The sequence below is a fragment of the Python bivittatus genome, unplaced genomic scaffold (genome assembly GCF_059951505.1).
Source record: "Python bivittatus isolate LINGU-HERP-01145 unplaced genomic scaffold, Pbiv_v1 ctg000070_np1212, whole genome shotgun sequence".
Lineage (NCBI taxonomy): Eukaryota > Metazoa > Chordata > Lepidosauria > Squamata > Pythonidae > Python > Python bivittatus.
The window spans coordinates 32,408,894-32,540,789 of NW_028277034.1; the positions used below are offsets into that span (position 1 = coordinate 32,408,894).

The 131,896-nt window shown below is 35.7% G+C and overlaps 2 protein-coding genes across 2 annotated transcripts; both read left to right on the forward strand.

The window, feature by feature from the left end:
- Positions 1-1,804: 1,804 nt before the first annotated feature.
- On the forward strand, positions 1,805-24,457 carry QRFPR (pyroglutamylated RFamide peptide receptor). Its single transcript, XM_007439527.3, has 6 exons — positions 1,805-2,144; positions 16,274-16,432; positions 17,622-17,683; positions 19,312-19,547; positions 21,466-21,563; positions 23,653-24,457. The coding sequence occupies exons 1-6, from the start codon at positions 1,805-1,807 to the stop codon at positions 24,048-24,050; spliced, it is 1,293 nt and encodes a 430-aa protein (XP_007439589.1). The 3' UTR covers positions 24,051-24,457.
- A 16,980-nt stretch (positions 24,458-41,437) lies between these two features.
- TNIP3 (TNFAIP3 interacting protein 3) lies at positions 41,438-88,149 on the forward strand. Its single transcript, XM_088133248.1, has 12 exons — positions 41,438-41,491; positions 43,220-43,308; positions 52,151-52,253; positions 63,161-63,235; positions 66,501-66,575; positions 68,697-68,762; positions 70,083-70,214; positions 72,861-72,968; positions 77,046-77,165; positions 82,372-82,497; positions 86,214-86,267; positions 87,521-88,149. The coding sequence occupies exons 1-12, from the start codon at positions 41,438-41,440 to the stop codon at positions 87,689-87,691; spliced, it is 1,173 nt and encodes a 390-aa protein (XP_087989374.1). The 3' UTR covers positions 87,692-88,149.
- The last annotated feature ends 43,747 nt before the right edge of the window (positions 88,150-131,896 follow it).

Here is a 131,896-nt window from a genome sequence, read left to right on the forward strand (position 1 = left end):
TAGACTAACATGGCTCTCCTCATACAATATCTCAGTAGTGGAGAATCCCAAGATTGCTGGTACATGCAAAACATTCTGGGATCTTCTAAGATTTAATTACTCCAAGACCTGGGTAACAACTAGAAGATTTAGTATCTAAGTGGTATGAAATGAGTGATTATAGCCATTATTGTATGGGGAAATCCATGCTTGGAAGGATAGATCAAAAGATCTGAGTAACATGTCCACAAAATGGGGCAGAACACAGAGGGTAATAGTAGATTAACAGTTTTTATTAATCAAAGTATTATGGTCCTCTGAAGATGAATAATTTTATTATAGGATGCAAGGATAAAAAGGACTGGTAGTAATAAACTGATTTAGAAAAAGAAGTCCTTGGGAAATAAATCTTTAGCTGATGCTATAACGAAAGTGTGTGACAGCCAGATAATTGTCTCTTTTGCCATGGCACTGCTTCAAGTGTGAGTGGGATTTCAGTTCCTTGCAGGAATGATATATCAAAATGTATCAATGACTATGAATGATTGTTCTATGAAACCATTCCTAGAAAGTGAGCTAGGCTGACTACAAAAACAAGGCCAGGGTCAAGACGGGTGACATAACTGTTTGGCATGGCTGCTGCATTTGTATACATTGTGTGACATTATGTTTTTAAAGGGCTCAGTGTAGAATACAAGCAACCGGCAGCTGTTTTAACTGGTCCCAGCACAGGCATGTCTTCTTTGCATAATGCTTAGAAGAAAAGACTGAACTGCAAGACAGCAACCAAAAGACAAATGCCATTTTCAGAAGAATATTGGTTCCTTATTATGATACTTAGTTTCCCACCCTCAATTTACCTCAACTGGAACAGGCTCCGGTTCTTTAAATAGCATTGGAGTTGCACTGCCATAATGGGTCTTCCTCCTGGATTTCAAGTGCTGTGATCTTAACAACTTTGGCCTTAATATTTCAAGCTATGCAATTGCCTGAAACTCAGACTGGCTAAGTAACAACAGCCCCAACTGCGCCACTCTAAGCACGCCAGAGAATTAAAGCAGCTTTCTTCAACGTGTCCTCCAGGCGCGCCAAATCCCAGGATTTTGACTAGAGGCTGTAATCCCAATGCACCTGGGGAGCACCAAGCTGGGAAACCTTGTTTAAAGAATCCTCCTTCGGTTTCTGGCGCTCCTCAGGCTCCTTCCTGCACAGCAGCCATCCTCCTACGCGTCCCCGTTGGCATCTTTCTCCGAGCTTGCTTGACTGGCCGCGCTTCCAGTCCCTTTCAAGCGCCAGTCCTCGCAGGAGGCACCGCCAGCTTCCTCACCACCTTGTTCTCTCGCTAACCAATCTCGGCTCGGCTCAGCGCAGCCAGCAGTTCGGAAACTTTGAAGGCGGAGACCCAGAGAGGAAGAATAGAGAAGCAGCCTTCCGCGATTGGCTAGTGGCGTGGATAAAGTATTCCATAGGACGCTTCATTTGCGCAGGCTTTTGTAATCCTGTGGGCTAAGTAAACAGCAGGGAAGCGCGCGATTAGTTTGCCGCTCGGCGTTCCTTCATCCCTAAAGTTTCGGGCTTCGTGGGCGTGATATTCCTCCGCCCAGTTGTATTCATTTCAATTTTGGACGGAGATGCTCTAAATTGAACGAGGTGCCCGTCGGCTGTTCTTCCGAGGACCTCGCCCACGATCTCTTGATGCCGTCTAACAAAAAGGCGTGTGCTTAGTTGAAGGGAATTCTAGTTCCCATCCCTTGACAAAAGCCGACGACGCCTACCATGTCTGAGGAGCGAGGGAGGACAGAAGATTGATCTGCCCGTCCTTGCTATGCGATCCCTAAATATCACCCCGGAGCAATTCGCGCAGCTTTTGCGCGATAACAACGTAACCCGCGAGCAGTTCATCGCGCTCTATGGACTACAGCCGCTGGTCTACATCCCGGAGCTCTCCGAGCGCACCAAGCTGGCCTTCCTGCTCACTTGCGTGGCCATCTTCGGCCTGGCGCTTTTCGGGAACTGCCTGGTGCTCTACGTGGTGGCCCGCCGCAAAGCCATGCGCACCGTCACCAACATCTTCATCTGCTCGCTAGCCCTCAGCGACCTGCTCATTGCTTTCTTCTGCGTCCCTTTCTCTTTGCTGCAGAATATCTCCGATAACTGGCTGGGAGGTGAGGCGGGGAAGCGGCGGAGAACCTCATCCTAGCAGGCAGGCTGTGTGTGCATGCTTGGCTAAGGCTCCCTGCCTCCTTCCATCCCCCACGTGCTTTCGGGGTCGTTAAGGTTGGATGTCCTCTTAACATTATGCTTAGATGTGCAAAGAATGGTTAGAAATATTGGAGGCCAGTGTCAGGAGCTGACTTTGTAATAGAGAAAAAAGTACTTTTGCATCGTTTGGCGAGGTAACCTCTTTCTCCCTCCTTTCTGATGCTACTGCTGTTTGTGGTGTGTGAATGGTAGATTTTTCGTGTTTGTAGAAGTGGGCAAATAAATATTACTTTCTTCCCTACGTTATTCTTAACAGGGCTACTGGTTTTAGGGCCCTGTTGGGGAATCTTTAACCTAATGTTAGTTCTTGATGTTTGAGAACTCTCTAGTGGCAAAACAACTTGGTGTTGGACTTCAGTTCCCATAACCCCAGGTCAACACATTTGGAGATTGGGGAAAGCTGGTTTCATTTTACAACTATTCAGTGTTCTCTTGACACTATGAGTAGCTCATGGGTAGAACGGAGGATATCATACAGTATGGCATTGGTGTGTGTGCAGTTAAATTTTCAATATGTTTAGGTGCTTATAATCCTATAGATGTGATATATAAACTTACTAGGATCTAATTTTAATAGAGTACAGTGCTACCTATGGATTATCTTCATGGTCAGTTCTTGATAACTTTCTGTGATAGAGTTCAAATGTTTATAAAGCTCTCTTTGCATTGCTAGTACATAATCAGTAGAGGAGGAATTGTAGCTGTGTGCAATTAAACTTACAAAATGAATATAAATATACAGCATTAGTTTCCTTAGTATTTTTAAAAGCATGTACTTGTTTTATTGGGTATCTTCATACCGAACAATATTTATCATTCTCAAATATCTACTGACTTTCTAAAACCTGGGAGCAGAATATCTGAGAAAGTTTTGGCATGCTGGAAAGGACCTCTGCCTTTCTACTATCCTTTCTACTATTCTGTTGAATTAATTCAGCAAATGGATTAGTTTCATATTCATAAATCAGTTTCATATTTGCAATAGATCTTATTGTATGATAGCACTCTGGAACCACATTCCCATCTTCTTGCTGCTTTTGTTCCCTATCAGAATTAAACATTTGGTAAATGAGTAAATAAAGTCATTCTATTCATTTCAGAATTAGGCTGCAGGCGAAACTTAAACTAATAAAGTTCATTTACTAAAAAACACTGCCCTGTGGTGTTATAATACACAATTAATAAAATTTAAGATTGAGCTGCCTAGAAATTAATTGGAATATGTTTATATGGGCTCCATCACTTATTGACCCAGACTGAGGCAGCCTCTCCTTTTAACAGGTTTTACGTGTTATCTTCTGAAGCACCAGATATTTTGCATAGTCAAAAAAGGCACTGTTTGGGTTCATATGCCAAGGTTTCTTTAATTAGGGTTTTCTGAATACAGTACAGGAGCAAAAACTCAAGCAAAACACATTTATCACTAGTGACTGTGTAATTTGCAAATCAGTAAATACGGTCTCTTTAGATATATATTGTATGTAAGTATGTATAAATAGATTATGTGCTATCAAGTCGTTTTTTACTCCTAGTGATCACATAGATACATTTCTGCCATGAAGATCTATCCTTAATGTGTTCTTTCAAGTTTCCCAACGGTGCACTCACCACCACTGTAACTGAGTCCATCCACCTTGCTGCTGGCCGTCCTCTTCTTCTCTTTCCTTCCACCTTTCCCAGCATTTTTCAGAAAGCTGGGTATTTGCATAATGTGCCTGAGGTAGGATAATATAGATGGATATAGATATACCTGGTTATAGCGCTTGACATTAATCTGTGGGTGGGTATTAGATATCAGAGTAGGAACATACTTAAAGAGAAACTTTTCTCTTTTTATACTCCAGCTCACTTTATTATCAAGCAAAAAGAAGCATTTGTGGATAATGGTATTTAGCATTTCTATAATTTATAATTTATTTATAGGGCTTATAGGTTGCTCCAGTCAGCTGATTGCATAGCTCCCTAGTACATAATTGGGATTAAAATTAAACAATATAAATCAAATTAAAACAGCATTATCCATTGTAATCCTATAAAACCAGGAGTCACGACCAAAACAATAAAAACCAGTCTATAATCCATCCTGGCTTTATGAAACAATCACATTTTCTCTAGTTTTGTATAAACCAGGAGGAAGGGGCTGATCTAACATGAGGGAGGATACTATCCAGAGGAGGGTGGTGGCAAATGAAATGCCACCACCAATTCTATGGTCCCTAAAGGTAGCAATCTCTGATAGAGGGGACATGTAGTGAGCCCACTTTACTGAAATTTATCAGGCAGGCTGACGTTACTGAGAGAAGATGGTATGTAGATACTCAGGCCCTGAACTATGAAGGGTTTTGAATGTGAAAACCAACACTTTGAATTGCTCCAAGAAACCAAATGGCAATTAGTTTAGCTTCTGAAGAAGAGTTTTTATGTGGGTTCCTTGAAGGATACCTATAACTACTTGAACCACTATGTCCTGGACTAGCTGTAGCTTATGAATGTTCTTCAAATGTAGACCCAAATAGATCCCATTGCAGTAGTCTAGTCAAGAAGTGACTAAGGCATGAGTGACAATAATTAATACCATCCATTCCATGAAAGATTGCAATTGGTGCACAAGATGGAGCGGTGCAAATGTCCTCATGGCTACAGTTGCCACCTGCTCCTTGAGCAGGAGTTGAGAGTCTAAGAAGCTCCTCAAGTTGTGAACTAGCACTGATGAGGAAGTACATTCACTAGATTTTGTATGTCTCTGAGCCCAAACCACTCTGCCTTGCTGGGATTGAATCTCAACCTGTTTCTCTCCATTTAGACCCAGACAGTCTCTAGACACCTGGCAGCACTTTAACAGCATTACGTATTTGGCCAGGAGTTGAGATGTATAATTGGGTTTTATCAGCATACTGATGAAACATGTCCCTATGCCAATAGATAATCTCACCCAGTGGTTTCATGTAAATGTTGAATAGGAGCTGAATACCATGACTGATGGTGTTGAAATCCTGCTAAGAGGTCAAGCAGGACAGGAGAGTCAGTACTACCCCATCACAGTCCAACCAGAAACCCATCTATAACATGATCAGTGCTATCTCCATTCTGAACCTGGGCTGAAACCTGATTGAAATGGATCTAACAACCCATTTCCTCCAAGATCCTCTTGCAGCTGCAGCCCAATCACTTTCTTCACAATTTTCCCTTAAAGTGGAGTTTGGAGACAAGCAATTGACCAATATATCTAGGTTGGGTGTTGTCTTCTTGTGGAGGAGACATGCTATCACTTTTTTCAGAGTATCAATGTTCAGAGGAAATTGCATACATCACTTTTTTATGCTTACAACTGTTCTGTAAATTAGGAACAAAAAAGTATTTGGAAAAGCCATCTAGTCAGTTCATGGAAGAGATTTGTTTTAAGCTTCCTGATTGTACCTATCTTTGCTAAACTCTAGTCTTGAATGGATAGTATTAGTCTCTCTCCCCTGAACAACTTATGCTGCCCCAGGAAATTTCTCTTTTATTATTGCATAATAATAAAAGTCTTATTTTTTTTTACTTTGTGCAATTAGGGATATAATTGTTATACATTAGATTACACTCTTGTTGAATATGTGGATATTTAGCTTACTAGTTTCACAGCTCAGAGCTATTCTATTTTGTGAGTCCTTAAGGGCTAATAATGAGCCTTAGGAAAATAATGTTTATTTTGGAAATTACTGTACAAATGTTAAATGATGTCAGAATGAGTCTTTCATAAATGGAAAATGTAGGCAAACTCCATTAATGTAGTCTTTATACTTAGAATTAATGTCGTTCACCATTAGTAAGTCTTCATGTCACTAAATGGTAGAGTTGTAAGAAATCCATTTCGTATTTCCATGGCAATATCTGAGGAACTCAAAAGGATACTTACTTACATAGCTGCTTCTCTAGGATGACTGTTAAATATTTAGATTGTGTTTATAGGTGTGGGTGTGTTTAAATAGGCTAAAAGAGGAAATTAATTTCAAGCAAAGCTACAAGAGCCCTGTAGTAAACCTAAATAAAATCACACCCATTTGTATTAACCAAAGAAAAGGCTGAAATAGTTACACAGCTAAATCACGGGATCCTGCTTTATTTTATTTAGACACTAACTAAGGTAGTTCCTGGGCTATGACGCAATTGGGACTGAAATTTCCATCACTAAGTGATGCGATAGTAAAGTGACATCACACGACTGTGTTGCTTAGTGACAGCAATTCCAGCAGTTCTGGTTGCCGTTGTAATCTGAGGACCACACGGGTTGTTAAACGAGGGCCTCATGTGATTGCAACTTCTGACTTCCTGCTGGCTTGTCCATTGATTTGCTTGTGGGAAGCTGGCAGGAAATGCTGGAAATTGTGATCATGTGGCTGCAGAGACACTGCGACAGTTGGAACTCCAAGGACTGTTCGTAAGTCCCCCTTGTTCAGCACCGTCGTTACTCTGAACAGTTGCTGAACAAATGGTCGTAATTTGAGGACTACCTGTAATGATACACTAAGAAATAATTTCACAAGATAGAGCTACTATATCTGAGATTAGGCAAAACTGAATGTATATTAAACTGAGTCATTACAATACGTTTGTCTTCTTCCTGCCATGCTCTACCTATTTATCTTTATATCCTTTATCTGAAAAATGTTAAGGGTTACTAGTTCTGCCTAAGAGAATAAGGTGAATATTCATTTAATAGAGAGTCAAATACCAAGTCCTAAATACTGCTTATGGTATTTGGATCCCATGACTCAAAGGAACAGGAATATTTCTGTTTGCAGCAAATGCTCATTTATATATCAGAGTGCTTATTGGTGATGCTGTAGGTGTTCACATCCTTGTGATTTTTTTTCTTTTTAAAATTGTTTATGGGAAAGTCAAAGATAATTAATACTGATCATTTTGGAGCTCAATTAAAGATGTTCACATTAGTTTCAAATCCTTAATTGGATTGGAGCAGTCTGTCTAAAGGATTCCTTGTGCTTAAATGGATTTACCTGCACTGTAAGATTTTGAATCTTACTCGCGGTCCTATCAGTTGGAGTTGCTGAATTGGCAAGCACGACGAATATAATATAATACTGTACTATAATATATTGTGTTATGATCCTGAATACATGGAATTGTCTTCCCAAAACAATACATTTAAGTAGACTATAAAAAACATTTTACTCCATTTGGCTTTTGGAGGATTTTGTTGCCATTTTAATGTTTCCATCTGTTGGTTTTCTTATTTTATTATTACAAATATTTGTAATGGTTTATAGTTTTATTACTACAAAACTTTTTACTACAAAATTCATAATCCAGAAGGCCGGTTTCAAAATCCATTCAATATTTATAGAATTGGAGGTTAGCTTGGATTTCAGTTTTAAACAATTTTGCTAATATGTCTGTCCCTTCACGGACTCAGAAGATAGCACCTTTTGTAGTTAACAACTTTTTTTAAAAAAGGGATAAGCTTTGTCAGATGCAAGTGATGAAGTATGCTGCAGGTCATAAATGTTTGTGCCTTTTATTACAATTTGCTAATTGGAAAAGGTGCTACAAGACTCCTCTTGATTTTTTTGCTACCATTGACTAACACAGTTCTCCTCCTACGAAGCCCTTCATGGACTGTTATCTTGTAGTTAACGGGTTTGTAAAACACAGTAAGTCTATGAACTATACATTTGGGAGTGTACAGTCCTGATAGGGTCACTCATGATGGGCAGGTTATAAATGAGGTGGCAAACTGGAGAAGTGACAACCAATATGCTGCCAAAAAAACCAAATGAATGTTCAAAACTAAAATAATGTCAACGTACTGGAAGATGAACCCTCCAGACTGGGAGGCATTCAGTGAGTTTATTGGTGAAGAGTAGAGGAGAAGGCAAGGTGAGTAGTACTAGTGCTTTTTTGGTAGCTGGCTTAAAGTTGAAAATAAGTTTAGCTCCTGGTGTGCCCAGAAGCAAAAGAAAAGTTTAATGCTGCAAACAGGAATATACCCATTCATTCATTCATTCATTCATTCATTCATTCATTCATTCATTCATCCATCAAATTTATACGGCTGCCCATCTCATAAAAGAGTGACTCTAGTGGTGTACAATAAAACTATAAAACAGTCTTTTTTTATAGACACATATGAACAATTTTTGTATGCAGAATGTCAGAACTATAAATTTACATATATTTATTTATACATAAATCAATTTTGACACATGAAATGTCAGAACTATGAATCAAGGTAAACTTAATGGGATCAGAGCTGAAATACCAAGATTGAACATTGACATTCTGGTGCTATATAATTGGTACTGACTAGCAGGGGGAACTATGGAACCAGTTTCATCTTTATTAAGACTTACCAGGCATAGGTAGTCTCCATATGTTAAAACTTCTTTACCGAATTTGGTCTGGGTTCACCTGTTAAAGGGAACTAAATATATGAAGCCTATCCATGCTAATGAGTCTCAACAAGGATGAAACTGGTCATATACTGACTTCTGCAGGTCAGTAGCAATAATATCTGTAAATTCTCTATAAGCTCCTCCATAAGTGGGGAGGTCTTGAGACCATTAGCATGAGGGCTAGACACATAAGAACAGTAAGCTCTCTAACCTGAGAGGCTATATAGAAGGAAATCTATTGTAATACAGTATCTATTGACATTCTGGGAATCAGCAGACTGAAGTGGACTGGAATTGATTCAAAGCAGAAGAACATTAGATCTCTGTTGATAAGAAAATCATAGAAGAAATAGTGTAGCTATCAATATTAACAAAACGGTGTCAATCAGTGACCGGATGCAATCCCTACCTTCTAACAATCTAAAAAATGCTCTACCCATGAACATCACCAGATGGATCATGCCAAAATTTAATTGGTGATATGCTCTGCAAGCAAAAAATGGAGAGGCATTGGTGGTATGTATGAAGAATTGATAACCAAACTACAACTGACATACTGGAAAGTGAGGTCAAATGGGCTCTGGAAAATATTGCTAAGAATAAAGCAATTGTTGATGAAATACCATGGTTGGGAATTGTGTTAGTTGACAGGAAATAAATATTGTAACACATAGTCCAGTGTTGTCTCAGCTGATGTTAGAGAAATTATATTCATAATAATAGAAATCAAAAATCAACTATCTGTTGATTCCACAGTGATGAACTTATATTAATGAAATTGGAACTAAATTTTTCACAGTGACTGGAAAATGCTAATAATTTAATCCCTTTATTCTCTAAAATTTTCAGAGTTAGTGATGCTTTTTACTTTCTCCCAAGATGCTTTAAGTATTTAGCCATTGTAAAAGCAAAAAGCCTTGGTTGTTATGTGTAGACTCATCTGGAAGTGATATTTAAGTATCTGTGTGAAACAAATAGAGAATCATAGTTGCCACAGAACGTTTCTGCTCCGTCTGCATCTTACATTCTGTGTAATGAATTTATATTTATTTTTATGTGCCATGATAATCAGTAGTGCTTGATTTACCGAGAAGCTCTGGGAAATGAAGTGGCAGAAGAGGTCCTTAGAATGGTGTTTGAAAAAATCTGGTAACAAATCTCATCAGATACAGGTAGTCCTTGTTTAACAACCACAATTGAGACTGGAATCTCAATTGTTGAGCGAAGTGGTTGTTAACCGAGACACCCATGTGACTGCTTCACTCAATGACTGCCATCCGGGCATCCCTGGTTGCGATCATTAACCAATTTCCCAGGTTGTTAAGCGGATGGAGCACAACAGCTGCCTGCTGAAGGATTTCAGGTCCACGTGGAGCTGAAATCCGGAGGCAGCCCTTTCACTCTCAAACATTCCTGCATACCACCAATGGGTTTCCCCTCCCCTCAGTGCATGGAGGGGAAATGCTTCATGGGGCTGGAGGAATGGAGCTCAGATCTTCAGGATTTGAGCTCTGATCCTGCACACTGCCAAGAGGTTTTCCCTCCCCTCTGTGTACAGAGGGGGAAATCCTTCATGGGACTGTAGGAATGGACCTCAAATACTAAAGATTTGAGCTCCATTCCTGCACACTGCTGAGAGGTTTCCCTCTGTCCCCTCCACTTGCAACCTTCCCTGCTGGCTTCCTTATTGACTTTCTGGGGAAGCCAGTAGAGAAGATGGCAAATGATGATCACATGATCATGGGGCACTTGGCAACTGGTTGTAAATGAGAGCCGGTTGATAAATGTGGTCATGTGACTGCAGGGGAAGGGGTGGCGCAATGTTTCATGATGGTTGTGTTTTACTTTCTGAGGCTGTTGTCACTTTGAACTGTTGTTAAATGAACAGTCATTAAGTGAGGACTACCCATACATTAGGATTCTGATCAAAACCCAAGATTAAGGACCACATTGTGATGATAAAATGGCAAGAGAGGGGATCTTTACCCTAGAGTTTATTGAACAAACTTATGTGTTCCAGAAGTCCAAAAATGCCTACCTTGTGGTGGTAAGGGTGGCATTTCTCTTTTATTGTGTCTGTGGATAGCTGTCCTGTGGCCCTGTTTTGGGTGACATGCACCCTCTTAGGTAGAGGGGGCTTGGAGAACCCCTTGCAGGGGCGTGCAGAAGAATTTGTTCAGTATCTCTCAGACAAAGTCTCTCGAATTTGCTTGCAGTTTGATGCTGGCCTTGTTGCAGGTCTGGAGGAGATGCCTGAGGAGGAGTCTTGCCCAGTTATCTGGGAATGGTTTGAACCTGTTGGGCCTGAGGAAGTGGACAGAGTTATTAGGACTGTGAGCTCAACCACCTGCTCTTTAGGCCCATGCCCCTCCTGTCTTGATAAAGCAGCCCAGGGGGTGTCGTGTGAATGGGTTCAATGGTGGTGATTCTTCTTTGAGTGTGGGGGTTGTTTCTTTACCTATTAAGGAGGCCTTGGTTCTCCCCCTCCAGCCCATTGCTGGACCTAACCTCTCATTTTTAGGGAAGATGGTTGAGAAGATGGTTGCACAACAGATTCAGAGGACCTTGGATGAAGCAGAATATCTGGATCCCTTTCAGTCAGGATTCAGACCTGGGTATGGGATGGAAGTGGCAATGGTTGTGCTTTTGGATGATCTCTGGCAAGGGCGGGATGGAGGTTGTACATCCATACTTGCCCTCCTTGACATCTCTGCAGCTTTCGATACCATTGACCATGGTATCAGAGGATTGGGGGTGGGCAGCACTGTCTTGGGTTGGTTTGCCTCCTTTCTCTGGGTTTGATTCTATTCAGTGGTGATTGGGGAGAGAGATCCTGCCCACGGCCCCTACTGAAAAGCAATTAACAATTTCCAAAAGTGATTAAAAAAGGAAGTATATGAATTTAGTGTCCTTTCAAAGGTGCCGACAGCAGTTTGAGCAAGATGACTATTCCCTCATCTCCCAGAGCTCTAAACTTGCCTCTAAACTATCTTGCGGTTCCCTCACAAGGAGCAACTGATTGGAGCTTGTGGGCAATCTCAAGTCCTTTCCTTGTCCAGAGGAATTATCGAAGAACCAGTCTACTCGCCAGCTCTTCATTCTGCCATGATCGTCAGCTGTTTTTCACAGAGCAGTCTTCAATTCACCATTTCTTCCCCGGAAGTCTGTCAGCATAGTGCAGGTTATTGATGTTTCTTTTTCCAGTTTTGAAACCATTTTTCTTCCAATCCAGTTTCCCTTGAGATGGATGGATGGATGGATGGATGGATGGATGGATGGATGGATGGATAGATAGATTCATAATATATATAGGAAATGGGAGAAGTTTAATGAAGTGACTCATTTTATACAGTGTTCAGCTACAGCAATGGCAGAAACAGATATATAGAGAATCTTGCTGCAGTGAAAAAATCTAGAATTGTGGAGGTTTCCTGTCACAGCAAGAGGGAAGAGTTGATGGGAGATGCTTGTATAATCTGAGTTTAATCTTAGGTAATTTTGGATTCATTTTAATACCATGTTTATTCCCACTTACTAGTAGAATTGCTATGTATCATGTATCATTGAAAGGGCTATTGAAGGCATCATGTTGTTTTCAAATTGGGAATCTTTTCCCAACTAGATGTGGCTGACAGACTATATCAAGTGTATAAGAGCTTGATTCGGTTTTACTGAAAAAGGGAAGTGGTCCCCTCTTGGCAGTCAACTTTTTTGACCTCTTGGCTTGATCATAGTACTAAGTCTGTGCAACATTTGAGCTAAATTGGGAAAACAATTTAGAGGGGCAAGAAATGAGTCCCCTAACATTGTGTTATGTGTCCTTTAGATGTCAGTTATAGAGAGTGTGTGAAATGATGGTTATCTCCTTGTTCCTTGTTGCAATTCAAATGTAAATTTGAGACTGGAGCTAGGTTGTGTATCAACAGAGGGTATTTGCTCTTGCCAGGCTTAATGTTTTATGGTCAAGGATTCTGGAAATGGAGGCGCAGTAACCTTCCTTTCCAGGGCTGAATCTATTCCTGCCAGGAGGATGTTGTTGAATCAACATCATATGTTTTGCTGAGCTGTCCATTGTATTATTCATGGTGCTCTGAAGTAATATCATTCCACATTTTAAGTTGTCCCAGCTGTTCTATGGAAGAGAATACATAAATCCACTGACATCTCAAAAAAAACATGTTCACTGTATATAATCATGATAAAATAATGATCTGGATATCAGATTTCTATATTGCAGGTGTAAAAAATTTGAGGGTTCACTGATCTATGTGATATGGTCATGTGATCATTTGATATCTTTATGGGACAATGTAAAGTAGATTTATGGGAAAATCTTTAAATGTTAAAACTGTTAATGTGATGTTGAACTATATACTAAAGCTTTGGAATCTGTTTATTAGGAATTACGGTTGTATTGTGCATGAGGGATGGCTAAAAGAATCATATTGAGAAATTGGAAATGTGATATTATTCCATATGTTAAGGAATGGTCAGAAATGTGTGATCTATTTGTTTTGGAAAAAGCAATATTTTCTATTAATCAAAGGATGCAGCAATATGTGTTAATATGGCAGAGATTTTGTAATATTTTACAATAACATTTTGTACTGATTATATTATAGTGTAGTTATTAGCAAACCAGTGACTATTGAAATGTGAAAAAACAGATAAAATCATGATCTCTGTATATAATTAAGGTCTCATAGATTATTTTCATGTTAGAAGGCAGGTGGCTACTCATTTATCTTTTTAATGTTTTAGTTTTATTATATGTGTTGTTGTTTTATATATTATACATAATTCTATTACCAAAAATATTTTATCTGATATGAAATTATTACCTCCAAGAAGTCTCCTTAGAATTTGGATGCAAATCTAATTTTTCTCCCCACTGCAAACTCTGATTATTTTATATCAGGAGGTGAAGCAAAAAAGTGCTGGTTTTGGAAAAAAGAAGATTGTATAAGCCCTAACTATATTCTCAATAGACTTGCCATGTTTTAATTTTAATATATATCTTATAATGGGCTCATACATCATGCTAATCCATAAAACATGGCTTATATCTACTATGGATAAATTCACCTATCTAGGTTGATTTTTCTAATCCCCAAAAGTGTGAGCAACTCCTACAGTTCTCCAGAATGGCAATGCTGATCTCAAAGTTGTATTCTTGACATCTGGAGGACACACAGTTTGGCTTTGGGAAAGGCTGTACTAAACTATGGATTACAAATTGGGGGGGAAGGACTGCATGTAATATTGATGAGTAGATAGTTGGTCAACACCTCTAGGTATCACAAGTATTGATTGGTGACCATTTAAATATCATTTTGTTTAAATGTTAATTAGATTTAGTATATACCAATGGAAATTGTAGTTCTCATTCCATCTTTAATTTTGAAAGAATTTTGAAAAAAAGAAGCAAGCTTAATTTTGTCAATTTTATTACAAGATGTGGAGAGGTTACATACAGGCTGTGGGCTGCCCACCCATGGCCTGTTGGAATATGGTCTCATTTTCTCTACATTGAAATGATATTTTTAGTCTGGTCCACTGATGTTTGATATGTTTTTCTCTATAGTATAATAGCCTTTTGTTCAGTATTGTTCAGTAATACATTTTGAAGCATAATTTTGTTACCATACTAACTGAAAGCTCAGCATTATAATGGGCTACTCTCTTGCCCTCAAATCTAATCATAAAACAGATATTGATCCCACTTACATTTAATGAGCTGTGATTGCCATTCATTACATACAGGACCTGGAGTCTGCAGAGGTAACAGCTAAGGTTTAATGGTTTCACCTTAACTGAGAAAAGAGTAGTTTATTTTTCTGGAAAAAAAAAAAAAAGGCCAAATGCCTTTTATTAGAATGCCAAGATGATTTGAGGTGCTCATAACAAGGAAGCAAAGTTTGTTTGTACATGAGCTTGAGGAAAAGTATCAGCTTCTAAATGAGGTGGCATTGGTAAGGACGTTTTTGAATTCCTCCAAAAGCTAGACATTTATAGTTCTTGACAAGAAAATGAATCCATTTGGGAATGCCAAATGGTAGACATTGGCTGTTGTAATATTAGATTAACTAGTATGGCTGTCTTAATTTTGATGGTATTGTTACAAGATGCTGGAAAGGTCACACAAGGCTATTAGTCCTAAATGACATGCAGTTAATGCTGCAGCACTTTTGCAGTGTGACAGTTGTCCCCCCCCCCCCCCCCTTCTATCAAGACAAGGCTTTTCAGTTTGAATCAGTCAACCTGAGCACAGGTTGCACTTTCTGGTAGATGCTAAGAGTAATAAAACAAACACTTTGCATATTTGATTGAGCCAGTTTGTGGAAATGTTTTCTTCGAGCATCTTCCCACTAGTATGAGTATAAGGAAATTAAATATGCAGTATATTACATCCTATTGTCAGTGCCTTTCTCAAGAGTTATAATGTATCTACAGTATATTACAGAGATTCTTTAATTCATGATAAAATGAATTTATATGATACACACAACCCTGAATAAAACTAACAAATTAACTGAGCTTTGGATTGGGCAAGAAATAAAGATACCACTTTTAATAATTAAATTTAATCTGTATGGCAACTACAACAATGATAGAAGTTCACAACTTTAAAAAAAAAAGCAGTGTCATATAGATAAGCAACCCCCCCCCCCAATTAAATTTATAATCATGTTTTAATGGGAAGGGTGGGCTAGCTTATATTTGCATAAATCCTGAAATCTGGATTTTATTTTGAAGACAACATCATTCATTAAAGATAGGAGAAAAGAAAGAAGTGTTTCCTTGCTTTAGATCAGTTTCTCTTAAACGTCTTTTAAAATGCTACATCTTGCAAAATTATGGCAGATACCATCAATTAGTTGCTGTCAAGATAATTTTGATTTTTTTACTTCTGCATTTGAGTATTTAAAAAAAGTGTAGATACAATTCACAATGTTACTTATTTTAAAATTCAGCTGGCATTCTTTGAACACTTGCAGATGAGTTGTTATGTATTATTGCCCTACCTTATTCAAAAAAAATGATTGGAGGTCCAGGAAAAGTCAGCTACCATAGATAGCTCTTACATGTTTATCCACCATTTTAATCAGGAAAAATGAATAAATTAATTTTTAAACAAGCTTGTCCCATTGAACTCAGTATTGGTAAAGTCAGAGTTTAATCCACACATTTCAAAGAAATGACTTCTTTTAATACTCAAAATTGATGATGCTTCTTGAGTTGCTGCCTGTTTTAGGATAAATAAGAAGGCAATATGAAGGCAATATCAATCCTTTTAAAGTACATATCATGTACACTCTGTCCTTCAGAAAAAGATAAAGGTAAGATGCCCTCAGATCAAACTTGATTCCTTCATCCATGCAGCTTTCTAGGCAACATTATTGATGCGACGGGCCACTGCCTTCTTCTGAAATGCTTTTCTTCTTAATCTAACCAACTGCCCTGGAATTCCTAGGGTGTTGTCTCATAAACGTGACTCTGCAGGCTTACAAAATCAGCCAAGATCAACAGGTCTGGCCATCTGCAAAGCCATTCTTCAGAAATGAGAATAAATAAGCAATATAGGTTGACCCTGCTCTAGATACACTAATTATCTGATTAATTTCTTCTCTTTATAGGTGCTTTTGCCTGCAAGATGGTGCCATTTGTGCAATCCACTGCGATAGTTACTGAGATACTTACAATGACTTGCATTGCTGTAGAAAGGCATAATGGCATTGTTCACCCTCTAAAAATGAAATGGCAGTATACCAACAGAAGAGCATATACAATGTTGGGTAAGGTCCCAGACAATTCTGTTATTTGCTTGTAACTTTTCTTTTTTTAAAACAACCTTCAAAATACACATATAAAGCAGAATAAATGAAACCAAACTGTTAAGCTCACACAACATTAGAGTAACAATGTTCTGCAGTGCTGATAGTTGCCATTACTTGGGCTGCTCATTTTTGTGAAAACCAAAGATCTTGAGTTCCTTAATCAAAGCTCCTTTGAAAAGCTATTTATCTGCAGCTTCTTCCACATGTATTAAATCCAGAAACTAATTCTGGAAACAGGCATTATTCCCTAGTGTACAGTATTGTGTAAAAAGGAAGAAGAGGCAGAGAAAATGCCTAATGATTATATTTAAATATTTTGCTGTAATCCAGTATTTTTAGATTAGGACTTCTTGAAATTTTATTCAGACATTTTGGCTGAGTCAGAGCAATGGGGCTGTTGGCATGCTCCCATCTCTAATTTTCTCAGCCTTCAAGTTAAAATTAATCTTGTTTTATCAGGTTCCCATATGCAAAAAGTCTTTTCATGTTTAGGCAGATAGAAATAGAAATCCACTGTAATCAATCTGGATCAACCTGGAGTCAGGGCTGGTTGACAAGAGCCAATTTGCACAGGGATTTGGGATGGGGCTAATGGATATAATTTTCCCTGACTTTTTAAAGTATTTCCTATTTCTGCTAATGACTGGACTGGTAGTGTGCATGTATACAGAACGACTAATGTTGACCATCAATACATCCACAATGAAGTAGCGAATAAAAGCATTTGCAGTTAAAAGAGATCAGACTATATGAGTATTCTCCTAAGTGCTAACACTGTTGATATATTATCTTACTTAAGTAGAACTTAGCTAGAATGACTTTTATTTTTAATGAATAGGGAATGGAGAAATAATTAGAATTTCCATCTGTAATATCTTTCTTCCCCAAATATTAGTGCATTCTTTTTTTTTAAAAAAAGATCAGAGATATAATCTCTAGTCAATCCTTCTTTAAATAAAGCCCATTGCTTTGAATTTTCTGACAGTAGATCAAAAAAAGTTGTATCTTACCTCTCATTTTGATCATGTCCCATGTACTTGCTGATATTAAAATCAAGTCCCAAATGCCTATGGCCCAAATGCTATGTTGCTTTACTTTAATTTCCTATGTTGTTTTTCTTAAATCACCAACATCCCTTTATTTTTAGGCATTGTTTGGCTGTTGGCTGCTGTTGTTGGTTCACCCATGTGGCATGTACAAAGAGTGGAGGTAGGGTTGTGTTGTGCAGTTGTACTTATTCAGGCTAGCAGTTTGGGAAGTTTTTGTGTATTACTGTTCAGGAGCTGAATATCATATGCAATAAAAAAATGCAAGGGTTGCATTTCATGTTTTTTATGATAAAAAAAGGTCATCATGGTGGCCATGACATTGTGATTGAAGCTCTGCCTTTTTAAAAATGTGCATCACACATAAAAGCAGGCAGAGCTTCAGTTGCAGCATTGTGGCCATTGTCTTGACTTTTCTGACCATACCCTTCAGAAACTCATGCTCTGTAGAACAGAATAGCCCTTTAAAAGAATTATGCACCAGGTTGCCACAATATCTGGGACAAACTCTTACTTCATCTTTACACTAACAACTCCTCCTCCTCCTCCTCCTGCTGTCTTTATTATTAAATGTAATCTAGACAAATTTAAATAATAATATTTATTATCTTTTATAATTTTGGGGTGAGTACATGCTGTTATTTAAATTTGTCTAGATTACATTTATTTTATTTTTATGTTATGGAGTTTGTTTCATCGAGTTAATCCTATAATAAAGAGAACAGGTTTGGTTGCTATATTTTAAATATTGCATTGTAGATTGTCACGTACACTTTGGGAGTATCAATATCTGAAATATATGCAGTACAGATGTTAAAATGTGTGGTGTATTTTGGCCATGCATATATGTCTTGGCTCCCTTGAGAATAGGTGTTTCAAATCATACTTCTTTTTAAAAGTTAATTTAAAAGTATAAAAACAGTGTTTTCCAAAGCTATGTGTGTGTTGAGTCCTAAATGTTAATAAAATGATGAAGTAAGTAAAAAAAACAAAAACCCAAATGTTTTGAGCTTTCTTATAAATGCAGACTAAAGTAAAATGGTAAAATGGATGGTTAGTATTAGAATTCTTTTGCAAGGGCAGACAAAATGAATTTAAGTAAACCAAGTCAGCTTATGGGAGTCATTGTACCACATAATTGAATTTAATTGGATCAGAAATATATACAGGTAATCCTTGTTTAGCGACTGCCTCATTTAGTGACCATTTGCAGTTACGACAATGATGAAAAAGTAACTTTGTGACCAATCCTCACATTTACAACCTTCGCAGGTCTGTAAAGCAAAGGAAAACTGAAGTAAGATCATAAGCACAGTCACTTTCATTTAGCAACTGCTTTGCTTAACGACTGAGTTGCTGGTCCCAATTGTGGTCATTAAATGAGGACTACCTGTATGTGCAGATTGTACACAGAATGAAAATGACAATTTATGACAATTTTTTTTTAGTCATAAAAATAGTTTTGTACCAGTAACAGAGTCACTGGTTTGAGATGGGCAGCTATATAAATCAAATAAATAAATAATTAAATTAAATTAAATTAAATTAAATTAAAAAAACTTCTAGCAGCCAGGTTTGCCTGCAACTTTGCTTATTAAGTACAAAGGGGATGAAATGCCTGCTGGCGTATCAGCCCATTCCATTTGTGCTTTATTTGGATATGTATAAATGGATAGTCCAAGCATGGAATTACAGTTTCCTGCAGCTGAACATTCCATCTTTGGACATTTTTTATTACAGATAGTATATTGACAAAGGACTCTGCCCTAACCTCTGCTTAATGTCTTTCAGAATAAATATGACTTCCTTTATGAAAAGGAATATGTTTGCTGCTTAGAAGAATGGCCAAGTCCTGTCCACCAAAAGATATATGCCACTTTCATTTTGGTTATTCTTTTTCTTCTCCCACTGATGCTGATGCTGTTGCTGTATAGCAAGATTGGTTATGAGCTCTGGATTAAGAAAAGAGTTGGAGATGCTTCTGTTCTCCAGAGCATTCATGAAAATGAGATGTCTAAAATTTCTCGGTTGGTATTACTTAATTTATCTACATTGTTTTGCTGTATTGCAAAAGTTTGTTATATTGCTTCCTATAATTTGAATATAATTTTATTATATTGTTTCCTATAGATTAATATTTTCTAATTTCCTAGGATTTTTTAAAAACATCAATAAGCTTATGGACACTGATTGTTTGCTAGACAAGTTATCCATAAAGTCTCTTTTGAATGAAGCTTTATAGAGTTTAACTACATGTTACTAACAAATACTCCTGGAAAGTGACTTGGGGCATAATAAAATATGAAGAAGAAGAGCACTGTAATAAAGTATTAAGGAATTTCTCTGTTTGCTATTTTCACAATCTTCCTCACTTTTTCTTATTTTAGAGCATTATGTAATAAATTAGAAAGAGAGAAAGAGAATGAATGAATGAATGAATGAATGAATGAATGAATGAATGAATTTAGGTGAACAACTATTCCAGTTCAGATCTCCAGACAGGTAGTCTTCCACAGGTTTCAATGACCATAGAGCCTTATAACACATTGGTTAAATTCCTAAAAGTGCAAGGAAGGAAGAAAAAATAAGAGAAAAATAGAAAAGAAAGAAAAAAGACACAAAGAAGTAGCTTCTGATCTTCTTTACAGCAGTTATAAGTACAATTATAAATTTACCTCTTACTCTATGGTTACAACATAACTCTTTTCTTTCTATCATCTATCCTGTCTAATCATCAAAACAAATAATAAATTCATTTTTTTCTGTTTCATACAAAAAGTCTGTAAGGGATTTCCAGTCAGCAATAAATGTAGATATTGTCTTTTCTCTGATCAAAGAAGTCAGTTTGGCCATCTCAGCAAATTCCATCATCTTCACCAACCATTCCTCCAAGTCTTTGTGCATACAATAATCTCACTGCAGTTATCATGTACAATAAAGTTCCATGACTCTTTTCCAACTGTTTGTTCATCAATCCCAAAAGAAAAACCTCTGGTTTCTATTGTATATTAATCCTTAAAATCTCACAAACTATAATTTACAAAACAGTGTCTGGATTCATACAGCCAAAACATTGCCAGACAAACTATGGCTTAACATGTGCTCCCATCTCTTCCTTACTTCTCTTATTCTTCCATTCAAAATGGAAGCTTCTTTTGTTTGTTTTTCCTGTATTGAATTATCCTGTACTACAATATCCTCAGCATCAACTTTTTAAGAACATACTGTAGATACTACCTCATCCATTCCCAGCCCAATGTTCCATAAGATCTGATGGACAGGTCTTTCTCCTTGTTCCAGTGGTGACCTAGCATGACTGGTCGAGACTTTCTCAGTGGCCATGGGTGTTTTAGGAGGCTAGGATAAAACCAACTCTGGCAGATGGCCTTCCTATTTTTATTGATGTATTGCATTTGTATTCCATCTTTTTTCTGGGAGATCAAAATGTAGGTGTTTGTCCATGTTGTATCCCACTCTTACCAGAGAGAATGATTGAACTAAAGTCTTGTGGTGAATTCTGTGACTGAGTGAGAACTTTATCTGGATCTCCAAAGTTCAACTCCAACCTTTTAGCCACTATACTGAAGTGTCTCTAATTGGGTTAGGTTCACAGGTGAGTAAATATAAGCTGCCATGTCTAAGTTTTTACTTATAATGGTGGTGGTGGTAAAATCATTCCTCTAAATGATTTTAATTTTGGATTGCCATATTGCCTGCCTTCCTGCATAGAGAATGTGCATAAGAAGGATGGGATATAATTCATTTAAAAATAAAATATTAAACATTTAGCTAAAGATATGAAAGTGGGATGTTCTGTATGCAAAGTATCTTCTTTCCCACTGAGATCTAGCTCATACAAATCAGATCAACCCTCATACAAATTATCTGTATTCTCTCCCTATCCAAATGCTTTTGGTCAATAGTACAAAGTATCTCTCTTTTCAGAAAAAAGAAGCGAGCAATCATGATGATGGTGACTGTTGTGGTTTTGTTTGCTATTTGCTGGACACCTTTCCATGTAATGCACATGCTGATAGAATACAGTGAGTAATTTGTTCTTATGAAATAGTAGAAGAGAGGGGTTTTTTTGCTTAAAGGCAAACAAGACAATATGTTAAAATGATAAATATGTTTATCATTTTAACAATGATATGTTAAAACAATATGTTAAAATGAAACTAGAATACTAAATTGTATAACATGTTATATCAAATCAACTGGATTTCAATAAAGACAATTTTTCATGTTTACTGGAATGTATGAATCAAGCATAATCCAAATTAATAAATATGAAGTCCCTTTTTTTTTTTTTTTTAACCTGTTCAATCGTGTCTGATTCTTGAGACTGCCTGGACAAGTCCCTGCAGCTTTCTTAGCAAGGTTTTGCAGAAGTGGTTTGCCATTGGGTCCTTCCTAGGTCTGAGAGAAAGTGAGTCACTTAAAGTCACCCAGCTGGCTTTGTGCCTAGGCAGGACAAGAACTCACGGTCTCCTAGTTTTTAGACTGATGTCTTAACCACTACATCAAATTGGTTCTCAGTCTCTAATTACTGCAATCTATTTTTAAAAGTCTCTTATTTATACATAAAAGCTATTTACATCTGAGTACATTATAAATTTAATTTTTATTTATTATTCTATATGACTTCCTTTTTATATCATACTGAGTACATACATTCCCTTTTGTTCCTTCCTTGCAAAGTTGAAATATAAAGCATTTTCTCATTTGAGAATGGCCCATACAAATAAATGACCTTTGTAATTCAATGAAGTCCACATTTATGTAGGTAACCTGAAAATGTGAAATACAGGCTTACCAAGGATTTTATAATTACTATTAATTTTAGAAGAGTACTCACATCTTTTGCTAGAGTTCAAACTGAATGAATTGTTGTGATTATGAAGTGAGTTTTGTAGATTCACCCAAGTGCTTTTATACTTCTCAATATAAACATTATTCAACAATCAGGTTTTTTTATTTTAAAGAAAGAGTATCCCAGAATTGTTCCAGATCTGTTGCACTGTGCTCCTGGTCTTCAAAAGTAGTAACAATGGTGAAGGGACTCAGATTGCATATACATTTTTGGTATTCTGTTTATTTAATTGGGTGCTTGTACATCCATAGGAAAGCAATACAATTTGCCATATGCTTTTGTTTCAGTGTTCTATTTTCTCATGGTTAAAGCCCATAGCCATCTTTTTCCTCTGTCTGCTAACAAAGGAGAAAATAATATGTGTATATCTACACATGCAGAGATGTGGAAAGCTATGTAAGATATTTCTGCCAGACAGTAATAGTGAATAAACATGATTAATAGTGTTTCTTCTTTCAGGATGCCAAAGAATATTGAAATATATGGCAATGATATTTTAATATTGTTTCCTTTGACTAAATGAGCATCCATTTAAACCAGTATTTAAATTCCTGTTGACAAATGCCTAAGCAATGTGAAAATTTTACCAGGCAATACTTGATCTTTACTTTTATGCCTTCCTTTTTAGTGCAATAAATCAGTCATAAATACTGGAAGATTAATAGTGCAATTCTGTACTTAGTATAAATGAAGTAAATAATCTAAGTGGGTTATTAGACTTTCTCTGTTGTAGGTGTAAGAGAGCAAGTTTGGCGCAGTGGTTAAGGCACCAGGCTAGAAACCGGGTTCTAGTCCCAACTTAGGCACAAAGCCAGCTGGGTGTCCTTGGGCCAGTCCCTCTCTCTCAGCCCTGGGAAGCAGGCAATGGCAAAACACTTCTGGAAAAATCTTGCCAAGAAAACTACAGGGATTTGTCCAGGCAGTTTCCAGGAGTCAAAAACGGGCTTAAAGGCACATACACACAAAAAGTAGGTCTAGGCTGGTTTGTATGTAAGGCATCAGCCAGTTCATCAGTCATCAGCTTACGTTATTGACTATAAATTATGCATTAGTTATGTATATAGCATATATAATTTTAATAAGATACTTAATGAATTACTTGAACATGTTTTATAATTAATCTGATACAAATTTCATTCTGGAATAATTGGATTTTTATTTCTACTTAACTGACTCGGGTAAATAATGAAATAAATCATTGGATAAATCATTGATGTATCATTGAAGAGATGCTTAAACATATATATTTCTCTCTCTAGGTAATTTTGAAAGAGAATATGATGATGTCACTATTAAGATGATGTTTGGAATAGTTCAGGTAATTGGATTTGCTAATTCCATTTGCAATCCAATTGTATATGCCTTTATGAATGAGAACTTCAAGAAGAACTTCCTTTCTACAATTTGCTTTTGCATTATAAAAGAAAACTTGTCTCCATTCAGGAAACACAAAAACCTGAAAATCACAATGATGCAGCATGAAGAAGGGGCCTGTAGAAGAGAACTGGTCTCCTTGGAAGAGTCTAGAAAAGAAGCATTCAGTGAAGGGAACATTGAAGTAAAATTCTGTGATCAACCTTTTCCCAAAAAGACCTCCAGAAAACACCTTGCTTTGTTCACATCAGAATTCACTGGGCACACTTCACTGGGATGCTAGCAAAATGGATCTTTGTGTTCCACCATTTGACAATAGTTCTTCAAGCTTCATTGTTAAAAAGTTTTGCTTAATATACATAACAGAAAGATGTTTTGTGTTTGTCTCAGCTGGAGTTGTCCAGCTCAGGCTGCTAAACTGGGTTTAGATATGGTCATCACCACATTAGGCAATGAACACACAATGATTGATTTTCATTGCTTGGGATTGTGTTTTCTTTCTCGGTTTGTTTAAAAAAAGATTCACATGACTTTCTCTTCTGTTTTATTGTGTGTTTCTAATCCAAGGGAAAAAAAACCCTCCTTACTCTGCCAGATGAACTGTATTTGGACTATATGTTGCCTTGCTGCCAATCAGTGTATATAATAGCAATAAATCCCAAACAAAGCTGTGATCATGGATGCCATGAAGCTATTGGAAATCCTAACAATCAGTATTTGGTTATTTTTTAAAGTAATGTTATTTAATTAGCTAACAAAGGGTTATCTTTGAATAACAAAGGAAAAAACTAGCAACTGTATTCTCTGCAAGAGTGCAGAGTAGGTTTTTGAGATACATTTGTGACAGAGAAAGCAACCTTAAAAGTCATTCAGATGTCATTCTTTGATTTCAGTGGATCTGGAAATCAGCTATTAATTAAACATAGCATAACATAGTTGACACAGTGAAGTCAGCATTACAGTAGCCCAATAACAAATCTAAGCTGACTGCCTATGAATAACGCTGGCTTTTCAAGGCACAGAACAATGTTGCTTAAATGCAATTTAGGATCTGGAATGCCAGATCTTCTCACCAGGTTAGATGGCACATAGTTTTTTATTCTTCTCCAAAGGAACTTGGCAGTGGTAGCACAAAAATGCTAATAAGTAGCAATGTTATCAAGCTCCCTTCAGTGTTTAATTACAGTTATTGGCATAATCAACATTACATCAGATTAGAATTGTTCTTTCACCCACAAATAAGTACTGGAAGAACGGGAAGCTTTGCATTTGCTGAAGAATGCCAGCACAGCAAGACTGCCTCTGTGGCCCAGATACAAAGACTAGCATACAAATGGCCTGCCCTGAATTCTGATTCCAGCATTGCTCAAAATGACCGGTAGGTGATTTGTTTCCTTATTAGAAGTGTTGCAAAAAAGCAGACATGATGTGAAAATGCTTCATGGTAGTCTCTCCCCACCTCTTCTTTGATGTTAGCACTCTTGTTTGTACAAGCTAAACTAGAGATATGACCCACCACAGGGGGCCCTGGGCATCAAAAGCACATAATTCCTGCCTTACATGATGTCCACTGACTATTCAGTAGAGCTTCTTCTCTTTACCTTATGGAAGTAATATTAGTGAGTTCTAGTTTGTCGTGAAGTACTTACTAGATTACATTAGAGTTGAATAATTGCAACCCTGCTTCTCTGTCTCTTAAGCCATTAGTGTAATCTGAGAGCCGTTGACATCAATCTTTGTGTGTGCACATATCTAGATATTTACACACACACAGATATACATACACATACACATGTATAGGCTTCATTTATAAACTATTTAATTTTTCTATCTTCTTTGTCTAACATCTAGCCTTTTTACCAGTTTGGGTAAACTCAGGCGTAGTTATTTTGTAACTTTCTACTTTAAAAATGTGAAAGTAAACAGACTTTTAGCTTGACCCAGCACAGCACTTTTGTTTTTATATTAATAATGCTACTCTACTATTGTTGATCCCTGTCTTTGCTTAATGGAGCCAATCAGCGGTTTGTAACTTTTTGTCAGTAGGAAAATGGCACCTTCCTGGGTTAACTGGAAAGCCCAATGAAACATTTAATCCTATCTATTAAATTCTGGAAGATTTTTCAAGTTAAAGTTACAGCTTAAAGACTCGTAAGAAAATGTTATCAATGTCATTGATAATTTGATGTAAATATAATGAAATATAATTTTATCCTTAGCAGATGCATCTGCAAGATGCACTGCTTTCATGCTTTTGTAACCTAAGCTCCACCCCTTTTGTATGTGTGACGGATGTTATGATGGATGTACAAGATGGGTAGAGATTGCATTGCATCAGCACCCTAAAGCTGCTTTCATCATCGCCGCCCCCCGTGGACGCCACTGCTACTGTATTTTAAATGTGATCAAAATTCTAGAATTTTTTGATAGTTTCTACAAAAGCTATCATTCGGGTCTCAATATGTCCCGAATTGTCAACTACTTGATACAGGTTGCTGTGGAGATAGATGATTGTTTTATGGAGTTACTGGTTTCATTACAGAATAAGTACTGTATATTTCCTATTTTTAAAATTCACTATAAGATGGTGATATGGAAATTTAATTTCCTTGTCATAGATTAATTTCCCCTGAGGACACAATGGGTAGAATACTAAATAAGGACTTTAAGGCTCGCATCTAAAACTAATCCATGACATAAATTCATTTGGGTTGAGCAAACCTAGGATCCCAGTGGAGCACGATAAGGACCACAAGCCTATCTGATGTGCATAAACTGACACATGCCTGATTCATCACAATGCCAAAGCGCTCTGCAATAAACCAAGCACACTGAGTTTATTGCAGAATGCTTTGGTATTGTGATGAACCCAGTAAACTGTAGAGATGAAACAGGATGTCTCCACTGGCTGAAAGAACATCTTTTCCTTTTTCATATGCGCCAGAATTCTGGAACTTCAACAGAAATGCTGATGTATATATATAGAAATGAAGAATAGTTTCTCCTGGTCTCACTGAGTATTAGAGAAACTAGCTGTGTTTATGAGTACAATGGGAATCAATTCTTTATCTCCATTATAAGTAGCATCAATATGTTGCTGAAGTGATACTTAATAAGGATAGGATGTCAAGCTGCTCCAATGGGAAAATAATATATCCTTTCATACATTTTAAGGTAAATCCTTTTATGGATAGCAATATGAAATAATGATGAAAGGTTTGGCTTATACTTTGATATACATTAAAATCAGTAATTGCTTTTTAAAAATGCAGCTACTGATGAATCATTTGAGAATAGTTTATATGGCTGTGATTAAATAACACCTCCTGGCAAAGGGGGAAAATGTATAGGTCTAATTTTGGTTAACTACATTACATTATTTTATAATTTTTGATAAATTCCATTTGATCATGATTTTGGAGTTTCTTCAAGTAAAGGATAGTGAATTCTAACTGTATATTATATTACACGTAATAAGCAGATTCTTTGTAAATAAAATAATTGAAAGTTTGAGTTGGGAAAATAATGTATTAATATTATTAATGTATTAATAGAGTGTACCAACACTGGAATCAAATATAAAATTCAGAAATAAATACTACTAAAACAGTATCATCATATAGTGCCAATTTATATTCTAATGGATTATGCAAAAAAAGCCATAAATACTATGATCTAAAGAGAGATTAAAAATCCAAGGAGAGAGAGTAGATATCCTTGTTTAATACTTTTATAGACTGAAAAAAGTAGATTAAAAAGTACATTGACATTCACTATAGATTGAAGCCACATGCAGAATCTGAACAACAGATACTTAAGTAGATATATCATGGAATGGTGGCCTAATGATGCAATTCCATATGTAATTGTCTGAGTTCATTGTGACTTTATTTCAATAAATGAATAGAGAATTATAACCTAATGAACTAATGGAATCTTTAACTTTCTTAATGTATTGGAAACCTATACAATATATGAAAGCATATTGTATAGGTTTTCAATAAATTAATTATTAAATTATTAAATTAAATATGCCTTCATACATAACTTTGGACAAATGAAGTGGTGCCTAGGCAAATTGATTAAGCTGTCAGGTCCATCAATATTATAATTCAAATAAATTATAAATTCAAATGAATAAAACTTATATAAAGACTGGTCAAACTGATACTATATACAAATATGTATCTAGAATTGTGCATTTGGAAAAGAATACATTTATTCATTGTGTCAAAGACATTTATTTTTTAACTTCTCTTTTTTAGAATAAACAGGTGGAAATCTAGCAACTATTTCTCTGATGATTAAACTTGTTGACTAAAAAGAAGGGATGCTGGGATGAGGATTAGGTTTTAGGTTTTACGTTTTTTTCTATAAGATGCAGAAATAACTATTATTAATAGATTAGCCTAAGGCAAAAGTCATAGAGTGGAAACAACATCTACATAAGCCATTTGTGTGTATATGTGTGTGTTGGCGTATATGTGTGCGCACAGTCAGTAAAACAGATGTGTGTCCCATCAGGTGGTCTCAAAAGTACTTTTGGTGATATATTAAGAGTTTGAAATTCATATCTCTATTCTTGAACTTTTAATTTCCAGACTGGTGAGGTATTTATTTTCTTATTCTTTTTCTTATTGCATTTTGTATGTCAAACCAGGTAAAAATTTCTAGATTTGTAAAATACAGGAGCATGTAAAATTTACCATTGTTTTAATTACCTCTATATTTGCTGCTTACTGTGTTATCCGGGAGCAGACTTATACACTTTCAGGGTACAACTGTATGTAGTCTTTCCTTATTTAAAATATTTTTGTCCTACTGTTAGAGGCTTACTAAGAATAAAAGCCAGACAGTCTCTAGCTTCAAACTTTTGTGTACACTAAAATACTTTTTGTGCTGTGCATAAGTATGCAGATCAATTAGTAAAACACTATACAAAATGTAATTGAAAAAACCCAAATCTTTAGTGTATGTGTAAATTCTAGCAATACACACAAACCCCTTGGCAATACAGAATTTCTAAAATTCTGTTTTCACTTTGTCATTATGGGGTACTGAGTATAGATTAATGAGAAAAAAAATGAATTTGAACGATTGTAGTATTAGGCTGCAACATAACAAAATTGAAAAAAGTGAAGGGGGTCTGAATACTTTCCGAATGCACTGTAGATATGGAAAACAATGTGATGTAACTTAAAAGTCAAGCAAGCTGCACTTACACTGTAGTCTATACAATTTTCAGAAAAAGTGGAATTTTCCTGTGCCAGCTGGATCTGTTTTCTTGATAGTAGCTTATAGATGCTCATACACAAGAAAATCCCAAATAAAACTATTTTCAACTGAGAAGGTTAGCTAAAATGTCCACCAAGAAGAACAATTTTATCTCCTGTGTTTACAATTTGATTTGTTTGATTTGTGTTCTCTGGAAGCTGGAAATGGTGGATACCTCGCATTTCACTTGTTTTGCACTTTTAAGAGAAATGTCCCTCCTGGTTCATAGAACGATAATCTGCTTTGGATGCCTAGAATTAATAAACTAGAATGGAGACTGCTCCCCAATTGCATTTTTTTTTTAATGAATGGGGAATCTTTGGCACACTCAGAAGTCCCAATTTATTGATATACAATTTATAGCTGTTATCTGTACCTGCCTGAAAAGTTAGCTTCTCAAGTTAATATTGGTGGCATGATAAATACGCTAACTTATATGCATCATTGTTAGGTGTTGCTTGATTCTTTAAAAATAAAATGATTGGGGAATCCAATCTAGGGCACTGGAAAAATGAATTTTAACTTGTCACTACTATGAGCCTAATCAGTATTGGTGACCCTTCATGATATCTGCAATGGATAGAAAGCACAGCACTGAAAATTGTCATCTCCAATTTGGCCCTTCTGATGAAAGGACCGCCTAACATGTCTGCACCACTTTGTTGCTCTGTGATTTCCTTTAAACTGAATTCCTGTTCACACAAATAACTGCCGAGATGCTCCCTGCTATATGTCCTGTAAGACTATTAAAGCAGAAAGAAAAATATTTGAAGGAGAAGCTGTAAACTCAGCTAGAACTGATGCTTGGTGGCTTATCCTAGGGAACTATAAAGTATATTGCTGGTAAGTGGAAAAAATCTTCACAGTTGGCCTCAGCATTTTAGGTATTTGAATATTATTGTATAATTAAAAAGGCTTCCACTGAGGCATTCAAAGTAACTCTCAGAGCAGACTAGTCGCTTGAATATTTGGTGTAGGATTGGCGACATCATGTGGTAAATTTTGGAAAAGCTTTTGGTAGGATTCATTCTGTATTATATTCATGGCTTCTTGATTAGAGCCTTTTCAGCCCTGGTGATTTAAAAGCATCTTCTAGCCTCATCCAACCATATAAGATGATTCCTTATATCTCAAGTACCAACTCTCATTTTGACCTCCTTAGGTTTAAAAGAGCCTCTGGTTTAGAAAGAAAAAGGATCAGTGCCACTGACTGGTAATGATAGGGAAGAGTGGAAGACCTACATCCAGGGGAGGGAGCACAAGGAAGAAGCAGGTGTTTGAACCAAAAACCATAGATAATCCAGCTGCCCATTGTTATTGGATCCAAGATGGAGGGGAGAAACTGGAGTAGACATTGGCTTCCATGACAGGTTGGCAATGCTGATGTGGTTCCATGTCTGGTATATTCATCGCCTGTATAAGAACACTGGCATACTGGCAACTTCCGGCATATTTATAAATTACTATTTTTAAACACTATTTTCAATGAAACAATAGGCTGTTATGTTAAATAGGTGATGTAGTAGATATATCCCACAGATTCTCTAGATGAATGCACAGACAAGTGATTATATAATTGTGATGATGATGTTGATTCCTGATTTAATTTCAGTATATTTGTACTGCTTATGTAATTAGTCTTCTTTGTAATGTGTTTCTCCAGGTGGTGAAAAGTTCTAAATGTTCAGGGTTCAGTGGTTCAATTTTGGATAGAAGAAAACTGTTGGAGACTTATCACTGCTTTTAAGTAGTTGTGACTTTTCACAAATGTATAGGCCATGCATAGATGTAATTTTATTTATGTATATGTCAAATTTGTCACTGCCCATCTTGTTGAAATGACTCGGCAGTTTACAAAACAGTTAAAATCAATTAAATGTTGCAGTGGACTGCATAATCCACCATAACAAATGAATGCTTCAGAGGAAAAAAAACACCAAGGTCTCTCCTAATATTGCAACTAACTAAGGATGCTTCTTCCACTTCTAATCAGTTTTTTAAGAATTGTTCTTCCATAATAAACAGCTTTGTTCAAAAGCCACCATAAAGCATTAATGAAATACATGAAATATATATTAGAAGTTATATTCTGTGAACGTTATAACCAAAGTCTAAACTATAACAAAATTCATTTTGAAGTTTAAAGGCAGCATTAATGAATAATAAACAGCCTGCTGCCTTTGAAATAAAACATGCAAAATAAAGAAGGGGAAAACCTTGTGACTTAACTCCTAAAAAGATCATTCTAAAATTGATATGCTACAGCAAGAAAAAGACTGTATATCAGTACTGTCTACTATACCTAAAAGTGATGGGGGGACTACAGTAAAATTTGCAGAGGTAAGTTCAAACTCTTGGATCTACAGTACATGCTTCGGTTTCTTGATAGTTTATAATTCATGGACCGCACTGTAAGTATTTTCTCTTTAGTATTTTGCCAGTGATAATGACTTTTTCTAACTATGACAAATATGAATAGGATTTACCATCACTCATATGTGTATGTCAGTTGACAATACAAAGTAAATGAAATTGCAGAGAACTAGGACTGTACTACTAATGTAGTAAGCATTACTGCTTGCACTGTTTTATTTAACATTTTAATAATAGCTTAAGGATATGCTAATAAATGTTGGCTGCATATAAAAGTGAATTTGTAATCAAGTTTTGTTAGTAAAAACCATTGGCCCACATAGATATTGGAAGTATCTTATTCATAAATAACTCAACATTTATAACAACTTTAAAATAATGCAGACATTTCTATAAATACTTGCTGTTAACTTAAATGTAATTCTAAATAAAAGTGTACAACGCACCAATATGAATTAACAAATTAATTCAGTTTGCTGAGGTTACTAACAGAAATTCTGATACTTATTTTTATGGTCCACCAGAGAGCGCTAACAAGCAAAACAATTTGCTACAGAAAAGTAACCTTATGGACGAAAAGGGTAACACTGGGAGTTCATTCTCACATAGTCAAAGGAGGACAACATAATGGATCAGAATATTTCTAAAAAAGGGACAGATGGTGAAAGTAAGGGCTTTCTCCTTCCCCAAACAGTGGCCAAGTAATCTGTAATGTAAAGTGCGGTTTAAATGCTGAATCTGCAGATGGGGTTTGTGCTTGAAACACTGTAGTTGCTATGAATCTTTAGTTATGACTTTATAACTTTTCTTCAGGAACTCCTTATGAGGAGCTCAGGGGAGCTTGCTTAATTGACTCCAGTCTGTCTGCCAGCTGAGTTTGACAGATGAAATGGATTCTATAGTTTCTAAAATCTGACTTTGAGGAGAACATTTTTAAGTTAGAAGGAATCTTTACTGAGTCCAGCAGGTTACAGTTTACACCTATTCTTACCACTTATATTCTGGTTTCTTTTTACAAGAAACAGTATTTTGATAACCTCTTATTGAAAATCTGAGACAGCTCCATCATCATTCATGACAACTTTTTCCAAATCTAAGCTAGCATGTAAGAACAGTTTGTTAATTCTTAGTTATTAGGTCAATTTTTTTCTTAAGTAAATTGATTACTTTGAATTTTGATAATAAACTGAGTTGATCCTGACATCTTTAACTGGTATGCAAATCACAATTATGCTACTCTTTGAATTAACCACTTCTTATAATGTAGTATTTGGTTCAATAAGGTAGAATATGCATTTAGAACACTTACTCTGAAATAACATTTACAAAATACATTTCAAAATATATATTTTACTCTGAGATATGTTACATATGTTTTATACAGACATATACATGTAAATTCAAATGTTATGCATACATTTACTAGAAGATTATTATAAAAATGGAATAAATTTTATTTATATATATATACACAAACACTTGTATACCACCTAGTTCACATTCAAAGTGTTTTATCACAAAGTAAAATACAAATAGAGAAAAACATACATAATCAGAATTAATCAAAATTCATTTTATGAATGAATTCAGTCAAAAATTAAATTACCAATAATTTAACTTATCATAGCAAGATATAATTTATTTCAAGCATAGTTTATTGAATCAGGCATAGTGATCTGGCTCATACAGTGGCTAAGCCTATAAGAGATGAGTTCATATATTGCCCTAAGTCAAAACCAAACAAATTACACAATTAGAGTTATAAGTGGATTGGGGCCATAGTGTAAGCTGTGTGTTAAAGATGTATGGATTGCCTGTGGAAATCAACAGCTTTAAAATGACCATGTGATGAAGCCTCCTGTGGGGTGAGACTTTATCACCCCGATCTTGTTCATCATTTTGATGCTGTTGACCCCATGAACACTCCTGATCCTACAATCTGCATCGCTGAGGCTTTTACCTTCTGGAGACTCATAGTTCTGGCTTGATGAGATGAAGCAGGTGGTGGAACTGTTGCTCCACTTTAACAGTCAAGTCAGGCTGACTCAACAGCTACTCTGTTAAGAAGAGAAGCTGCTGAACATGAAGCGGCAGGCCAGGAACATGATTCTGTTTCAAGCCTTTGCTTAGATAGAGTCCTTCAGTCCTTTGTTGAAGTGAAGCACCCATAAGAAGATCTACTCCACTGTACTCTCTATAACTCTATTCCTAAATCCAAAGGGTAGAACAAGGAATATAAACCATGCTATCAAAGATTACATAAACCTTTTTTTACTGCTCAAGAGTCAGTATCTGGTTTTCATGTTAATTCACATATGCTTGGTTTTATTTTTATTATTGTATTTTATTTCCTGCTTTTTTGCTGAGAGCGAAAGAGGCACACGTGGAGTTTTCCCTCATTTTATTCATGCAAAAGCAGACCTGTGAGGTCAACTCTGCTAAGAGAGAAAGTGACTGGCCAAAGTCACCCAATAAGTAGAACATCAATGCAGAGAAAGAGGTTGAAATCTGAAAAGGAATTCCTTAACGTAGCTTAGTTTCCTTGGGGTTCTCTGAGCTTGGTTGTTTTCTTGCAAATGTTTCGTTACCCGGCTAGGTAACATCTTCAGTGCTAGAATGGAGTGGGGTTTGCTCTCTGTTTATATACTGTGGCTGGCCCTTCCAGTGTTGCCGGGGGGGGGGGAGGGGGAAGGGATTTTTTTCCTCCTCCTGGTAGTTCCTTGATTAGGATATTGTTTACTGCTTCATTGTACGCCTAGTGATAATCTTCGTGTTAATCTCTGTTTATCTGGGTATCTGCACCCAGATAAGCAGAGATTAACACCAGGATTATCATCAGACATACAATGAAGCAGTAAACAATACCCTAATCAAGGAACTACCAGGAGGAAAAAAAACCAACCCCCCTCCACCCAACACTGGCAGGGCAAGCCACTGTATAAAAACAGAGCAAATCCCACTCCATTCTAGCACCGAAGATGTTACCTAGCTGGGTAACGAAACATTTGCAAGAAAACAACCAAGCTCAGAGAACCCCAAGGACTCCACAGTTCAACCCTGAGGTACACATATTCTCTTCTCTTGGTAGCTTAGTTTCCAGACAATGTATGCAGGGAAATGAGCAACTGGTAGTGCCAAAAAGCCCTAGGTTTATCCAAACAAATCTTATTAAATGGATTGACTGTGCAGCTGGGACGAAAAAGTTGTGCTACGAGTATACCAAAAAAAAAAAAAAAAAAGCGTGTAGCATTGAGCAGCATTCAGTTTAAAGTGAATCTAATGAATGATTGTTACCTCTGAGTTACATGGGAAGGAAATGACTGAAAACCGCAGAAATGAACAACTTCCCTTACCCTTTGACTAATTCCTCCTCTGAACAAACAAGCGTTTGTTGTGCTGGAAGGTATGGGGGTTTCCTTATTAAAACTTAATGCTGCACTGACGCAGGCTGAGGTTGTGCTAATAATAAGAGAAATGGAAGCGGTTTTTAGCAATGGCAAATATTTTCCCTAAATAAAACATTTAAATATCAATACCTGGTGATAGAAAACATGCAAATTGTCTGCATGCAAGATCGTTTAACCAGTAAGACACTTTAATTTGTGATCCACATACTAAGATTAGCCTACTCTTTAGGCTATGTTATCCTGGAATGTATGCTAGGTCTACCAAGCTATTCAAGAGCTTAATTGATTGCTTATGTGCTGTCATGCTGGTGATATCTCTTAGCAACCACTTAGATTTTTTTCCAATCTAAGGAACAATCTGTTCCTAACCTACTACTGAACTATCTGTCTCTGGATTACTGAGTTTGTACCCGATCTGAGAAAGCTATAGCTGTCCTCAACTGCAACTTCTAGCAGACCCAGTTAGTGTAGCCAGTGGTGAGGTAGAGTGGGAGTTGTAGACAAGCATTTATAGGAGGGCACAAGCTACTTAATTTTAGTCTACAATGGCTGTCTGTGATTGAGGATGTTAGACAGGTATAGTATTCCCAACTGTTCCTGGATGTGCTATGGACTGAATCTGGAACACTTTGTATGCAAAAGCCAAGCTTTGCTACTCTCTTGTCCCACAATCCCACTTAGCTGTCAATGTGGCTCTCCATCCAACCTTTTTAGTTAAGGAATTCTTAACTAAAGCATTCTTTGAAGCACCTACAGTAGCTTGGTCCGTTTGCTTGACAATTGATGTTATTTGCTCTTCAAGTATCTTTTAGTGCAACATTATTTATTATGCAACCTTGCATTGCATTGTTTGTGCTTGGGTGGGTAATGAATATAAGAAAAGCCTGCTTTGTGGCAGAGGATATGTTAATCAGATATATTTTATAGTTGTTAGATACATTGAATTTTCATTAAACGCTATATAAAAACATACATCTTACAAGTAAAACATTATGTGATTTTATTGAATTTTTACAGTATCAATCCTTGGTAGTACAATATAAGTTCTTTCTAAAGTGTGTTATTTTCATTGTAGCTATTGGAAAACACTAAAAACATGTTTTGGATCTGCCATATAGAGGAATGAGTAATTTGTCCTTGCACTTTCACATGCGAGACATAAACAGTCTACATTATGACATGCTTATGTCTTTATTTATTTATTTAGTAGACTTATCCCCGCCCATCTCCCCACAATGGGGGACTCTGGGCGGTTTACATCAAATTAAAACAATAAATACATAATTAAAATTTATAAAAAGAAAAATACTTTAGGTCCCTATATAGGACCTAGTAATTACTATATCAACTATACTATATAGTTGGCATATATGAATATATGCCAACTAGCAAGGTGAGGATTGTAGACATGCTCACATACCCTCTCACAGTCTAAAGGTTCTCCATCTTATTTTTTCCATTTATTTTAGGTATCCACTTCCATTAGCCTAAACCAAATGATATATCCCAGCATAATAAATAAAGTTGACTAAAATCTCTTTAATCAACAAACAGCTTTTAATACTAATGGGAAGACACTTGATTGATTATATGCCATCAAGTTGGTGGTGACTTAGCAAACACAAGGGCCCAACTGGTCCTTCATGTATCCCAATGGTGCATGGATCAGCGCTATAAATGAACCCATCCACCTTGTTGCTGCTGTCTTCCTTTTTTCTTGGAAAGACGTCTAGACTGTTTCTTTTCCTGTTCTAGCTGCTAACTTAAAAGATCAGATGTGGTTGATATATGATGACACTGGGAGATAGTGAAATCCATACTGCAAAATGGAAAATGCGATATAAACAGTGTATAAGAATGGAGATTAACCTTTTAAACAATTAGAGGCAATGGAATAATGATATATAGCCTTGCTGATACCTTTAGTACTCCAAACACTTGTAAATAAGTGATTCCCATGCTGTTCAAATGTGATGAACCATTAATTTTACAAAGGAAGCAGAATTATTTCTTTTATACCATTCCCCCCCTTCTTTAACTGTGGTTCTTGTTTCCTGCCAAGCATTAGCACTTAAGAGTTCTAATAATTTTATGAGCACAAGTCCAGATATCACACAAGCCTTGTTCCCATTATAAAGGGAGCATGTGAGAAAAATCAAGGAGATCAAGAATTACTTCATTTTTATAGCCTTCTCAAATCAAAACACAAAAGTAGCCTAAGTATTTCTGCATGAAATATTTTAATTTTACAAGCAAGAATGGAAAGAGAAGCACTGAAAAAGTTTTTATCCCTGTACTTAGTGATAGGTTATTCAGCATTTAACAATATTATTTGGCATTAAATTATGCTTACTGAGCAAGGGATTGCTTCAAATCCTCTAGCTTCAACAGAACACACAGTGGGCTTAGGCCAGCAGCGTGATTTAGTTTTATTCATGCTATTTCATATTGGCATCACAGCTACACAATGAGCCTCACTTAAAATATAAAAATAAGTGAAATTTGGAGCAAAAAGCAGTGGGAGAAGTCTCATGAGACACAGCCATTTTTTCTGGCAAAATAATAGTTCCACAGTGTCTTCCTTTAGGTTAACCTAATACTTGTGCCCTAAATGTCACTTGCTGCCTTTTAAATTTTGCACTATGAATTAGAGGAATTCCTGTAAATGTTGTCATCTTCTTTTGCCCCAGCATGAGGCTTTGGTCCTCCATGAAGGAGAGGATAGTGAAGTGACATCATCATGCCATTTCAGACCTTGTCTTATTTTGATTGGCATTTAGCTGGCTAACTGGGAATAATCAGAGAAAGTGTTTTAATTGCTGGAGGTGAAGGTATCACTAGTTTATTTGATAATTTTGGAAACTTTTCACTATAATATAACCTTGTCTGAACTGATAGCTTTTAGCCAGGAATTTGGCCATCTTAAATTTGTATCCTTTTTCAGTGGACTATCAAGCTATATGTACATATTAGCCTTCCCATCCTGGTCCCCTTTATAGGTGGCAAATGAAAATTTCAGAATTTCCAGCCAACACACCTAGAAAGCATGGCTTGGGCAGGCTGGCATATGTAAAGTGATATTCATATTTAAACCATTGAAAAAAATCCCCAAATCTTCACATTACCAAAATAAGTTTTAGAAATCAAATGGCATAAGGAATTAAGAACACTACAATATTAATGCATGGGAAAAAGCAATTTATTCATTCATTTAAAGCAAGTTGACCTCATCCTCTGGCTAAAAAGGGTTTCACAGTAGTTGACATGGGATCAAGAACAAATAAGTCAGCATAATCCTACCTTTGCATCACATTCCTAGTGCACTCTTGCATTCCTGTAAACAAAAGTTATTTACTTGAATAGTTTAGTGTACTATATGCACTAAATCATCTACATTAAAAAGCACTAAAGGATCTTATGGCAACATTTTCACAGTGATGTCTGACATCTACGGAGTGCATTCCATGGTGATCCTAGGGAATCTTTATAAACATTCTGTTTGGTGGAGTAATTATCAGTTCTTGAAGTTTCCTATTCATCCATAAATTTCTTTCTTTCTTTTCAAAAGTTTTTTACATGTTCCAAGAAAGTATGGTGAGTTGGGGGTAGAAATGAGTTTCCACACATTTTACTGAATCCTTTCTGTGTTTGATGGCAAATCTCTTAGATGGGACCTCCAAAGTGGGAAAGCTATGGTGTTGATCCCTACACAAAAATTGAGGGTGGACAGGAGAAAGGGAAAAAGAACAGCAGTGTTCAACCACCCAAAGGTCTCTCTTTATCATCTCAGTCACCCCAAGTGTCCTTTCCCCTCCTGAGGCAAATGTGCGCAGCGCTCACACTTCCCTTGCTTCAGAAGACCCCCCCATTCAGCTGCTTGGAAGTTTTTAAATTTTCAGCATACCATATCTGAGCTGTATAAAAATTTGGATAATCACTACAAGGCAGTGAAGAATCTGCCATCTTGTCATCAGTTAGGTTTTGAAGATGCTTTATGCCTGTTCTCATTCTAACATTCCTTCATAAGTAGGAAGGTGGGTGAAAAGAATAAGAGAGTGACCAGCAGCAATGACTGGGAAGCCATCAGAACCTCAGAAGTTGCTTTCCACTACAAACTGCTGAGGAAGTGATGAATGACTTGGGAAAGGCAGAAGAGTAAGTGGTGGAAGAACAGCAGCAATGACAGCTCATTCATCCCTTCCTCCCTCCTTTCTTCTGAACTGCTTCTGCTACAGCTTCTGTTGGGTTCTACTTTGGGGCTACCATGTCTGGGCTGCAAAATTATGGATAACCAGAAGACCTGGAAACAAAGTGTTACAGTGTCCTGTATCTCTTGGCTGCTGTGTAGTGATAATTTGGATTTTTTTGTGTCAGATATGGTAGCCAAAGTCCATGTAATTATAATAACCTAGTTTGAAATCACTGCAAAAAATGCAAATTAAATTGTAATGCTCATACCAGTATGGTCCTATAAGCACTTTTATGCTAGATCAGTGTCTGGCTGGGAAATTCTGGGAGTCCACACATCTTAAAGTTGTCAAAGTAGAGAAACACTCTGTTAGATAATAGGAGAGCAGTGCTCTGGTTTTCCTAAATAAAACTCCAGAATTGGATGAATCAAATGACCCTACACAGTATAACAAAGGCAGGCCAGGCCATTATTTAGAAAGTACTAATTTTCATTGTGTGTGTGTGTGTGTGTGTATCTATGTAAGGGTGAATCCTTGTGAAATTATTCTAGAATCTTTGGTGAAATAACTTGCATTGATTGATTGATTGATTGATTGAATTTAACTCACAACAGTGACTTTGGATGACATGCAAAGATTAAAACCCAACAATTAAATCAAGAATGCACAGTGGTTTGATAAATAACACATTCGAATCATAAAATATGATTGGAAATTGATTGGAAATCACCAAGAGGGTTAGCCTAACCTCCTGGACTGAATGCCTGGTGAATCAGCCAGGTCTTCAGAGCTCTATGAAAGACCAATAAGGTCATGGCTTTCCCAGAAATCTCATTACTATCCATTTACTGGAACTTATAATGGAAACACTGGAGTGTTTCCAGTGTTTCCCTGAAATGAAATAGTATCTGGCTATATGTGCATTGGCATCATTTTACTTATTGTACGAGGATTCCCACATAATTGTTTTATCTAATCCAATGATATTTAATCTATTCTGATTTATCTTTCTATTGATACAAACAGCAAGGTTTTTACACCTTTCGAGAGTCTTCTTCCCAGGTCACATTAATAGGTACATCTGACTGTTGAATAATTCACTGTTACTAAAATTATGACTGATAATATTGGGGTTCTATTTTATAAAAACACACCTAACAGAAGTCTGCCATTTACTGAGAAAAGGAAGAAGCTTTATCCCTTTAACTACTGCTATTTTTGTAAAGCCAAAAATAAAAAGTAAAAAATAAAGAAGAGAAGAGGAAGAGAAGAGGAAGAGAAAGAAAGAAAGAAAGAAAGAAAGAAAGAGAAAGAAAGGAAAGAAAGAAAGAAAGAAAGAAAGAAAGAAAGAAAGAAAGAAAGAAAGAAAGAAAGAAAGAAAGAAAGAAAAAGAAAAATCTATCTCTAGGAAGAGGCTGGTATCTCCAACAATATAAAAAAATTAAAATGTTACTTCCTGATTCTTGTGGCAATAAAAATAATTGGTGTTTAAAAAAAGCTATGTGAATGAAAGAGAGAATTCAACATTTAAGTAAATCACTCATCTTTTAAAGCAAAGCATCATATACATTTCTTGAAATGATTAGATGACTTCGTTTTACTGTAAACAGTATGTACTACTTTAAAGCCCTTATTGGGGTGGACTACCATTCTTGATTAACCCATTTTCCACCGCAGAGGACATTTATCTCTCCCACAAAGGTCCCTTCAGATGATGGGGGAGTAGTGTTTTGTTTTTTTTCCACGATCCACTACCTTGAAGAATGTGAGGGAATCCTTTCTGTGCTCTTTCACTTTGAATACTTTCTGTTTAACCTATGTAGGTTGTGCTTCTGTGTGATATGATTAAGCAGCTTTTTTCCTGTGAATATTTTAGAAGTGGATTTCCCTGAACATGACCTTTTGAGAGATATATGTATCTCTTCAAAGCTGTTTGACTTGTGATAAGGGCCATAGTTATCTAAGAGCACGAACTCTGCATCTAGATAATGGTGAGTACTGCAACAATTCTTTGTTTCTTTTTCTTGCTGAATAAGCTAAAACCTTTTAACATTCAGTGTTTTAAATAAATAGCACATCTTTCTTTTGAGGTAAAGATGCCTTATTTTTAATTTTGTAATACAATCACTAGTAACCAAATAATGTAGCTTCAAAAGTAGCTTCAAAAGTGTATATGTCCATGAAAAAATCTACCAAAACATATTGTGCCAGGGAAAATTATTTGCAGAAATGTGTGCATTAGGCAGAATTGTAGATAAACATATATATGCTTCAGTAAATGCACACTAAAGTACATATAGATGACATTATGAACTTTAAGAAAATAAATTTCAAGTCCAACATACTGAATGTGATTTACTGGCAAACATAGGTAACTGAGCAAACCTAACTCCTTCAGGAGTCCAAATTATAGCAACTCCAAACATATGGCTGTCCAGTGTCTGCCTTACATGAATGACTGCCGCAACCCTCGAGAAGTTGTAAAGATGTTTCTCTGTCTGAATGAAAAGTTGGGATACAAATGACAGCAGGTACCAAGCAGAATAAAATGCATCCAACCTTTTGGGAACTAATCGGTTTAATTTTACAGACCTCAAATTCTAATCTCATTTTGTTTACTCTAGAATAGGCCCCTTTGGGACATAGCATTGTAAACTGCCTCTGTATTGGATGTGTGGTATTGGATGACTTTCTAAGTTTAAGACTACAGCATAAATCTACATTTGAACAGGTTGGCCATCATATTAGGTACTATCTTAGACAATAAATCCAGTGTGTTTTTCTATGGAACTTGTTTGCTTTTACTATTTACATTAACCTTACAAACATATATTCAAATATACTAATATTAATATTTTCATATAACATTATAGGGCTGGGTTGGCTGAAACTTATACAATAGTGGATAAGGCAAAATTATAAGGAAAGGTCTTTTGATTATCTTAACTATTCTGCTGCACAACCTTGTAAACATTGATTATTATAATTATATACAGTAATTCTAAATTATAATACAGGAATGAAGAATTTACTCACATAGTATAAAGTTATCTATAATGAGCATGAGGTATGGAAGGTAAACTGATAACACATTTGTTCCCTTTTCTGTTTTCAAAATGTATATCTCCCTGTTTCTTTGACTTGGTAGTGGTTGTGAAGATAAAAATATTACCTTATTTACATTAACCTTCTAAGACACTTTTATTGATGGGAGGTAATGATATGTACTTTTGATATATACTTTGAAACATTCATTTGATATAGATGATAAATATGAAGCAAGACACATGAAGAGTCAGAAACTATAGAAGTGTACAAAGTCAGTCTCCTGAGATATATTTATAGCCTGGATATATGAACATGTTTTAGACCAAAATATAAATATAAACCAATTATTGGCTTAAGTTAATATTTTTCTCAGGGTCCCTGGCATTTAAAATCTTTTGGAAAACTACCAATTATAGAAATTTAATTAGGGATAATTTACTTAAAAGTAGGATACAGTTGGGATTTGATAAGGGTTGGTCATGCTTTATGCCATAGGCACATGATTTAGAGCTACAGAAAATTCCCTATGTATCTATTGTTTACTCCATTTCTTAAGGACCTAGATAAGGTTTGTTCATGTTTGATACTACAGTTATTCATAAAAGTCCATTAATTTAGCCCATTTCAATGTCCTCTCATCAACATGGCCCCTTCCCTTATGGCGTTCAGAAAGATGATTAAGACTTGGCATATAAGGCCCTAGGGCCAAAAATGATCTTTGTTCCCTGGCAGCAGAATTTGTTTTTAACTTGGGTTGGGTTGATCATGTGATCTATGTGATTTTTATGGATTTGTTTATTTGCATATTTTGTGTTTTTGTTTTTTTTTTCATCCCAAGTTACACAGGAGGAATTGTTTACTGCTCAGGTTGTGATTGGAGTGGCCTATAAGCTCTGTAAAATACATAAACATCACTGGCTGGGAAGTATTGTGTTACTCCCATCTCAGGAATGAATGTATGGTGATGGAAGCATGTAAATATTATTTTATTAAATATATTTTATGCAAATTATATTTATTAAAAAAAAGGTACTTGCTGATTATGTGGCTCAATTTTTTTTTTTTCAGTTTGGATTCAGTTTGACTTTTTGGAAGAAGAAGCAATAAATCCCCCCTACATTTCTAAAGTTGGTGTTAACTTCTCTCTTCTTTTTTCCTAGGAAGACAACTGGCAGCTTAAAACTGGTTGTGAAAGCTTGAGGAAGAAATTTGTAGATTTGCATACTGGTCAGCCCTCTGATTCTGAAAGGTATTAAATGTTAGATTTCCCCATTTATCAGCTTTGTAACTACAATCATTATGAATGAAATGGATTAAATACAAACACTGGAAAAATAAGTCATTCACACTGATTATGTAATATGTAATGCATTCCTATACAAGCTTTCCTGGAAGTAATTTCCCATGAATCCAGTGGAGCTTACCGCTAAATCAGGCTTCAGTTAGGTCAAGGATTTTGTCTGTTGATGCTTGAGACGGAGTAGAAAAACACTCATGGTCTCCTGGGCCTTCTATTCCATTTCTTCTGCTATCTCATAGTATTACTCTGTCTTTAGCTAGTGTTGCAAATGCAGAGGGAGGTATCCGAGCATACATATCTGTACAGGCTAGTACTATCCAGGGGAAGTTTTAGTTGGAGGTCCAGCAAAATATAGAAAATGCTTTGAGTTATCAAGCTATTTTGCTCTGTAATGAATATGCTGGATCAAGGAGCACTCTAAGATGCAAACTTGTTGTTGAAGTCTGAGTAAAACCACACCAGGCAGACTGAATAATAAGATTACCATTAGTTACTGATCTTCATCTGTCACCAAGTGTAGGCAAGTGTTCAGCAGTTTCACAGTCACACTAATTCGATTCAGATAATACTAATAAATAGAAGTGGATATCACTATATTTCTGTCTATACAACCTATCTATGAACATATCATGGTAATTGATATCAAAAGGCGCTTAAAGATTGCACTTCCTATACAGGTAGACCTCGCTTAATGACTGCCCTGTTTAGCGAGCATTCAAAGTTATGATGGAACTGAAAAACTAACTTTATGACCAGTCCTCACATTTACAACCATTGCAGCGTCCCTGTGGTCACATGATCAACTTTTAGGTACTTTGCAACTGGCAGACATTTATGACTGTTGCAGTGTCCCCACAGTCACATGATTGCCATTTGCTTGCTTTATAACTGCTTCCAACAAGCAGAGTCAGTGGAGAAACTGGCAGTAAAATTTCAAGTTGCAGTCATGTGATGTCTTGCTTAATAACCTGCAGTGACTTGCTTAATGACTGAATGGGGAGTGACCTCGTAAGTCTGTCATGGTCACGATGTTTCACTTAGTGACCATGTCACTTAGCGATGGAGTTGCTGGTCCCAATTGTGGTCACTAAGCAATGACTACTGGTAATTTTTCTGACAAACTGTGAAGATTTTGAGATTCTCTAATGCAGTTTCTCCCTGACTCTAGCCCAAAAGTCAAGGTAACCAAGGTTATTCAGCTAACAACTCCTGAATTTCTTGTTCTGGTTGAAAATTATGGGAATTGGAATCCTGATTGTTAGGGCCCGATACATACAAAGGATACAGTTGTGGATAAGCTTGGAAAAAGCTATCCTAGATAATTTATTTCATCACAAAGTGTATGGAGCTGGACCTTCATGTGACTCCAATGGAGATATTTGTAACCAGACAGTAGGTGTAAAATACTCATTTTTTTTCTTCTAAAAAAGTAGCATTCAGGATGCCTAAAAATTTTTTTAAAATAAAACATAGCAACAGTATTAAAATCAAAGAAAGAAAAATAACTGATTTTTTAAAAAAGCTACAGAACTGAGAATGGTTTGGGCAAAAGAGATTTTTTTTTCTGAATATATTCCAGTTGTTAACAACATTAGCCATCTCTTGAGTAGCAGCAGTAGCTGTAGCTGCTACATAGTGAATTTGTGACTGAAAGAAAAGTAAAAGACCTTCATTATTAGTTGTCTTATATTTACAACCCATTTGAGATGAAATACTTGTGCTAAAATGGCATATTAGCAGCCTTATCTTAACCAGTGAAGATTTCTGATTACTGAGTAGATTGTTCAAAGAATTTCAAGACTTTTGGAGATACCAAATGTTGCCTTGATATTAAGTTTAAGTATTTGCCCTTTTATTATAATAGTGCAGATTGTAGATGCAGATTTAGTTAATTATTGGGACATTCTCATTTTTTTCCCCCAGAACCAGATGTTTCCATGCTAAGTATGACTCCCTATTTTTGTTTTTGCTTTGTTATTTCTATGGTTCCAAAAAATTAAGTAGAAGCTATTAGGAAACAATTGGTTCTGTCCACATTGAACAGCACTTAGTTTTCCAGATGTGTCATTTCACAGCCAAACAGCTGCTAGCTATTAGCTGTTCTTTAAAACTTCATTCCTTTTTCATATGGGAAACAGAAGCACAGAGACATTTATGGGGTGATAGACAGATGTTTTGGTTGAGTTAGAATTGAATGAAAGTGATGTTTTTTGTTATCTAATTTGCATGCCTATATATAATTTAAATCTATATTTATCTACATTATGCCACAGCACCCTTTTCTAAAGAAGAAATGATGATTATCTTCATACCAACCTATGCATATTTTTGAATATAGCATCATAAAAAGCTCCATCTAATTGGTGACTGTATCCATGCAGTTTTCTTAGTAGCATTATGGAAATGGTTTGCCATTCTGTCTTCCAGTGCATTTTTGTCAGTATTTCATTCTAGCTTATAGTCATAGGAATTCCCAGATAGTCTCCCATTCAAGCACTAACCAGGGCTGACTCTTACCTTCTGAGATCAGCTAGGTGCCATGACTAGTTGAGGCAAACAAGGGTTTAGCCAATACAAACTCTTTTCTTGCAGTGGGGTTTTCTATTTATTTTCCATGTCTGCATACATGTTTATATGCCTTCTGCAATCTGGTGTTGTCAAGAAATGTTAAGAACACATTAAATGGAAATTCTGGGAGCTGTCCTCAAACATATTTGTAGATCACCCATTGGATAAAGCTGGTCTACAGTAATTACAGAAAGACAGTAATATATATATTTTTTCCAAATGCCCTTTGAGAAAAAAAATAAACTCAGATTCAAATTCATTGTATGAAGTTATGCAAAGAGTTCAAAAGTATGTAGGTATGTCAGTTGATGTATTTTATTTTGAACTCTGGATTTTTATGAAGAGAAAAAAACTACAGGAAATTGTGGATTAGAAAAACAAGGAATATATAGGTTAAGCATGAATATTTTACCATCATTTGATTGCATATCAGTTAAATGTCTACTGAAGGCACAGAAGCCTTTTCAAACAAGTAATTGCTAAGCTACAATAGGGATGTGCAGAGGATATTTGGGTTTCATTTCTAGACTATTATTCTAAAATTGCCAACTTTTTTGGCTGTGGGGGAGGAAAGCTCTTTGCCATTAGCAGCAGTTGAAGCTCTTCTGTGGAAATAAGGAGGTGCTGGGAATTTTTCTAATGCTCCAAATAGGCTGCCAAGAACTGGGCTTTTCCCTTCAATTTGTTATTTTCCAAATTAGTGTCTCACTCCTACATGCACACACTCTTTTCAGTTAGGTGATACCTATCTGTACTTGCTTCTTGGGAACATGAGACCTAAACTACTTGCAACCCCCTAGAGAACTTTCTAGAAGCCTTCTGAGAACTTGGTCTCGCTTTGCTTGGACAAACCATTGTGGAACTGAGTTCAAACAGGGATCAATTTTGCATGTTCAAATAGAATAAACAATGGGATAAGGAACCCATTCAGTGTTAAACTGGTAATTGTAACATCTGCTATTATCAAGTAGGAGTTCTTTAGTTGTATTAAGGAGGGAGTCATACACATTCATTTATCAGCTTTACTGTACAAAGTTTTAGATGTTAAAAAAAAAACCTGAGGAGTTGCATTACAAAATTGGCCAGGTATAAAACCTGAACATTAATAGTTTATATATTAGCTCAGGAGCTACAAATACAATCAATTTTAATCGCAGTGCAAACCAAATGATTGTTTCCTCCATCTTTAGGTGCCAGGCATAGCTTCACCACATTGGCATTCTTCTCTGCTATTAGGAAATAATCAAAAACAGATCCTTTGTTGGAAAGTCTGCTGGACTAGATGATCTTTAATGTCCTTTCCAACTGTGAGTCTATAAAAACTTATAAAACCAATTTAGCCCAACTCATAATTTAGGTGTTACCCAAACTAAGATTGGTAATGCTTATGCTGTCGGTCTGCCTTCGTAAGAGAAGCAGAATGATGGGGTGTGAAAGTTGTGATTCGCAGATACATGCATGTGCACACCCATCTACAGATATATAGTATAAATCTCTAAATATCATAACATATTTTGAAGAAGTAGCAATGCCTATTTTCTCATTTGTTCCCAGTTTACTGTAGAAAAAAGCAGGCTTTTACAATAATAAGAGGCAGTTTGAATTTGATAGGGATCTGAATGTAAAAGAGGCCATGCTTTATAGCATTGGTTCTGATTTTGAACCATTTCATTCTGGACTAGAATAAATATTTAATTCTTTTGCCAATCATATACAGAAAAATAACTTGTTTCCCTACCAATTTGAAGTGCCATTGTTTGAGGAACTGATATTTCAAACATAGCATGTGTCATGTTCCAGCTGATGCTTTTGATCTTACTGCAAAGATGGTTTAACTATTTCTGCCTGGGTGCTTGTCTTAGATATACCAACACACAATCAAGTAGAAGTTAGGTTTGTATTCAGATGCCTAGAATTTAAATTATGCACATTTATTTTTAAGAAAGTTATACTAAGGAGCATAGAATTTACTGAAAAATATGCAGAGGTTAGAGCTGTTAAAACAGTGTTGTCCAAACTTGGCCACTTTAAGATGAATGGACTTCAACTCCCAGAATTCTCCAGCCAGCATGGCTGGCTGGGGAATTCTGCGAGTTGAAGTCCACTCATCTTAAAGTGGCCAAGTTTGGACAACACTGTGTTAAAACAATAGAAAGCAACAGAGTGGAAGCTTTCTTGGGGGGAAACTGCAGGAATGTCAACAGAAGATTTTATTATTGCTAATTTTTGCAAAGCATAAAATGCACTTTAGTTTTGTCTCTCTGCCACCACCTCGTAATATATGTCTTTGTGCCTGTAACAGCTGCATAGCAAGAGAGCAGGTGAAACTAAATGCATTTGAAAAAAGCTTCATTCCCTGGAATTTTATTGGTAGCAAAGCTATCAAACCAGAACAAGTCTGTTGTGGTGGGAAGAAACAATCTAAAAGAATAGCTTGCTCAGAGCCTTTTATGTCATTCTCTTTCAGTCATCGTAAACCAGACGCCTAGTAAACAATAAAAACCTGCTATATCCTAAAGTTGGATAATCCACACTCTGTGCATATAATGTTTTCCCTCTTTTTCCACTCAGATCTATCTTCCAGCCTTGCCAATAAATTTCATCCAACTGTATAATGCAAGTGTGAGATGGAAAATTCACCAAAATGCAACAGAAACCTTGAAATAGGTATAGCACAGACGAAGAAACAAAGTACAGTGGTACCTCAGGTCACGAACTTAATTCGTTCCACGACTCTGGTCGCGACCCAAATTGGTCGCGACCCGAATCAAATTTTCCCATAAGGTTCAATGTAAATATGGTTAATCCGTTCTGACCCCTACGAATTTGGTCGCTAACCGATTTTGGTTGCAACCTGAATCAAATTTTCCCATAAGGTTCAATGTAAATACGGTTAATCTGTTCTGAACCATATGTATTTTTTTTTTAAACCACAAAAATATGACACAAAGTACAGTACAGTACAGTATGAAGAGAGAGAACACTAACCTTGCTTGAGGCGTGGAGGACAGGAAGGTGGGTGGGGAGGCGGTTATTGTTTGGAGGGAGAATCCCCCTCCCTACAGGAAGCCATGACCATGTGTGTCAGCAGGGAAAATGGCCGCGGATCCTGTTCGTCACCTGATGTGGAGTTCGCGAACGGAAGCAAAATTTTGCGAACGGTGCTGTTCGTGACCCGAATTGGTCGTGAACAGAAGCGTTCATGACCCGAGGTACCACTGTAATTGCACTAAGCCCCTTCAAAATAGAAATGTGCACGATGTGGCCCTACTCACTTTCCATCATAGCTTTTCCCAGTAATTCCCTGGTTTAGAAGTAATTGTTTCTCTCCCAGGCACCAAAATCATCATTCCACGCTTCTTTATTGTGCTAGGTCATCTATGGCTCACAGAATATACAGCATTCTCTAGCATTTGTCAGATGACAGAGCAGCTGAGACTATGATGTCAGCATCTGAAGGCAAAGACATTTTTTTCATGGATAGTGAAATTTCTCTCCTTTTCTTTTTTCTAAAATAAGGGACCAAATGAGTACATTAAGATTTGGCAACACTGAATGCCACTATTTCACTTCTTAACGGCCCCCAAAACACCCTAAAAACAAGCCAACAATTTCATGATGTGATGTCAGAAAAATATTATAAAAAGGAAATATGTCCTGTGCTCCAGCAGAAATCATTTACCTTTTAATTCTGTCTCATTTATTTATCAGTTAGTAGAAATGATCAAGAAGTAAATAAGAAGTGCTTGCAGCAAATGAGAAACAGATACTTTGGGGTTTGTTTTGAATTTACTTTAAGACATGTTTAAGTAATAGGGCTTGGCATCTAATAAAGCTTTGTTACTTTAATTCTGAGTGCCCTCTAGACTTTAAAAAGAAGTACTGCAAAACTATTTTAAGGTGTAATTAAAAGTGCAGGAAGGGGAAGGCAACAAGGGATCACACCTGAATTGTTTCTTGCATACTTAATAGCATGAAATCTGCCAGATTGTCAGTCTCAGATAGCTAAGAGATCTTAGCTGTTTCCTAGAACAAAGTGCCTTCCCTGTAGGAAATTTATAACTTGTGAAATTGCCCTGATTGGTTGATTGCAGCATAAAGTTATGCAACCAGCTGCAGTCTCCTTAGAGAGCTTTTGCACTGACAGTTCTCAGAGCACATGCTCTGCATGGCTATGTCAAATTCAGTATCCAGCTTCTCTACTGCAAAAAGGAGATTCCCAGGAAAAGGGCTGTTAGTTAAGGTAAGCAAAAGTTGTAGATGGTTTTTTTCGTCCAGAGTGATATCCAAACGATCTTTAGATGCTACTATTTAGTGGTCATCTGGAGTTCTGAAGCCCAGATTCAGTAGTCTTACTCTGTCCAATTGATTAGGACTGGTTTTATGAAAGAGGCATGTAAAAGCTGATGCAACCCACATGTATAAATTGGATGAGATCACATAATGAGCTATACTATATATCAAGGTGCCCAAAATACAATGTGCTAAACCAGAACCAAACACACTGGGTGAACTGGATTCTGCCAACTCACGCATTAATCAAAAGAATGAGCAATAAGAGGAGTGGGGCAATGGGAACTGTGACAAGAACAACCTGACAAGCAAATACACCAATAAAACAATGTGATAAATGAAGTGATACATTTCATGGGCCTATGCAAATATCTCTTCCATTTTGCTGCTGCCCAGATGTATTGGGCTATAACTCCCAGAATTCCTAGTAAATGTGGAAGCTAGCGAATTCCAAAAAGTCTGTTCCAGAACTTTGCTTAGTACTCATTTTATAGGATTTGCATTATGAATGCAACATTATTAGTTGCTTGCAGAAAACAACTTAAAATTTGTAACTACAGCAAGAATTAGGTTTAGCTTGTTGCTGACTTTTAATTTCATAGAAATGTTTTTATTAGAAATCTATCACAGAAATACAGTTATTATAATGATATAATTATATTAGATCTGTTTTAACATCCTTTTTTTTTAGGTAGTGAAGGGGAGTTTCTGAAAGTTAATAGCTATATTATTTATGGATGGATCAAATAATCATCTGATTATTTCAGATGATTTCAATTACGCTGTATCTTTAATTTCTCTCTGTACTAATTCTCAGTTGACAAGTTTTTAAAATGTATTTGTTAGACTTATGTTCCACTTTTCCTCTAAGAGGTCAGTATAGCTCCCGTGGAGATATCTCTTCATTTTCTCCTCATAGCAGCAACCCCATGAGATAGGTGGGACTGGAACAGAAATTGCAATATAGCGACTAAGATTTGTTCATGTGAGCAATCTTCTGTGCTTGTTTCAAATACACCTGGTATAGAAGTATCCATCCATGTATTAATGAGCTGTCTGGATGTATTTTTTTTTAATGTAAAAGAAGATATTTTTATTAATAGATTTTATATTGATCTTCACCAACCTGGCACATTCAAGAGTTTTCAGCTGAAAATTCTACAACTTGAAGTTCCACATAGCTGGGGAGCACCAGGTTGGAAAAGTAGATCATGCTGGCTGATAATTCTGGGACTGAATCAGTTTGAGGAAGGTGGATCTCTGGCATAGCATCAAGGTTTATATTTAGTTAGTGGTCTGCATCTATGCATGCCAAAAAGACAAAAATTAAAATGCAACTGTGTTTTAAAACACAGTGTGTATTAAAAGGCATGTCCATGACTACAAACAGTTTCTTGTAGGATTAAAAATTTTGGCCAGCTGATGGAAATATATACAAGTAAAACATCTGGATGAAACAGTGTAGAAAACTGGTCCAGATAGGGAAAAAAAGCTCATTAATTAAAAGACTACTTGGTTGGGTGGTCCTATAATTCAGAATTTCTAATGAGTATTTTACTGAGAACAAGAGGTTTAAATTTAAAGAACTTTTTCATACGTGGCCACAAAGCACAGTTGCAACTGTATAGTACACATGAGAATCATATTTTATGTTCCAAGCTGGAGATGTTTAAACTTATGAAATCAACTATATTCAGCTTTTAAAAAAATGTTTTAATATACGCATATATTTTGTAAAGCTCATAATTAATTAACAGATTATGACTTTTTCTTGGAACTCCAATTTGACCTGACAGAATAACTTTCGGAAAATTCTTAGACTATGTTTAAAAAAATATCCTTGATTAAATAAAGAGTTGAACTCACTTATATGCATATATTTTTTGGCTTTAGAAAATAAGGTATCATTTATTTTCCTCTCTGAAATTAGATGTGACAGTGTAGAACTTGATGATAAAATAAGGATTCTGATCAGGAAGAATGATACTCCAGAGTCCTGTAAGAAGCCAGAGAACAGTTCATATGCCCTAAGTGTAAGTAACTTGTTTTCACTTTGTCATCTTTGGTAGCTGCTTAAAATTAGTCAGTTGAATTTCTTTTATGTAATTGTACACAAACTTCCTTTATTGCTTAAATAATGCAACTATCACCCTCATCTCTGCAGTTGCTTCCTGATATTAGGAAGAATGCTGGCATGACATGGCATTATTTATACAATAGAGTAAGATATGATTACATTGGTGTGGCAGTTGCTGGACATTAGATTTACAGTAAGCAGCTACTGTATGTAATAAGCTGTGAACTAAGCTTGGAAGTTTCAAATCAACAAATCAGTGAAATGGTTGCTCAGGTTTTTAGGAATGTGATCAATACTTCATTGTCCCATCTCCTTGATTGTTTCCTGATTTCTTTTATATTCTTCTGTGTCAGAACTGTAAGTAGACAAGAGATAGATATAGTAGTATGATATTTGGAATAAAATTAATTTATAAAGGTGTTCTTATCACTTGGATGGGTGATCTTATTAGTATGCTTCTCCTTAGTGAAGAAGTGTTATATCATTATTCAGATATACAGATACTATCACATGGTATTTAATCAAATACAGAGACAGAGATTAATTTAAATTCGATTACTGTGCAATGGGTTGGAAATGATGACCTATATAGCAGCTTCCAAATTATGATTCTGTTCATGCTTCTCCACCTTGAAGATAGATCAGAGCTAGCTGAAGACCCATTGTTATATGAAATAAAAGGGAAAATGCCACCTTTTCTTTTCCAACCAGACTCAGAGATGGAGTTTCTTCAGCAACAGCCACTAGACTGCGTTCTCCGTTTCCACACTGGAAGATGTTGTGCTTACTTTAGAGAGAAAAAAAATCCAAGAACAATGTCTGCCTGATATATAACTTAAAAAATATAGTTTAAAATGGATTCCAAAGAATACAGAGCTGAATAAACAGACATATAGAACTGACATATAGATCAGAAAACAGAAAGCATTGTTTTCTGTATTAACTAGTTTCATGTATCATACTGAGAATAATGAGAGGCATATTGGTAGCAACTAATAATTAAAAAAAACCGATTACTTTTCTCCTTATTTTCATTGCTGGATATTTTTCATTCTTCCTACTGCAAATATTTATGTGGTGTTAGCTTAATGCATGGAATGAGAAGTGGAAAGATCTTGTTTCATATTCCCACTTAGACATTTTGTCCAATAATGGACTTAACAATATTGTGTGTTTAATTTAGCTTTCTATTTAATCTGAAGATATCTATAAAACTTATGAGCAGGTGCCAAAGGAAATGTCTATGGTGTGCTAGAGCCCACCATTAAAAGATTGGTTTTCAGTTAGTTAAATTTCATCTTGATATAATGGAAACACAAGTCTAGATATAGGAACACAATAGCCTGGTAAGACTGTAAAGTGGATCCTGCGCCTGGTGACATTTGCTCTCTATATGTAAGCCAGTTCCTTTCCATTATTAAAATAATTGTCAACTATTTAGACATAATGGATATCAAAGGAGTCTGGAGGAGAGAAAAAATAAGTTCCTGAAGGATAGCCTTCATAATGTCCATCCCATCATGTGCATAAAATTCCTGAGATTTTGATGACCTCCTGACTACTACTATCCTCAGGGACAGTTCATGAAGCCTTTGAAATATTGGCAGAAAACACCCATATATGGATGCAAGGTTGTTTATATGAATAGGAATAGTTGTTTACAGGACTGAAGGAACACAAAATTCCTGCATAGGATTCTTTAAAACAGGGATGATTAACCTGAGGTCCAAGGCCATTTTTTCCCATTTTCTTACAGCCCCCTCTTATAGAGTGCACCCCAAATTTATGTAGAATGGGCGGCTATATAAATACGACAAATACATACATGCATACATACATACATACATACATACATACCCCAAATTGGTAACACTTAGATTAGCTCTGCCTCTCTGTATTTTTTGGTTGCCAAAAAATAATCCCAAATAAATAATAAAGTGCATTTCCCATCTGTAAATTGACTGCCCTCTTCTACTTTACAAGAGTGAGATTCAAGTGCCCCCTTGCAGTTTACAATGTAGTATGTGGATAAACATGTGAAGGGAGATCTCACAACATGAGTAATATCATATCCATATTACAATTCTCTCTTCATTTCTACCTAGCCATGGCACAGATTTTTTCCAGCCATGTCTGCACAAGTTTTCATTCATCTCATCTCCAGCCAATGTACATGGCAGTCTGAATTCATCCTCAGCTATAGTGGTACTGAAGTATTTCTGAGTACTGTTCTGAGCACTGTCCAAAGGCAGCCCAAGTTGATTAAATTTGTTATGCTTCATTATCCATTACTTTGGAGTGGAATCAGATGAATGGCAGTGACCTGAAACAGGAGCAATAGAGACAAAATAGGAAATGGCAGGGAAAAGAGTAAACACTGTGCCAGTGAAGTTTTCTGCTGATTCATGGATGGGTGGTGGATAGCACTAACTCTGGAGACAGAAAAAGGCCAAAGTAAATTTTGGGTCCAAATTTCCTTAGACACTATAAGAACTCAAGATGTGTCTTGCTGAATTTGTCTAAGATGACTAAAGGAAACAAAGCATAGCAATATATTTGTTGTTCTCTTATTTGTCCCAAAAATGTGCTATTGGAATATTATTGATAGCACCCAGTAAAAGCTAATGTTGCCAGATCACATTCAATCCTTAATATGAAAATAAATGTAAGTGAAAAGGTACAGTTAGGAAGAAATGAGGTATTTTTAATATATTGTATAAATGAAAGTGTACAATAAAGAGAGAAAGTAACTATGCTTTAGTGAAAAGAAAAACAATTTATAGATTTTTTCACCAGCCTTCTAAGATTTCAGATTATGCTATATCACTTACTTACTTTTCAAGAAATGGACCATACTGACTTTAAATTGTATTTTACAACCTGCTGTTTGGTTTGGACGAGAGTAGGTGCTGTTGAGAAATAAGAGAACGTTAGAACTAGAAGAATACAAGCTGAAGGTTAGATGGCATGGTTTTTTATGGTATGATAAAATTAAAATTAATGTAGATTTTCAAAACCACTATGTTAGAAGTGTCATATTAAGAATATGGAGTATGGCTGTACCCAAAAATACCTTTACGGGTTTCGGCACAAGAAGCATTTTATAGAAAAGAAACAGCAGGCAAAGAGAAATGGTTCATATATCAAGATTTGTTATCTTTTTCTCGTTTCTTTATTTTTACTGTTTTTCACACTTTCTTTTATCCTTTTTTCTTGCTTAACACTCCTTTATATATGTTCTTATGTTTATCTTTTATTCATATAAAAATCTTCAATAAAATTTATATTAAAAAAAGAAAAGAAATGGACCTTTCCAGTCCAAAATTGGTGGTTTTGGCAGAGAGAGAGAGAAAGAAAGGGAATGAGAATGACAATGAGAATATGAATATGAATATAACTAGTAAAGACAAGGGTAATTCACAGAAATACCTAATTCAGTTCCTTTAAGACGACAAAAGAATGCCATTTGCTACATTTTATTTTGAGAATAAGATGCGGTGTATTTGTTTTAGCTTTCTTGTGTTTCTTTTGAAGCCCTATACTCATTTTTCTCCAATCCTATTTGGCAGCATAATATGTCTACGTACCTTTTCCTAGTGTTTACAGTTTCTACAGTAAAGAATTCAAATGACATCCCATAAACTGACATCCTGCAACCCAAAGGCTCTTGTAAGGCTGTTTTCAAAACTTAAGTGTAAACAAATTTCCTCTACTGCCTTCCTTTTTTTATATAAAACAGGAAATCTTTGTAGAGAAAATAAAACTGGGCTTAAAAAATACCACATGATTGAGAGCTTAATAGGATTGTGAACATCTGCTTCATGCATCAGTAATCACATCCGTAATAATTTTTCATTTGCCTTATGTTGCAATATTGTGGGCCTTTCCTAAGACACAGTAACCTTAATTATTCTTACTTAATTTCAAGGGAAAAGTCAACTCATTACTGTATTTACCCCCTGGGAAGGCACAGTTTTTCTCCCTGAGATTCAGATGGTAATAAATTACCAGATTCACTGGTAATAAAAGAAGAAGGTTCTGAAAACAATGGAATAAAAAGGAGCTACAAATGACCACAGATACTGCATCTGGAAAGTGTAGATGCCGTTAAGAATTCGTCAAAAGAGTAGCTGTTACTTGGAAGTTGCTGCTTTCCAGTGAATGTATTCCTTTTTGTAATGCCTAACCAGGGCTTCAGTTTTCTTTCCCATTTCTCTTTCCTTCCTGTTTTTCTTTCTTTGTTTTTTTGCCTTTCTCTTTAGAAGGAAGAAAGGCAGTGTGTCTATCATGTGTTTCTTTGTTTAGCAATAGTTTGGGTATCTGAGACACAATGGGTTGGTATAAACAAGTGGGGATCTATTTCTTTTATAAATGAGGCATCTTATTTTATAGGTAATTAATTTGTTTGTACAGACTGTATGGAGGGGGGAGACTTCTCATGTACACACTAACAAGTGTGACATAGGCACTTATTTATTAAGTTTGATTCCTGACACATCATTTAAGGATTAATTTCCCAACTTGTCATGGCCGGTGATTATCAATACAACAAATTGATTAAGGCTTCTTGTAGTTCTGGTCAAAAAGATCCTCAGAAACAATAAATAAAGCTTGAAATATTTGAACATCCACAAATATAGTTTAGTCTCTCATGGCACTGAATTCCTGCAGAATGAAATCCTAGTGAGGATGTTCAGAACTAATTTCATTTTAATTATTACCTTGCAGGGTTTTTTTCAAAACTTTTTTCCTGTCATTGCATCTTAAGGTGCATACCTCCAAGTATTTTGACTAAGGTCAAGTGTAGTACAAACCTAATGTATTAAATGTGTACCAAATGAATAGTGGGACAATGTACACAAAGGTCCTGGAAGCTGGTTGGCTGAATTTACACCTGAATCTTAAACAGAGATTTAGTGGGGATTCAATATACACTTCTTAATTCCCCCCCCCCCCCCGGCATCTCACCTTTTCCTCCTAAAAAGGAGAAATGTTGCAGGATTTATTTGAATATTTCTCACAATCTATTTTGTGGCAAGGGTTACTCAACCGTATGCATCCACATTGCTCCAAAATCTGGGCCTGCAATGTGGCACCTATTGAGATTAGTGTATCCTTTGACATTGTGCCCATGTATTATTTTTAATACATTCCTGTCAACCCAGCAGCTCGAAAACTTACGTGAGTAGGTAAATGGGTACTCTCACCCCAGTGGGAGGAAAAATGCTGGCGGTGCCTTGCAAAGGAGACAGGAGCAGTTGCCGGTAACACGGAAGCCGCGCACGCCCCAAAAAAAAGGCGTGAAGCAACGGAAACCCTACCTCCTGCGCTCACCAGCTGAACTCTGCTCTAGGAAGGAGGCAATGGCAAACCACTTCCGAAACACCTTGCCTTGAAAACTCGTCCAGAACTCGTCGCCGCAGAATCGGTCACAACTGAGTGCAGATAAAAAAAAATTATTTTAAATAAAATAATTTTCAATAATTAAAAATGTTTTAATTTTTATTTTAATAAATTAAATTAAATTAAATTTATTTAATAAAAATAAAATTATTTTTAATCTAAAAATTTAATTGCAAGCTAGCATTCTACAAAGCAAAAATCCAACCTCAAGTGCCATCTTTATTTCCAGTAAAGCCTCTGGGTTCTACACAGGTATTCTTAGAAAAAAAAAATGATAATGACTATGTTGCAGTGTTCTGTTTGGAAGTTTTCCTTTTAGAAAAAATAAAGGCAAGCTAATATGGTAGACTGTGCCTGAGGAAGCTGGGGGATGGTAAATGAACATACAACATCTGGCCACATTCACCTAAGAGTTTCCGTAATTTCTCACTTTCTAAATACATGTATGGGTCCAAAATATTTGAAGGATCCTACCCAAAATAATGCTACTTTTGCAATAATATATCAATGCCCACACATACTGTGTGAAGAATTTTGAAAAGCAAGGTAGACATAGCAATAAATTTACCAGCTTTCTTTACATCAAATGTTCAGCATATTTTCAGTTCAGGATGTATGCTAGAAGCAAATGTAAAGATGCAGTTTCTACTTAAGAATGGGATACAGTTTATTGGCAACAGAGAAATACACTTAGTATTCCTGGAAAAGGGAGTAAGAAGTGAAAAAATGATAATAAAAGGCAGAGCCTTAATTTGCAAAGATGAAAGAAAAAAAGGAAAAATTGGTCTCTCTTCCCCCAAACCGCAGAAGATCATTGTTTCTGTTTTTGAATACAGTGTCTTTATTTTAGAAATAAATCTTGAAAGGAACATACATTGTATCATGAATTCCTTGAACTTTTCGATGTGGTTGTTTGTTTTTCATGTACATTTGGTCAGAGATGTTTGAAGACTTCTCTGATTTGAAAATTGGCAGAAGATTCTACTCTGCTTTATACTTTGCAGGGATTTTCCCCAACTATATTAAGCTGTGCTAGAGATTCTTGTTTCCAAAGAATCTTCCAAAGACTCTTATTTCCAAAGAACCAAAAATTACAATAATACAGAAGGGTTTCATGGACAGGATGAAATGATTGCTTACATTTTTTGCATGAAATTTGTTTGAGATCAACTAAAAATTTCTTCAGCAAATTAAAAAACAAACAAACAGGAAAACAACACTGTAGACTTTGGTTGAAATCTGTCAAATTGCCTTAGGGACTATTCCATTATTAAATATTTTCTAATTCTGTGATCAAAAATTCTATAATGTTCAAAGAATCATGTTCCTATCTTATTAAATACATAGATTTCACTAAAATCTGGGAGAAAGCATATTTTGCTTATACTCAAACTTTTTTTTAGTCTAAAATGGATATGATTTATTGCATTCTAGTGTTTTCATTGTCATTTAGCCTTATTTTATTCAAATATGGTAGTTTGTGATATAAAACATAATTGGAACATATATGATATACATTTGTGTAAGGAGATAAGTTGCTTCTTTGTTGCCCATTGTTCCTTTAGTTGGAACTACATTCCTATAATTTATTTTTCATCAATTTTAGATTTAAGAAGAAGAATGAATATATTGTATATTCCTTTTCTGTTTTTAGGTTGAGTGTTTTCAGACTTTATATATCTGGGTCTGAGAAAGATGTATGTAATATAACTGAAGACTTTAAATTGATATAACAGACCCAAACTTTACTTAAAGGGTTTTCACTGATATACAAGACTCTAAGAAATGCACCTATACTTGTCATAAATCCCTCTTTATGCTTATAGTAATCTGAAGTCATCCTCAAACATCTTCCATTATTTTATTATGGGCTTTGCTAAGGAGTAATAAATATTTGAAAACCTTTACCAAATTAAAATATTCTTAGCTAATACTAAGGAGCGGCATACCATATTTAAAATAAAATAAAATAAAATCTTATTTGAAGCTAAGCAAGGAAAATGCACGTATTATGTCTTCAAGAGATGTATATTAAAAACAATAATGAAAACTATTGGAATGCAAATATCTCAGTAAAAAAATTGTGGGCATGGCCAGGTGGGAAAAAATAGAGTGGCCATACATGTGAAAAATTTACTGTGGAATCTGGAAAAACAAGATGAAGAAGGGAGATTTATAATATTACATTTTCAGAATGAATTTGGGAAAATAATGGTTGCTTTAATTTATGTCCCAAATGATAACAAAGCTTAATGAAAGATTTTTTTTCAAGTACTTTTTGAAATGCAGAGGGAAATAATTGAATTTTTGGAGACAAGGACGTGTTTTTTCCCCCTTCCAGATATAGTTTTATATGAAAGGAACTGTGATAAATTCTATTAGGTTACATGTGATTACCACTTCTTTTTGATGTGTGAAGATACAAACACCGTGCAGAGAAAAATATACTTATTACTCTTCAGCTCTTAATACTTTCTTGAGAACAGATATGTGCTGGATTTCTAACTCATTGCGTACTAATCTCATAGCTGTGGAAGTTGCAGGTCCTACATATAACCCAGTAATTGTGTTTTTTCTTATATATTGCTTTTAACCTTTTAATTGTAAGCTGCCCAGAGTCATTAAGAAATTGGGTACAGGTAGTCCTTGCTTAACTACCACAATAGGGATCAGAAAATTGGTTGTTAAGGGGGCAGTCATTAAGCAAGTCACCATATGACTGGCCTCGATTTTATGTACATTTTTATAATGGTAATTAAGTGAATTATGTAGTTGTTAAGCAAATCATGTGGTCGTTAAGCAAATCCACCTTCCCCAATGGATGTTTTTTGCTGGAATTTGCTAAACAACTGAGTGATTCGCTTAATGATCACATGAGTTACTTAACAACCGCAGTGATTTGCTTAACAACCATCATAAAAGAGGTTGCAAATTGTAATCATGTGACCGCGAGGGTGGTGCATCGGTTTGCAATGGTCATAAGTGTTTACAGGTCATAAAGCACTTTTTCCAAGGCTTATTGTAACTTCTAACTGACATTAAATGGACGGTCATTAAGTGAGGACTACCTATAGTTTGAAATTGAAAGAAAGAAACTTAACCTTATTTTCTTTTGTCTCTTTTTAATTTTTTCAAATGCCCCTTTCCCTGGTATTGTTGTAGCGGTGCACAGATAAATTTGAGGAAGGAGTGCAAGAACTGTTAAGAGAAAGCAAACAGTAACTCAGAAACTCCTGGGAAGGGAGGAGGCATGAGAAAAAAACTCAAGATAGTCCTGCTTGAGTCTGTTTGGCATCAGAGCGTACAGAGGAAAATTCTGGCATGACTTCAAGATTCTTTCTGTTAATATACCCTATAGCAATAAAGTAACATTCCCATAATCCTCGCACTGTCTGTTTCCTGATTTGGCCTACTTCAAACAGCTCTCAGTTGTATATGTTGCAGGCACTGACATCTTTTTTTACTTACTTTTTTAACACACATGACTGGTTTTGCTGTGCAATTTGATAAATTGGGCTTTTCTACCAGGATGATGTTTGGGTAGTAAAAGTATGCTTTTTTGGTATTATTTCTTTCAACTTGTAACCCTGGCATATTTATTATCATTTCTTTAGCATTTTCTTAGACATCTGATTATGTGACACATAAGATAATGTTCTATTTAATATAATTGTTTCATTATTTTCACTAAAAAAAAAAGGAAATACTGTATGTCCAGATTTCATGGGGATTTCTCGAATAAAATATGTAGCTAAAGAAATTATACTTAGGGCAAATTTCCCCAGTAAACTAAAAGACTGAATTGCGGTTTGTCTAAATCCACCCACCTTCACAGATGTGCAAAATTTTAAATGAGAATAACTATAGATAATTGACAATATACTACACCCACTGAAAGTGATATATTTCCATTCTTATTCTTACACAGAAGTCAGATATCATACATTTTTCTCACCTATATTCTGTATTTTTAATTACCTGCCCAATACACCTACTTAGTTATTAATAGAAATGCTGATATAGACCATATACTAAGAAAGGCACCAAGGGGAAGAAAATTTGTTACTAATAAGTTCAAAAGGTAAGGTAAACCTCTAGAAAAATATCTGTATTGGAAAGAGTAGACAACATGTCAGTGTGTGTATACAAATATAAATATTGCCTTTTTAAAAATTAAGAATTTCATGAATGAGTAGCAGTAAAAGCCTTAAATTATACCGAAAGTGGTTCAGGAAAATTGGAGAGAGATATTTTCCAGAATATTTAGAATTTTACCCAAATCAGATTTAAACTGCAGTTACTATTTGTGGGAAGTTTATGTTACCATGTTAAATCTGGGTTTCTATAGAAAGCATTATTATTGACATTAACATTATCAAGCAAATATCTGGAATTTATGTTTAGAAAAGTTTGTTTATCAAAACAGTAATCAAAAGAAAATTTGTTTGATACACAAACCTACAATGGTTCACAAAACATGGTTTAACTTTGCACGACAATCAATAAAATGAATTGGCAATTCTGTAAAAATATTTCAAACAAAAACAAATGACGCAATCTAAGATGTACGATACTCCTCTGCTTCTTCGACTGAGCTAATGGTGGAGCAATCTAGATCCGAATCACCATGGAATATAACCTTGCACCCCACGCCAGCCCTTAGTTTAGCAAACGTTCTTCCCACACAGGAAAAGCTCACAACAGCTATATAGGACTAGCAGCTGTTGTAAATTTATTGTTATTGCTGTTATTAGTAATAATATCAAAATTCCATTCTACTCAAATAACAACATAAGTTCCTATCAGAATTCTTTTCCTTTTGAACCCACCAATTATCACAACAGGGAAAATTAGTTTACTTGGAAGAATTAGTTAACTTTCATTGGGACAAAAATATTCATGCCTGGGTTACAAAGGACATGTTTTGTGGTACATAAAGTTCCTCATCCTGGACATTTCCTTCTTTCTTGTTTTACAGTCATTCTCCTGCTGTATAAAGTATGATTTACTCATTTCCTTGTCATGGGCAAATATCCAGTATGTGTTAACAGTGATCAGAAAAGTTCCCTGTTCATGTGAGAAAATAGCATAGAAAAATATCTGATAGGAGGTGGTTATCATGGATGGTGGTTAGGAGGTAATAAGTTTACTCTATTTTTGTTTTGTCTGTGCAACTCCACCCCTTCCAGACAGACTGGAAGACAACATGGAAATTGCAGTTTGCGCACCACTTTGAAACAGCTACCTTTTCACATTAATCATAGGCTATATACTTGAGATATTCTGGGAAGCCCCTTTTATGAAAGAGTCAAATACAAGTTCTAATGCTTTTAGTATTCGACATGCAGAACAATTTGGAAACCCTTCTGTGAAGTTCCTGATACCACAGTTTTAGTGTTCTTCTTTGGATTGATTCTATTTCATAGTATACATGACTTCTTTATATTGTCTGATTTAAAGGCATTTGAAAAAAGCAAGAACCAAAATTGTTCAGGGCAGAGACAAGCTGCTATGGAATCCAAGAAAACTTCAGAAGTAAGTATGTTCCCAGTCTAAAGGTGTGGGTCTATGGCAATTCAATCATTTTATGTTATTTTATAAATATATACTTAGATATGGATGTTTATTATATTATTATTGTTATTGTTATTAGTACAGTATTGTTATTACATCATCATCATCATCATCATTATTATTATTATTATTATTATTAATTCTGCTGTTCTATATAGACAGTACTCTAGGCAGATTGATTTAAACCTTGGTTTTCTACCCAGGCAGCAACTCAATTAGTTTCAAAAGTTTTACTGCCTTTTAAAAATAAAAATATTATGTATTTGGGTGGTAAAAAATTCCAAAGCCTATTTTCATTATTTTAAATGGAGGAAATTATGCCTTCAAAATATCATTAATTGTTGTGCTTCATTCTGGTGTAGTATAAGTATGATCACACTCAACTTAAAAACAAAAAACAACACCTTAATGATTTTCACAAGTAATTACAATTGTGGCTCCAGCTCCTCATTCATTGCATTCAGGCTTAAATCAAAGTAATGTGTGCTTTGTGGATTTATAGCATCTTATTTTAAATAACAAGAAGAGGAAGATCAATAACAGAAATAATACATTTGCCTAAAAGCAAATGAAATATAGACTGAATTGAATTCACAAAGTTATTATTTCAGGCTGGGTATTGAATATACTGCTGTTGCTTTTTGGAATTTTCAAATGGATCAGCATTTTCCCCTATTTTAACATGTATTTGATAGAAGACTTTTTAAATCTCCTATTGAAAGTGATAATTTTGTAACTGAATGTGTTTATTGTACAGATTCATTTTTATAAGAGAAAGGGATCTTTCAGACTATGAGGCTATTCAAGCCCAAATTGTTCCAAAATAATATCCCCTAGGTGAGACTGACATGCAGCCTCTACACCTTGCCAATCTTGTCCTACCCCTCAGGTTTGCTCCTAAACATATTACTGTTTTTTAAATATTATTTTGGGGATGTTTATTTATGCTTTCTCTATTCTCATTTACAATATAACTTCTGATGCTGGCATTGTAAAATTGCCTTTAGCTGCCCTGAAATCTAATACCCATCAGAGATGGGATCCTTCTCTGATGTTTTTGTATTAGTGGGAACCTAGGTTGCCCATTCTAATAGAGCTAGTGTGACCAAGCCATTCAGAGAAGGCCATTGTTACTACGATTCCCACATGATATCTGCAAAGTGCTTAAGCTGCAGTATCTTCTACTCAGTGAAATGAGATGGAGGAAAGTGCCCTGTATCTACAATGTGATCCCTTGTCAAATTTGATCCCTATGTTGGGAAATGCTCTATATCCATCCTGTGGCTGGGATATGATATAGAACAAGTGAAATATTTAAATGAATCTTACATGTTCCAAGTACTATGATATTTTGGTGAAAATAAACAGAAATACATGATTCTCTTTCTGGTCTGGCACATTAGTGAAGTGTTTGGAAGCTTATGTTGTGTTTATCCCCAAAAATAGTATTTAATAATTTAGTTTTATTTAGTTTTTAAGCTAGTTTATGAATCTAATTGCTTCAATAATCTTTGTTAGGGTTCAGACAACTTTAAAGCTGTTTAATTTGAAACAGAAATAGTTCTTTTGAATGCTGTGGAAGTAGAACAATGGAGAAGTATAACATTTGTAGAGTTCATCACAGGTCATTCTTATAAAACTAAAGAATATAGTGCTATGTTCAAATGTGCCCAAGGGACAATTTCTCTATGAAATAATACTTCACTGGAGGAAAGTAACAATTTAAAAATATTATGTAACATTGTGATCACTACTTTGTAATGCGCCACCATCAGCAGGACTAATTGGACATATCTGATAGTGCCCGATGTACAATTTACATAGGATACTAAAACAGGCTAATTTTACTTACAGTATAATTTTATGGAATCTATTCAAAAGTAAGTACCTCTGGTACCAATAGCATTGTACTTCCAAGTGGATATAAAGCTCAACTCTTAAAGCTTCCATTCTTTAGGAGGAACAAGTGCACTTGAATAACAATAGCATCCTTCAAGATCAGCATGCATCAGATTGCACGTAAGAGAAGTTGTCCATTTAATGCCATGCTTGAGAGTTGGAATTTTCAGATGACTCATATTAAGTAGTAATACCTTGACTGAGCCCTTTTAAAAATCCTCTTAATTTCCTCTAGCTAGAATTTAAGATGGGTAATTAAACAGCCTGTGGTTGCAGCCTTAGTGGAATGAGAATGTTGCCTATTTAAGTGATACTAAAGTGAACTAAAGCTGTTGCAAGCATATGCTAGCTATGGTTAATTTAATTACTGGAAAGTAAGAGCATCCAGAATAAAACATGGCAAGTCACAAATAAACCATCACTTGGTAGGCTTAGAATGCCTTTTAGTAAGGGATTAAAATTATGTTTCTGGAGGAATAGGCACCCATGTATAGAACATATGAAGGTAAATAAATAGCATGTTAAAAGATTTTAACAAAGCTGCAAAATATTATTTTGGTAAATTGTAAAAATGGCTTTAGGATTTTTAAAAATTGTATTGAATACTTTCATCACAGAAAATGTGTATTTTGTTTCCCTTTAATTCCTTGTAATATTGTAAGTGCATCAACATAATTTTAAATATTACAATACTGTATTACAGAAATATTGTGAATATTTTGGATAACTGTAGAGTTTGTGGAGTCCTTGAGGTTCTCTGAGCTTGATTGTTTTCTTTCACAACCAAGCTCAGAGAACCCCAAGGACTCCATAGTTCAACCCTGAGCTACATATATTTTCTTCCATTGGTACTATAGAGTGTGTTTCAAAATATAGATAAGCTTTTAGTTGGTAACTGAAATATGTGATTTTATATATATGTAATATTTTAAGTCAAAATATGTTGCTGGCTGAAAGTAAATCAGATTCAACAATTCGATTTCCAAACACCCAATCAGATTGACATTCAATATAATAGCTTAATAATAGCTTCCAACATTCCACGGGGATGGAAAAAATAAAAATAAAATATTCTAAAGCAGAAGATAACACAACAAAGTTCAATTATTAAACAGTTTCAAACATTTGTAACAGAAATAGAAAGAGCAAGGGAAGAAACTTGGGGGGGTGAAATTTACATTGGAACAATATCTAATATTCAGATTGATATGTTATTTTTACATTATTTAACTGCAAAACTAGACTGGAATCTATTCATTTTTATTTTACTTAGGTCAATGTAAGTTGATTTGTCTTCAACTGAATCATTTTGTTTTTGTTTTTGTAGTGTATATTTACAAAGAAGCTAACAGATATATCATTAGGACAAAAAATTATATCATTAGAAAAGCAGAAGCAGGAGGTAAGAAATATTTTTTGTTGGACTTTGAACCTAAATCATTAAGATTCTCCAAAACACATTTCCTATAATACTTCATGGGTTTGCCTGTGTGGAAGGAGAACTGCACATGGAGAACAAGAGCAATGGGGATGGCGGTTTTCTCTATGACTCATTCCAACCACACAAGCAAGCCTGGCAGGTCACTGACTCAGAAGTGCGTTTCTAGATGCTAAGGACAGCAATGTGCAGTCCAACAGTTACACTTGAGAATCACTTTCATAATCACCAAGTTATTTATAAAAGAGTTACCAGATATCATGTGACTGCAGGTTATATTTTTCTACAAATAAGATACGTAAGGGGCAATCACAAATAATTTCTACAAGGAGGAAGAACGGAAGAAATCTGAAATGTCCAGGGTAGATATATACAGAACTCCCTATCAGATTTTTTTCTGATGACAAAAAAGGAACATGTATAAGAAATGGGACATATAAACAAAGAAGAATGGTCTCCAGTAACTTTAGGAACTGTTTCAGACGGACTACAGCTCAGAATAAATAGGGGCTTGCAAGAGATAATAAAAACAGCAATAATATTTCTTTGGGTATATTAGAGGAAACCCCCCCCCCCCCCCCACTGACACTGTGGTCCATTGCAAGGAGAAACAGGTGAATTGATACTGGATAATGGTAATGCAGCAGAACTCCTTAACACCTACTGTGTTTTGTATCTGTCTTTTAGGGGACTGCTCCGCCAAGCTTTCCCCACACTGTTGCATGCTAGATGTTTTCAACTGCAACTCCCAGAATTCTAGCTGGGAATCCTGTAGGTTGTAGAACAACATATCTGCAGAATGTCAGGTTAGGAAGGATGGTCTAAGTAACTCTAAACTTATATATAATATACTACTCATTTTCCATGTGTTATTCACTGCATTTTTTTAATGATCTGATAAACTTATAGTTGTGTGAGTTATTTTCTTCCCATATAATTTTAGTGGCACACACTGTTATATGTTTTGCTTGCAGGAAATTATAGGTATGCTTGATTCTGTCCTATGTATGGACTATATTAAGCATGTGGCTACATATCATTACATAGTTGTGAGCATAATAATACCACATTGTATGTAACTGTGGCACATTATATACATACCACATACACATAATATTTGAAGCTGCTTGTTTGAAACTCCTGTTGGACATTTCTGTACCTGTGGTATAATGAGCAATCAGACAGAGTTTGTAACATTCCCTTTTTTCAAATGCAAGTTTATTTTATTAATTTTCACAGCAAATTAATTTTTTAAAAGTCCTCATTAATAGAGACATTTTGCAAGCATTTCCTTGAATATTCTTTATCTGCATACATTTTCTCTGATAGAAATAGAAAAATAAATAATAATTGTGTTTCAGTGTATACATTATTCAGGAATGATTCACATTAAATATGCAGCCAAATCTTTTGTCTGTGAGACTAGCTCTGCATATTGAAATCCACGGAGTAATTATAACATGTCACCAAGAAGCTGGAGAAAAATATATATCTAATGCTATATTGTGAAATAAAGAACTTTCAAAGATTCAAGGAAACCTACACATCTTGGAAATTCCCACAGGCAGTTTGAGCTGAAAATTTACATTGCTGGAGTACAGTATTGACTCAGCTGCCACTCCCGATCTATTGACTTGCCTTGCAGTTATATTGATTCTTAGGTTTTATCTTCTGTATTACACAGTAGATCAAACATTCTATACCATAATGTAAAACAGTCATGAATTGTATAATGGAAAGGTTGGAGGAAGATAGAATCCATAAGCTTTAAATGGTCTGAGATTTCCATAGTTTAACAACTATATATTTTCCCTAACTCCTCTAAATCTCAGCTGGGGAGGCTTATAGCCAAAGCTTAGACTAGCTGTAAAATCTCATTCTTGCATACGTGTACCCCAAATAATTATTTTAGACAAGAGTATTATGCCAATGATGTTTGAAAAACTGCTTTGCCTTTAATATTATAATGTAGAAGAATGTAAACCCATAATAACATGACAGTTTAAAGATTATATGGTAAAAATAGAGTAAAAATTTAAAAATAATTTGAAAATATTGTACTAAAATTATGCTTCATCATTTCAGCTTTTGTCAGTGAACAATCAATGGGATCAACATTTCAGGCAGATGAAGCAGCATTATGAAAAAAAGGTAAAACAAATAACTGATGTATTGCTGTTTCAAAGTATGATCTGTTTTCTACTATGTAGTTATTTTTCTTTATGAAGTAAAACAGCATAACACCAGGGAAAAAAAGCAGAAAAGAGAAAACAGGACTGCAAAGTGCATAAGGGTATAAGAGTATGTCCTTTCAGGCTAAACGAGAATCACCAGGTATTATTTTGCTATAAAATGGGCAGAAAATCAAGGGTTGGGAATATTCATAATTAATAGTGGCAATAGGTAAGTAAAAGTCTTGGACTGGGATCACAGAGACTCAGGTTCAGGTCCCCATTTGACTGTGGAGCTCATGGAGTGATTTTAGGTCCATCATAACCTCTCAGGCCACCTAACTTCACACAATGTTTTCCGGAGAAACCTGACATTTCTGCCATCTTCAACCCCTACAGAAAACGGGGATATACATGTAATAACAGTAACAACAACAGTAACGTTGTCTTTTATATTTGCTTTGTTAGTGGCAGAAAAAGTGTACTTTTATTTCATCTGCCCCATTGTCATTTCCTGCATTCCAACCTTAGATTAACTGACTACTTGTTTCTTTGAAACCCCAAAGGCTGGGAAATAATAAGAAAACATGGCAGCAACCAGGGCATTTTGGGCTACTTCTGTGGGAGCCATGAGTTTTCTTCCAACGGTGGCTCAGATGATATACCTTCAGAAGTATACCTTGGAGGAAAAAAAAATGGCATCTCCACCACTGGCAAGCAAAGGAACAAAGGAGGAGCTGATGTTGTAGCAACTGTTGAATATCCTTTGAACGCTGCCATTGACAATGTTCAAATGACCCCATTGTGAAGAGGGACTCACAAAGCTATGTGTTTTCATTTCTAATCCCACATTAGGGATTTGAGTAAAGGGCCAAAAGCAGGAAAATTACTATTTTAGTAACTCAAATGCTAACAAGCTAAGCAAGTTTTCAATGTAATTTGCATACAACATCTTAACAGTCTTCATAGGATACATTTAAGATTAAGGTGTAATTTATACTGTAAACATTCAAGGGGTTGAGGCAGAGAAGTAGCCTAGGGAGTTTTGTGACCTGAAACTGGGATTTTTCCTTCTACAACACAGTCATTCTGTCAGCTATGCATAAGCTTGTTTCCAGTATTGGTTGATTGTTAAATCTTGATCTGGCATCCTAGCTCTGGACTAAAATACATTTCACTGCCAGTGGTTTCCCTTACATTCGTGAATGGACTGTTGTGTTTTCCAATCACTGCTTCCTGCTGGAACATCTTAGAATAAAATGATATATATCTTACAACTTAGTTTTGTGTCATGTTGCAGGTCACAGAAATGGAAGCAAAACTGGAAACAGTGCAGAAGATTGTTAGGGATCTTGAACGAGAACGGTATCAAACGCAGCAAGAGTGCCAAAGGCTGGAAGACCTGATGAGAAACCAATTAGCACAGGAAATGGTAGGAGAGCTGGATTGTGCAAATATTTTTATTAGGCCTGGTTTCTACTATTCATTGTTCTAGTGTTTGTGTTTAAATGTGATACTTCAATGTCTTGCTCAGTTGAAAAGTGACTGAAATAGCAAGGAGTTACTTTCACTTGTATTTCTGTGGCCTGGAGGGGAATCAGTGTCTATTTATAATGCATTCACTTTACATATATAGAGGTACTTCTTTTAGTTCCTGTTTGTTTCTTTATTTATTCTCAATTTATAAAACTAGAGCTACTTTGGTCTAGTGGTTAAGGCACCAGGCTAGAAAGCAGGAGACTGTGAGCTCTAGTCCCACTTTAGGCATGAAAGGCGGCTGGGTGACCTTGGGCCAGTCACTCTCTCTCAGCCCAACACACCTCACAAGGTGGTTGTTGTGGGAAAAATAGGAGGAGGAAGGAGTATTAGGTATGTTCTCTGCCTTGAGTTATTTATAAAAATAATAAAGGCAGGATAAAAAATCTAAAAAAACCCTCTATATTGCTTCAATCTATCACATTATAAATAGTGTACCACTGAAAATTGACCTCATAAAATAAAGGAACAACAGTACATAACAAATACATCTATCATCCAGTTAAAAGGCTCAAGGGATGAAAAGCCTTATTCCACAGATCCTTGAGAATATTTGCTAGTAAAGGACAATAGCAGGAAAGAATAGTCTGATCTCAAAAAGTAATTTCCTATCCTTCATGTTCTAAAAATTATTAAACAATGTTATTTTATGTCAGACTTTTGGCTTCTCAGAGAGCAAAATGGCATCTGGAACACAGTGGAGTGGCTGCAGAAATTAGTTCCAGTTATAAGTATTGATTCTGAACCAATTTAAGATATTTTATCTTGCTTTTCTGCCAAGAGCAGAATTCTGCTTAAATTCTGCCAATTTGAGGTATTTTAACTTGCTCTTCTGCCACATTTGAATAAGTTTATGTACAACAACAAAAAATATAATCCCTTCCTGATTGCCTAATAGGATTTCAGCAGAGCTGGGAAAATAGCCCCCACCCTACTAATCCTAAGTAATATTTATTGAAGGAATAAGTGTACACCATTCTTTATATACCTTAGGGAAAGTGTATGCACACATGTTTTCACACTCTCTTACATGTTTTTTTCCTCCCCCGCTCTGCCAGACAACTACTTGGCTTCCTCTTTTGAGTGGGCTGGTCTGTCATTTTTTTTTTGTAGTGGTCAGATTTATTGTTGTCTTGTTTTTCTAGTGATTGTGAGAATTAACTCTCAGAACTGTAAGCAAAGTGCCAGTCTCCAAGATCATCTTTCTTTACAAGAAATCCTTTGGGTCCCAAATTGATCCTTTTGGCCTTCTTGGAAAAAGAGGAAGTAGATGGCCCAACCCTACCCAGAAAATGTGAGAAAGCATCCTGGGGTGCTAGGGAGGCTGGGGAGCAGCTTGATCAGATTGCTTCTAGTAAATTTTGATATTCCTATGCTCAAGATAGTATTTTCAAGGGTGGCTTCAGCAACATCTCAAAATTTGCCAAATTCTTAAAAAAAAATTGAGGCAAAAAGTCCTCCAAACTGCTTGCCCATTCTGTGCTAATTCTGGCTGCAGGTGTCATTCATCTGACTGAGTGACCCTTTATAAACAATAATTGCCTCTTAGCCCTTAAAGCTAGCAAGTCAGGGAGAAAGCTAAACACTTTCTTGACAAATGCTGGAAGGTATTATCTGTATGGATGAATATTAGATTGGATGAGATTTGGGTGGTTCCATCCTGACAAAGGAGAGACTGTCTTTAAGTGTAATTTCCAGTCTCCTGATTTCCAGGAAGGGAGATTTCATATACACATGAAAGAGGTTCATCAGGTAAAACAAACTTTACCTTTAAATCATTCACATTTACGCTTTATTATCTGAGTATCAGTCCCTATGAGGCTCATATAGCACTATCTGCACTATGTGCACACAAAAATAAAAATGTCTGAAGATTGGAGGAACCCTAGGATTTTCAGAAACACAAAAAATATTTTAGAAACACCCTTCAAGAAAACCCCTTCCTGTGGAACAATCCAGCAGACTAAGTGTACCCAGGGGACATAGAAGGGTGACTGGTTACTGACAGAAAATGGGTGGGAGTGGGAGGTAAAGACATTGTTATTTTGCACACGCTCCACACGTAACATTTACTTGTAGATCCCAGGTGTTTTTGTTTCTTTACTTTTTAATTTTCCATGCTTTGAGATTGAAGAATGATACAAGTTATATAAAAATGATAGCAAGATTGATTTCCCACAAGATATCATAGCTTTACCTGGGAATTGGGATGGCTCTAGCACAATGTAATAAACTTCACTGTCTTTGGATGGTCACTTATTCCAACAACAAGAACAGGCAGTACTTTTAGATGTGAGGGGATAATCTCTATATTTCTTCAGCTATATTGCACAATTTATGGCACGTATGGGCCACAGAGAGACGAAGAAGAAATCAATAAATTTTATCACACTTTACAGTTTCAAGGATGAGCTATGCATTACTTCTGGTGTTGTTTGTTTCTGAAATGTTTGCAATAAAAACATAAAGTAATATGTTAGGCAAAGGGGACAAATTCAATCATCTGTACTTTACTGAAGTACTTACATATTTTTCATTCCAGAAAGACAAGTACACACTGAGGAAAGAGAATAGGTTTTTGAAACAAGAAACTGCCCTCACAAACACAAAGAAGATGTATTATGAATGTGAAATAAAGCGACTCAACCAGGTAGGGATCACTTTTGTTTTAGCATTTATACATTTATGCTTAAAAACCATATTCATCAGTTTTATCCACTTGGCAATATCTCATTGTAGAATACGTGAATTTATCATGCCTACATATAGGCTCATGCTATTCTCATTCATGGTAAGAAAAAGAATAAAAGAAGGTACAGGAATTAGGAAAAGAAAGGGAAATATAATTAAAGTAGGGCTGACACCTACTGGACCGGGAGTCTTTCAAACAGCTATTCATGTGTTAGTCCCCTTGTGTATAGACTACTACAATGTGCACTATATGGGACTCCTTTTGAAAATCATTTGGGGGCTGAACTGGTGTCAGGCCCACTTGGTAGATCATACCAGGAAATCACCTCCACAGGAAAATAGAATTACTTTTATTGAGATTGGCTATAATAACAGAATCTTGCAAGTCTGATTGTGCTGTACTCTTCCCCCTCCTTATACTCCAATGAACCATGGAGGCATCAGTCCAAGCCACTTCTGAATATTATTTCATTTTTCCACGACTTAAAAATGTTCAGCCCCTTTTGCATAGGTAATTGTTCTTGTACATTTCCATTAAGATCACCTTCCTTACTCTATAAATCCGATGTAGAATGCCTTGGCATGGACAGCTGAGGGCATGCCATGTGTCAGCCATTAATAGAATCTTGAAAGCCAATATAACTTCTCTTTCCCTCCCTCTTGTACCAAAGAGACTCAAGGTGGGACAATCTTGAGTTTTTTCATCATCCCTTCTGTCTTTCCAGGCTAAGCACAATGGTTTCCAGGCTTTTCACAATGGTTGTTCCATACCTTCTTCAAGACTGTCTCTGTTCTCCTCTGCACCATATCATGCCCGTGTAACACCTTTGTTTCATGAATTGCATTGGTTATCAGTAGGCTTCTGGATAAGAATCAAGGTGCTGCTTATTACCTATTAAAGTCCTTAATGGCATAGGGTCTGATTATCTAAGGAGTCTTTCTCATAGTTTCTGTCTGACCTGTATGAACATAAAGTCCAGTAGAAAGGCTTTTTTAAAAAATGTGGATCACCCCAATGCTGCTTTTTTTCACATTAATTATCCTTGTGCAGGCTTTTTAAAACCTAGATTTTCATGTGGATTTTTGAATAAATTGGTATATTCTGTTCATTACTGGTTGGGCATTTTTCATGAATTTCATAAATCTACTAGATATGTCCTTTTATACCCCTAATTTAGACTGGAATATACAATAGGGATTGTAAACATTCCAGTTTTTTTTTTTAATAGCATCAGTTATTTTAATACAATGGTACCTCGGGATATGAACGCCTCTACTAATGAACTTTTCGGTTATGACCAGCTCCGGCCGCAAAAATTTACCTCGATGTGCGAACTCTGCCTCGGGGTACGGTCATTTTTCTGCCCTGACACGTGGTCCGCGGCCATTTTTCCGCCCCTGACACGTGGTCCGTGGCCATTTTCCCACCCCTGACACGTGGTCCGCGGCCATTTTCCCACCCTGCTGCGCGGCGCCCAGCCGTTTTCCCATCCCTCTGCGCTGCGCCGCGCCCGGCTGTTTTCCCGCCACGCCATGCCACGCCCGGCCGTTTTCCCGCCCTGCTGCGCGGCGCCTGGTCGTTTTCCCAGCCCTGACGCGTGGTCCGCAGACGCCAGAATGGATTAACGGTAATTACATTGAACCTTATGGGAAAATTTGCTTCGGGGTGTGACCAAATTCGGAGGGCGGAATGGATTAACCGGATTTACATTGAACCCTATGGGGAAATTTGCATCGGGTTACGACCAACTCGGGATACGCCCAGAGTCATGGAATGGATTAAGTTCATATCCCGAGGTACTACTGTATATGACTCATTTAGTATGAATAGCTAGAAGCCAATAGTTATCTGGATACTACAGATATATAGTATTGCCAGAAAATAAACATATTTCCTTCAGGAAGGAAATCATAAAACAATGAATTATTTCTTTAAAAAGTATATGTTTCCTGCTTAACCTCACACGTTACTTCCATATAATAATATGGAAACATATTTTTTTGAAAAACTGTTCTATTAGCTTAAAGTTAAGAAATAAGGGGAAGAAAATAAAATAAAGAAATAAAGCTACAAGTTTCACATGCAAACCGGGAAACAAAATGAGATTTTAAAAAGCATAAGGCAAATAGAATACAGTAAAAAAGTATAATTAAAATTCTTATTTATAATCTCAGGGCCTTTGAGACATGGCTAAGAGATCATGAAGTTCTAAGAACGGCAAAATGGCCAGCAATAGTTTCCGCGCACCATCCTAAAAGCTGTGGAAAACAAACCCCACCAGTTTGCTTAGTGACTCCGTATTTGCTAGAACAGTGTCGGTCTTTACCTTTTTCGTATTTAAATGTATTTCCTGGGTGTTGCCCATGACTATAAGCCCTCAGGTATTTTTTATTTGAATGCTGAAACTTGATTATAATAAACAGTGTGTTATAAAGTACTATCTAAAAACTAAAACAGTATCTTACGTTAAAATATGGTGCAAGAACAAGACATCTGCCACGCTGGGGTTTGACTGGTTTGCATATTGAGCTAAGATGTAAACCTCAGTTGCTTGGTATGCATATCATATTAAGCCAAAATCAAATAAACCCCATTATAATTTAATGTGTGTGAACCCAGGCAGTTACTGAATTTTCTCACCCAGATAGTCTGTATCCACTTGTGTTTTCTGTTAAGCTGAAATGCCACACAATTGAAAGTGATAAAACAATAGGCTTCCCACCCACCACCACCGCCCATGCGTTAGCACAGGATTATTCACAGTACTCAAATATACTATTGGAAGATTATTGTGGGTAATTTCCAGTTTAGGTCCCCCCCCCTCCTTTCTGTCTTTATGTGCATTTATTAAACATCAGCAACCAGCAAAAACAGTTAACTGGCAAAATGGGACAAAAAGCAGGCAAAAGCAAGAGAGGCAAGAATATGCTCTCTCTCTCTCTCTCTCTGCACACACACACACACACACACACACACACACAGAGGCAGAGAATTTTCCAGAGCCACTGGCAATAATACTATGGGTAATCTGCATAGACAAAAGAATGGGATTTAGTTATTCCTTTAAAATTATTCTGTGGCAGCAGTTTGAAATAAGTATACCAGATGATTCCTTCTCTTTCCAACATCATGAAGGAAGCAATTTAGTGGATGGAGATGGTGTTTCCAACATGTCCTTTGCTAGGAAAGTGAAAAAATTAAATGAATTCTAAGTATTTTGACTAGACAAATCTTTATATACAAGCAGTGGAAATCTGTGTAATAATGGTTTCTGCAAGAATCTGAAATTGATAAAGTAAATAAGGTAACTAGTGTAGTAACAGTACAACCTCCATTCAGAAATATATCCTAGAGAAGCCTGTCTCAGTTACATATTACAGGATAAAGACTTAAGGCTGTCTTTTATACAATTAGGTGATAGCTTCCATTAAATATAATTCTACGTCCAAGAAAATATATAGTTGAACTGTATAGTTGAAGCAGGACATATATACTTATTTAAAATGGGAAGGGGGGAAAATGGAGTCGCAAAACTCAAACCAAAACTATTCTTATTTTGAAAAAAAAAAAGAGTAGATAATATTTGGATAAAATAGCCTCACATAAAGAATGCAAATGCGTTGTCTTTACTGCAGGTAATTCTGGCAGGTGTAGAAGAAAAGCCATACCAGATCTTGCACAAATTAATAACTAGAAGCAAATTTAAGTCAAGTTATGATTTGGAATTAATTAGGAGATATTTTAAATATATATATTATTTGGTTTTGTTACAATATATTTCTTTGAGTTTACTCGTACTAACATTTTGGATTAATAAAACAATAATAGCAGCAATATAGGTATACTTACAGCTAGGAGTATAGATAGGTTCTCTCATGAGCAAATATGAACAGTTTCTAATTTGCCTTTACTGGGATTATATATGTATTTTAATTAATTCAAAATACTGTTTTAAATGGAATCATTTTAATGTTGTTAATTCCAAATATATCTCTTTTTGTTCTTTGTTTGCCTTTTGCTTTTTTGGTGGTTAAGTCCCTTTTGGATGCCTTGAAACATCAAAGCACATGCTCCCAGAGCTCTCACGTGGAGGCATTGGATAGCAATCGCAAGCAAGAGGAGATGGGAACACAGATGGAACTTCTCCAGGAACAGGTAGGAGTAGACAGAACATAAATCTTTGCAGCGTTCATTTAATTCTGAAAAAGTGAGTGTGGAAGCATCATCATCTGTGGGGGCTCAGAAGTTAAGAAGTTAAGTTAACCATTACTGCATGGTTGAAGCCTGTACACCCATTAAAAGGTGGCAGGTCTTTGTGTGACCATCCTTAGCTTTTTGGGGTACTACTGCAAATGCCCCTACTGGAGGCTGCTTGGACAGAATAAAAGAAAATGTGGGGTTCTGTCACTCTGAAATATGATAATGTTTGCTTGGTGGAATGATAGACTAAACAAACTATAGATGAGAAACATGCATATTATAGAATGAATGCTGCAGAAATGAAGATGGAAAAATATATTGTTTAAAGTGTATGTACAGAAAAAGATAATTATAAAGAATGTAATCAAAGAGAGCATGGGATGTTAAGATTAAAAGAAGTGGAGATTGATTTTGATGGAAATAAAAAAAAAACCCTTGTTTTGAAAGTGTGTGAAAAGGGCTAAACAAGGACCGACCACTAAGCCTTTTCAAATAAAAATAATGAAATTATTTGGGATGAAAGTGATTTGAGGGATTGCTGCAAGCAGTATTTCAGAGATTAGTATGGGATGAAGAGTGCAATTGGAACAAATGCTATAAAGTTAATGTCTGAGTAAAATTCATGAAAAGGAAGTCATAAATGGTATGAGAATATTGAAAAATAACAAAGCTGAGGGTGTAAATGCTACAACTAAAGAAATGTTAAAATGTGAATGTGAATCACATAGAACCTAAGGGCTGAAGAGCCAGATAAATTAAAAGTACATAAAGAATTCCACAAATGCCTCAAAGAAACTCCAAAACAGATTAATTTGTGTTGCAGTTCTGAAATTTAGGAAGACATATACTTTCCTCATTGGCTTTCCTTTTCTATAGGAACCCAAGCATTTAAAATAATGTTACTTTCCAGAACCTTGAATTTAAACTCTGTCATTATGGTCTATTAAGAATCAGTTGTTGAAAAATGAATGTATATGTTAGAAATGTACATGCACTAAAATACTTGCTTCTGTCATGATTGAAGAGTGAGCCAGATTTTACTCTCACATAATGCTTGCCACATGCAGAAAGGTGAAACCTTGCATTTGATTGTAGAGTAATGGATAGTACACACAATACAGCAGTTTATTTTTTCTGTGCTCTTTCCTAAATACTTCTGAGAGCATTTAAATCTATATTTTTTAAAGTGTCTCTAATTTTATGCATCAGAGAGAACACAGAGTTCATACTCTACTGGAAAACAAAAGTTCTACTCAATTTTAGATACCCAATGGCTGTTTTAATTTTCCTTGTGGTAGACTATAGAAAGATGACTTACCTTGAGTTATACCATAGGTTCATCTAGCCAGGATTTCCCAGTCTGGACATGCTTCTCATGTGTCAACTTCAACTTCTAGAATTCCATAGCCAGAGGGACCATTGTTGAGAATTCTGGGAGTTGAAGTTCATTTAACTGAAAAGAATTCAAATTAGGTAATGTTGATATAACCCAATATTTTTCATATTGAGTGATAGCAGATTTTCAAGATTTTAGCTAGTGTTTTCTGACAGCTCTGTCTGTAAATGTCTGGGATTAAACTTGCACGCAGGGCTGTACCATTGTATTATTGCAGTGGAAAAATTATTCAAGAGTATATGGAAAAATAATTTTATACTGGTCTTGAATAATGTAGAAGACCAATGTAGAAGACCAATGTCTCAACAACTTTATAGAAGTCCAGGCAGAAGGCCTGGTGTGAGAAAATAATGCTTATGTGACATGTTTACTATAGCGAGGCTTAGAATAAATGTTACATGCTGGTTTGCTACAATCCAAAGTCAATTGATTCAATGGCTAACTCTCCACATGTTGCTAAAAAACAATTGACTTGAGTCCTGGATTTAATATTTTCTGTTACTCTTGAATATATCAGTAAGAAATGTCTGAGAATATACAATGTAACTACATGATTTTTGTGACAATAACAATTGAGTGGCAATAGGTACTTAATCATTAAGTTAATAGAATTTATTTATTTAGAACATTTATAAGGATGCCCAACTCAACATGCCTCAGGGCAACATACAAAATAATTAAGCATAAATACCAACACAACACCTCCAAACCATTAAAACAAACTAAATGGTGATCAGGACTAAAATCTACTATACTGTACCAACTGGAAACTCTACTCATCCTGACCCAAGCACCTGGGGACAGAACCAGATCTTAATTTCAGGGTCTTCTGGTACACAAGGAGGGTTGGAACCAAATAATCCATGATGAGATAGCCTGCATCCTGGTCCATACCCCTCTTATCCATCTCTTAACACTCAAACTGGATGGACAGAATCAGGTTTGCTAAGGTCGTCCCAGATATATTATGGCGACCCATGGTATATGATAGCCAGCATTTTGCAATGGCCCAGGAGTTGGAACTAGGGGCCATTGCTTTTCTGTGATTTTCCTCCTTCCTCTGTGGCTGGTTCCAACAGTGTTGGTGGTGGCGGGAGAGAAAGTTCCACCCCTAGGCCTCTTTTACATGGGGTGCCTCAGGGCCCTGTTCTCTCCTCAGGTCAGATAGGTGGGCATGCTCCAGGTCCCTTCCCTCAAATGTTGCCAACTGACAAAACCTTGGAGATACCCGTCACTGCAGCTACCTCTGCCTTCCCCCTGAGATTCAGAGGCCCCCAACCTATTAGTTTTCCAAAGGGCTGTAATTATCTGTCTTTTCCCCCAGGCCTTGGGCTAGGATGGAAATGAATAAATGGAAATAAGGACACTTTGATGGGATATATGATGTTGTTGTAGGGTTTGTAGGTTACATTTATTTTGATTTTATGGATGTTGATGTGAGTTGCCTAGGATTATCATGCATAAGTTAGGTGACCATATAGATTTTCTAAATAAATAAATAAATAAATAAATAAATTCAGCATCAGCTGCAGCCCCAAGCTATCTTCGATGTCCAGTCTTAAGGCATTGCCAAGGCTTCCTGCTTGAAGTAGGGCAGTGTTGTCCAAACTTGGCCACTTTAAGATGAGTGGACTTCAACTCCCAGAATTCCCCATGCTGGCTGGGAATTCTGGGAATTGAAGTCCACTCATCTTAAAGTGGCCAAGTTTGGACAACACTGAAGTAGGGCTATAACTGAAGGCTTATAGCCTTGCCACACTGTCATTTTGTTCTATTTTTCTTTGTATAATTTTATTAAAAAATTTTAAAAAGGAAAATAAAAATAAAAACTAATATAAAGTAAGAAAAAGAAAAGAAAAAGAAAGAAATCAAAGAGAAAGCTAAAAGTGGAAGAAAGGGGAAAAAAAAGAAAAAGAAAAAGGGAAAAAAGATACAGAGAAGTGGCTTCCAATCTTCTTTACAGCTCTTTACAGCAGTTATAAGTACAATTATAAATTTACCTCTTATTTTGTGGTTACAACATAACTCTCTTGTTTCTATAATCTATCCTATATAATCATCAATACCATAAATCATAAGTTCATTTTTTTCCATTTTACAACTTTCACTTGTTGTAGAAGGAAGCAGGAGTCCAGGAAGACTCCAGTCAGCTCCTTCAAGTGTTGCATGAGTCTGCTGAGAGCAACCAGCAGGTTCAATGTTACTGTTTAGCTCTTTCTTTCATAGGGTGAAAAGGAGACCAAAGCAGTATAGTACTTTAGTAAACATATTAAAAGTTAGTGTCTACCTGGATCGGTGATCAAGACTTGTAATGTGCGGCAATAGTCAACTTTATACTACAATTTTGCCAATATTTACCAAAATTGCACAGTGATTTTTTGAAAAATGCAATGCTGTTGTGTTTTTATACATGTCTCTTTGTGTGTATGCATTATCTGTGAAGAGAAATTTAAAAGGCAGGGGCTGTGTATGAATATTTCAGGGCTGGTATAGCAGTAGGACAAGTGAGGCAGATGTCTCAGGTGAGGGAAGGTGAGGAGAAGTGGAAGGAAGGAAGGAAGGAAGGAAGGAAGGAAGGAAGGAAGGAAGGAAGGAAGGAAGGAAGGAAGGAAGGAAGGAAGGAAGGAAGGAAGGAGGAGAACAGAAGGAAATTAAAGATATCTAACAATATATTTAGCATTTCCTAAGCTACTTGGAGTCCTCAAATGCAGTAGAGAACAGTCTCCAATTAGCAGTGTTGCTGTGATCAGCTTCGATGTGTAGGACAGGAGGGAGATATCATTCTGCCATTTGCCTCTGGTCTACCCCTGTATTTGTTCAGAAAGATGAACTGTATAGTTATTTAAAAATGTGTTATTTTAAGTCCAAAGTCTTGCTGACTCTTGACACATGAAACAGTGGGTGTAGTCTCAGAAGACAAACATTAAAGAAAGAGTTGTTGTCGATTTAAATGGGAACTAAATTGTTCCAGATGGGCTGAACAGTACGTTTTTGAAATGTTACACTAATTGCTTATCAAAGGATCATATAGTTTTGAATTGGTAAGCATTTTATAATAATATCTATTTGGATGTATCAAATTCTTTGCTTCTGAAAATAAGGCTTCTCTCCCTGAATAGCTGAGGATTTTTATCCTCGCATTTTGTTAGATAAATATCCTATCCAATGCAAATATATGTCTAGTCTCAACTCATTGTAAGGTCCCCTTTCTCTTTTAGCAGCATGCTAAATATACTGTGGTTCAGTGGTTCTTGTCTTTATACCATTTTGCCTACTATTAAGCTTTACAGTAAGACTTTTGAGCAAATATGCATAAGACTGCACTAATAAATGCTGATATTTAAGTGATTTTACCTATTTTAATAAGAAAATATCATTAAGAACCCAGAAACCTTTGAAATGTTATGTATTTATTATTTATGATATCTCTAAGTGATAGAAAAGGTTCCATCGCATGAAATCCTTGCACTTAGAATATTTTTAAAAATACAGTTTTTGGAAATTGCAATATGTTACACCAAAGCAGAGAAGTTTGTGAGATCAAGTAATTGTGAAAAAGGTTATACACATTTTGCATCTTGTAATGAGAAATTTTTTCATATGAACTCATGTTTTATATGAAAGGTATTTTTCATGTAAATGTTTTGTTGCAGTGACATTTATACCGTATATACTGAAGTAAACAAATTTGCATTTTCTGTGCCTCTTTTTAATTATTATTTAATGTGCCTGTAGAGATTTTATACTAAATCATGTCAATTGTAGGTTCGGATATATGAAGAAGACTTCAAAAAGGAAAGATCTGATAGAGAGAGACTCAGTGAAGACAAGGAAGTTCTACAAAAACTTAATGAGCAATCACAGTCCCAGTTGAACAAATTGAAATCTCAGGTACATATCAAAACAGAAATATCACTGCCGAAACGCATATATTTTATTTTTAGTTTCTCACTTTCAGTGTAACCCAAGAAGTTATATTGACCAATAACTGACATAATATTTTATATGAGGTCCTTATCCTGGATGAAATCATTCCAGACACAACTGCAGGGGGATCAGATAACAAAAATGGCATTGTGCTAATATGATGCAAGTTCTGTGCCTTTTTTACATGCATTGTGACATTGCATGCATTTACTAATGATGGCACAACACTGCTTTTGTCACTTTGATAAAAATGATAGATCTTGCTGGTGCCTAGGAATAATTCTTAAGTTGTGTTATTGGTCAAATGTGAAATAAATACTTTTTCAAATGAAGTTAGTGGGATCACTTGTGACTAATACACTGTCTCTTTAATTATTCTGTAAATAACATAAAATGGTCTGTTTTTCTACCTCTTCTTTTTGGATTTCAGAATATTAAAAACAAACAAAAAACAAAGTAATAATGGCTCTGAGTAATCACGCTTATAAGACTGCATTGCTTGTTGAGTATATTTACACTTTAAGCCTGTGCTGAAATCTCTTGAACTTAATGCAGCATGCTAAAAAATAATTGTGCACAGAATCTCAGCCATAAGAAACTTGGTGAGAAAAATCTGTATTTGGAGCCTAAATTTCAGTATGAGATCAGCTGTGATCCTCTCAGTAGAATTGTAACTCTTTTATTAAATCTTTCAGCCAGTTTTCCCTAATATGTTCCCTTCCAGATATGTTGGATTCTCCCAGGACCATCATTATAATAGTTCTGGCTGGGGGATTGTGGGGGAGAGGAAGTTCAATGTATCTGGAGCTGGAGACTTCTGCCAAATCATAGTAGAAAAGTAGCATTGTGCCAACAAAAAGTTATAATGTAGCTATCTCTAGGTTCTTGGAATACCAGCTCTTACCCTGGTCAAGATCTCACTTCTGATCAGTCAGTTTATAATTCTTCTAAGGAAAAGAAGTCTGCAGTGCACAATTCCTTTTGGTTATTTCCTTTAGAACTTGTTTCCACTCTGACAGCTTAACAGAAAGAAAAAAAAGGCATACTACTGTACCTACTAAACAGTTCATAAATCTGAATGATTTATGAACTCTATATTGGATAAGAAAAGTGAGTCTAATCAGTGAGTAACCCAGGATAATCTGTAGCTAAGACATCCATGTCAGGAATTTGTGCAACAGTTTCTTGAAAATCATTGACAAATTGAGGTTCCATGGCCTTTCTGAATAGGACATGCTCTTACGTAGCATTTATAGATGTTCACCTTGTATTCAACCTAAACCAGCTTGTTTAGTTTATTCATTGAAATGACTGTCCATGACAGGGCTTATTCAGAAGAAGCAATATATGCTTTATTAACATTACACGAACAGTTATATTCATCCGTGTCATGTTTTACTTTGCAGTACAGTATAAGGAAGGAATATTGGGTATGTTCACCTTCTTGAGTTATTTATAAAAATAATAAAGGCGGGATAAAAAAACTAAGTCTAAATCTAAATAATCACATTACTGAGTTGTTAAACGGCACAGCGAAAGAACCACTAGAGGGCACAAGATGCCCTGTTTTCAGCAATTCTGAAATTCATTGCTTTTAAATCACTTCCTGATCTTGGCAGATACACCTTTTCATGGGGGCTTGTTATTACATAACTAATACTTACTGCCTTGCCAGATGCAGGTCCATGTTATTCTGAAACTCATCAAGGTACTGACCAATGTGTATTTAGACGAGGCGGCAAGGCTTCTCTTAAAACTGTCATCTTTTTAATATGCATAAAAGTTCATGAAATGCCGTCAGTGTGGAAACTTCAGCATTGGTGCAATATTTAATATTATTTTTTATATAATAATGTTTATTAAAGCATACAGATATAAAGCTAATACAAACTAAGGAAAATATAAAAGAAAAAAGAAAAATGCAGAAAGAAAGAAAAAAATAAAGAAATGTAAATAGTTAAATAAAATAAAAAGGAAAAAGAAAAGAGATATATAAGAAATGACCTCCCCTTTATCAAGGCAAGTACAAACAATTTCAGAACTTATCATCTTGTCTAATATTATAACAAAATATCTCTTCTTCCCATATCTCATCTCTTATCTATAAACAAATTTTAAAGCCTGGTCATTCAGTCCTGATCAGCAAAGGTCCATTCAGAGTTACTAGAAATAACAACATCTATATTTTAACCTTAAATCAAATAAGCCTTTGTATCCCTTTACTTTACTTTTAACACCATACCTTATCACTTTCTCTGAAAATACAACAAAAAATCTCTTCTTCCCATATCTTATCTCTTATCTAAAAACAAATCTTTAAACCCTTGTCATTCAGTCCTGGTCAAGAAAAACCCATTAAAAGCTACTAGAAAGAACAACATATATAGTTTAACCTTGATCAAATAAGCCAACTTTATATTCCTTCTTTTTGCTTTTAAAATCTTGTTATTTAATCCATTTAATAGTGTCCCCAAAGTGTATTTCTTTTCATTTTTTCTTTGTCTTTTCTCAGGAACGTCTTCATAAGTTTAACACATCTCTTTTGTAAGTTCAAGATAAGAAGGTTGACCAAGTTACTCTTCTGGTTTATTATTTGTGTGTCCCTTTTAGTTATTAAAACAACAGCCAGTTTCATTAGTAAATCCAGTGTAACATTTTTTTCCATATCATTCTTGTACCTTGCCATTTTTAAATCTACATCCAAGACAGCCTCAGTCTCAGTTGTATCCTTTTCTATCTCCTGTTTAAAATCTATTTTTATGGTAGCAGAAAATCTTAAGAGAAATTTCTGAGCGCATTATTCCCAGATATCCTTGAATTCTTCCAAAGTTAGGATATTTTTCTCCATTCTGTATTAGTGGGTCTGTTCTTCTTTAATTAAAACCTTTAGTGCTTTCTGGTTGCTTCTAGTGTCCAGCTTTCAAAGTCTCCTCTTATCATGTTTTTCTCTAATCTACAACATTTTCCCATGAGAAGATTTCTTAGATTTAAAATCTTCATATATTTTTAAATAGAATTTTAAACAACCCACAGGAAGGATTCTAATAATTAATTTTAAAATCTTACTTCTAATCTATCTAGCCCTTTAGTCTGTTTATAACTTTCCAAAATCAACATTCTAATAACCCTTTTGCTGTTTAATTCAATATATATATATATTTAAGTCCTTAAACTTACATGAAACCTCTTTCACTGAGGATTGAAGGACAGTCACCCAGTGTAATGAAACTTGTCATTCTGAAGGTTCTTAATATCCAAAAACCAGTTAACCAGCAAATACAAGAAGTCATTAACAAAGGAAGTGGGGTGAACCCAGTGTCCGTTTGGAGGCTCTGAACTGTGGCTTGGGCAAAGCTGACTTTCCCTCAGCTCCCAGAGCTCTAAATACTGCTGGAGATCATTATTTAATGGTGGTCTCATGTGGACCGTCTGTATGGAGCACTTGTGGACAATCCCAGGTCCTCCTCTTTATCCAGAGAGGAATTCTGAGGAGCTGATCCATTCACTGGCTCCTTGTTCTACCACAGTCATCAGTTTTCCTGAAAGCAGAGCCGTCTTCAGCCCACCATTGCTTCCCAATATTTAATATTTCTTCATATGGCTGCAACTTGTTTCTTTATAGCGATATATAATACAGTATATATTTTTGTTTCATGGGCTGAATTTCTCCTCTTCCACAGATTAAACACTACCAGACAGAAAATGAACTTCTTCAGAAGCGAGTAAAACAACAGGTTTGTGTTTTCTGATTTAGATTTATTTAGCAACTCCTAGAGCCCCTAGGAGCCAGGCAGAATATAAATTTAATTATTATTATGGGTAATCTATAGTTAGATTCACAGTCTAAGACTGGTGGAAATAATTCAAGTCCTAACCAAGGACCTAAAAATTATTAAGGTAGCATCTGAGAATATAAGCAGTTCCAAGCAGGGTATTTTTTTTTGCAAAATTAGGATGTTCAGGTCCAATAAATTCAAAATTTCCAAATATTGAGGGAGTCCTTTAGGTATTGCTCCAAGTGCTCCAATCACAGCTGGTATAACAATGGATTTCTTTTTCCATAAGCATTCAACTTCTATCTGATTACTATTATTATTATACCAAAATTGACTAAGATTCAACTCTATACTCTACTGAAACCTAATGAACTAAAGTTGCCTTTTTGTGATGGAATGGACTTATGAAGGCCATGGTCAGGGACATAAGCATGTTCTTAGCCCCCAACAGGAATGTGGGAAGTTCAAGAAGATGAGGCTGGCATCTCCCTAAGGAATTCACAGTGTTGTGGCTGGCTGGCTTGGGAACTTGGGTTTAGTCTGGTGAGATTTCTGTCTTGAAGTTGAAGCTAATAAACGCAACAGAACTGTATTTGCATTGTCTCTTGGAGTTCTTTGGGCTGAACCCGACACTTTTTTTGTAATTCATTATCATTCATTTATATAATTCAATATTTCTGCGCTGCAGTATAATAAAAATATTTGGGTGGCATACATACGTATGTTTAAAAAAACAGTATAAAAAACAAAAATACAATCCCAATAAAATATGCATAATTATAATACAATAAATTTAGAAAATTAAAGTCATAACCAAATTTAAACTTTTAAAGTTAAATCAGCACTTGGACTTGGGCCAGAGATCCTAGAAAGTACTTTGCAACCTTATTTTAGGCTAATAAAATTTTGGATAGTATTTACAAAAGCAACACCAATGATTGAAGTATAGATAATATACTATACAAGTATACTCTGATCATTGGTGTTGGGGAAGACTAATGTCAGCTATAAGCACGTTAAAAGACCCCCTGCCCAACTTAGGACAGCGCGCATCTAAAAAAGCTTGCTTTTTATTAATGTGTATTTTAAAGTGTTTTTTAAAGACAGTTCGTACTGAACCAAGCAACAAGCTGGAAACAGAAATGCAAGTGTGTCACTTTTTTCTTGGAAAAGTTTATGTCAATTTTGTTTTTATGTCAATTTTTGTATAGGCCGAAGATTTCCAAGCACTTACAGAAAAATATTTCTGCCTGCAGCAGTTGTTTGTTCCTCCTTGTCTTAATTGTGGGAACTGTGGCATACTTCAGCCATACTCTGAACCTCGAATGACATTGGGCTCATGTGGTGCTAACAGAAAACAGCAGCAGCCCCCAGTAAGCTGAGACTCCTGTCAGCATTCACTGAGAAAGCAGAACTACTCAGAAACCAACATTTTACGACCAGATTCTGCAAGTGTACCATGAGAAAGAACGAAGTAATGTAAAAAATATGCAACCATACCAGCCGTTTAATTTTATTTCCAAATGCCACATTTCTTTTTTAGCTATCATTTCATTATACCCTCTTCCTTCACCTACCTCATCAGTTCTGCTTTCTCCTGAGAATTTAATAAGTGTATTATTTTGTAACAAGTAATGGACTCATTTCTATCATCTGCATTTCCAGCACATCAGTTTGAACACCTTCTAGTAGGCAAAAGAAAAAAACATTTTATTCTTATTTTTTTCTCATCTACAGTTATACCTCTGTATGATTTAAAAAAGTAAATTCAGGTTATTAAAAAGATGTGTGTTTATTTTTCTTTAATTACAGGTATGTGTTATCTCCCTCTTCAGTTAGAAATACATAATTTCCACTCTGATGGAAATTATTTTACCTATATTTTAATTGTATAAACAATTGTACATTTATATACAGCAGTATAAATAAATTGTACATGTAAATAAAAAATATTTTCAATTTGAAGTTATAAGCAGAATTTGATTTATTTTAGTACAATTTAGTTAATTTTGTAAAAGTCTTTATAAAACAGATTTTCCGGGTGTGTACATGCAAAGCCTTTTTTTAGCCTGTCAACATGAAAAACACAATGACCAGGAAAATAGCAAATATATACATCGCAGTAGCTAAAACAGCAAAAGCAAATATGATAAGCTAAAGTCATTATCAAGTTTAAGAGTACTTGGGATAAAATACAGTCAGGTACTAAAAGCTGGGTAAACTTCTATATATATTTAACCTTTCATTTTCAGAGGAAAATTATCTCTGTAATTCAACCTCAAGGCAGCATAGTCTATTTCTGATCTCTGTCTTACCTCCATCACTTCTTTCTCAAGTCAATGCAATCACCTGACTTCCCTCCCAGGAATGAGTGACAAAGCCTAACAGCTTTTGTACATCTTGACTCTACCCTTGGATACTGTCAGGATAAAGAGGGAAATACTAATTTAAATCAAGGCAGCAAAGGATAATGTAAGTGTGTGTTGCTCATGAGGATCACACAAAGTGGACATTACATAAAAATGCATTGCTAGGATTATTTGTGCCACAATTAAGAGTAAGTGGAAAAGATTATTTCTTTACACTTCAACATTCATGGTGCTAGGGTAGACACTGACAAACATTAACTAAATTGGTATAGCATTCTGTAAATAAACAAAACCAAACAAAACTTTATCAGTTAAAAAAACCCTTGATTTTCCAAGTCAGAGTAACGTATTATGCTATACTGCTAAAGATTTCCAAAGCCATGATAACACTACAACAATGGCATGATTTAATCATTTCTGCCCATGTAATATATTGCCAATAATGGAGGTAGAAAATGGACAGTGTGATGACATCCTATCAGAAGGTAAACATTCTAAGACATTTATTGAGAAGTCAATAATGGGTGCCATTTTTGCTTTTCACTGGGACAGTTTTCTTGAACCTGTCACTCTCTGGATGCCAGAGGATACAACTACTATAATTCCCATGTTTTCCTATAGTGGCTGGAAATGATTGAAGTTGTAGTCAAATGCATCTGGAAGGTGCTGGATTAGAGAACATTGCATCTGGGAGGTCCTTGGCAAACACAAATGGCTAACTTATCATGCGATACTAGAATTTCCCCAAAGCTCATATATTTATGACAATATAATAAATGCATTTATATCAACCTCAGCAATTCATGCTGGCTGGGAATTCTGGAGGTCCACGCATCTTAAAATTGCTGAGGCTGAGAAACACTGATATAATACAAACCACACTTGAATATTTTTGTTACTGTTTTTCTTATATGAATTTGGGAGAAAATGCTTTACACTAATGTTTTTAAAACTGAGGCTAATTAATTTTGGCCTTTATCCTACAGCTTTCACCATCTGGATTTTGAGCTGTGCAATACATCCTAAACGATTTTTGTCTTTCTTTAGAAGAGTGCTTCAAGGATGGAATTCTTTGCTGATTGGCTGTTTTGAATTCATTTCTGGAGTTCTTTACAATCGTTTTCTTATATAATCAAAGCAGCTCCAACACATATTCCTTTACAGTTTCCCAAGCAATTTGTCATCAAACATAAAATGTGTTAGAATGGAGTCAGTATATAGGCTTAGCGTATGGAATACAGTACAGTTACTTCATTATATTTTGACTTTCTGTATGCTTCTTTTGTATCTCACATTTACTATTTACTTTTTAGTTATCCAAGAAAACTTTTGTTTAGTCTGAATGCAAGCCCTGACTCTTTATTCTCTGGAAGAGTTTCAAGACTGTAATTGTGAAAATGATGTTACTTATTGTAATTCAGTGTTTGCACATTAGTGTTTGGTTTCTCTGAATATTCAGTAGTTTGACACAGCATTTCATTAAAAACCATTTAAACCTTTAACTGCATATTTAGCCCTCCATATCCTCAGTTTTTGGGATGCAAATTTATTTATTTATTTGTTTGTTTGTTTGTTTGTTTATGCCTTTTCTCCTTTATTCTCTGCTAAAATAGGCACTTAGGGCAATTTACACCAGTGCCTGCCCATAGTCTTACAGTCTAAAGTACAAGACAAAGGGGGAAGGGGAGGGAGAAGAATGGGAAGGAAAGAAGAAAAAAGCAAACTGCATTATCGTTGACTAGCTAGAAATTGTTCATTTTGACTGAGCTGTTATTGTCCCAGGGCCGATGGAATGGGCTTGCTTCCTATCTCCCTCTTTTTGATGGAATGCAAAAGAGAAGAGCCTTCAGTTATCTACCTCTAAAGTGAATCAGGGCATATATCTTTATCACCTAGTACCATCTAGATCAGTGTTTCTCAACCTTAGCAACTCTAAGAGGGGTTGGCCCTAGTTAGAGGGAGAATACATGCTTTCTTTGCTGAAGGTCCTTGGTTGTGACTGTTGCATTTCTAGGTAGGACTAAAAAAGCCGCATGTCTGAGCTCAAGAGTCACCAGTTATACAGGGTGTACTAAAAATCAGCCCCGCCCCCCCAGGCCAATGCCAAAATGTTTTATTACTTCATTTTTTTCCCATTAAAAAACATTACTGTAATTAGGAATATTCAAAGGTTGTTAGAAATGTTTGGACGTTTTTGAATATTTGATGCAACATAATGAAAAACAAGCTGCATTGATCCTCTTAGATGTAGAGAAGACCTCTAACAATTTGAACTGGGCTTTCTTGTTCAAGGTTTTGAGAGAGATGGAATTTTGGAGAGAATTTTATAAAATGGGTAAGATCGATCTACACTTCACAGAAAGCACAAATAATTGTTAATGGAGATATAACAAAACCATCTGAGATACAAAAAGGAACAAGACAGGGATGCCCACTGTCTCCTCTTTTGTTTACTTTGATTCTTGAAATACTGAACAGAGATATATGACAAGACAGGAAGATGGTTGGAACACAGATTAAAAAGGAAATTTATAAGTTAAGGGCTTTTGCAGATGACTTAGTATTGGTTCTGAAAGATCCTTTAAAGGGAATTGAAATATTAATGGACAAATTAAAAGAATTTGGTGCATTAGCAAGTTTCACAATTAATAAACAGAAGACAAAGATGTTAACAAAAAATGTGAAAATAGAAGATCAAATACAATTGATGAATAAAATGGGTTTTAAGATTGAGGAGAAGAAGGTAAAATATCTGGGTATCAGTATAACAAATATGAATTTTATGTTATTTAAAAAAAATGTTAATACATGGAATTAAATTAAAAAAGATATGTTAAGATGGGAGAAATTACAATTGTCATTGCCAGGAAAAAAATCTGTGATACAAATGAATGTCTTGCCTAGAATGATGTTTTTGTTTCAGACAATACTCGTTTTGACAACTAATGCACCTTTTAAACAGTGGCAGAAGGATACATCTAAATTTGTGTAGCAGCAGAAAAAAACATGAATTAAATTTAAGGTGTTACGAGATGCAAAGAAAAGAGGAGGATTGGGTTTACCTGTTTTGAAATTGTATTTTGCAGCTTGCTGTTTGGTTTGGATAAAAGAGTGGGTGCTGCTGAGAAATAGAAGGCTTTTGGACTTAAAAGAACATGACCTAAGATTTGGGTGGCATGGATTTTTGTGATACGATGAAGTCAAGGTTTATGTGGACTTTAAAAATCATTATATTAGACATGCCATATTGAGAATATGGAATATATATAAACCCAGGTTGGGCCTGAAAACACCCTTGTGACTGCACCACAAGAAGCATTTTATAGATGAGAAATAACAGGCAAACACAAATGGCTAACTTATTGTGATATAGTTGAATTTTGTCAAGGAGAATGTAAAATAAAATCAAGAGAAGAACTGGTGGCAGAGGGATATAGTTGTCAATGGTTGTCTTATTTATAATTATTAGAAAGATTTAAAGAATTTACAGTTTTGAACATTGTAAGTCTGACTTTGAAATAAAACTGTGTACAAATGATGAACATGTAATTCCTAAAATATATAAACTTCTATTGAGCATGAAACTGAGCAAACTCAGGGAGGCAGTGAAAGACAGGAAGGCCTGGCGCAATATGGTTCATGGGGTCACGAAGAGTTGGACACGACTTAACGACTGAACAACAACAACATAAACTTTTATGAAATTTGAAACATAAGAAGAACAAGTGAAAGAATGTATGATAAAGTGGGCTAAATTTTTTGGTTATAATATACAGCTGGCATAATGGGAAAATGTGTGGCTGAAAGGATTGAAACTGAAATGTTATAATCTTAAAGAGAATTTTTAGAAAATGATGTATCATTGGTATATGACACCAGAGAAATTGTCTAGAGTGTATAAAGGCACTTCCAATTTATGTTGGAAATGTGGACAACTAGAAGGGGACATTTTATCATGCTTGGTGCACATGTAAAAAGATAGAAAATTTTGAATTCAAATACATACTTTGATTCAGAGGATTTTAAAGACTGATATACAGTTGAGACCAGAGGTTTTTCTTTTGGGATTGATGGGTAAACAGTTGGAAAAATGTTTTGGAACTTTGTTTTTGTAGATGAATAATCTGCAGCGAGATTATTGTACATACAAAGATGGAAAGATTTGGCATTACCTACAATGGAGGAATGGTTGGTGAAAATGATGGAACTTGCTGAGGTGGCTAAATTGACTTCTTTGATCAGAGAAAAGATCTACATTTATTGCTGATTGGAATCCCCTGATAGACTTTTTGCATGGAACAGAAAAAAAAAAGAATTTATGATTTATGGTTTTGATAGGATAGATAGGATAGGAAAGAAGAGAGTTATGTTGTAATCATAGAGTAAGAAGTAAATTTATAATTGTACTTATAACTTTGTAAAGAAGAGCAGAAGCTATTTCTTTGTATTGTTTTTCTTTCTTTTCTATTTTTCTTTTACTTTTTTTCCTTTCTTGCCCTTTTAGCTTTCTCTTTGATTTCTTTCTTTTTCTTTTCTTTTTCTTATTTTATATTAGTTTGTATTACTTTTTATTTTCCTTTTTAAAAAATCTTTAGTGAAAATTATTAAAGGTTATGTGTCAAACAAGTAAGGAAGTGTTACTTCCTTGGTAAGGAAAGAAATGGCAACCAATTCAAATATTTAATTTACATGTAACTTACCGTATTTTTCTGTCAATAAGATGCCCCCATGTACAAGACGACCCCCACTTTTCCAACCCAAAATTAAGAAATCAATATTTTAAAGATAGTGCGGAACACATTTTTATTTCGTAATTAGGTAACATTTACCTGATACACTTGGTGGGAGGAGGTCCAAACCGTCTCTCTGCAGCTATATTTCCAGGCTCTTTTGCAAAACTGATTACATTCAATCACGAGTGAAACTGCTGATAGCTTGTCTCTGCAAATAGACTTCCTCCAATTGGTTTGTTCAGCATCAGCTGACGTCAGTTACATAAGGCTCGTGATTGGAGGAAGTCTGTTTGGGAGACAAGCTATTTCACTCATGATTGGAGGCTAGCAATAGGAGGAAGCCTGTCTGCAGAGACAAAGTATGGGCAGTTTTGCAACCGCGTGGTTCTCTCCTCGGCTGACTTCCTTGAATAAGACGCCCTTCAATTTTTAGTATAAGGATTTTAGAAAAAAGTATCGTCTTATAGTTGGAAAAATACGGTATATTATAAATTGGCTATGGGGTCTGACTTTTGGTACATCCTGTAAATACAACACTGACTTAAATGGATCTTGCGAGATTGAGCATACAAAAGCTGTTCTAAAGCATTTCTCAAGGAAGCAGTTACCAGAAAATAAGCAGCTGGACATCTGGCCCATCAGGTGTTTAGGTCACTTTTTCTGTTATACCACAGGTGCCTGATCTGGACTTAATGGCATGGTGGGCATGCCCTATAACAAGCATTATGATACAGTTTGGGTGGCCTTCATGCTGTCATAGTTATAATTTATGGACAAGGTTAAAGGAAATTCCTATTGTTCTGATAGATGCTTGAATAATGTGAGTCAGCCACAGTTTTTCTCAGACAAAAGGTAATCCCTGGGCAAATATAGTTTCAATGAAAGCAAAGTAAACATTTCTGGAATTTTCACATGTTACACAGATTCCATCCTTTTCTTGCATAAAAAATCAGCCACAGGGACAGGAAGGCCTTGGATGTAAGGCTTTCTGTCTAGTGGTGACCTCTGGCTACTTTGCTGCTGAGAAACTTTCCAGGAAATAATTTTGCCACTGGGATCATCCTGCAGCTTCTTCAGTTTAGAATGCAGCTTTTCTCTAGGCCTAGCTACATCACATTAATAATTTCATCATATTTGCATCTATCCAGGAACCATTGAATTCAAATTAAATCAATCTTTATACAATTATAGATCAGAATAAACCAAAATGGGGGACTATGAATTTCAGCTGTCTCAGCCAACGTGGCCAATTTTAAGAGTGATGGGAGTAGATCTAGAGGTCCACCTCTACTTTACATTGACTTGAGATCCTGGGCCAAAAGAGAACTCTAACCATAACCAAGAGTTTTGCAACAGCTGATACAATGTCTAATATTTAGAATATAATGGGAGGAACTGTTCTGGGTAAACAAAATGTATTTGTTTGTAGGTGAAGATTACTTAGTAATGGTTAACCATATATTTATTTGTTTATAGCCTTTGTTAAACAAATAGGAGTATCATTATGTACCTATTCAGAACATGCATTGAGCTCCTCAATCTTTGAAGACAGCATAAACATTGGGTCTCCTGGGTCTTAAAAGTGGTACCCGTGAGCACCAATATGCTCACTAAAAAATTCCCCAGTACTTACCAGTTTCCATTTCCAATGTGATTTTAAGAATTTTAAATGGGAAATTGGTATGCTACAAAGTAAATTAATGGCCTCTGCATCAGCCTTGTTTTCAGGAATATCTTTAGGCCTCACATAGGTCCAGGAACATTCTTAAAATAAAAAAGCGGGTGGTTGCACCCCAACACTTTGTTATGAATGTTGTAAGCAGGGATGACAGGGGACGCTCTAAAAGGGTAGTGTTACTTCTGATGTGTGTGCTGTGACTGATCACACCTTCATAACTGCTATTTTGTGACAGCACCAATATAATCAATTCTGAAAATTCAAAATATGCCTATGCCCCCCCAACTACCTTTCTACATTTTATTTCAGTGTTTCAGTTAAGATCTGAAATGAATAGTTTTACTGAAACACTGCATGATTTTGCAAAACCAGTATTTTTCTCTTATAGATCTTTTTTTTTTTTAATTGTGCTTGAATGCTAACTTACTGCCATCAGACTTGGAGATTAGAATTTCATCTGTGAGGTCATTGTGTTTTTAAAAAATTCTAACAAACTGCAAACAAGTTCCCTTTGGAACACCTTCACCTGTCAAATTGATGCACACCAGGTTTCTCTTAGCCTCTTAACAGCTGACTGTAGTTAGAGACCTAACTGTTTATGATAGCATCAGGTGCATTCCATTTTGCCTTGTCTTCTTCTGTTCCTTTTCAAGGTTCATAAAGCTCTCAGAAATCTGATTTGCTAACATTAATAAAGTTTGTTTTGATTTGTGGGATATAGGAGGTTTCACACAACATTTATACTAGGTCTATCATCCAAAAGACACAGCAATAAAAAGAGAAACAGATGAAGAACTTAATCAGAAGAATTATTTCATCAAAATAAGAGGGAGGAATTTAGGGGTAAATTACTTTGATATGACTAATGAAAAGTCTCACAACATAATTATATTTACCATGCTGCTAGTCTTTTGTTTGAAGTGTCTATGAAGTCCACATTGCTGTAATGATGTTTTATTGTTTTGCGCAGCCAGACTATCAATGGTATGTTCCTGACTGGTTTCCGCCAGATGTGCAGCACAAGGCAAATGGTAAGGCAATGGCAAACACATATTTTAAGCATTTTCTTTTAATGGGTCTTTTTTTTGGCCGGGGGGTGGGTGATAGCTAATAAACTTTCATAAGCACCCAGTGATTTGTATACAGCTCTATTTTGTAAAACTACAATGCAAAACTAAATATGATACTGCTGTCAGGGTTCTAACTTATTTCAAAATATGTAATATACATTAGAGCATTGTGCAAATAATGATACCAATGGAAAAGAAATGATCATATAATTGTTTTAGTCTGAACCTGAAGTTTGCTCTGAGTACATCTTGACCGATCATAAGGTAGATGGTGCATTTTTGATTGGGAAATAGCCAACTTGTTTTTGTGTACTAGAGGGAGATGCAGCTAGCCGAGGGAAATGCGGTCAGACACTTTCTAAGGCTGCAAGATGGATTGAAGTGATATAACCCATCACTTCCAGAATTTACTTTTTAGTTTTATACCAAAAAAGGTGAAAGACAATATATGGGATGACACTTCCCCCCCCCCATCAATATAATAACCTTTTGATTTGGAGGTTGTCTTACATTCATCAATAAGAGTACAAAAAACATAGGAGTGAGTGAGAGGTACAAGAAGATGCTGCAAAATATGGATGCCTTTGAAATTAGCCTGAGGATAAGTTGTTGCTTGGATAGGTAGTTTGCCTGGTGAATCCCTTTTTGTAATGCCCAGAGTTTCTCTCTCTTTTCCTTTTTCCCCTGTCTTTTTACTATTTCCCCTCATCTTCCTTCCCCTAGTCTTCTTCCTTCCTTTGTTTTTCTTTTCTTTCCAGTGCAGGCATCTTTTAGCTTACTGTCCACCTTTCATTTTCTTCTTAATTTTTTTTTTTTTCTTTGCTGTTTCTGAGAGATGGAAGGAAGGCTGTGTGTTTTGTGTGTGTGTGCATGTATGTGAATGTATGTTTGCATTTAAAGTGATCTCTGTGTATGAGACAGTGAAGATAATACAGATATAGATCAATTAATTTTGTAAAATAGGATACTTTATTTTACAAGAAACCAATTTTAATTCACATTTTAAAATTCAATTAATATATTGTTTTTCCTTCTCTATTATGGATATTTAGATTCTGACAGTATAGATACAGTAAGTATATACACTCACACATATGCACATGCATAACCATAAACACACCAGTCTAATACATACTTGTGTATACATGTATACAGGTACACATTTATGGTAGATGAGAATCTATGGGATTTGTTTTTGCTGGTGTTAGCAACCCTAGGTTGATACAATGGTGGCCTTTGCAAAAGATTTTCAAGTTTTTCTTTAGGGAGGCAGGATCATCTTAAATTCAGGGTCAACTTTATTAAAAGTAAATACAGTAAGATTATTATTTGACCTTTTCAACTTTATGTCTTATCTAAAGATGCTTTGCCTGAAGGCCACCCAACCTCTGAAGACTACCCAACTTCTGGAACCAAACAGGACTTTCTCTAATTTCATCAGATTCCTAACATTGTTTCCAGTTCCTATGCTAGCACTACTATTGGCAGGCATTATGTCTTCTCCCCCTCTTTTCCTATTTAATAGTTATTGTGGAAAGATAAAAGATACAAGTGGAATCCAGCAACATCTGGCCCCTGTAACATTCTGTGAATCAGGCAGATTATATGCTAAAAGTTTTATCTGGGAAAGTAACCTCAGCATATTATGTTCAGTAGTTCCTAACAAATTGTTGCACAAAGTGAGCTTCAGATATTCACTTTGTTGTTCATAAAACTAAACTTCTTTACAGCCAATGAATTGTTTAGTTGTAAGATTGCCTGTTGAGCTCTTTGTATGAAAGTTCTATGTCTCTTTCTAAGTACTTAATAACTTGAATGTGTATGGTTTTAGTCTTGCTGAACCAACTAACATAAGAGGCCAAGCTGGCTGGCTGCACATACTTGGAGGCCCTAACATGCTTAAGAGCTTTAGTTTATAAAGTTAAAGCTTCATAAAGTTTTGAGCCAACTGTCCTCAAAGAACGAAAAGATTCTCACAGAAAGTCTAACTCCAAAGGCTTGGAAAGAGATGCTGGAGAGTGCATGACACTTTTGCTTTGTTTACCTCTTTAGTGACTAAGAAAGGAAAAGAAATTCTGAAATAAGTGCGTAGGTAAATAAGTAGAACTATTATTTCATATATCTAGAAGTAGACTCTAAGGTTCCAGGTTTTGGATCTGGAAAAAGCATCAAGATTCAACTAGCTTTAAGGAGCCAACATATGTTCCTAACAACTTTTCCCACCGTGGTGCTTTTCAGACCTGTTTGGATTGTAGCTCCTAGAATACCCACCCAGGATGATTGAGCTGGCTTAGAATTTTGGAAAGAGCAGCTCCCAATATATTTCTAGATTGGGGAAATATGTGACAACACATTCATTACTGAAAGAATCACAAATATATTAAAATTAGAACTAGCAAATTCTGGGTGAAAAAAGTCAAGATTTAAAGAGTAAATGTGGACTAAAGAAGATTGAAATTATTGAGTTAATCTCTCCTGTCATGCTGCAGTGTCTCACCTCAAAAACTACTATGACCTTTAAGAAGGAAGTTTCAATTAGTGCCAAAGAGTATTTCCTATAGTTGGTACTATCATGAGGAAGGAAAGTATGAATATGCATGCTCTCTGTGCATTACGGTCTTGCTCCTGGTTGCCTTTATTCTCACCTGCTGTTTCCAGTTAAAACATATCTACATTACTTAAAATATTTTGTGTTTTTTGTAGTTGGTTTTGTTTTGCTTCGCTTTTTGGTGCCTTCATGTCCATCTTGATTCCTGGCAACCACGCGGACATTTTCCTGAAGTTTTCTTGGCAAGATTTTTGTAAGTGATCTGCCATTGCCTTCTTGCTGTGGCTGAGAAAAAGTGACTGGCCCAAAGTCACACAGCTGGCTTTATACCTAAGGCAGGATTAGAACACATGGTGTCGCTGTTTCTAACAGTGCATTTAACAACTCCACCAAACTGGCTGTCTTTTGTAGTTTAGTCTTAAATATTTTTCTGTGCAGCTTAAATGTTTGCAGTTGAAGTTTTGTTCATGGAACCACCTTGCCTCATTCACATAATTTTCAGTAGATCAAAATCGCATGTTTTTCTCCTCCTATTTTCCTTCTTTCCACCCAACAAATAAACAAACAAACAAACAAACCATAAAGGGGGGGAAAAAAATGGAATAGCTGCCCGAAGTTTTTTTTTTTAAAAAAAGATTCTGCTTGAAGCCTTCCATCTGGAAGCACCTTCTGAGTCATTCTGACTCATTTTGGCCACAGAAAGTCTGTTACTGTAACTAAAGTATTCTAACATTGAATTCTATTCATTTTTTAAAATCTCCTGGCAGAGATGGACAGCAAAGCTCCTACATGATAGTTGCTAGGGAGGTAGGAGAAGTCCAAGAGGAGACTTTGTTTAGATGTTATTAATGCACGTACTTCAACTTTGGCCCACTCCAAACATGTGCTTTAATAAGATCCAGAAATTAAACACATCTACTCCCACAAAAAGTGTAGGAGTGGGAGACAGCCTAGGCTGTCTCCAGATTTAGCCTATGGAGACAATTTAACAACCACTTAAAAGTTTATTTAAAAAAATATATGATTTCTCTCCTCCTTTAATGATGCATTTAATGCGTTTGCTGTCCTTCACATATGCAGGATATTAACTTAAAGGAGTTTCCATGAGATTTGGAAGTATGGAAATAAATGTTAGTCTGTCCTGTTACTGCAAAGAGGCTCTTAGGAAAATGCATTTTGTGTGCAGATGAGTGTAAACTATTAATCTCTTCCCTCTGCTCATTCCCTTCATCTTTCCCTTTCTTTCTTACTTTAGGTTGCTCTGTCATAAAGAGAAGTTCAGCTTTAATCTAATGGCTGGAATGTAGGGAAAGGGTGTCCATGCGAATGCCCCTGATCCCTGCACCCAGATAGTCTTTCCTGGTAGCTCCTAGGACCTGGCTCTTTTTTCTGGCAATTGTGAATTTATCCCAAAGGAACTGGAATCTTTCTTTTGCTGTGTCATTCCCTGCCTCTTCAGCCCTGCACTGAAATGCCTGGAAGATAATTCATGGTCTGCTTCTTGTCTCTAAAAATACCACAAAAATCTCTTCTTCCCATATCTTATCTATAAACAAATCTTTAAAGCCTTGTCATCAGTCCTGGTTGAGAAAAAACCATTAAAAGCTACTATTTATTTATTAATCATATTTATATAGCTTCCCATCTCATACAAGATGACTCTAGAACTACTAGAAAGAACATCATGCATATTTTAACCTTGATCAAATAAGCCAATTTTATATTCCTTCTTTTTTGCTTTTAAAATCTTGATGTTTATTCTCTTTAAATAATTGTCCCAAAAGTGTATTTCTTTTCATTTTCTCTTTGTCTTTTTTCTGGGTCTCTTTCATAAGTTTAACACATCTCTTTTGTAAGTCACTCTTCTGGTTTATTATATGTGTGTACCTTCCATCAGCCAGTTCATTGTAAATCCAATGTAACATCTTTTTCCATATCATTCTTGTACCTTGTCATTTTAAAATCTACATCCAAGACAGCCTCAGTCTCAGTCGTATCCTCTTCTATCTCCTGTTTTAAATCAATTTTTATGGTAGCAGACAATCTTAAGAGAAATTTCTGAATGCATCGTTCCCAAATATCCTTGAATTATTCCAAAGTTATTTTTCTTCGTTCTGTATTAGTGGGTTTCTTCTCCTTTAATTATAATCTTTAGTTCTTTCTCGTTGCCTCTAATGTCCAGCTTTCAAAGTCTCCTCTTATTATGTTTTTCTTTAATCCACAACATTTTCCAATGAGAAGATTTCTTCATATCTTTTTAATAGGATTTTAACCAACACACAGGAAGGTTTCTAATAATTAATTAATAGGCAATTTCCTATTAGAAAGGTGATTAGAAAGGTTTGCAAACATAGTGTTCTTTAAAAGTTTACGCCGCAAGCAAAATGGCTAATCCCTTCATCTCCTGGCACTTAAATCCATGAAAAACCACTGTTTTCCAATCTCCTTGCAAAGAATAGCTGTTTGGACATGTGTGGGATAAGATCTCCCGTCCTTTCCTTAGCTGGAGAGGTTCCAAGTAGCCAGTCTACTCAGTGGTTCCTTGATCTTTGCTGTGGTCATCGGCTCTTTTTTGAAGAGCTATCTTCAGTTTGCCATACCTCTCCTGAAGTCAAAATGAAAAGCTACTTCTTGAAGAACTGCTATCTCTGTTATCTGTTTATTTGTTTTTAGTTACACTTATGTAACAACTGTAAGTGTTTCCCTAGATCACTTGCATGAAAATGTTTATAATTGCTGGGCAGACAAATTGACTTTTACAATTTTGCAAAAAGGATTATGTGTTAAATAGGCTTCAGAAACCTACAAATGGATAACAGGTGGGAAGAAACAAAGTGATATCACAAGAGTAAATCATTGTTATCTTTCCTTATACAACTACTGTTTTCTGGGCATTTATTCTCTTTCTTTAGTTAGGTAACAGATCTAAAAGATCTGACTTCTCATTGTAGTCAGTTATTGATTGCTTCACAATCTGCTGTTACTATGGGAGGCAATTAAAGATGCTAGAACAAAAGGAAATAATTCCACAAAATGGTATGAATGTTGCCTTATTTTTATACTTAGTGTTACCTTCTCAGTACTATGAAATTAACATCTGTATATGTATTTGACGTTTTACTTCCGTACATATTGTACAGTATTATTTCTCTCCTTAAGTTTAAATTAAACAATAGCTTTCTTGGTATTAAAAATATATGGTTCTTAGAGGAATTTCTAAGGGTACAGCGTGCTGAATTTAAACAGTAGCGTGATCTCAAATGTATTCACTTCCTGGTTTATAATACATGGTCAAGATGATCATAAAGAGATCTAAGCATAGTGATTATCTGATATAAGAGACAGGATGCATTGGGAATATAACTAAGCATTTTATAGTAACTTGTCTATCTCTTTTTGCACTTTAATTGCATATGGCATTGGTAATACTAGCATTCTAGTAATATACTTCAAATTGCCAGATGTTAACAGGCTGTATTTCCCCCTCTCCATTGGCTTCATGAGGCATTCATTTAACATATGGAAAATTTTGGCCTTCTCATTCATTATCTGGAGGAGGGACTTGAAATTATTTCCATGCTATTTGTTCACTAATATAGACACCACAGTCTTGAAAGAGATGAAGTCAATGTGATTCTCTTTGCCCTTTTGACGAAATAGTTGCAAATGGTTCCTTAAGTGAAATCTTTTGTTTTTCTTCTTGCTTCTCCCATCTATTCACTTTGCTAGTCATACATGCAAACAGGTGTTGAGAAATGGAGATAATAATTTGTTGCAGCCCAATTCTAATATTGCATGATTTTCTTAATTGTGAGTCCCAATGAATTTGGTGAGACCAGTTTTCTAAAACATATAGGATAAATGTTTTGCTGTGGCCTAATAACAGCTGTCCTTATTACCACAAATTTCATATAAACCTGAACCTGAAAGTCCTGGTTTTTTGTTTGTTTGTTTGTTTCTTTCCTTCTTTTTAGTAAAGGGTAGGTTACAAATGCAAATAATAAGCAAATAATGAAATCAGACATTTTAAAGTCAAGGGGAAAATGTATACAGTGTCTTACTCTTCATTTAATTATCTGGGCTTGCACTGCTGAATCTTTGGTCCAGGTTTAGCAACATTTTTGTTAACTAGGATTTAGTTTTGGCATAGGATGTACAGTCGTAAAAATAAGAGGATATATGGGTATTTATCTAATCTATGTTCTTGCCAGTAAAGAATTCTGCAGTAGACAACTTAAATTTCTTGTATATTTGTATTAACTAAGGAGGTTGCACCACTGCTTCAGCTGAAAAGCATTTGTGCTATTCCTTTTTTTCTTTCATGCATTTGATTAACTTGTTTCATTCTTTGCTGTCTATGACATCATCAAGTATTTATTTTAAGTTCTTTTCTTTGTACTAATTTTCTTTCTGCATTTACTTACATCTGCTTGATCTTTTTTCCCCTCTGTGTACTCCACAGCGTAATTCTACAGGACAGTGTAATTCTACCTCTTTTTATCTTAAGTATGTATCCCATCTTCAGATTATTCTTGCTTAATCTTGTCCTGCTACATTATTATACATAAAAATCAATAAATAAGTTTTATACATCAGGAATACTTTAGGGAACATTTGAAACAGAAATGATGTAGAACTGTAAAGGTATTGTTTTATTATATTTCTTCATTTATTTATAGATATCTTGTAGTGAAAGAACGTCCACACTTCTAACATATGAAGCTTCTTGGCCTTTAGCTAAGATCAAGTTTAGTCCATTAATACAAAAAAAGAAGCAGATTTTCTCCAAATTCATATCTGTGGTCTATGTGGAAAGACCTTTATTTTGAAATAGATTATACATGTTTAATTGTTTACATAAAACTTATGCAACTGGTTATTATAGAAACATCTGCAAGGTTTTGGAGAATGCCCAGAAGTGATAAAAGTAGGAAGGTAATACACACTCTTCATTTTGAAGTTAAAAGCCAATGGAAAAAGTGTGGATGACTATTGCTTGCATTTCGTGAGTGTACCCTCACTAACAATAGGGATTATTCTAGCAGAGCAGCCTATATGCACAGAGGTGATGGTGGGTGAACTATCAGGAGTTTGCAATTCTGGCTAAAACCTTCTCCTTGCCCCTCCACTGCCACGTAGTGCCAAAATTGCTGAAGCTCATTGGTGCACTTAGGAAGGATGTAGACAAAAATTACAACATCATTCAGAATAATTAGTAAGAAAACTAGCATCCTATTTTGAAATCAGAGAAAAAATGCAGATATAATAAAAAGGTCATTCTTCAAATGTGACAATTAATATAAATTTTAAAACAACGTCACTGATCTATTTCTAAATCATGCATAAAAACCACCAGAGATTTTTGTATATTTTTAATTATAAACCACCAGAGATTTTTGTAAGCAAATTCTCTTGGTGGTTGATGCAAATATACTGTATGTTTATAAAATATATACAAATATATTTGGAAGTATATTCCAAATATATTGGAAATAAGCCTTCTAGTACACTGTGAAAAATAATTTGATTCTGAGTTATAAAATTGTTTCTACATTCTGTTAAATTATAGTATATAATTTAACTTGTATATAAATTGTGATAATGTATAAACCTGTGCTTCCTTATTAGGACAAAATGAAGAAGTTGAGACAAACCCTACCAGACTATCATGGTTGTTTGATCAGTGATAATATTTAGAGATTGCCAACCCATTAATCAAAATATCACAAATTTCTTTAATATGTGAATTTACATGGCTGCCCATCTTAATCAAATAACTCATACTGTATCAATAAAGCTACTCACAAACTTGCTTAAGACTGCAAGCTTGATTTTCAACAAGAAGTTGGTGTGCCCTTGTTTGCCCGAACTATAGTGTTTGTATGCTTTTTTAATTATGCCCTTATTTATATAAATTCAATTTTCAGTTTCAGTAGAAATAAATTTGGAAATATGTCATGGGTAATTTTGATTCTTTATCAGTGGTATGGCGTAATGCATGTATGTGTGTGAGTGTGTAATACTGTATGTTTATAAACATTGCTAAAGTTATAATGTTTTACTCCAACATTTGAAACATAGCCCAGAACACATTTAAACCTTCTTGTCTCAGTAGGTGACAACATTTGGCCAACCTTTTCTGGCCAGAAGTTAAGCAGGGTCAGGTTTCATTACTAAATGTTGTCCCTGTGACTCAGGACAGGTCGAAACTATCCAGCGTGTCTTTCTGTATTGCCAGTTACATACAGAACTCTGAAATGCTCTAATTACCCCACTCCTGACCAGCAAAACAGAATTCACAATTAAGAGTACAGTGGTACCTCGGGTCACGAACTTAATTCATTCCACCACTCTGGTTGCGACCCGAATTGGTTGCGACCCGAATCAAATTTTCCCATAAGGTTCAATGTAAATATGGTTAATCCGTTCTGACCCCTCCGAATTTGGTCGCCAACTGATTTTGGTTGCGACCCGAATCAAATTTTCCCATAAGGTTCAATGTAATTACGGTTAATCCGTTCTGAATCATATGTATTTTTTTTTTTAAACCACAAAAATATGACACAAAGTACAGTACGAAGAGAGAGAACGCTAACCTTGCTCGATGCGACTTCTGGCGTGGAGGACAGGAAGGCGGGTGGGGAGGCTGTTATTGCTTGGAGGGAGAGTCCCCCTCCCTACAGGAAGCCATGACCACGTGTCACGGCAGGGAAAATGGCCACGGATCCTGTTCGTCACCCGATCCGGCGTTCGCGAACGGAAGCAAAATTTTGCGAACGGGGCTGTTCGTGACCTGAATTGGTCGTGAACAGAAGCATTCATGACCCGAGGTACCACTGTATCAGCAATTTCTGCTTTCTGACATCAATCCTGGAATAACACACAAGGTAGCCAGGTTTATTCAGGCACAGAATAATTAAGAGCCCTTGAACCTGCCTGAGTGTGGAGAGTCAGAAATGGCTCTGGATCATCATTAAAGTTTGGTTACTTTTTAACTTCTTGAGAGTATTTATGCATTGGTGTGTACATGCCATGCCAGCTATTATGCTGCATATATTCTTCTAGGATTGATAGGGGTTTGTAAGAGAGGTTTATAATTCTTAAATCCCTTTTGGATAATTTTATTCCTTTATCTATCAATTTTTTTTCTATTTTCTATTACTAGTTTAAAGTTTATACTACTGGATTGCTAATTTTAATCTCTCTTCTCTTTTGTTGCACAAAAGAGTAGCCTGAACAAACATCTTAGCATTGTCTGTTTTTAATACTGTTTTTAGCCAAAATTCTCTGTATGTATTTCTTCTAACTACCCTAATATTGTCAATTCTGTTTTGGATATCTGCATACCAATTTCCTTGGGCTGGTTAAAGACTGCAATAAAGTTTTTCATTGCTAAATGGAAATAGACCAGTAGAGAATCCCAGGGCTGAAGGTTAGACTAAATTAAATTTATCCTAGAAGGCAGCAGTGGCAAAATACTTCTATACTGTTGCTAAGAATACGGCATGGTTCTCTTTCTCTCCATGTCCCTTCCCTCTCTCTCTCTCTCTCTTTCTCAAGCATCTATCTTGCCAGGAATAAGACCGACTTGAAGGTGCATGCACTCACGCACACACACACACACAAACAAAAAAACATTCATTCATACCCACACACCTTTTTTTAGTGGAAGTTTAGCAAGTAATTTTGGAAATTTGATTTAGATTGCAGTTAATCAATAGATATGGTATAACTAAGGATGTGAACTGCAATAGAATAGACTGGGAATTCTTTGCAGTTAAATGAATTTCATTTTACTCTTGCTTATCAGGAAAAAGTATCACCCTGATTGAGTAAAAACAAACAAACAAACCCAAACAGTTTTTAAAATAAGGTTCAGCAAGCTAAATTTGTGCTTGATTTTAGCCCCCAAAGAATAACATGAGTGCCCTTTAATGGGAAATGGGAATGATAGTCTCTTTGTGGGTAGAAAATTGGCTTAAAGATCTATACAACAGCAGATAATTTAGCTAGCAGGCAGCATAACCATGCTATTCCTGATTAGTGATTTGGCCAATAAAAGTAAGATCATGGAAAATGCTAATACAGTGCCTTAGGAAAATCCAATTATAATGTAACTTAACTTAATTCAAATGCTCAGCAGGTGACCAGTATTTGTGAAAGAATACCTCAGACTTTGGATTGTAGTAAACACTGCAAATAGACAGACTTCTGTGTAGCGTATATTAGAGCCAACAAGCCTCATTTTGTTCACTTCAACCTTTCTGCTCAACTAACTATGAAGATTGCATCTTCCATTTGTTAAGTTTAGGTCATTAACATGAGAATTCATGAAAACTGAGATGCATATATGATGGCTCCTTGGAATAAAGTGATCCAGGGAGAGGGAGGAATTCAGATATTTTGAAGCGTTAAGATAATTTTTTATCTTAATGTCAACCCCTGTTTTGTCCTGTATTACTGCCTAATCAAGCAAATCTTATCTGCCTAAATTCCAGTGAAACAGACTTTGAGATATTGACCCTTTGTCACCATTTGTTTCATTGCAATTTAAGTAGATAATATTTGCTTGATTAGACAGCAATGTAGGCTAAGACAGGGGCTAATGCTGAAAAACGAGTGGTTTGCTATAGTACATCTTCAGGAAAAATAAGACACTCAAAGCAGAAATTAACATACTCCCTCTCTCTCTAAGTTTAAACATTCAGAACAGTATTCCATTTATTTCCCATCCATATAATAACAATCTTAACTGTTTAATCTTCATTCTGTGTTTAGTTAAACTTACAGTCATCCAGTCTTCAATGTATCTGTTAGTCTTTAAGATGCTTTTAGGCACTTTGTTGTTTTTGATGCAGCATTTGTATATAGATCCTTATCTGGAAAGCATAACTTGAAAGCCACATTCTGTTATATCCTTTACTCTTACTTACTCATATTTACACACAGCTCCCTTCCACATGGCTGCTGGCTTCTCCCCTTGGAATCATAAATAGCATTTTGTGCCACATGGTGCTTAGCAAGTATCTTCATTTTCCCTCCTTGAAGCTCCCAATGTTTCCATCAGCTGGCCAGTTGAGGAGCAGTAAGCAACCTCTCCCCCAAAACCAGCTACCTGCTGCCCCTCTTCTTATTCTTGTCTCAGTGAGGGTCCTTTTGACCACGAGGAGAAAAATAGCCCTGAACTTGCCATTGAGCAGAGCAGCAGCAAATCCCAGAAAAGCAGGAACAGGCAGTTAATTGGCTGGACCTGAAAAGCATCACAAGATTTGTACTGCTTTATTCTGTTAATTCTCTTAGCTAGATTTGTCTAGAATTTCCTAGGTGTCAAGGGGTATATCAGTTAGATAGATAGATAGATAGATAGATAGATAGATAGATAGATAGATAGATACATACATACATACATACATACATACATACATACATACATACCAATATTCCCTGTTAAATATTACAGTTAAATCGTACTTTAATGTAACTGTAATATTATGGGTTCACTTTGATATGCATGTTTGTTCATATTTGATGAGGTTTAGTTAAATGTGTGGACTGTATTTTGCTGTCTGTCTGTCTGTCTGTCTGTCTGTCTAACCGCTTAGGAAAAGGTGCCCTTTGAATTGACATCCGTTTTTTCCACAGCTCCACAACTGGATACCAAAGGAAGGTGTTGGTTTTTTTTTTTACATGCTTATTTAAATTTCTGCCCTAACTTTCCTTTGAGGAGTGTAAGTCAATGGACTTATTTGTATTCTTCTACCCTAATAACAATCAGGTCAGATAAATTAAACTAAGAGATTGTGACTGGGTCAGAACTGTCATGTGAGTCTTATTTGTTTATTGGCATATTGCCGCATTACAAACTTCTGCTGGTGGTTGACAATTTACAGCTACTTAGAGATCTGTACCTGACATTTTCAGTCCTAGTGCTGATTCATATATGCATTACCATTAGTTACTCCTACCATTGTAGAGCCAAATAAATGAGACATAATTCACACAAGTAGCAATTTAACAATTTTGGGGGGTTTGGGGAAGCATGAGCTTATGATCCTGATAGAGACATGTTAGAAGAATTTAACACATGCCTATTTTTCTGTTTTATGCACCTTCTCCATTTACTGAATTAAATCCAGTACTGGTCTTCCAATGGTGTAATTGCTTCCAGATTGATATCAGCCTTGCAAGGTAGTCCAAACCTTGTATGCCCAGATGAACTAATTCTGCTTTATTGTAAAGTTACATTAACAGAATCTTGCAAGTCCTAAAGTACATTTCTCCCCCATTGCCTTTATAGCCCAAGAAACTAGGGAGGGTCCCTTCTGAGATGTTTGCCACACCCACATGCCTGCTGTGGGCCCAGCTGCCTTTTATCTGACCATGTCCTTGGTTGCATCTCTTGCCTGTCTCCCAAGGACATTCCCACATACCATTACAGCTTCTCATGTGGCTTATGTGTGCCGCTCCAATGACGACAGATAGAAGCAAACATGTTACCTTTCCTTTCTCTTGCCTTGTCTCAATATCCACAGCTGGGGCAATGGGGAATTAGTACCTGAGTATTTTCACCATTGGAGAGCTATCGTGTTTAGACCCAGAGAAATCTACTTACCTTCCTTTCTTCAGGCAGATTTTTTGTGTGACATATTAGAGGGATGGTGGTAAAGAGGAAAGACACCAACAACATCTGGTTCTGCTAACATCATCAGGAGAGGAGTACTGAATTTCATTCATTTAATGCAACATTTCTACCCATCTGGCAGATAATGTGTTTATTCTTAGTATGTGAAGCAAAACAAGCTTAGATGCATCAATTAGGCAGTACACTACAAGGCATAAGGCCAGAATTATGGCACCGGATTTAAAACTATATAGTTACATATTGCAAATCTCAAAGTTTTTTCATTTCAGTTTTCTATATATTTTCTATTTTATACCCCCACTTATCAAGCTCACAAGATAGCTTTTTTTTTAAAAAAAAAACTGCAATATAAAGAAATACTAAATTGCAAATTTGTTGCAGTTGGGCACTGAAAGGACCGTAGGACAAAATGTCGAAGAAATGTTTTCTTAATTAAATAAAACCTTTTCTCAGCATGAACTGATGGCATGGTGGTTGGCTTAGTTGTTCCCATTTACAGTATACGGTCTATGGCCCCTGGATTATATAATTTAAATAGATAACTTTTCAAGCCTATTTTTCAAAGCAACTGGCATCAAAATATGTGTTTCTCTATTACAACCATAAACTTAAAATAAAATGCATCTACATTACAAATACATAATCTAAAAAATATATATAACTACAATAGCTAGCCATTTGGTACTTTCCTGAATAATTTTTTTCAGATGCCACTTAAAGACTGAAGGGAAGAAATTGGTCCACGTGCACACTGTGCTTCTCTGTGTTGGGTAATCTACTGCCAATCTTTCAGTTGACATAACATTTAAGGCTGGGAAATTAAAACAAAAACACTACAAATATTCTAGCATGAGAGAGGCAGGCAGGCTCAATACCACTGTAATCAGAGGATAATGATTCTATCTGAATATCCATTTAGGATAATGCTTCTAATTTGTTTGACTTCCATACTCTTGTTGCGTATTGTCTGTCTGAACATGAGCAATGGTATGATTGTAATAAAACTGAATTGAACTGAAAAACACTATAAGGGAAAATGCCATTGTTGATAGGAAAGTGTTTTTTTGATGAAATGTTGTATTTCAATTTGATCTCATGTGTTCTCCAATTTTGTTTTATTGCTCATTCTTTCAAAACTGCAGCCATGGTTACACCTCATTAGTATTATGACATTTGGCATCATAAACTTTCCTGACAGAAAAGGCAAGAGAGGCACAAAGCCTATTGGGAAGGCAACTTAGGGGGGAAACTCTCCATTGACAGAATTAAGGGAGTCAGGACAGGCATTGGGAAGGAAATGAACTTCGGGGAGAGCTTAAACCAGTCTTCTCACTCCAGATGTTGTCTTCAGTTCTGCATTTTCCCATACATACATCAAGGTTCTCTCTCTCAATCAAAATGCTTCATGATGTCCTAATGCAGTTTCAGGCAATCATTTTTGCCAGGACACGTTTGAAATTTTGAATGCAATAGGAGGGGGTGAGGAGTGCATTCACAAAACGGTTACTAACGGAGACATGGTTCATTCACAAACTGGTTGCCAGGATGGCCATGACTAAGCACAAAACAAATATATACTAAAAGTCAAACCAGTCCTGCAGGATGCTCTGCACCACCATAGACAGATCTCTGTGAAATCCAGTCTCAACAGCAAGTAAACACCAGGACAAAGGCTTATGTTTTCATTTGCAGTATGCCAGCTTCTTATTTGATTGTACCTTAAAGTACCTTTTAAAAAGTTGGATAAGGCAGGAAGGCCTGATGGCTCCCATCTTGGTAGTATTCTTCAGTCCTGAGGACCTTGCACTTGTCCCAGGCCTTGGGCTAAGGTGGAACCACTTGTGAGTTCTGTTGTTGGCTGGATTCACCATCTTGTTTTTGATCTGCTTTTCCTTATCTGTTTTTTTTTTTGCTTGCTATGTTTTTGAATTGTGTTGCATTTCATTTTCTTTGTTATATGGTGAACCACCCAGAATCATTTGTTTCTTTAAAAATGTTCCTTGGATCTTGAGGGTTAAAGTGGGCCTTGCATCAATTAAGTTTCCAGTATGAATGTAAACTTAAATTAGGTAGAATGCTCATTTGCATTACAAATGTCTCCTTCTCCTTTTTTCATTTTTTATGGATAACGATCGGGTCTGGCAATAACTATGTTAGAGAGTCTTGTCTGTAAAATGAAAGCAGTCAGTGAAGCCCATGTACATTACTGACTTTTTTAAAAAAAACAGGATTCCGCTAGATGGAGGTATTGTTTTAAATGATGATGTGTTCAAAATCAACTACTGAAACAAGTTGGTGGTCATAGATTTTTCCCACCTAATCCATTCTACCTCATATTATACAAGAAAATGTTTATGGCTTGATTCTAATGTAAATTTTCTATAGTCAGCACTGCTTACTTGTCGGCTTTCTTAGTGACACTTTACACCTTTCTTGATATTTTATTTCTATTTTGTAAAGTTTGCAGAGGTTATCATCAATGAATGTTTTCCACCACTACCACCACCTCTCTTTATGCATCACAGATGTGACAAGTTAAGCACAATTTAATTACGAAAGTTGCAGAGGTTAGAGCATTGCTTCATGGTGACAGAGGAAAATGTATAGTTTGCAGAGACAGCCAAAAAATTCAAACTGCAACATCTGACAAAATACTAATAAAACCTTCAAAAGTGGCAAAGAAAACATGGTTTAGTGCTGAATGACTTTTAGGCCTCCCTGCCGACTTCTTGTTTTTTCCAGCAGAAGCTAAGCCAGGACAGCAGCCATCCATCTTTTTTTCTATGACAGTATATAACTTGCTTCACATAGTTTTCCTTTTCCTCTGAAACATATTTAAAGGTACATTTATACACTTTTACAAAACGGTTAATCTATAGCCACCTAATCTAAACAGTTTACCAGGAAGTCATTGTACTGTATTTATCAACATGGGTGGCTTTTGTAATGGAGAGATGGCCTCTTACACTAAGCCTCAGTTCACTCGATCTGGAATGTGCTTAAAAACATAAACAGTTATTTACAAAGTTAAACACAGAACTAAAAACTACAAAGAAAAATAATAGTCTAAAAGTCTTCTTCCTAATGGAGATTATTCTCAAGTTGTAAAAGTTTCTAATTGTAATTATTGTTCTCTCTTTCCTGAATTCAGTATCAAAGAATGTGCATCCCACTTTATGTTCCAGCACTAATCTTAGGGTTACTTGTATTCTGACACTTAACAAAATGAAATTATCATGGGAAAATTCACCCCAAAAGAAATAAAAATACTAGCTCACTTTAGTTTCATGATAGAATGAGGCAATGCAAGTCAGCACCTCTGAGATATATTAAAGAGTGCAGCCATCTGTTAAACTCAGTAACAAACCAAAGGCTTCAAAGGCATTAGCTGGTCACCCATCGTGCTTGTGATGCTCTGTTTTTCATTTATATGTTTCTTGCTAATTTTAGCATATCAAGAAGTTCATATCATATAACCAAGGCTATATTTCATTCCCCAAATATGTGTCTCTGTGTGTCAGTGACAATTTACTCAAGACCTAATGTATTGTGTTTCCTTAAAACGTTTTGGGTTTGAAAATAATTTTTATAGAGTAATGTGACTGTTCGCTTCTTGAGCATTTTAAATTTGGACATCATTTTATAAGCTTAATTGTGCTCACCAAGAAGTAATCATATACAGTTTTGCTCACATGCATTTGTACAGTGGCCTTCCTGCAAGTTGGTGAACATGCATAACGTGAAAATAATGTGCCTAATATCCAAATATCCATTATTTGTTTTAAAAATGCAAATTCCTCCTTTGTAATGAGACAATGCCAGATCCTTCTATCAGGCTGTGAACAGCGAGACACAAAAGATTCCATCTTTACACACCACTAGTTGGGCAGACACAGCAACTGACTTCCACCCTCTGTCTGCTGACTACAAATTCCCCTTGCTAGTTGAGCCAATGCCTTGATATGAGAAAGAACCATTGGATAGCTGCTCTGGGGTACCCCCAAGCCCCTTTCTAGGTCCATCAAATGCCAATACTGGAAAGCAGCCAGTATATTTTTCTGGAGGACCAAGCAGTGTGGGCCAAACCAAAAGCAATACTAACTGGTCTGGAGTGTCACACAGTAGCAAACACAGAGTCTGGAACCATAAATCACACATGAGATGCACAATGCCTCAGTCCATTTGCTACACGTCTAAAAGAAAAACACCCACACACAAAAACTTATGAGAAGCCCCATGTCAGTGGTTGAGCACATGTTGTGCCTGGAGAAGTTCCCACTTGCTCAAGTGAAAAAGTTTCAGGTGGCAGAGAAAAGATGATTTTCTGAGTTGGATGAGCTACTGTCAATCTGAAGAAAAGAATTCTAAATAACCAATAGCCCAAATTATTTTATAGGTATATTATAGTAAGGGATTAGATCTTGTGATTGTCCAGAGCATGAAAACAGGAGTTTGTCAGTTTCAATGAGAACAGTCAGCTCTCTTTGTCTCTTCTGTGCTCCTAGCCCCCTGTCATGAAAGCCTTTGTTGTATTGTAAAGTTGCTACAACCCAGTGTTTAATAAAGAGTTTCTCAAAGCTATGTAGCTCCAAACAATAAAAAAATTTTTTTTGACATTTTGAGTTTCTGTGGTCACATCATGGTGTTAGAAGATAAACAAGGACAAGAAAAAAGAAATCCTCTAAAAAGGAAGGGATGGGAAGGAAGTATTTCTTTCTCTGATTAGAGTTGTTTTCCTTCCTTTGCCTTATTTCCCTGCTCTATCAAGAAAAGGATGCTCAGATATCATGCGTTTCCTAAGTTTTGGGGGCCTCAACACTAGGTATGGTTATTTTTCTTACCCATGAATTTCCATCTACTACTCATCTAGGTGAAGCAATTGGCATGTTTAAATCATATTTCATCTTTAACATACTTCAACAGATTCCACTTTCTACTTCAGTTTTTGATTTGTCAGCTGCAGAGGGCATCAGTATAAGTTTGGAAGACATACCAGTCACGAAACTTCGTAAGGACATGAGGTCTTTTCATCACTCCAGATTCAGACCTGAACTGTTTTCCTTGCAGTGATGAAAATCTGTTGAGATGCTGGGCTAATCTGTTTCCTATTTATAATAACTCTTGTTGTATTTTCCCAAGGCTTTAGCTGACATTGCGTTGTGTTCTCAAGTCCAACCATTCATATTATTTATATACAGCCTGACAAATTCACCACCCTGCAGATTCTCCTTAAAAACACAGCCAGGATTGATCTGAATTGTTTTGACACCTTGCAGATCTTTCCAACAGTATCACAGGCAAAGGGAGTAGGATTGATATTGACAAGGATTCTATTTCTCCCTTTTCTTTAGTAGCATACTAGCTGATGCACAGAGCATCGGGCTGCTTTGATTACCCCCCACCCTGCCCCACGTAACTGCCTGGTGGCTGTAGGGTGCAAGGAAGCTTTTCTCCATTCTGTGGAGTGGAGGAGAGGATTTGACTTGCTCCATAACTTTTTCAGTTTCCTCCTTCTACAAGCAATATTCAGAATTCTTTCCCTTGTTTAGATTTTATTGCTCTGTCTCCCCCTCTTTAATCATTTCTGTATCCTACATACACAGATAGAGGCTTTGAGGAAACCATTTTGTTGCAGAACTGATGACTTTCTATTGTGCCCCTTCATAGCTCTCCTTGGCGTTTTCAGCTTGCAAAACTAGCAACTTGGTAGCCAGGCAGCTTTACCCATTACAAATGCTCAGGTTCTTTTCTTTTCTTTTCTTTTCTTTTCTTTTCTTTTCTTTTCTTTTCTTTTCGACAATCAACAAATGTATACAAAATGTACTGAAAATGTACATCCTCAGAGCTCATAATTCTTTCTTAACTTGAAGAAAGTTTGAGAGAAGGGACTGACAGGTAGGGCACAGTTCTGACCTTTAAAAGAGTATGTTTGATTATGGTATGAAAATCCTATCAAATTTTTACTCTTTTGCTACTAAAATAACAGTCTTGTGCCACTCTAAAAACAAATTTATTGCTGTATAAACTTTGGTGATCTATAAACCAAAGATCTATAAACATCAAATGCATGAAATAATATTGAATGTTACAAAACACATATACTCATGCTACTTCAGGAGTGAGTGAAGGATTTTTAGTAAAGCAGTGGTACCAGTTCATCACACATATTAAGACAGCATCTGATAGGCTGAACAGTCTATCTGAACAGTTTCTCTGTATCCACAGGCCTCATAAAGTGATCCTACACAGGCAGATGAGGCACTACATGAAGTCAGCATGAAGGCAAGTAATTTTTAAGGGCTCCAACACTGAATTCTGAACACTGAACACTCAACATAGAAGATTCTTTGGCATTCTTTGCTGCCTTCACTACCATGCAATAGGAAAAACTATATGGACTAATGCATGTCTACTCAACCATAAGGGAAACTTATACCATTTGCACTCTAGCTGTCTCTGGCCTTCTTCATCAACTATTTCTGTTTTATATTTACCTGTTGTCATTTATTTTAATCATTTTAGTTTTATCCTTAGGCCTATTGTTAAATTAAGCTTTTGTTTGTTTGTTTGTTAAAACTGCTGTTTTACCTTCTGTAACTTATTTTAATCTTTTTAGTCTCATCTTTAGGTGTTATATTTGCTTTGTGCTGGCTAATTACCACAATAAAAATAGACTTGATTTGTAATCCAGTGCCAGGTAAAGGCTCTTGTAGTTTGTACCTGTTTCAAGATGTTTCACAGTCTTTCTATGGCCTACATTAACCTCCTCACAATTTATCCCAACTTGTGTCAGTGGTTCACTGATAAAACCAGTGGACAGAATGAAACCAAATCCATACTGCCGAATTCATTCACCCGGGTCCCAATTAATGCTAAGTTGACTCCTTCATACAGAATCAAGTCATGGACGAGTTGCTATAAACCAATCTGCCCTTTAGCAATAATATCGCAGGGCTATCATTTTGGAAGATGAATAGCTGTACAAGTTCACTGATGTTATGGATTGCTTTATTAGATTTTGTAAAATTATTTCCAGAGTAGATTTTGAATAGACTTGGCATATGGATATGCTAGATGTTTTATTCTCCCTATGTTTTTATCTTTGAGATACAGCTGTGTTTATAACTCTGAGGCATGTAGTGAATAGCAGAACTATGCAGAACTTGGAAGGGTTGCTTTATTTTGAAAAAGTTTTGATCAAGACACACTTTTGAAGTACTTTGAAAAGAGAAGTCCTCCCATCAACAATTCTAAGCTAGATGACTTGTTGAAACGGACCAATCTCCTCTCCACTGTGAAGCCCTGTATAGGATGGATCTCACCTGCTTAACACCCCTGGCAAGTTGTTTTTGATGAGGTCACCAATCTATAAATAATTACAAGTCTACAACCAAAAGCCCATCAGAAATAAGTATTATTATCCAGGATATTCTATAAATCTCTTATGATACCTTTGAATAATTAGTTGGGATCTGTTGGTGACAATAGTGTTGTTCTAATCATCAACCTCAAATACCATATTTATTTTTAAGAATGTTTTGGGGAAGGGTCCCACAAATATTTACTGTACTGGGATAGCAGAAAGCATTTTGGAGACTAGTTCAACTTTTGGTTTCCCTTTTCTGACAGGCCATGGTAATTTGGGAATAGGCAAGTCTTCCGTAGCATTCATCTTGTAGGTGCACACACCCTTTTAAAATTCTAAATGTGCTCCTGATCCAACAAAGTTGTCTATCTCTTATTTAGTATTATGTATTGCTTAACAAGATTGTAACTGTTAATATATGATAATCTAATCTAATATCAACTCTATGTCTAGATCTACATACTAGCTCTGTGAAGTGCTTCAGCTTATTTTTTTAAAAAGTTGCTTTGGAATACATGAGAACATGAATGTAGCCCCTGCCTTCAATTCTTTAAAGCAAACGTGTCTTTTACCAGGATCACATTGCAGCTGTAGGAGTAAGGCATATGATCCAGAAAAAGATGCTTCTTCTTTAAATAGTTGCAGACACAGTTGCAGGCTCTGTAGTATCTTTTCTAAATTATTTCCAAAGAGCCGTACAGCTCTAATAAATACAAAAGCCATTAAATACAACTTGTATTCCTGCATTTTTATGGCTTTCAAATTTATTGGTTTGATTTTTAAATTGTCATCTCAGCAAAACTTTGTTTATATAACTATAGTCTATTTAGCTAAGTAGGTGGCATCTATGTATTTCTATTAACCATCGATCAATAATTATATATAGGTTTATCTGGGAGCATACTCAAAATGATTAATTTCTGAGCAGGAATAAATAGGATTTATTCCTTGCCTTTCCCCTCTCCCACAAAACAGTCTCAATTTATGCTACTTTGCTCCTAAATATTAATGTATTTCTATGCTATCTTTGTCCAAGGTCACAAATATCATAACTTTGTTCATATTATTTTAACAAACAATGCATTTATTATAACAATGACAGTGTGAAATAGGTAATCAAAATACACAGATGAATCAATTTTCACAACCTGCCAATTTTGAAGTGAGCAATAGGTTATACTTTACAAGAATGCCTAATTTAATACTTGGAATTTTATTAAGCATACCTCCCTTGACTACCATAGTAAATTTCATCATAGGAAGGAATAAGCATACCAAACTACTTGTGACTCAACTAGGTATGCCAGGATGGAAATGCTGGGGAAAACGATTGTATCTGAAAATATAAGCAGGTATTTATTTATTTATTTATTTATTTATTTATTTAATGTATTTATATTTCAAATTTGTCACCACCCATCTCACTGCAGAGCGACTCTGAGCAGTTTACAGTAAAAAAAGAATAAATATTAATTAAAATAGAATAAAGATTAATTAAAATACACTACAACAACAAGATTCCTATATAATACTTCCAAGAGACTGATGTTAATTAGGAGTTATTAAACTCAGAGTGTTTTCAAGGTGCCAGCCACCCCCAGGGTTGGTTGTATCTCTTCTCGCCCCATGTGAGTTGGCAGAGCCAGGTTTTGAATTCTGGAAAACTGAGAGGGTAGGGGCCTACCTCACCTCTGGGGGGAGAATATTCCATTGGGCAGGGGCAACGACAGAGAAGCTCTTCTCCCCGGACCCGCCAGTTGATATTTTCTCACCAACGGGATCCATAACATGCCCTTTCTGCCTGACTGGGTGGGACAGGACAACGTAATGGGAGTCAGACAGCCTCTCAGATAACCTGGGTCTATGCCATGGGTCTTGTATGTAGTGTATATCTTGTCTATCTTGTATGTAGCGCATGTAGATTGAACCAAGGGAATCTTTTTCATGAAAGCAATCCAGTACTTTCAGGATTTGGATACATTGCCAGGGTTCCAAATGACTGAGCAGCTGCATCGCCACAGAGGAAGTGAACTGCATGCCAACCCATCTTCGCTGCTTTTCCTCTGAGCATTGTGTCTTAGCATCTCTGCTTACTCATCTTGCCAATTCAAAGAAATGTGGCAGGAAAGCCAAGAAGGAACTGCTGACTGTTTATTCTTTTTCACTGATCACAGACTGTGTGTTTTGAAGTCATTATATACTCAGTCTCCAGACAGATAGCCTTTTACGGCAAAACCTACAAAGAGTCCTCTGGCATCTTAAACCCCAACACATTTGTTTTTTTTAAGCTTTTCTGTGAATCTTTGGAAGCGACAACACTCTTGATTAAGATGTCACGAGACTCTTTATTATATTCCCATTCACCGGTAAGAAGCAACACTCTGCTTTTTGTAATGCAATTTCTCAGACCTTGTGGTATGTACAGAACAATTTCCAGTTGGTTTTGCATAGAACTTAAGAACAAGATTGCATGCATCTTATTTGCCTATTTTAATCATATAGACTCTATCTACTTTAGTAAGACTTCAAATGATTGTCATGTAGGATTGATGGCTCTATTGAGAATTGTGTGTGTTGAACACCTTGCTATTCCATGACATTCCAAAATGGGACTTATGCACAAACACCTGTGCATTTATCAGTATATATGTAAACACTAGTCTAACACAACCGTTCTCTCTCAGACAAGCTGCTTTGAAGCTTCTGCTCAGATAAAATATGTTGCATTTATTGGAGTTTGAAGTGTTGAGTGTATGCATGTGAATATTGCTGAGACTAGGAATCTGACCTGGGCAATGATTAATGAAGGAAAAGTACATATGAATTCATAGACACTTACCTGGTAGAAGATTTTTATGGAAAATGATTCCATTTGAAGAAGCATTCTGTACATGTTCAAAGATCCATATTTTATTTATGTAAAATCACTTGATAAACATACATGCCATATTAGACCAGTGAAACATATGTACTGTTTTCAACCATACACTGCCATTTTTGTTGTACAGTACCATCAGCAGCATGCAAATGAAATTGCTTAACTGAAGAATTCTTAAATCTATAGCTCCCCGCATGAGTATGGACTTCAAAAATGGTAGCCACACACACCTCAGAGAAAGAGGTTGATTTTTACTGAGGCACAATGCAATGAAAGCAATGTTATTGGTGAAAGAGTAATCAAGGACAAAGTGGCAATAATTGGGAACTAGCATTCAGTGTGGCAGTGGCATTTAAAAGAATAAACAGGACAGAGGAAACAGCTCTAAAAACATTTTAAAAAATCACAAAGCACTCAGTGGTGGAAATAAGTCAATGGGAAATGACAATGAAGGGGAAAGTAAAAATTTGGGGGGAAACAGCATTTAGGCAGTATTTAGGGCAAAGCCACAGTCTTTAGGCTAGTGATAGCACAGCATCTGCCATATGGAAGAGAAAAAGTGTCAATATATGCACTGTTGAAGCTTTTTTCATTGCCTTACTAGGGATGGGGGGAAGAGAATTTTGAATCCGTGGGAGTAAGGAGGCCTATTAACATCTCTCCAGTTACTTACCATTTTCCTAATTTCCCATTATATTTATGACTACCTTTTCATCAATTTTTCTTGGAAACTAACATATATTGCATCAGTTAAATCCTATTATTTGGCATAGCATAGTCATTCTTATACAAACCTTTAAAATATTCTTTCCAACACTGCCCACTTCAATTTAATCCGAAATCATTCCTCACTTGCATTTTTAATTCCATTCACACAACGGGAGTCTTCATGTTTAGCCCTCTTTACCAACTTCCAAAATGACATGCCTTGCAACTATATTTTTTTCTCTTTAAACCTATTATACAGTATATTTTAGTCATCCTCATTTTTTGCAGCATCATTGTCATATACATTTTTTCTCATGACATAATTATGGAAAATTATATAATCTGCATCATTTTTTTCAAATAATTTTATTAAGTATTACAAATAATAATTTATTTACTTAAAGTATTACAAATAATACTTATTAATACTTGTAATATTAAGTATTACAAATAATTTTATTAAGTATTTTTTGTACAAACTACAAAAAATAAAGGAATAGAAAGAAAAAAAGAAAAAGTGCAAAAAAGAAAAAAAGAATTATATAAAATAAACAATAGAGAAGAAAAAATAATATAACAAAAAAGAAAAAAGGAATAGGAAGAAGTAGCTTCCACCTTTGTCTCAACAAGTATAAACAATTTTAACAACTTATCACCTTCTCTTAAAATACAGCAATCTCTTCATCCCATATCACTTCTCTTATCTGTAGACAAATCCTTAAAACCTAGTCATTCAGTCCTAGTTAGCAAAAGTCCATTAAGGCTTACCAGAAGTAATAACATCTATTTTAACCTTGATCAAATAAACCAACTTTATATTCCTTTCCTTTCCTTTTAACAATCTTTTTCTTTTATCCCTTAAAGTAATGTCCTAGAACTTGATCTTTTTCCTTTTTTGTTCTTTCTCACTAAGTCTTTCAAAACTTTAACAGGTCTTCTTTGTAGATCCCATAATTATCCAAGTTACTGTCCTGATTGGTTGCTGGTATGTGCCATTTATTTATTCATCATATTTATATAGCTGCCCATCTCACTTAAAAGTGACTCTTAACAAGTGGTGTACAGCACTTAATTAAAGACAATAAATACATAAAAACAGTCACAATTAAAATTATTAAAATGTCAGCCGGTTTCATTTGTATATCCAGTATTTCATCTTTTTGCAGATCATTCTTTTATCCTGTCATTTTTAAATCCACATTCAAATCTATTTTGGTCTTATCCAATAGAACTTGTTCATCTTACATAATCATCCACACAGAGTCTATCTATAATGGCAGATATTCTTAAAATTAACTTTTGAGTCCATTGTTCACATATATCCTTCAATACATTCAGTGTAAAAGTATTTTGCTCCATTCTGTGTTAACAAGTTAAATATATATTCTTCTACTTTAATTGCAATCTTTCCTTCCTTTCAGCTCCTTCTAGTGTATAACCTTCAAAGTCCCATGCTATCATGTTGTAGTTTTTTTTTCCGGCATTCAAAACACAACCCGTTTTCCCATGGGAAGGATTCATTCAATTAATTTAAAAATCCCATTTCAAGTCCATCTAGACCCTTAGTCTGTTTAAAACTTTCCAGAAACAACACTCTAATCACCCCTTTGCTGTTTATTCCCAAAAATGGCTAAGTCCTTAAAGTCACACTTAAAATTTCTTTTGTTAAAGATTGAAGGAAACTCACCCGGTGAATGCCATCAAACCTGCCAAAAGTTCTTAATTTTTAAAAACAGTTAAAAAATTAATTCCAAATGTGATTAAGAAATGAGGCTCAGCTGAGCTTTATATCCATATAGGCTACATTATGGTTGTGGGCGTAGATAGAATCCCTCGACCCCCAGCCACTTCCAGTGAGGACAAGATGAGCTAGAAGTCCATGAAGGAATGGAGACGGTGTTAGGTCTGAAATTGGCGGCTAGAGGACAAATCCTGGCCAGCGAAATCTCTCTGGAGAGAGATCGTGGGACCACCCACGTACTCTGGAGAGCTGCTACTCATGAGTAAACCACAGGAACTGGGGTTTTTATGGTCGGCTGGTGAGTGGAACAGCTGGGAGTCAAGGGATTCCATAATCTGCATCATTTTTATGATGACATTATTATGGGCTTCTGTTGGATATCTATCTTCATACTAATAATTTGTTTCTTTTCTCAAAACCAGAACAAACTACATTCTTGCTATTAGCCTCACTTTAACAGTATTTCTTTTGGACGGATGGTTTATCTCAGCATAGATACTTACTTAGCAGTAAGAACCATTATATAGTGACAGTTTTTCTGAATAAGCAGACACAGCTTTATATGTAAGGTTTATATGATTTTACTTCTGAGTAACCATGTATAACATCTGGATGCAAAAGCGGTTTCAAGCCATTTTTAAATAACTTAAAAATAAATTGTATAAATTATTTATGTTTAAATTACCATTTTCATTCCCTTTTCTCCTTGCTACAGAGTATAATTAAAGTTTGAAAAACTATGTTTGTAGTAGAAATCCTGTTTTTCATTATTTTGCACATGCAGTTTTGCATTTTTACAATACAGTTTTTCATCTTTATCTTTCATCTAATTTTATGACTTTATAATCAGATCTCGAACATGAAACAAATGCTGGTATATTTCTTTGTGACACTTTTTGCCAGAGATTAGAGATTTTTTTTCCTATTTATAAATCCAAATTAGGGGGAAAAAAACCAGCAAGAAATAGTTTTATTCTGCTATAGCAGCAGGAGATCATTCCATGCGCATATAAGAAGCGACAGGGACTTATGCTACATTCATTACTAGTACTAGATAACGCAAATAGACTTCAGATAAACACATCCTTAATATAATTGAAAGCTGCTAATTAAATTTCAAATTAGGAAAAAACAAATAACTAGATGCACTAAAGGAATAGATGTGCAGCGTTAGGGCTTACATGAACAAAATCCCATAAAAATTCAGGTCCTAGCCCATTTGTCTTACATCTCAATTTAGTAGCCCAAAGTTTAGTAAAAGAGCTGAATATAGAACATCATATTTTATAAAATTAGTAGCCCATTCTCAATCTTGAAGAGCTCTAATGTAAACAATCAGTAGGGCTGATTTATTTTTCTGTTTGTATAGCACAGCATTTGACAAGAGGTTTGGGCCAGAATACAGTCTGAATTTTAAAAATATTGTTTTCACTGCTTCCTCTCTCTCTCTCTCTCTCTCTCTCTCTCTCTGTGTGTGTGTGTGTGTGTGTGTGTGTGTATTTTCATGGTATCTCTCTGGTGAACAAATATGATGTTAGGCTCAAACAACTCTATGTGTGTTCCTTTTCCATAAGAAAAGAAGGAGAAATATTGTATGACTATCAGAAGCTCTTCGTGAAATTAGCACTCAGGTAAATGGAGAGTTCCCACAGCAACCTAACATTTTGATATTTGGGACAGATTCAAAGTATTTTTAGCATTAGATGTCCTGCCACAGCTAAGCAAAGCCTTACTTTAGGATTAAATCATGTGCTAAGAGAGTAAAGTAGAATAGGTATTGCTCCCCTCATAAAATTAATTCAAGGTTTGGGAACAGATTAGTTTTAGGAAAGGATTGGTAGATGTGGAAGCTAAAGCTAAACCTTTTCCTTGCTAGCCATTTTCCTCTGCAAATGCCTATCCCAAATGTATTCAAATTATTTGCTTGCCTAGTTCTAAAGTCAGATGAGCTGAATGAAGTTTAGTGGAGATTTAACAACCCTCCCTATTATAACAGAGGAGAGGTTGAAAATAACAATATCCTGTACACTAAGATATGTTTGCCTGTGAAGTGTGGTAATTGTTTTGCAACGCAACTAAAGAATGCCAGGTTTGGGAAAATTATGCTTAACTGTATCATGATGGCATTTATTAGAATTAGAAAACATGAATTATGAATATGCTTGCAGTTTTCCATATACATGAATATGTGATAAAGAGATATAGATAAATGGATTAGTAACGTTCATCCTAAATACGTGAGAGGGCTCTGGGTATGTGGACTGGGGGGAAGAGGGGGTAACTATGAAAATCCTATAGAGATATAAAACAAGTAATAAAGTGAAATTGAATCACTGACTATAGAAAAGGGTTAATTCGTATGCTAATATCATGTTGAATGAATAAATAGTATATCAGGAAACCTTAACAAAATCTACTGTAGCAAAAATAAATTCTGAAGATGGATTTTATGCATGAAGTTTTTGGTAGTGTTAATATTATGATTTTCAATTAGCACTGTTTCACAAGAAGGTTTCTTGGGATTATATTCTTGTAATTAACCAGTGTTCTCAAATAATTTCAGGCTGTACTGACTTTGGTGGCTTATTTTATTTCTTTTCATAAAAGCTATATAGAACAAAATGTGTTCGCTTTGGCTAAAGACCTAGTTAAAAAGTTTTCAATCATTCTTATTTTTCTAATATAAGTGTACTGGATTTGTTTGTTTAAAATTCAGTCAGTTCCTATACACACAGATGGGGATCCCATGGCCCTTCAAATGTTGCTAAACTACTATCCCCAGCAACCTAAACAATATGATCACTGAGGACAATATTGAGAGTAAGGGTTCAGACTTTTTTAGAGGTTCTCAGGTTCCTTGCCCATGATATACACATTTATCCAGGGCTATTTCTAGGTGGACACAGGATTGCACCATTAATGCATCGTAAAAGATAACAATAGATGTATTTGCTATAGTATCATGCACAATAAGAATTTAGAAAATTCAGTAAAATACATACAGATTTCTGTTTGGTTTATTTAAGATGATGATGATGATGATGATGATGATGATGATGATGATGATGATGATTCTCCTCCAGCCACTGATCCAGAAGAAGAGGTGTTTGACAAGTTTTATGGTCAATTAATAGGAAAGATGTGTCCAGGACTGAGTGTGGAACAGATCACAAACTGTCTGTGGAACAGATCACAAAGTTCTAAGTAAGGTAAAAGCAAAAGAAGAAAAGCCAGTTTCCAAGAAAAGATCTTGAGCATTGCTTTGAAGTCCTGAACCTCATGGATAGGGAACCAGGACTGTGGAATGAAATCAAAATTGTTAAGGATTAATGTGAAATGGAACTGCCAAAGACCAAAATCAGAAGAAAGCAAAATACAGTAGATGTTGGAACAAATGGTGGAAATTGCCAAGAACAGAAGGGGAAAAAAGCCAAGAAAGACAAAGCCAAGAAAGACAAAAGTCTCAGAAAGGAAGTTAACAAAGGATTTTAGACAGCTGTTACAGGAGACAAGAAGCAGTATCACAATGACATCTGTAAAGACTTCAAAATTGGAAACACACATAAAAAAACAATAAAAGTCTTCCAACAGATTTCATGTAGGAAGAGAGCCATGTTAACCTATGGTAGCAAAAAATCAGGAATCTTAGCACCTTTTCTGACTAACAAATTTTATTAAAAGTCATAAACTTTTGGGAGTTGCAGCTCACTTCATCAGAATAGAGTGACTAGACTGGTGTAGGATTTAAATTGGGAAAAGATGGGATGGAGAAGGAGGGGAAGATAGTTTTGTTATGCAGATACAGGTTACACGTGAGACAGATTACAAGTACCTTATCAATTAACATTTGTAATATGTTCAAACCCATTGTGTTTGCTTTGTTTAGAAGGAGGTTCCAACCTCAAATTGGTATACTAAAGAATATTAATGGACAAATAGTAACTGGTTAAATGAATATCAAATGAAGACTTCTCTACAGCATACATACCAATATCCAAGATACCCTAGAAGATATTTCCTATTTACAAGAACCACCTTCTAGTACTAGAAGATGAAGTAAGATCAGCACTCCAAGTCAAAAGGCTATAGTAATTGATGGAACATGTATAGAAATATGGCATGCAACAGAAGAAGAATCAGTAAAGGTTCTCATTCATCTATGCCAATGAATCTGCAGAATGACACAGTGGTCAACAGATTGGAGGAAGTCAGTCTATATCCAATACCAAAGAAAAGATGCTTAACAAAAATGTGCAAACTATCTCACAATATCCTTAATTCCACATGCTAGCAAAATAATGCTTAGGATCAGACAGATTAGACCTCTACATGGAAAGGATGCTGCCAGAAGTTCAAGCGGTTTTTAAAAAAGGCTGAGAAACAAGACACAATAATGTTAATGCACCTTGGGAAATTGAGAAAGACAAAGAATACCAAAAATAACTCAATGTGTACTTCACTGATTCTACAAAGGCCTTTGATTGTGTTGTCCATGTCAAGCTGTGGAATGTCCTTAGGAAAATTGGAATCCCAGAACATCTCACTGTCCTCATGAGAAAACAATACACAGGCTAGGAAGCACAGCCTGGATGAATAGAATATAGCAGAACAGACTAGCTTCAGGTTGTGAGGAGTGAGACAAGGCTGTATGTATCTTCTTATTTATTCATCCTATATACTGAGAATATATTGAGGGGATTGGAAAAAAATGAACATGGTTTTAAAATTGGAGGAAGAAATGTCAATGATCTGCACTATGCTAATGACATTACTCTGATAGCGGAAAGTCTAGTAATTAAAGTCAAGGAACGCAGTGAAAAAGTGAGACTAAGATTAAATATACAGAAGATTAAAATAATGATAACAGGTACAACAACCAGCCTTAGAACTGATAATGAAGATATTAAAGTAGAGGATAGCTTTTGCCTTTTAGGATCAACTATTAATGATAAAGGAACAAGCACTCAAGAAATATATCACAGAATACCATTTGGTAGATTAGCAATGATGGCCCTGGAAAAGATATTTAGATGCCATGTTTTATATGTACAAATATTAGAATTTAAAGGCACCTTTCCCTGAGACACTATATGGAAGCAAAAGTTCAGCTATGAAGAAGCATAATAGAGTTTTGATAGTTCTGAACTTTGATTTTGTAGCAGACTCCTGAGAATACCATGAATAGTCAAGCAAACAGACAAATTGATCATAAAACAAATCAATACAGAGTTCTCACTTGAGGCACAAATCACAAAGCTCAAACTGTCACATTTTGAACAATTATGCAAGACCTAGTTTTCTTGAAAAGTCTATAATGCTGGGAAAGGTAGAAGAAAAGAGAAGAAGATGGACAGCAGCAAGAGTGGATGGGCTCAATTACAGTGGCAATGGGTGCCCCACTGGAAGACATGAAGAACCAGATAATCCTGAAGAAAATCTCTCTGTGTGGTCGGTAAGAGTCCACACCAACCTGATGACACACCATCATTATCCTATCATTAAAATGATGATATGAAGAAAATAAAACAAATAAGCTAAAAATTAGTTGGAGTTTAGTTTCTTATTTATGTTCTAATCTATGGTACTATTTGTAGTGTTTTAACACAAGGAACAGCTCTGTATGCTAAGTATCCCATCCACCTTGGATGGATGGCGTAAGGAACATTTGGAAAGGTTAAATATGAATGCTTTGATAAAAATCATATGATATCATTTCTACAATGCCTTATTGATGGATGCTATCTCTTCCCCTTCTGGGAACATTTATGTGGAACTTTATGGAATTTCTAACTGCTGTTCGTTGTATGCCAGTCAGAGTCATGTGTTTGTGATATGGGTGACTATATAAATATGTTAAATAGATAAATAAAAATGTTTCCATTAAAAATTCATTGAAAATTTATTTCAAAAGTATGACCAAATTACATTGATTTACGTACAGGTAGTCCTCACTTATCACTGCCTTGTTCAGTGACCATTTGAAGTTATGATGGCGCTGAAAAAGTAGACTTACAACTGGTCCTTGAACTTGTGGCCGTTGCAGCATCCCTGTGGTCATGTAATCACAATTCGGCTGCTTAGCAACCAGTACGCATTTATGACATGTGATCGCCGTTTGTGAACTTCACAATCAGCTTCTGACAAGCAAAGTCAATAGGGAGGCAGGTGGTAATCACAAGCTGTGGTTACGTGATGTCTCACTTAATGACTGCAGTGATTCGCTTAATGACCACAGTGGAACTGACATAATAAATCCACCATGGTCACATGACTTACGTTATCACCATGTCGCTTACCTGGTCCCAACTGTAGTCAGTAAGTGATGACTAGCTGTATATTAAGCCTGAAGCATAGCTATGGATATGAATTGTCAGCTATTTTTTGTGACTTTTAGTAGAGGAATCAATAGATAGGCTAATAAATATAAAAATGAATAAACAGTAGCACTGTGCATCAAGGAATTTTCCTGTACTTGCTTATGGAGTTAATAAAGGATTGTTCTTCTTTGTAATCCTATTATTTGGAAAGATAAACTTATATATTTCAGTTATAAATGGAGTGCAACTTCAAGGAAGCATTGCCAGGCTTGCTTCCTGTAGTCACATTTTCAGTTCCATTTCCCATTCCAATTCTATGCAACTTCATTCTCTACTTCAGGCAGTGAACAGGATTGTATACGTATAATGAAACAGAATAAAATAGTTTTGCAAAGACAGGTTTTGTTTTCAAAACATCCTTTAGCATATAGACACTCTCTGTCATGTTCAAGAGTCATGTAATAGATGCTGCTGCAGTGATCTCACACTGAAAGTACAGTCTAAAAGTGTGTGTGTGCATGTGTGTGTATACAGGCACCCACACATTCATACACTCTTACATATTGCAATCTGGAAGCAAACTTACAAAGTTTGCTGGATTCTTACCAATTAGAAAAGCAAATATTTGAAATCAAATATTCCATGTCATTCTATGATGGCCTTTTTAAACACACACACACACACACACACACACACACACTTATAAACATATATATAAATCTTTATATATATATCTATATGTGTGTGTGTGTCGGTATATGTGTATGTGTGTATGTGTGTAGATTTAATTAAGTAAATTAAATTTGGTCCTGATTTGGATTAGGTAACAGTCCAGGGAGAAATGGTGCTTAACCTTCTTTTCCTGCTGTTTTTCTAATTGAAATCTTTCCTACCAGTCCCAACAGCTGCTCCCCATTGGAGGAAAAGTTTCTCACCAGCAGCAATAATTTTAACAACAATTTTAATTAGGAAGATATTAACTTGAGTTTTTCTCCATCCCAGCTGCTTTTCAACTAAAAACAAACATTGGGAAATCCCATCACACTCCCACAGAACACATGTAATTTGGCATTTAGCCTGTTATGCAGAGGAAGAAGGAGAAAACAGACCAACAACTGTATTTGCTGTAAAGTGGAATTTTTGTGAAATAGGACAAACATTTTAACAGTAGTCTACAGCTATCTATCTATCTATCTATCTATCTATCTATCTATCTATCTATCTATCTATCTATCCATCCAGTGATAATGCAACATATATAATTAAGAAAAGTACACTGTGTATGGATTGCAAGTGGATCTGGTGGTTGCCATTGGTAGTAGATAACACAAGGATAGAGAGGAAGACGGTCCTTGCTTTCATCTTCCCCTTTAGTTTTACTTCTGTTAGGACAGCGTACCAGGAAATAGGAAAAATATCTGCATATTCAGCAGATATAAACAATAATAAAGACTGATATTATTTAACAATATTTTGTCTGTATTACAAAATGCACATGGATATTAAAAAGATACTGAAATTATCAATATATCAATGCATATGATGGGCAATTAATAATCAATATAAAATTATCAGCATCATTAGTACATTATCATGCATTTTGTTCAAAGATGTAGGCAGTTTTAGGATAAGAGAGACATGCTGATTAGTAATTGATTAACAGGTAAACATTCTTTTTTCAGAAAAAAGGAAGTGGGATAAAGATGTTAACAGACCAGTGATAGAATAATATGGAGTGTGATAATGAATAAATACTCTTATTAAGCCATTTAATGTCTGTTATTAAGCTACAGATGGGAAATGATATAATTAACTTTTCCATGATCAACTATGCTTTTATGGAGATTATGCTAGGGATTTTTTTGCTCAGAACTTGATGAAATGGAGTTGTGGAATTTGGCCAGTCATAATTTTGCCTCCAGTTTTAAGGCTAGCATTAGCACCATAGTTCTTTCCAGCATGGATTGTAAGTGGCTCTGGTGGTTGCAGTTGTAGTAAACAGGATAGAGAGGAAGACGTCCCTTGCTTTCATCTTCCCCTTTGGCAGTTTTACTTCTGTTAGGATAGCATCCCAGGAAATAGGAAGTACCTGCCTTACTTTGTCTGCCCTGGGAAGCCTGATGATCTAACAAAGAATGTTAGATGTTTGGGACATTCTAGCAGGAACTAGGGAAGACAAAAGATCTTGAATCAAAGCTTCTTGCTGCATCCGCTGCTGTTGCCTCTACTGCTTAACCAGGTAAGTGTGAAATAGATGGCAAAACTTAGATATCTGGAGGAGGATGGGGAATGGCATGAAGAAAAGGAAGAGGGTTGACTGACTTCAAACAATTCTATGAACTGAAATGTATAACACAGTCTTTGGAATATTTACTCTATGGACATACTGTATGAATATATCTCACTATTCCTTCATTACAAATAAGTCCATTTGTAATAATTTCCCAGACACTTTGCCAAGACTTCAAATCTAATTAAGTTAGAAAAATATAATGACAAAAGTGGGCAAACTGGAAAAATCTGCAGAAATTGACATCTTTGGAAAGTATTGTGAAGCTGAGATTTTTTTCCACCATGTTAATTAGAGTTTGAATAAGAAACTAATCATAAATTTCTCTCTCTCTCTCTCTCTCTCTCTCTCTGTGTGTGTGTGTGTGTGTGTGTGTGTGTAAGTCATGGAAAACATAAACTCTCTTAGCCTGCTTTCAGATGATTTAATACATTTGTCTGTTACAATGCTATTTATTCACAATGTTGAGAATGAGTTGGGAATTCTTTTTTACAGGTATTTTTCTTATATAATGAATGCAAGTCTGTGTATGTGTTCCATTTATATATTGCTCATATAAATAGAACAAACTCAGATCTATTCTGAGGCTGAGCTAGGTGAATTATATATTTATGCAACTAGAAATCATAAGAGGCTTAACCTACATTGGCTTAAATGTAATTCAGGGGGGGTTTTTTCTTCCATTTTTCTGACATTAGCAATAACCACACCTGGCACAAAGACTAAGAGAAGCTTAAGTACAGTTTCTATTCTTTATGAGGAAGGTATAATACCAAAACTCTGCCCCAGAATGTATTACCAGGTGATACAATAAACCATATCACAAAGGCTCTAACAAATATTGGTAAAACAGCACTAATTCAGAAAATGTCACAAAGCAAAGGTTTTCCAGCCTGCGGTTTATTTTGGTATTACAGTATTGTGCAAACTTGCAAAGTTGGGAGGCTGGATACTTGAGTCATAGTTATTTCTTCTTCTCTGACACTACATGAATGTGAAAATTTGGAAATCAGTTAATAAAACTGCTAATGGAGTGATGCTGATAACGACCTTGCTTCTGTTTGGACTGAAAAGTGCTTGCAATGAAAACTGGATGACATGAGCATAAAAAACTATTTTGTGTTTAGTGCTTGTCAACTACACTACTGTTTGAGGTTAGGCAAAGTCATGGTCTAGGCGTTATATTTTACTGTGAATGCATTTAGATTCTAGATTTGTAAAATGTTGGATCTGAGATAGAATTAGAT

What these genes read in the sequence shown, in the direction of transcription:
- TNIP3 (XM_088133248.1), top strand. Translation starts at nt 41,438, where the DNA reads ATGGCTGTCCAGTGTCTGCCTTACATGAATGACTGCCGCAACCCTCGA. An exon ending in CAGCCCTCTGATTCTGAAAG is followed by an intron (nt 43,309 to 52,150) that starts GTATTAAATGTT and finishes CTCTGAAATTAG; the next exon opens with ATGTGACAGTGTAGAACTTG. An exon ending in AGCAGCATTATGAAAAAAAG is followed by an intron (nt 68,763 to 70,082) that starts GTAAAACAAATA and finishes GTCATGTTGCAG; the next exon opens with GTCACAGAAATGGAAGCAAA.
- QRFPR (XM_007439527.3), top strand. Translation starts at nt 1,805, where the DNA reads ATGCGATCCCTAAATATCACCCCGGAGCAATTCGCGCAGCTTTTGCGC. An exon ending in AAGAGCATATACAATGTTGG is followed by an intron (nt 16,433 to 17,621) that starts GTAAGGTCCCAG and finishes CTTTATTTTTAG; the next exon opens with GCATTGTTTGGCTGTTGGCT. An exon ending in GAGATGTCTAAAATTTCTCG is followed by an intron (nt 19,548 to 21,465) that starts GTTGGTATTACT and finishes CTCTCTTTTCAG; the next exon opens with AAAAAAGAAGCGAGCAATCA.